Source organism: Psammomys obesus, unplaced genomic scaffold (genome assembly GCF_907164565.1).
Source record: "Psammomys obesus unplaced genomic scaffold, mPsaObe1.curated_primary_1811, whole genome shotgun sequence".
NCBI classification, from domain to species: Eukaryota; Metazoa; Chordata; class Mammalia; order Rodentia; family Muridae; genus Psammomys; species Psammomys obesus.
Genome location: NW_026596147.1, coordinates 15,243,887 through 15,387,333, shown reverse-complemented (window position 1 = coordinate 15,387,333; position 143,447 = coordinate 15,243,887). Strand labels below are relative to the sequence as shown.

At 37.9% G+C, this 143,447-nt stretch overlaps 4 protein-coding genes across 9 annotated transcripts in view; 2 read left to right on the top strand and 2 right to left on the bottom strand.

Moving 5' to 3' along the window:
• Positions 1–21,896, top strand: part of Wdr17 (WD repeat domain 17) — a 74,494-nt gene extending 52,598 nt beyond the window's left edge. For 2 of the 5 annotated variants that reach the window (XM_055593568.1, XM_055593570.1), the window contains 12 exons: positions 264–396; positions 960–1,051; positions 2,567–2,666; positions 3,314–3,453; positions 5,344–5,364; positions 7,799–7,910; positions 12,478–12,619; positions 12,929–13,031; positions 14,036–14,137; positions 18,431–18,529; positions 18,844–19,027; positions 21,679–21,896. In XM_055593568.1, the coding sequence (XP_055449543.1) occupies positions 264–396; positions 960–1,051; positions 2,567–2,666; positions 3,314–3,453; positions 5,344–5,364; positions 7,799–7,910; positions 12,478–12,619; positions 12,929–13,031; positions 14,036–14,137; positions 18,431–18,529; positions 18,844–19,027; positions 21,679–21,798 (1,348 nt within the window). In that variant the 3' untranslated portion in view covers positions 21,799–21,896. Of the gene's footprint in view, positions 1–263; positions 397–959; positions 1,052–2,566; positions 2,667–3,313; positions 3,454–5,343; positions 5,365–7,774; positions 7,911–12,477; positions 12,620–12,928; positions 13,032–14,035; positions 14,138–18,430; positions 18,530–18,843; positions 19,028–21,678 lie in introns of all 5 variants that reach the window. The other 3 variants (XM_055593569.1, XM_055593571.1, XM_055593567.1) reach the window with 2 other exon arrangements.
• Positions 21,897–32,695: 10,799 nt separating this feature from the next.
• Positions 32,696–51,353, bottom strand: Spata4 (spermatogenesis associated 4). Its single transcript, XM_055593564.1, has 6 exons — positions 51,136–51,353; positions 50,268–50,397; positions 49,770–49,888; positions 49,419–49,660; positions 46,659–46,775; positions 32,696–32,844 (listed from the first exon to the last, which is right to left on the bottom strand). Exons 1-6 carry the CDS (start codon positions 51,351–51,353, stop codon positions 32,696–32,698), a joined length of 975 nt encoding a protein of 324 aa, XP_055449539.1.
• Positions 51,354–62,087: 10,734 nt separating this feature from the next.
• On the bottom strand, positions 62,088–104,364 carry Asb5 (ankyrin repeat and SOCS box containing 5). 2 transcript variants are annotated; one of them, XM_055593619.1, is made up of 7 exons: positions 104,169–104,364; positions 71,394–71,473; positions 69,236–69,343; positions 68,317–68,467; positions 68,018–68,152; positions 65,544–65,735; positions 62,088–62,215 (listed from the first exon to the last, which is right to left on the bottom strand). In XM_055593619.1, the coding sequence occupies exons 1-7, from the start codon at positions 104,362–104,364 to the stop codon at positions 62,088–62,090; spliced, it is 990 nt and encodes a 329-aa protein (XP_055449594.1). The 2 variants fall into 2 exon arrangements, with proteins under 2 accessions (XP_055449594.1, XP_055449595.1); XM_055593620.1 differs by lacking the exon at positions 104,169–104,364 and adding an exon at positions 75,119–75,179.
• Positions 104,365–131,920: 27,556 nt separating this feature from the next.
• Spcs3 (signal peptidase complex subunit 3) lies at positions 131,921–142,845 on the top strand. The gene is made up of 5 exons (XM_055593621.1): positions 131,921–132,193; positions 133,650–133,725; positions 136,174–136,248; positions 138,006–138,121; positions 139,844–142,845. Exons 1-5 carry the CDS (start codon positions 132,051–132,053, stop codon positions 139,974–139,976), a joined length of 543 nt encoding a protein of 180 aa, XP_055449596.1. The 5' UTR covers positions 131,921–132,050; the 3' UTR covers positions 139,977–142,845.
• The last annotated feature ends 602 nt before the right edge of the window (positions 142,846–143,447 follow it).

Below are 143,447 nucleotides of genomic sequence, written 5' to 3'. Positions count from 1 at the left end.
ATAGATAGATAGATAGATAGATAGATAGATAGATAGATAGATAGATAGATAGATAGATAGATAAAGTTCCAAGGGAAAATCAATAAAGTATTTTATAGGGTTTTTATTTGTATTCATATGTGATCTACTTGTAAAATATAAACTTAAGTCTTTATGAAACCTAGAAATTTTAGACATTTAAAAAGTATCAGTCTAATTGAAAAAACTTAAAACTAATATTTCAATTAAATTTAGTATAATAAAGATAGTCTTTATTTCTTTAGGAGAGCTGACCAATTAATTCAAGAAGATAAGGATGATGTCATCCCATACTGTATAGCCATTGGTGATGTGAAAAAACTTGTCAATTTTTTTGTGTCCAGGGGTCAGCTCAAGGAAGCACTGCTTGTGGCACAGGTATAATCACGTTAGCATGCCAGGTAAATACACTGGTGGGTGGAGATGAGGAACGGAGAAAGCCATGTTGGTTGGTTTGCCTTTTTGTGATGGACAGTCACAGATGGCTTCTTTCATGGAGTTCACTTTCCCAGCCGTCTTCCTCAACAATTTAATCACACTGAGCTCATTCTAGACTTTTTACTCAAACAATTGTCTTGACTTGCAATCGTCTCTGAGCTCTGAAAATCTTACTTAAAGTTGAACAACTATTTCTTTAATCAGTTACTTGGTGTGTTGGTACTCACAGTGAAGTTAACATTGTCTCTTTTTTAAATTCCAAGATTGTTTTCAAACCGTACTATGAACATTAAACATTGTTTAAGTATAATTTGTTTAAAGCAATAGCCCAGGCCTTGGAGGATGACTCAGTATCACACTCACAGAGAGACACACAGAGACACACAGACACATACAAACACACACACAGGGGTGGATAATAAGTATATCATCTTTTAAAAATAATCTGAAGTTGGTTATCCATAATTATCTAATGAATAATTAAATCTTCAATTGAATTGTAGGCTGCCTGTGAGGGAAATATTCAAACCTTACATGTTTCCACACCCAGGAGAACTTCATATTCTGATGATATCTACAAAGAAGACTTTAATGAGTGAGTGATATGCCTTTGTTTCGGGTCATTATTTTATGGCTGTGTAATATAAATATTATACTTCAGGTCATTGTTTTGTGGCTGTTTTCCCTTTAGAAGTATTGAAGGTGAGGTAGTACAATCTTCTTTTGTGAAATGAGCACTTGATATCTAGTGCTCAAATGTATTCCTTACCATCATCTAGTTCCATGACAAAAAATCCATCCCTATGAATAAAAGCTGTTGAGCAGGGAGACACAGCCTCCACACACTCATATAGCTTCCAGGAAGAGAGCAATGGGAATACCTAACTACTTTAAAAACAGATCAGCACATGTAATGGAGGAGAGTGTGGCTTTGCTCTAAAAAAGAAGAATTCACAATATCCAATCTCTTGGTAACCTCTTTTGCCAATGTTAGTGCTTAAAAGACCAATTATTCTTTTTTACAATAAGAAATCAAGATAATTTGAACACAGGGAACTTCCCAGAGACTCCTACTCCAACCAAGGACTATTTGTGGAGATGACCTGGAACCCCTGCACAGGTGTAGCCCATGGCAGTTCAGTGTCCAAGTGGGTTACATAGTAATGGGAAGAGGGACTGCCTCTGACATAATCTGATTGGCCTGCTCTTTGATCACTTCCCCCTGGGGGGGGAGCAGCCTTACCAGGCCACAGTAGAGGACAATGCGGCCACTTTTGATGAGAACTGATAGACTAAGATCAGAAAGAAGGAGAGGAGGACCTCCCCTATCAGTGGACTTGGGGAGTGGCATGCATGCAGAAAGGGGAGGGAGGGTGGGATTGGCAGGGGAGGAGGGAGGGGCTTATGGGGGAATACAAAATGAATAAAGTGTAATTAATAAAAAATAAATAAAAGATTTAAAAAAAAAAAAAGAAATCAAATACTTGTTTGTAAAAAGTTACAACTTAAATTTTGTAGACTTTCAATCTTTTCTTTAAATTATTTTACTTCTCTTGTCTTCCCTGTGACTCTTCTATTGGTTCCTCCAACTTTTAAGGTCAATATTATACTTATTATTTTTTTTAGGATATCCACCATGTAGCAAACAATTTTAAAATGTTAAACACAAAGTTTCTTTCTGCTGCTGTTCTTTGCTTCTTTTTCTTCTAAACTTGGGGTGTTAAACATGTGTACAATGCCACATTGTAGATATTAACTAAAACTTGAAAAATCTCATTTCAACCTCAGTTTTTCTAAAGTCAGTCTATAGCTATTACAAATTATCCAGTGCAGAATGGTAGGCAACACAATTTTTCATTGACAACCCAAGCTTTTCTGTTGATACTTGTAGTGACCAAAACTGGGAACAGCTTTATATTACACTTTCTATAAGACATCTGACCTTTTGGCTAAAATCTTAAATTGGGCTGTAATCTAAAACAAATATGTAGAATGAACTATTTGTTCTCTTACTTTAAAGTAAGACATTAGTTCACATCTCTGATAGAATTACTAAATTAACTAGAATTCCTAAATTATTAAATCTAATACCCTGTTTTTTTTTTCCTAGACTCCTACACAAAGTCATACATGAGCTGGCAGAATGGTATTTTCAGGATGGCCGAGCAGTGTTGGCTGCATGCTGCCATCTCGCTGTAGATGATATTGAGGTACAATACTTGAAAGTGGTGCATATAGCTGAGTAGCTCTCAGATATGTTTGTTATGTTTGAGGGGGGAAGATCAGATGTCGTCTGGTGTTGCATCCCTTCAAAATCTCACGGTGAATCAGCACACATACCTACTATTCAGCATGTGTTTTCTTGTTTTGTCTATTTTTTAGCAGATAAATATTTGTGACAACCTAGGCAAACAATTTAGTATTGCTGTATAATATAGAAGAAGCTTTTGAGATATTATGTTCTTTTCTGATGGAGACCAAATGACAGGTTCAGGATGCTGGACAATAGTATAGGAGCAAAAGGGTTTGGGACCATAGCTCATTGACAGAACACTTGACTAGAGTGTATGAAATTTTGAATTCCATTGCCAAAAAAAAAGAATGAATTATAGCATTTTAAAATCTAAGCTGAACGATAAGTTGTATATCTCACATACAACTTATAAGTTAGTCAGCTTCAGTTTTTCCATCTGAAATTATTTTTGCAGAGATACTTCAGTGAAATATTGTCTTCAATATATTTAAGAAAAAAAATGGTATCTAGGCTAATATTAATTTATCTGCTTACAACCTTGAATGGGAATGACTCTTCCGCCAAGCATCTGTGTAACTGAAGGAACTGTTTTCTTATAACAAGCTTGCTATGGCATACTTGATCCGTGGGAATGAACTAGAGCTGGCAGTCTCCGTGGGCACTGTCCTAGGAGATCCTGCAGCCCAAGCCACTCATTATGCTCTGCAGCTTCTGGCAAGAAAATGCATGATGATTCCAATGTGGTAAGAAACTTTTATCTAAAAGAGTAATTTTTCAGTTATGGCATGTGCTTTAGACTATAATAAACTACTTTTGAACAATGAAAGCATGAAATTTGCAGGCAAATGGTGGGAACTTGAAAAGATCATCCTGAGTGATTTCCCAGGTTTTAAATGGAAATCAAGGTCTAAGTCATTTTCATTCAGTCCTAAATCATCTTATTCTATATCAGACATCTGCATTATGTTGGCACTTTTAGAAAATACAAGATGCTGTCATTCAATAGGTAATTATTAATTAACGATAACTGAAGTTTTTATTTGGTTTTGTTTTGTGGTTAGAGAGATGGCCTAGCAGTTAAGAGTACTGTTCCTCTTACATAGGACTTGGGTTCAGTTCCCATGACATCTGCCTAGCAATTTACAACTATGTCTAACTCCAGTCCCAATGCACCCCTCTGGGCACCTGTATGTCCACGGTATACATACTTATATTCAAACACAAACATTCACATAAAATAGAAAAATGAATTTAAATCATCATAATTTTACTTTATCTTCAAAATACGTAAGTCCTGGGAAGTTTCTAAAATTTTTTATGAGGACCTTTACCTCTTCCTAGTCCCTACTTCATGTACTCAAACTTGTAAATTGGAGCTTTGACCATAGTATATGATGAGGAGGAGAAGGAGGAGGGGGAGCAGTAATATGATTTGGATGCAGCTAACAAGTTTACACTTCTTACTGGATACCAAGCAATAATTTAGTTTACATGTCATGAACTCCTATGTCCTGTGAAGCAGATACTGTTTTGCCAGAGGATTCAGTGAATCATGACAGAAAGTAACAAGCTACCTATGAAGTTTGTGCCCTTAGCTACCAAAATATCACTGCCTCATTGAAAAGAAGTTTTCTACTTTTTTATTTTCCTTCTTTTCTTGAGCTTGGAGTTTAATAGTATACTATGGATATCATCATAACTCACAATTTACTCATTTCTTACACTGATTTAAGAGCACTCTCCACTACCAAAATATAGTGATACACTGTAATTGATTCACAAGTCTCCAACATCAACTGGCCTCTGAGAGTTTCGAATGACCTCCATACCTGTCAAAAGCCTACAGCAACCACCTACGTAGTCTCTTATGATTGGTCTCAGGCCAATCAAAAAGTTTGAAATCTAACCCAAATCACTTATTTAAAAATGTGGCTGACTCTATGCTCCAAGATATCATCTAATGTGAATGAAATGTTTGTAAAATATACATACTTGAACATATATATGTAATATAGGCAACATTATTATGGGGAGTGCAGGTTGTTTTCATGAATTTGGGATTATATATGTATACATGTAACAACAAAGAAAATGAGGGCCGGAATTTGAGAGCGGGAAGGGGTACATGGGAGAATTGTATTGAGATACAAATATAATGGTATAAATAATGTAATTCTAATTTCAAAAAGCAAAAAATATTTTATACATTTGAAAAAATACAGCAAAGATAAAAAGTTGCTAATTGCTAATTAGTTTTGTTTTATCTCGCTGTTTAAAACTCTTTCGATGAGCTGATATCTGTCATACTTTCTTCTAACAAAAACGAAAATTCTCACACCTGGTGACTCCTCCTGCAGTGCTCTTCCTTTTCATGGCCAGAGCCAAGAAACCAGGATAAATCCAAATCCTGGAAAATATTGTGCTAAGTATGGTAATTTTCACAAGACATCCATACATGGCTACTAGAATCTTCCAAATTAAATTAACATAATTTAATTATTTAGCTTAAGGAAGCTAGTCATAATTTTATAAATCAAACAGTTCATGCATTTTACATTTACCAGTGCAGTTTTGTTTGATTCTTGGTATTTATGGTGCTTGTCTGATATTCACATTTAATATCTTCTCTCCAGCTTCCCATCAGTTGCATACAGGTACTATCTAGTTTTTTTTCTTATTAACATGTTATTTTTAAAAATTCACATAATTTTAAGTGTTTAAGACTACCTCAATGCTATTTGGTTTTATAATATTTCAATTTGTATCTGTAAGTTGTATAATTTATAGCAAATGAAAACTTAACCATAGAACAATAAGAATAGTTTTTATAACTTAAATGTGTGGCTGTATATTTAAAAGTTGTACAGAAAATGAACTGACTATGGCTTTTGTACTCTAAAAGTTAAATAACTCTGCTAAGCAAAATAAACCACATTCTTATAATGAAATTTAATATTAGATGATTTGGTTGGCCTATGTTTTGTTGAGCACACACAATAATGTACTCAGCTTTAATGAAACAGTGAAATAAACAATGGATATAATCAACAGCCCTTGATAAAAATATTTCTATATCAGGATATAGTTTGTAGGAAGAATTCAGGTTTTATTTTCAGTTGTTTTAATATAGTTTTAGTACCACTGTTTTCAAAGAGCAAAAGGAGAATGTAATTCTGTATTCTCAAGGATATTAAGTTTAAAGTGTTATGAGACAGGACTATCTCTCAGCAGATAAAAGTGCTTATATAAGCATGATGTCCTGAGTTCAATCCTATAGCAAGAGTATGTATTTGCATGTGTCCATACACACACTGACACACCAGCACATATACACATATATAAACATACACCTCCTTGTCTCTATCTCTGTTATTAATACAGAAAAGTATTACAATACATTATTAAATTTCATTATTACAAAGTACAATAAAAGGCCAGGCATGGTGGCACATGACTTTTATCCCATCATTTGGGAGGCAGAGGCAGGCGGATCTGTCTGAGTTCAAGACCAGCTTGATTTACAAAGAGTCCAGGACAGGCAGGGAGGGCTACATAGAGAAACCCTGTTTCGAAACAACAACAACAAAAAGAAAGTACAACAATTCATACGTCTTAGAAAGAAAAGGTGAACTTGGACTTTAAAAATCTTACCTGATCAACAGTAAAAATGAGATATAGGCACTTTAGGATGATATTATATCGTATTATTAATTGGCTATGAAAAAACTGGAAAAAATTGTAGTCTTTTAGTAGTTGTCTATTGATGTCATTTATAGTATTACTTACTAGTAGATGTTGCATTATTGAAATATTTTATGTAAAATTCTCTGAAATACCACTAAATTTATTTTTAATTCTAAAAACTTGAATATAAGCCTAACTCAAAATGCTACTGAGATCTGATAGACTAGGATCAGAAGGAAGGAGAGGAGGTCCTCCCCTATCAGTGGACTTGGGGAGGGGCATGCATGGAGAAGGGGGAGGGAAGGTGGGATTGGGGGAAGGAGGGAGGGATTTATGGGAGATACAAAGTGAATAAAGTATAATTAATAAAAATTGGAAAAAGATCTGGTGTGCAGGCAGAATGTTGTATAAATAATAAATAAACCTTAAAAAATGCTACTGTTTTAACAGTTTGGGGTATGGGGGAGACGTGTATATTCACTAAAATCTTGAATTTGACAACAAGGTTTACAAATGATCTTTTTATCTTATTTTATATTCTTTATGCTTTTTAAATACTTTTCTTGTATTTTAAAAGTTGTTGCATTATATAAATGATCAAAAGTCACTGTGAAAAAGCTAACGTGGTCCCTAGTTTATAGCTCTACAAAATATCCTTTCATATATTGTATGTTATAATATATCTAACATATTGTTTGTTCTAAAGGCACACCAAATATATATGTATATATATATATATATATATATATATATATATGTGTGTGTGTGTGTGTGTGTGTGTAAGTATACGCACCCATAATCATGAAACACTGGAAATTTGGTGTCTTCTGAGTTACAGTTTATGAAACAAAGTAGCCACCTAGTACACTGAGAAAAGCTTCTCATAGAAAATATGTTTTAGCAATGCTATTAAATCCATGTCATTTTATTCTTGTAATTTGTTACACTAGTTGAAAGTTTTGAAAATATTTTAAAACTATATTTCTTTTATGCATTTCTTCCTAAACCTTTAAAACATGCAGAGCAACAGACATCCAAAAAGTTAAAATAGCTAAGGATTCAGGGGTCAGAGTGCAGGCTAATCGAATTTCCCTCTGTTGACGAGAATAACAAAGAGGTAAAGCATGTTAGCTTTTACTTCACTTTACTGTTTTCTCCAAAGTCCTATCTACAACTACCTAAAGAATTTAAATTATGCAAATTTGGCATTTCAAAAGCTTTTGATAACACTCTGTAGTGTGTTTTCTGCAACCTATGTTTGAGATGGTTTGCTATAAATCACGAAATAATTCTGTAGCTGAGTAAGCAAGTATGGCTTATTGTATGAGTCCCCTTTTGAAACACTTGTGAATCTACTCTTGGATCATTTCCTCAATGGAGTTTTCCCCCTTGTTATACAAACAGGAACTTGGCAGCTGATCTTCTCCTGATGACTCCTGACAATGAAGTAGATTTAGTGAAGCTCTGTGCCTTCTACCCAGGGTGCACTGAAGAAATAAATGATCTCCACAAGAAGGTAGCTGATGATATACTAATGAATCTAGCATGGAATAAAGTACTTGGATATTAGTAATTTTTGGTTCATTCAAATAGAAATTCATGCCCAAATTAACTAATCAGATGGTCTTTTGGGGATACCTGTTGACTCAACAAAAGTGATAACCAAGGGAAAGGATGTTTATTGACTTCTAGTTACAACTCCTAATTTTCACAAAGAAAGAAAATTCACAGAAGTAAAGAATCTGTACAAATTCAAGATGGAATAAGAGTTTCGACTCCAAAATGTCTAACCAAGCTTAGTCCTTTCTACTGTCCTACTTTGTATCTGAAGGTTTGTGTACAAGTTAAAACTGTATTTTAATTTTATTGGTCTGTTTGTGAGTGTGACTGCTCGCATATACATACACATGCACACATGTACACAAGGAAGCCACAGGTTATTACTGGATACTTTTTTTTTTTGCTCTACCTTTTTAGTTTTTTTTTTAAATTCTTTATTAATTACACTTTATTCACTTTGTATCTCCCCTGTGGTTCCCTCCCTCCCTCCTCCCATTCCAATCCCTCCCTTCCTCCACCCTCTGCATGCATGTCCCTCCCCAAGTCCACTGATAGGGGAGGTCTTCTTTTCCTTCCTTCTGACCCTAGTCAATTAGGTCTCATCGGGAGTGGCTGCATTGTCTTCTTCTGTGGCCTGGTAATGCTGCTTCCCCTTCAGGGGGAGGTAATTAAAGAGCAGGCCAAACAGTTCATGTCAGAGACAGTTCCTGTTCCTATTACAATAGAACCCACTATTACAATAGAACCAGATATTGAACTGCTATGGGCTACATCTGTGCAGGGGTCTTAGGTTATCTCCATGCATAGTCCTTGGTTGGAGTATCAGTCTCAGGAAAGACCCCTATGCTCAGATTTTTTGATTCTGTTGCTCTCCTTGTGGAGTTCCTGTCTTCTCCAGATCTTACTGTTTCCCACTTCTTTCATAAGATTCCCTGCACTCTGCCCAAAGGTTGAGATAGTGATTCATGGGACATAGATCTTACTGGTTATCTAGACTGGCTCCAGGAATCTTTCAGTTTCCACCTCTACAGTGCTGGTATTACAAGTGAGACTGATGTACTGGGCTTTTATACATGCCCTGGAGACCCAAATCAGGATCTCATGATTGCAAGGTATGTGCTTTATTGGCCGAGATGTCATACCACCCCATAAATAGCATTTTAAGAAAGATCAATGAATTTCATATGTATTATCCAAATGTGATTTAAATATATATTTATTTCAAAGACTGCAGAAACCTAATTATAAGTGCTTAGCAAAACAGATTATTTATGCAACTTAAGAGTAAATTTCTTTTTTTCCTTTTTTTTATAAAAATTTATTCACTTTGTATCTAAGCTGTAGTCCCTCCCTCATCCCCTCTCAATCCAACCCTTCCTCCCTCTTCTCCTCCCATGCTCCTCCCCCCATCCACTGATAGTAGAGGTTCTCCTTCACTTCAGTCTGACCCTAGCCTCTCAGGTCTCACCAGGACTGGCTGCATTGTCTTCCTCTGTGGCCTGCTAAGGCTGTCCCCCTGCCCCCTCAGGGGGAGATGATCAAAGAGCCAGCCACTGAATTTGTGTCAGAGACAGCCCATGTTCTCCTTGCTAGGAAACCCACTTGGAGACTGAGCTGCCATGAGCTACCTCTGTGCAGGGGTTCTAGGTTATCTCCATACATGGTACTTGGTTGGAATATCAGCCTCAGAAAGGACCCCTGTGCCCAGACTTTTTGGTTATGTTGCTCTCCTTATGGAGCTCTTGTCATCTCCAGATCTTTCTATCTCCCCCTTTTTTTATAACAATATAAAGCATGCATCACTATAACTATCCAGAAAACACTACAGTTCTTTTTAAGCAAAAGGAAAATAGAAAGACCATATTTCCTCATCCTTAACTTAATCTGAAGGTTTTTTTCCCAGTTGGTGAGTAACCCTCATCATTAAGCATATACTTATGTTAAGATAGATCAAAAGTCTGAACAAATTGTTGACTATCGATGTGTTATGAAGTAAATGTGTGCATGTATGTCCATGTCTGATATTAGAATAGTATTTATGAAAGGATTTAATATCCAGTTCCAACAATAATTTGTGACATAGGAGATTTTTCTTTGAGTTCCTGTCTAAAAGTTTGCTCTGGGCACTGTGGAGATGCATCAGGTGTTGAGGGTGCCTATCCTCAATTCTAATGATGCAAACTCAATCACTGTTTTCCTCATGGTGGAAGGAGTAAAAGCTTGCATGCAAGTTTCCTCCACATGTGTGCCATGGCTCACAAAGTACACACACAAAATAAATAAATAAAAGAATAAAAATCTAAAGATAAAGAAAAATTTTGAAATAAAAAGAATGTGTGTTTAATTTTTGTAAGCACCCGAATAAATTTAGTTAAAATTATAATGCATGCAAAATGAGGCAATAAGACTTTGTTTCCACTTGTCTTTATATTTGAGTGTTAGCATTCTCAGAGGCAAGAAGTGCTGGTGTTATCATGCAGAGATATGGAGGATAAATGATGCACCAAAGTTTACACATCTGGCTTATTTTAATCAACAACAACAAAAAAATCATTGTATGCATTTATTGGTCACATATTGTGACATTTTGACACATACAGACATTATAATCAAATCTTCCACACCCACCATCTCAGATACTTGTTATGCTTCTGAGGTACAAACAATTAAAATCCTTTCTTTGAGGAGTCTTGAAAGATACACTGTTCTTGACTGGAGCCACCTTGCTCTTCAACACAACAGAACTTGCTCCTCCTCATGCCTGTGACCCTGAGCTGTAAAGAGCACCATCAACCCTCCACGTCCATAGGGAATAAGAGGGCCAAAGTAGGGCTCCACCAATGTTCATTACTCATTCTAAAGGATGGATTAGAATCTTTGTTCTTCAGAAAACTAGTGATTATAAAGTTGTTAACTGTGAAAAAAAATTAATTTAAGTATAGAAACCAAAGTCAGACTGCAGCCAAGCACAGTATTAACCTATCTGAGAAATTTCATGATAGGGCAGCAATTATTCTTGTCCTCTAGAGTGTGAAATGTCAGTGACAATCACTTTTTAAATATTTTTATACTTATTTTATTAATCCAGGTATAATAGCTATCCTTTCTAAGTTTCCAGTGAGTTAAAATAATGATGGCAAAGCAATGGTAATATATGTGTGTGTGTGTGTGTGTGTGTGTGTGTATATATATATATATATATATATTCGACATATTAGTAATGTATAGATGTATAGGCAAATACATATATAATACTTAACAAAGATTTTTGTGGTTTGTGTTTAAGAGATCTGTTCAGTCTCCTTAACTTTTAAACAATAATAAATGTGAAACTAATAATTGCATTAATGAGTGCATTTTAAAGCATTAACCTATTCTATTGCTTAGGAGTAAGCTTCAGTATTCTTAAAATTTATTTAAAATATAATTATGTCATTTTCCCTATCCTACCTCTCTCATATACCTTCCCCTCAAATTTACAGATTCCTCTTTTTTAATCATTGTTCCATATGCATATAGAGTAGTAATCACAACCTGCATAGTCTGTTCAATATTGTGTGTATATATATATATACATTTCTAGGGTAGCCCAGTATTGAATAATCAGTGTGTTGCTCATCCCTGGGGAAGACTAATTCTCCCCCTCCTAGCAATTATTAATTAATTGCTTATAGCTCTTTATCTAGAGGTAGGGCCCTGTGAAGTTTCCCCCATCGATACTGAAATGTCAACTGTTGGATTTATTCAGATCTTATGTAGGTAACAACGTTGTTGAGATTTTGTGGGTGTTGCTTTCATTTTTTTTATCTTTAATAATTGATATATTTTAGATAAATTTTAATTTATGTAAGTGGTAATTAATTTTATCCATATATTGGAAGCAAAACATCTTCATTGAGAGAACAGAATTTCCATTTCCACTGAAATGTCTATTTTTAATATTAATGAGCATTATTTTTATTTTGTAATATGGTATTTTGGAGACCCAAACTTTCCATTCTGTGTGCATTTTAAACTGTCAAACTTCAGAGATTAAATATGTTTAGTCTCTTTGGAATAGGGTTCTTTGGCCACAAAGTTAAGTTCAATTGTAGTGTAAGAGAATGTATGATGATGTAGTTTTGTACTTTTTATAGTTAATGTACTTTTGACAGTGTCTGTATTATGTATTTACTCTAAAACAAGTGACTTCAGTGTGGGCTTTGTTTTGTTTTTTCCTTGTTATTGCTGAGCTGCATTGGTGAGTACTGATCACAGCATTATGATCAGAAAAATTAGTTCTACATTTTTATCAAGTATTTATGTGGTAAAAGCCACTAATTCTTTAGCTAATGACCTTACCTTTATTCTTTGATCCTAAATATATTTCCATTAATAATTTCATTTATAAACAATTTTATTTAAATATATTCTAGGCTACTTTAATATGGGAAACAGATATTGTGGCAATAATTGGTATTTATACAGTAGCTTTTATCCCTGTAAAGCTTAGTAACTTTGTCTTTCAATAAATTATTTCTTAGTGCAAGCTACCCCCAGCAGAAGAATGCATCCAGCTAGCTGAAACAGCCCATGCAGATGGCAATGTATTTGAAACCATAAAGTATTATTTACTAAGCCAGGAACCCGAAAAGGCTCTTCCTATTGGTATTGATTTTGTCAAAGGTAAGTTTCTAATTGGTAGTTTGGCTTTTAGATCTATTTGATCATTTGATATTTTTATCCATCTTGATAATATGACTGAAAATTAAGTACTAGTAATCCCAAATTTCCCAAGGAGATAGATTACTGATGTGAAATATCCTGATTTTATGTTATGGGAGAACTTAGAGACAATGAATGGAACAATCGTTTTTATCCAAAATACAGAATTACGACTAAATGATAAATGGTTGATATTATAACTTTTAAAGTTGGATGAACAAGATTGATACTGTAACTTAAAATACATTTCATCTGGTTTTATTTTGCCAGGATGGATGAGTAACTCAAACTGGACCGTAGATACCGTTTACCCTGTGCTTGACCTACTGAGTTACATCCGAACTGAAAAGCTACTCTTGCATACATGCACTGAGTAAGTACTTTTCCTCAAGACATAAACATAAACAACATAGGATTTCAAAAAAAGCACTATTACTTTTGGTGTTCAAATCAAGGATCATCTTAGGTAGCTGAACTTATAGACCAATTATACTTTTCATTATTACTGTTGCTATGACAATAATATCAATAAAAGAAGACAATAAAGTAAACTTGAATAACAACTAAGGAACACAGCTAGTTTGTGTACATTTATGTGTGTGTGCATGTGTAGTTTCAATTATACACACCTGTTCAAAGAAACATATAATTGAAAACATTTATATGGTTGTGGGAATGGAGTCCATAAGAAACTAAGGGTCATATTTATCAATAACTATTGTATGTAAAAATCATAGTAAGCCTAGATGAGAGAAACACAAGTGCTAGAAAGCAGAAAATGACATTGTCTTTAAATTCAAGGACCACTTAGGATTTTTTTTCATATGTCTAAAGTCTTCAGAGATTTCAAGATAATTTACAAAGGAGTTTTTTAATGAATAAGCCTAGAAAACTGCCAAGTTCATCCTGCAGAAAATAAAATTAATTTTCTTGGTTAGAGTCGACATAATGTGCCGTAAGTTCCTAAATCTGATACAAGGAATTACTTAGAGATAAATAACAAGAAGAGAAAGCCAGGAGAGGCCTCAGGGTGCGAATCAACTATGAACAGTTGGATGCTTGCTTTGTGTGAGGTCTAAGGTTCAGGTTCAAACATAAAAAGACAAAAAATGTTAAATATATAAATTAAGTGCATAAAAACTAAATCTATTAAAGGTATTTGTTTTAAATTATGATTTATGTTATAGCATTAATTTTGGAATAAGAATTGAGTTAATTTTTGGCTAATGAATAAAGCATTTCCTCCAATTATACAAAATATACTAAATGTATAAGCATCATCTGTAAGAATATAAATTTATGTGTTTGAATTATGTAAGAAAGTAATGTCCCGTGATTCAAACTGTAAAGTTTAAAAATAAATATATTCTCTTTCAGGGCTCGAAATGAATTACTCATATTATGTGGGTACATTGGTGCCTTACTGGCTATCAGCAGACATTATCAAAGCATTGTTCCTGCACTTTATGAGTACACAAGGTAAAAATAAAAATACTTTACCGAGAAACTTCTCTTACTAAGATAAATAACCTTTAAGTAGAGCACAGGTACTGAATGTATTATTCTGTGCAGTCACTTGTTCACTCGGCAAGTGCTCTACAAGGAAGCAGACATTAAGTATGTGAATTGTGAATGCACCAGTCTACAAATGACAGAGTTGCTAACAGATTGTTAAATAGATAGGGTGTGCTGATTTTACTTATCAGGACACTTCAGAGAGGCATTCCAGAACACATAAATTGGCCCAGCAACTCCATCAAGGACCTGGATCCTTCCTTTTGTTCAACTATGAAACTCTTGTTTTTTGCATTTAAAATTTTATATTACGTTATTAACAGTTTTATATTCAAACATCGATTAACCCATATACAGATACATAATGCATTTCTAATTTTAAAATGTTATTCATTTATTATATTATTTATTACACTTTATTCACTTTGTATCCAGACTGTAGCCCCCCCCCCCATCATCTTTCCCAGTCCCAGTCATCCTCCCTCTTCTCCCCCTCAGCCCGTCCTCTAGTCCACTGATAGGGGAGATCCTCCTCCCCTTTTATCTGACCCTAGCTTATCAGGTCTCATCAGGACTGGCTGCATCATCTCCCTCTGTGGCCCATGGGGTGGTGATTAAAGAGCCAACCACTGAGTTCATATCAGAGACAGTCCTTGTTATACTTACTAGGGAACCCACTTGGAAACTGAGCAGCCCATGGTCTTCATCTGAGCAGGGGGGGGCTAGGTCTTCTCCATGCATGGTCCTTGGTTGGAGTACTGGTCTCTGCAGGACCTCCTGGGCCCATGATTTTTGGCTCTGTTGTTCTCCTTGTGGAGTTCCTTTCCCTCCAGGTCTTTCTATCTCCCTCTTCTTCCATAAGGTTTCCTGCACTCTGCCCAAAGTTTGGCTATGAGTCTCAGTATCTCCTTCCATACCCTGATGGATAGAGTATTTCAGATGTCCCCTGTGGAAGGATCCTGTCCTGTGAAACTATTTTTTAATTATTAAGTTATTTACTTTACATCCCCTCCTTCCTCTCCTCTCAGTCCCTCCCTCTCACCTCACCTCCCGATCATCTGTCTTTCTTTTCTTCTCAGAAAAGAGGAGAGCTTCCATGGATATTAATTTAGCAAGTTTCTCAGAAAATTGGGGATAGTTTTACCTCAAGACCTAGCTTATACCACTTCTGGGAACACCCAAAAAAATGTTCCACCGTAGCTCAAGGACACCAGCTCAACTATGTTCATAGCAGCTTCATTCATAATAGCCAGAAAATGGAAACAACCTACATGTCCCTCAACTGAAGAATACATAAAGAAACTGTGGTACATTTACACAATGGACTACTACTCTGCTATTAAAAACAAAGACAACACAAAATTTGCAGGCAAATAGATGGAACTAGAAAATACCATCTTGAGTGAGGTATCCCAGACCCAAAAAGACACACATAGTATGTATTCACTTATAAGTGGACTTTAGACATAAAGTACAGGAAAACCATGCTGTGATTCACAGACTCAAAGAAGCTAAGTAACAAGGAGGGCCCAAGTGGGGATTCTTGACTAGCAAGCTCTTAGCTCTTTTCTCCTGTGTGAGTTTCCCATGGTTGCAGATACATGCTACATCTCTATATATCATGTAGTCTAGGAAGGAAACAAAGGTGAGCGAGAAAGGGATTTCAAAGGGCTTGTTTAGGCAGACTTACACATTTTGTTCTGAAAAGTTTACCATCCGTTTTCATGCTTACATTTCACTTCCATGATTGTATAACACTGCTGTTAAAATATAGGAAGCTATATATACCTATCAGTGGACTTGGGGAGGGACATGCATGCAGAGGGTGAAGATAGGGAGGCATTAGGAAGAGAGGAGAGAGAGAACCACGGGGGGGGGGGGGATACAAAGTGAATAAAGTGTAATTAATAAAGAATAAAAAATATATATAGGAAGCTATACATATTAGCTTTTAATCTCTGTGGCAGAAAAATTCAAGTAAAGGAGATTTTAAAGTAGCAAAGAAACTAATATTTTATATCACAGACTGTGTTTTATAATCTGTCAATCAAACACCTACATTCTCTAACAGCTTGCTAAACTTCAGTCATCCATTATCCTTAAAACTTACTTCATTCAAAAATAAAATTCAAGGCTGAAACAAGAGATCTTCATTTCTTTTTCTTTTTTTCTTTTTTTTTCTTTTTCTTTTTTTTTCTTTTTTTTTCTTTTTCTTCTTTTCTTTTTTTTTTTTGAGATCTTCATTTCTAATCCATCCCACTACTTAACAGGACACATAGCACTGTTTTTTGTTTTGTTTTAAAATTATTATTATTATTATTTATTACAATTTATTCACTTTGTATCCCAGCTGTAGACCCCTCCCTTATCTCCTCCTGGTCCCAACCTCTCTCCATTTCCCCTTTTTCTCTCTCCCACCCAACTCCCTCCACCCCCACCCACCCATGGGCAGCTCAGTCTCTATGAGAGTTCCCTAGTGAGGGGAGCAGGGGCAGTCTCTGGTTTGAACTCAGTTGCCTGCTCTTTGATCACCTCCCGCTGGTGAGATGTCCTTACTAGGTCACAGAGAAAGAGAATCCAGACAGTCCTGAGGAAACTTGATAGGCTAAGGACAGATAGTAGGGGAGTCGGACACATCTCATTGTGTGAGTATGATTTGGTAAATAAGCAAATTCACAGAGTCTATCAGTGGACTTGGGGAGGGAGGAGAAGAGAGAAGGAATGTAGGATTCGGAGGGGATAAAGGAGGGGACCACAGCTGGGACACAAAGTGAATAAATTGTAATAAATAAAAATAAAGAAATAAAAGGGAAAAAATACAGAAAAAAATGAAACAAAAAAAAGAGTATTTCCTGAAAACCGATTTCTAAACTTATTAACTTGCTAAGTGGTAGAGTGTGCAACCTTTTGACTCCTGATGCTTAAAATCTTGGGGCTGGAGGGAAACATTTTTCTGAGTACATTTTACAGAAGGTAGGCAACTATGAGAGAAAAAGAAAGCTTTCTTATTTCTAAATAATTATGGTGAAGAAGTAGCCAGTGCTACCTAGGTCAACTTAAGCAATGAGGTCTAATACCATCAGAATGATCAAAGAAAATTTGTTTCTGTACAGGCAACAAACCAAGCTTCAAACCCCACTTTCAACCTAAAAATACAGGAACTATAGGCTATATCACATACATTAAAATAATATTGAATTTGTCCAGCTGTGTGTGACTTCATTGATGACAAGTGGAAGAAAAAAAATCTCAAATTAGTATTAATAATAAAAAGCTGAAATCTGGGCTTGGTGGCTCATATCTGAAGTCTCAGCATGGGAAAGTGAGGTAAATGTTTTCCCGCTGAATCAAGGGCAGCCTGGACTTCATGGAGCCTGCTTTTGGAGCGAGACTGCCTCAGAAATGGGGAAGCAAAAGAGCAATAAAGAATAAAAGCAAAATTGATTATGTGTAAGGCAAGGGAAACCTTATAGAATATGTCTAGGTTAAGGAAAACTTGTCAGGTCAGAGAGGATTTTAAGAAGGCTCAACTGTAGTGATTTTTTTTAAAATGATGATTATGTATATTATGCCCTGCAGCTTATTTTCATTTTCCAGGTGTACTGCATCTCTATTTCCACATTGTCTTGTTCTGTTTCCACTTCATTTCTTCCCCCTTTCCCTGTCCCCTATGCACACCTCTTCTTCCTGCATTCTATTACTTGTTCCTCAGAAGATTTATTTGTAAATTCTGTGTGTGTGAGCATGCACTTGCGCAGCATCTCTTAGCTTCACCTGTCCTCGTTTTGAAGATACCTCATTTTTATGTTCAGATGTAGTCTAATCCCAAAGCTGCTTATGTGTGAGTCTAGCCCACTACACCACAGAAGTAAAACAAGCTTCTCAAATCTAATCCTGCCCGTTTTCTCCTAATAGTGCCATTATATTTCTGTCATTGAGAATTAAATCAAAGTCCTGATGAGCTCTTCTGTCTCACTCCTGCTCTTCAACACTGCTTGCTTTGTCTAACCACACCATAGACTGTGCAGTGCATTTAACTAGAGTCTCTCGTCCCACCATGTTTCTCGGGCATTGTAGAACGATGAGGGATGTAAATAATGAACATGTAAGTGAGCACATATATGCCTGTGTATATCTAATTGAATGCACACACACTCCTAACAATTTTTATAGATAAAATTGCAGTTATTAAAGTTCATTTGTTTTGTCTGATGTTTTACTATTATTCCGGATGCCCTTTTTTTTTTCATGTTTCAGTCAGCTATTAAAACGCCGAGTGGTGTCGGTACCTTTAAAAATCGAACATCTCTCCAAGGAACTGGATGCATGGAGAGCTTGCACACAGTCTGCCAACCAGTGAGTGAATACAATTTAACATTCAAATGCAATTTAGTAAGTAATGTAGTGTTAATAAACGAAAGTGTTGAGACTGTGCATGTTTTTAATCAAGTATAGAAAAATAGTTTGTCAGTTTGTTAAGTATATTTTAGTACTAATTCATTGTGATATTAATTTCTGCCTTTCTTAAGTCCATTTTTATAATTTAAATTTAAATTGATTTGCCTCCATTTGTAAAAGATAATGAACAAATCATAGGCTGTTTTCATCTAAATCTGAGTAATTCTACAATTCTATAAAAAATGAAACATAAATGTTTGTTTGAAATGTAGATCGCCAGAAGATTCTCCATGTACTCCCCCTTCCGATTCACAAAGAATGGTTTATGAAACTTTGTTAAAGAGACTGAAAGAAGAGCCACTCAAAGGAATTACAGGACCTGATTATGTGACTGGATCAAGTCTTCCAAGCCATTCAGACATTCACATCTCTTGTCTTACTGGACTAAAAATCCAGGTACAGACTAAGATCAGACATTAACTTTATATTCCTATTATGCTCTGTTTAATGGTATCTTAAAACAAATATAAACTCAGTAAACTTGGTGAATGTTCAGGTTTCAGTAAGGAAATATTGCACTTAGTGCTTGCATAATAATACAAGTGGTCTCTTTCTTCTTAAATTGAGTGAGGTGATGACTGAGCTATGTCATAGAAGCAAATGTGTAAGACATACATTTAGAAGTGAAATCATATTTACATATACATACTTACATTTACATATATAGTAACAAAGATGTTTTAAAGTTAATATGTGTTACCTTAAGGGAAAGTAAGGTAGTGAAATAATTAACAATTACGCATGATTTTATCACAGAAGATTGTATTTTGCTTTCTAGTCTCCATTTGCATTGGATATGTACAATAAAAGAAAACCCTAGATGCTTATTACTTATACACATCAAGTATCCTTGCATTGTTTTACTGGACTTCCATCAATTAAAGTTCACTGTGATTCATCACAGAGGATGACTGATCCCCAAAGAGCATTCTTTAATGTACAGTCAAATGAAGGACAGTTGTTATGTCATATGCTTAGAGTTCTGAGTGTAACCCAGGGATTGTTATCTTGAAGAATCAGAGAAGTCTTCTTTGTCTTAGAATAGATATCACTGTGAGATAATAAAAACCAAATGACACAAAGTGAGTTATCACAATATGTCACAAAATGTTCCAACTGCCTGTGGTATACACACTTCAATGAGTGGGTCCTTATACTTCTAATGTAATATTACAAACATTTATTAAGCTGACCTGTGAGGCCAATGAGTGATCCAAAGTAAGTGGAGTAGCTGATTATTAATACAAACCCTGCCAATAACTTGGCCAATTATAAGGCAGACTCTTGAGAACACAACAATCTCTAAAGCATAGGACACAGAACTGTAAACACTGACATTATTCACTTGTGTTTAGTGATAAACAACCAAATCAGTGAATTCAATAGGTTAGCAGTGAATCATGAAACTTTCACAGTCTAAAGATCAGTTTCTGCTTTCATGGACTGTTTCCTTTTTAATTTAATTTTATTTTATTAATTACACTTTATTCATTTTGTATGCCCCCATAAGCCCCTCTCTCCTCCCCTCCTGGTCCCACCCTCCCCTTTCTTCACACATGCCCCTCTCCAAGTCCACTGATAGGGGAGGTCCTCCTCTCCTTCCTTCTGATCTTAGTCTATCAGATCTCATCAGGAGTGGCTGCATTGTCATCTTCTGTGGTCTGATAAGGCTGCTCCCCACTCAGGGGCTGGTGATCAAAGAGCAGGCCAATCAGATTATGTCAGAGGCAGTCCCTGTCCCTATTACTATGTAACCCACTTGGATACTAAACTACCATGGACTACATCTGTGCAGGGGTTCTAGGTTATCTCCATGCCAGGTACTTGGTTGGAGTATGAGTCTCTGGGAAGACCCCTGTGTTCACATTTTCTGGTTCTGTTGCTCTCCTTGTGGGGTTTCTGTCCTCTCCAGATCTTACTATTTCCCACTTCATGGACTGTTTTAATACTTGGTCCTTCCATCCCTTTTCCCACACGGCCCTTTTGCACTATGCAGGATAGCCAAAACACCAATAGGCACCAGCTGAGGTTTTCTTCACACAGGTCCACATTCATAAAAGGATCTATTAATTATCCCAATGCACACATAGCTAATGTAGATGAAGTAGTACCCTCCTAGAGTATTTTTAATTTGAAATTAATGTATTTGCATTTTATGAATGTGAAGTTAGCTAATCATTAACTTTTCCAACTCTAAAAGTAAACTGTAAACAGTAAAACATATCATTAAAAAGTATAACCAGAAGGGCCAAGTGTAGTAATGCAAGCCTTTAATCCCAGCTCTGGGTAGGCAGAGGCAGGCCAAACTTTGGAAGTTCCAGGCCAACCTGGTGTACAGAGTAAGTTATGGTGGTTAAAGCTCTGTTAAACAGAAAAACCCTGTCTCAAACAACAGCAAAATTATAACCAGAACTTGTTACATTTAGAGCCCAACAAAAAATGCAAATTGTACTGCTTTTGTGACTTTTTTTTTACATCATGCTTTTCTTCTAAAGAGCTGATTAAGACATTGACTTTTCAAAACTACTCAGGGTATGCTAATAACTGATGGGACTAGTCTCTCAAGTCACGATGAAATATAATTTTAAATCACACACATGATGAGCAATATCTGCTTCCTGTTCTGTAGAGAAGGATCCAAGTTTCTGGCTTTAGTTAATTTCCCGCCACACTGATCTCAGCCACATAACTAACGCCATGAAGTGCATATATCCCAGTTTGTTGCTTGGCAGTATGCTTTCATAAAAGAAGTTAACCATGGGGCAATTAATAAATTAACAGCACTTATTTTGATTGCTAGTACTGCTGTATACAAGGAATTAAGATTACAGTATAAAGCTCTGTTTTAACAGCCAACCACAGAATAATGGTATATTAATGAGGCACTTGAAAATATTTCTATAGTTGGTAGCCTAAAAAATTATTTTTCTTATATTACTAAATTTCCTACTAGCATTGCCTAATTGCACCAGTGCTTTCTCAGTGCAGTGACTGGTTCTGTCACTAAATATATGGTCTCATCTTCTCTTTTCTCACCTCTTAACCAGGGCCCCGTGTACTTCCTGGAAGATGGGAAATCGGCTATTTCTTTGAATGATGCTCTGATGTGGGCAAAGGTGAATCCATTCTCACCTTTAGGAACAGGAATACGACTCAATCCATTTTGACTGAAGATTTTTCTTCATACTTTGTAGTTTTGTAAAAAGAGAATTTGGAGTATTTATAACTTTCATTTTGGTTAGGAGGTGGGTTGGTAGTTGGAAAATATGAGGAATAATATTAAATTTTATTAATTTGAAAAATAAAATATTTATATAATTCCAAAGAAAAATATGTATCTTATTGATAAATGATATTACTTATATTTATAAGGAAGTTTTAAATTAATTATAAAGGACTAAATAATCTGCAAAGCAGATAGGCTTTAAAAGACATGGATGTCAACAAAATACTGTACTGTTAAAAGATTTAAACACATAAAATAGTACATCATCTAGAAGATTTCTTGGCACATAGGAGGTATTTGATGAATATTTAAATGAATATCTTGAAATATCAAAATTTATGAAATACACAGGTGATTTTCAATTCAACAAGCTCCCATATGATCATTTATAATAATTAGTTTCAAATAAATTTATGTAAATAAATTTGAAATATTGAATAAACTTCATACATTTATTTTTATTCATTTATTTTATTTATGTTTATTCAAAGCACAAGGCTAGAAAGGATAAAATACATCAATCTATTTTAATTAGTATAGAACTTTCACCTTAACATGTGTGAAGTTAATTAACACTAACTAAAGTACTTCAATACTCAAACTGTGTCACTTAAAAAATACCAGGCCACAGAGGAAGACAATGCAGCCACTCCTGATGAGACCTAATAGACTAGGATCAGAAGGAAGGAAAGGAAGACCTCCCCTATCAGTAGACTTGGGGAGGGGCATGCATAGAGAAGAGGGAGGAAAGGAAAGGAGGGGAGAAGGGAGGGATCTACATGGGGGATACAAAGTGAATAAAGTATAATTAATAAAAATTTTTTAAAAAAAAGAATCTTAAAAAAACATAATATACTTTGTCTGACTAAAGAATGAGCTTATAAACTACAACAAACGTGCTTTATGTTATCTTTAATATATTATATTTAAAATATTTTAAATCCTAAACAAGCTTTTTAAAGCTGATGTGTTACAATTAGCATAATGATCAATCATACTACCTCTTAAAGACCACAAGCTAGCATTTCATTTTGTAAAATAATAGTAATAAAGAATATGAAAAGTAATATAGGCTATTCGGTGATATAGTGACCATGTGTCTCCGAGAAGTGATATCTATAACTCAAAATTTTCTCTATTAATTTACACACATGCACTAACACCCACACTTAAGAATGGTAGACTAAGCTGGGTATCAACCCAGCACTTAGAGACAGAAACAGGCAGATCGCTTTGAGTTCAAGACCAGCCTGGTCTACAATGTGAGTCCAGAACAGGCAAGGCTACACAGAGAAGCCCTGTTTTGAAAAAATCAAAACAAAACAAAAAAGAATGGTAGGCTTAAGCCTACTCTAATTCTCTTAATTTTGCTTTAAAATAGACTAATATGTCTATCTTCATTGTGCTTTCAATGATTCCAGTAATAAATAACATTAGGCTTGACTTATAAATGAATTCTTAACTTATACTTTAATGAATGCAATAAGAAAATATTTTATGTATAAATTATCAAGAGAAAAATCATACAACTCTTTAACAATAGAAAATGAACTCAATTTTTGTTTTTAGTGTAAAATCTGAGAATGATTAGTTCAGGTACTATTTTATTATATATTGACCTCTGTAATGTAAGACAAACAAAACACTGAAGTATTTTGTTTTCCTGATGACAAGAAATTTATACTTTGGCTTTAAAGCAAATGCATTACAAATTATTAGTAAAATTTAGTATTTGTTTTTTAGTGACTCAATAGTGGTCAATATTTATTAAATGCTTATTGTATTGTATCTTTAAGGTGCCTGTGCTGTGAGGTTTCCATATGTACCTCAGGATGAATATAGCATATATGACTGAAACATACTACAACATTTCATTATTATCTGGGTCAATATATACATACATATTTCAGGCCCCTTTAATTTAATGCAGTTGTTATCATTAAATCCAAATGACTACCTGCCAAGATGAGCAGAGATCTCACCCCTACACACACAATAGTGAGGACAGTGTATCACACTGTCAGAAGTATAAAGGGCTAAGTGTCTAACTCACTCAAAAAATTTGGAAAATCACTTCATAGGATTTGTTTCCGAGGCTGATTTTCCACTTCCAAAGAGCACTGCCTAATCAACACCCTGAAATTACTATAAAAGGGGAGTGTGCTTACTAATTAACGCACGCAATACATCATGGTATCTTTTATGAAAAGATATTACTTATATTTATAAGGAAGTTTTAAATTAATTATAAAGGACTAAATAATCTGCAAAGCAGATAGGCTTTAAAAGACATGGATGTCAACAAAATACTGTTGCAATAGGGACTGCTGTTGCAATAGGGACTGCTCTAGGCCTCAGAAAACATCACTGCTTCTTTGTCAAGTGTCCTTAATGAAGTAGTTTCATTTTTCAGGCGCACCTTAAGCATTGTCATATGTTGACATAGCTCTCAAGACCTCAAGGTTACCCACTGTGCCCGTGCTTGCTAGTCTGGTTCTCTTATTCAGTATAGGATGACATCTGTAAGCTATCTTATGTTTTCCAAAATCTCTGTGAATTCCACAGCAGTACTGGGAATTTACCACCCTCAGACTCTGAGTGATGGGCATGTCCCCAGAGATTCAACACAAAGCTAAGAAGCACTGTATGATTGTTGATCCAAACCTAATCCTTTCCTACATAATGTTTTCACAGCTAAGCTGAGATGATTTAAAAGTTTTGCTTTTATAACTGTATTTTGACAGCTAAAATGTTATTCTTATAATGTTTCATTTTATATTTTTCCTATTTAAATGTATGACAATAAGTTAATTATTTGTATCTGTGCATGATATTTTCTTCAGCTGGATTTCTTCTTTTTTTGAAATTCGCTTTACATTCCAATCATAGGCTTCCCTCTCTCCTCCCAGTCCCACCCTCCCTCTCTCTTCCCCCAGCCTGTCTCCCCTATTCCTCAGATAAGGGGAGTCCCCCCCAACTCCCTGACTTACACCAGCCCATATAGTACAACTGGATTTCTTAACTCACACAAAACTAGATGCTAAACACATTCCTAAGAAGTCATCAATATCATCAGGGCTCTCTTTACATTCCTAAAATGTTATTCACTCAAACTTAACATTCAGCAGGAAAGTCTCAAGAAGTAGAAATGCTAATGAAATGACCAATCCTTCAAAACAATTAGGAAAAAAATATATAAGCATGACTGGAAACTGATATTCAGGTTGTGAGATTCACCAAGGATGCCAAGTAACGCTTTCAATCGCATAGCATTAAAACATGAAAAGTTAGAGCTAAAAGTAAAATGCATGCTTAGGAACATAAAATTATTAACTACACCTGAAAGAGTCTTTCGTTATCCCAGCATGCTTTTGTAGCACTGTGTATGAAACAGTCCCTCAGTCTGCAAAGCACTTGTGAAGTAAGCATGATGACCTGAATTCAATTCCCCAGAGTCCATGTAAGAAAGATTGGAATGGTGGCATATGCTTCAGTCTCAGCCATGAGAAGCTAGAGATGGCCTGATCCCTGAAGCTTGCTAGACAGCCAGGTTAGGCTATTTGGCAGTCTCCAGGCCAATGAGAAATCCTGTCTCAATGAAAGGAAAATAATAATAAAGAGGGGTGGCATGTTAGGAACAGCATGTGAAGATGACCTCTTAACCTCCACATACATGCAGACAAGTGTTCACCGCCTGACCAGAGCAGCCACACTGACCTGAGCATCCCTGATCACAACTGACTTGTGTCTCCAGATCCCCCAATGGTTACAGTGCATCTGGCTAGTCCACTGCCTGAACTCCCTAAACAAACAGCTATTTGCCTCTCTATAACCCAACAAACTTTACCAGCCAGATGCTGTTAACTTGGACAGCAAAGCATCCTTGCAATTTCTCACTAACACTGCTGGGTTTTTTGTGGTTTTGTTTTCTTGGTTTTGTTTTTATTTTGTTGTTGTTGTTATTTTTAACCACAGAGTCTGCCTGTGTTTGGCACTTTGTTGTTGTACCTACTTATACTCTTATACTTGGTGACTTGATAATCAATCTCAGTGGCCAGAAAATGGCACATTTGTCATCTAACTTCTCACAGATTTTAACAACTTCTGTCAACTAATATTATGGCAAGTGGTCTGAAGTTGCCTGCATTCTATGCTCTTTGCACTGTCATTTGCCTCACCTACTGCCCCTTGACGTCCTCCACCTCCCCAGGTTTCATAACCTTTATTGTACCGACCAGTGATTCACTCCAGGTCTGGCACTTGTGGAATCTACCCCCTCACAGAGGTGGCAAGTGCTCAAGGGCCTTGCAGTGTTCATGTCCCTTTCTCTTTGTTTGATCTTTCTCAAGTAGAGAAATGACTCGATGCTTTCTCAAATGACTTCACTAGTTACATTCATGACTTTAGATACTATAGCCAGCCATATAGTCTCACCTGGCATGATCTCTGTGTCTTTCTTTAACCACCCTTATTCCAGAGGAAGAGGAAAGAGTCCGGATGGCTGTTCAGGCTCACCCAGATGATGTCTACTCTATTGACTTTCCCATTGAGGCAGTTGCTGGCTCTCATGCTAACCCCCTACTGGAATACAGAGAATCAATCCCCTGGCAGGGCAGCCTGGGACAAGAGGACTGTGGTCAATTTTGGCAAACTGAGAGAGGTTACAGGCACAGTGGTGCACACCTATAATCCCAGCACTTGGGGTGGCAGAGACAGGTAGATCTCTGTGAGATCTGGTCTACAAAGCAAGTCCAGGACAGCCACGTCTATACAAAGAAACCCTTTCTTGAAAAACAAAATTATTGAAAACCTTGCCAAGTTTCTTGCCAGGCTCCCAGAGTCTCTTCCACACTTTACTAAACTAGACCCAAACTCTCAGGAGGGTATGTGTGTGCTCAGTACTTACTTCCTCTTTCAGTAAGGCCCTAACATCAGAAGGAAACTGAAAGGGTTGAAAGAAGGCCTTCAACCCCCTCAGAGAGATCTTTGGAATAAAACCTTGAAAGTGTTTAAAGGGAGAGAGTAGGGTCACCAGGGACCTCCATACAGGGTCAGCTTTAAATGCTGCAATTCTAGCCAGTGGGAAAATAACTACCCTCACCTCATCTGCCACCAGACCCCTGCACCCAATCTGTGGACAGACAGAACACTTCAGCTGTTCATGTCCCTCTTTGCCTCATCAAGTTCCCAAATTCCTCCTCTACAGAAGGAGGTCTGGGACAGAAGATTGGCTTTGTTTCCCACTGATACCATCCAAATAAGAACAAAAGATCCCTAGGAACTGTCCAGATAGCCGGTAAGTCTCTGCTATGATCCTTATGGGGGTTACTTGGTCTATATTTCCTGCTTACTCTGGTGAAATGTTCCCTTTTCAGTTCTCTGTTGTGGGTGTTGATGGCAGCTCCCATTAGATTAAAACTACAGGCCCACTGCTCTCTGGGGTTACCTAATTATGTGTTCCTTCCACATTATGTGTAGCTGAATCAATTTATGCTTATATGTCATTGTGGCTAAGCCTCATCCCCCCTTCTCAACCTTTGTCAACCCCAAGTTGTGGCACATCCCTCTTCTTCAGTTGCTTCCCATCAACCCCCATAGGAATTTATTCGAAGACCCTTGCCTCTTCCCCTGTCACCCTTAATACCTTATCTCCTTAAAATATGGACAAGGTCTTAAGTCTATGTGTAACACCTTCTCAGCAAAGGTATTCTTAAGACCACTCTCTAACCCTATAACACTCCTGTCCTGCCTGTTATAAAACCTGCCAGTTCCCACCACCTTGTGCAGAACCTTAGGATCATTAACATGGCAGTTTTTCCTACCCAGCTGTAGTATCTAACCCCTGTACTCCACTTTCTCAGATTCTGTCCTCTGCTTCTCACGTCACTCTCTTGGATCTTAAGGATGCCTTTCCCACTATTCCTCCACACTTTGACTCATATTATATCTTTGCCTTTACCTGAGAGGATACAGACTTAGGAACAATGGCCCAGCTGTACCTACCAGGGGTTCTGACATTGCCCTCACTTTTTCAGCCAGGCTCTACTTGTCAGCCTCCTTTCTCTTAACCTGTCTCCCAGTCAACTTACTCAATATGTATATACCTTGTAACTCTGTAGGCCCTTGCTGTCACAACAGCATACTATCCAACTCCACAGCGCTTGGGAAGAAAGGGATACAGAGTTTTCTAAGGCTCAACTCTCTGTCCTCAAGTCAAGTGCTTAGGTTTGCTGTTCCCCCCTGGCTCTTGAGTTCACTCTAAATCTCAGGCAGTACCTGAAGTCTCTTTCTCCTCCCACTACTAAGGATGAGATTCTCTTCCCGGCCCTGGCTTCAGGATTCACCAGTAACTGGATTCCCAACTTATCCCTTTTCTCTCACTCTCTCTATGAAGCTGCTAAGGGTGCCCTAACTGAGTCCCTGGACCCAAATAAACCTGTCTCAAACCTGCCTTCTCTCACCTCTGAGACACACTCCTATAGGTTCCTGCTTGGCCTCTCCCAGACCCTTACAACCCTTTTACTCTTTACACTAATGAAAGATGGGGAATTGCTCTGGGGGGGTCTTGGGACACATGAGGGGACCCACTTTTGTCCATCACCTGTCTTGTCAAACACCTATACACAATAATTAGCAGGTGGCAACCCTGCCCATGGGCACTGGCAGCAAGTCCAAGAAGCTTCTAAACTCACCTTTGGCCACTCTTTGTCATCTCCCCTCACAGGCCCAAGGACCCACTGCCACACAAAAATGTTCCAACTTCACCGTCCTTCAAACTACAGCTCTTCCATATCACCTTTCCAGAAAACCCCAACATTTCTATTGACTCTTGTTCCCCACCATAACCTAGCTACTCTTATCCCCAAAGTCTCTACCCTTATGCACTCCTGCCTTGAATAATTTGACTCCCTTGCTTACAACATTCCAAAATTATCTTTTCGCCCTTCTCTATGCTGAACATACCTGGTTTATAGAGGGGCACTCATCTCTCAGCTCCTCTGGCTCCCATAAAGCAGACTGTGCAACAGTATTTTCTGGCAGGTCTTAGAATCTGTCACTTTACCACCAGGCACTACTCTCAGAGGGCAGAGCTCACAGCCTTCACTAGGGCCCTCACTCTGACTCAAGGCAAAACCATCAATGTATACACAGATTCTAAATATACCGCTGACATCCTACACCACCAGGCTTCCCTCTGGCAGGTGAGAGGCTCCCTCACCAGCAAGGGAACATCTATCCCTAATGAACCTCATATTCTAAACCTGCTGAAAGCCTCTTACCTTTCCAAACAGGGGACAGCTGTTCACAATTTACCCGTGTTCATTCAAATGCTGATTTCTCTACCCCCCTATCTGGTTCAATCCGGACATTGCATTGTGATGCTTATTCTAAGCATCATCTGTCTCAAGTTTGTGCAAACATGCCACCGTTTGTTTTCTGTATTGCCAATAAAACAACCAGCCACAGTACTGAGCAATGGAGAGAACAGGGTGGGATATCCTGGTCCAGAGGGGAGGAGAAGAAAGTGAGTGGGAGAAGAGAGGAGAGCAGTGATCAGCAGGAGAGGACTTTGAACCACAAGGAGAGATGAATCGGACCTAAGATATGACTAAAAGCAAATATAATGGCTAAAATCAGAATGGTAGGAAACTATGTGGGTTTGGAGGTTTAGGATGAAATATTGCCCAGCATTCTGCTCTAGGTTAATTAAATAAGTCCTAGTCTCTGTGTGGTGATTTGGGTATACAGCTAATTTAGGAATAACTTGATTAAAACATAAATCAATAATAAATATTAATAACCCACAACAAACATGGAAGGAGGAAATTTGCTCTCTTTGACTGTTTGTTCTCACTCTCAATGGAAAGTCCATCTCTTTACTGACATTAAAGCCTACATCTATCATAGGAACCTGGATCCAGGAGGGGGGTAAGGGAGGAGTCACCAACCTGGAAAAAAAATTCTGGAGGCCAGCATGGAGTGCAGATCTACTTTCATTGTGCAGCAGCAAGGTTTTGTATACAGCTTTTTGGACCAATGGTGAGTTGATAAGTGCTCTGAGTAGTAGCCAACCATCCCACTGTCACTGTGGGGAGGTGTAGACAGGGAAAACAGCCATGACCCTGTTTCAGGCCCAATCTGAGGCTCTACCAGTTTGCTGAGATCCCCCTTTTCTGTCATGGAGTATGCCAGCAGACATGGGCACTCGTACTATTAAGCGATATAGAAGTTTTTCCTGCCATCCACCAACTGGGGGCCACAGCATCCACCTTCTACTTTTTCAGGATTCTAGCATGTACCGAAGACCAACTCAAACATCTAACCTTAAACAACTACTGGATTCTTGGATTTTGCTTTGGCAAACATTCACTGTTGGACTAGCTGAACAGGGTGAGCACTGTAATCAATTTTAATAAACCCCCCAATCCCCCCATATATATATATATATATATATATATATATATATATATATATATATATATATATTCACATAAAATATATATATATTCATTCTATCAGTTCTGTTCCTCTAGAAAATTCTGATGTAACCACCTATCCCTGAGGTCACCTAATATGGCCTCTTTCTTCCTTCTTATGGGAACATTCTCTATCCTCATAACTTCACAGACTGGGTGACTAGAATGAAAATTCAAATATACTCTCCCCACAATAAGTTCATCCTCAGGGTCACCTTCTATTCCATCATCTCGAGTTGCAGATCAGAGACCCACCTGACCTTTGACTTGATGCAGCCTGTTCTCAGAACTGTGGCATCTTTACCAGCTACCAAAGACACCTCCCCACACCTCCACATTTATAACTTAAAATACTTTTTGTTTTCTTTGAGATCAAACAAATATGCTATGTCTGTCTGACTCCTCCCGGGGTGTATGTCCTAACTGTGGATGTAAATACCATTACTCTGAGTCAGGGTGAGGCATGCAGGCTCAACAACTTCACTTCAGGCTTGCAAGTAGTATGGCTGCTCTCACCGTCCAACCTTCTCAGGGCAAAAGGTGGACTGAGGGTGTCACAGGAGCTATTTATATCAAAATGGGAAATGCTGTCCTAGCTCAAGGGGGGAGGGTCCTTGAAGTTGGCCTCTTCCACCCCTATAGACAACATAATTAAAAACATTAAACAATCTGCTTCCAACCCAAGCTCAGAATTCTATATACTTAAACCTTTCAATCCCCTTCATGGATGACCACCTTAAAGCACTCCCTGAATTTTCTCCCACCTACAGTGGAGACAATGGTTCCATCATCACAACTTTTTTCTGTGCTTCCTTGCTACAAACCTTTATGGTGACCATCCCCCTGTCCAATGTAATCTTGACATCAACTCCATTTAATCCTGAATACATTTTCCCTCAGTTCTCTAAACCAGAGCCTTTTTACCCCCTGGGAAATCCAGAAAATTGCCTACTCAACAAGATCTTCCAGCCTTGCCCCTTATCTGATTATAAGGCTAGCTCAGTTTCCAAGCCCTTACTAATCCCAGAGGAGACCCTCCTCTGGTGTCATGCTAAGCTCTATGAATGCATAGCTGCATCACCCATGGTCCCTGGTCCCCAACCATATTAGTTCTTCAGCTGACCCGATACTTTGACGAGTAAGTTTATATTATTTTCCAGCATTCCCATTGGGACTGGCAAGCAGTGGCCCTTCCACTAATGACTGGAGTAAACCTGGTAATCTCAGGAGCTGCTATGGGCTTGGCAACATGTAGGCTGAGTCATAGTCTGTATGTATCTGAACAGACATCTAACCAGATAGCAGACACTCTCCAGCATTCTACTTCAGCTGTGCTGCAATCTCGACAACAGTTCACAACCCCCCCCCCCTTCTCAGGGATCCTGCAAAATCTGCTCACAGCTGAAGAAACAAACACTTGTTTCTTTCTCACTGAAGGATGCTGCAACTATGTAAACCAATTTGGCCAGGCAGAAGAACAGATTAAAACCCTGAATGAGCTGGCATGCCAAATTCAAACCCTAGGGGCTAATTCCAATACAGGCCTCTCACTGTGCTCTCTTGTGACCTCTTGGCTTGTGTCTCCCTTTCTCCCTCCAGTCTGTATTTTCCTCAGAAACAATTTACCAGTCTCTTCAGACATTTTTTTCAGGAAATAATGAGTTGATATGATGTCAGTCAACCAGATGGTCCTGACAGACTTTCCCAATGTCTCTTTTCGCCATCTACCAGCTTGAGGTCCTGAAGAATTCCAAAACTTCCCTTTTCTGATATTTCTACCAAGCAGTAAGTAGCATAAGACAACTAGTATTATCCCTGTCACCAATAAAGGACAGGAAAGTTAGGTGTCCAAGACCAGGCCCCCCAAAATGGCAAAGCTGATGGTATTTTAGGGTGATGTTCCAGGTCCCAGAAGGGTCTGGCTTTGCTAGGAGACTTCGTTTTCTCGAGAAAAAAACAAAGCAACAACAAACTGAAACGTTCTCAGAAAATCCTTAATGGCTGCCTGAGCATCCTGACCAGAGCAGTTACACTTACCTGAATGCTTCTGACCACAGCGGAAGAGTCTCCAGAGTTCCCATGGATCCCCACTTGGCTATTCTAGTGTTTGAATCCTCCCACAGAATTTATTCCTATGTAGTCTAACAAACTCTCCTGACTGGTGTTGTCTTATGGAGTTAGACTGTCTGCAGTGGTTCCCTGATGCACCTACTTACCAGCTAACTATTTGTTGAATCACATTTTTCTAAATGCTTCTTACCCAATCACAGTTAAGACAGCAGTTTAAGTTATTTATTGTTTAATATTGTTTAAATGTATCCAAGACGAGAGGATCATTTATATACCCATATTGTGGTAAAGTTAGTCACAGCACTTCTTCGAAACCAATTCACTTGTGCATTTTGTTGTTTCTTCCACCTTTCTCACAGGTTTTGTAATGGATTCCGAAGGTATTCCACTTTGCTTTACCTGAATTTCTTTATGTGAGATGACATCATTACCTGATTTTGCTGAAATATTTAAATAACAAAGAATTAACTCATAGTTTTGAAATATCTGTACTATCGGTATCTCTCTAATACGTCAAATATATTCAGAATAACAATAGCCTGAGCACTGGCTATAATTAATGAATTAGTAGCACTGGTTACTAATTACTAATTACTGGTTACTAATGAATTAGTAAACAGAATATTTAAATCATATATATATATATATATATACAGACATACATACATACATACATACTGAATGTGTTACAGCCTCAAAATTTATCAGCAATGCCTAAAAATATCTAGGGTTGGGGGCGGAGCCAAGATGGCGACTAGCACACACAGTTTCCAAGCTGTGGAAGAGAAAAAGTTCTGAGTTGATGAGTGGAAGAACTTCTGAAGCCAGGGAAACAACGGAGAGACTTTCTAAACAACAGGGAACATCGCCGGAGGTGAAAACCTTGGTCTCGGGTCACCCAGGGACTTGTTTGGGGAAGGTGAGAAACGATCCTTTGATCTCTCGGCACTCCCCTCCCCCAGACCTCCCTCCTCCTCGGCACAGCAGACTCGCCTTTCTCAGCGCAGACCTAACTGCCTGGGGCCTGCAGCCACTGAGACGGAGCCCCAAGTCCTTTATCGGCAAAGGCCAGCAGTACTGTGTCTCGGAGCCCCAGATTCACGCGCGGCAGCTGCACCATCCTCCCAGGGCCCGAGTCTGCTAGACGCCATACTAGCTCCGCAGAATCGCTATCACTGACGGTACGGCCCGCCCAATCCCACAGTGACAGAGAATACGCTATATACTCACCAAAACCAGACAGAAACGCCATACAAGCTAGACACACCAGGCGCTGGGCCTCCGAAGCTTGGAGAGCACAGTAAAGAGACCCCAGGACTTCCCAGAAAGCATCTGGACTAGCAACCCAGTCTCCAGTTACAGCGGGACTTTCTAACCTGGCGGCGGAGCAGCACTGAGCTGGCGGGGCACATCAGCCCTCCAGTTTAAGACTAACCAGGGCCAAACCAGAGAACAGAAAGCCTGGTTACCCCGATTCCCACTGACGTGACCACCCTGAAATCTCCAGCTGCAGCAAGACCTCATAACCTGGCAGTGACAGCAGCACGGAACTGGCGGAGCACATCAAAGAAGCAGGGCCAAACCAGAGAGCAGACAGCCCAGATACGCCGATCTCTGCCAAGTGTCCTGCCTGTAAGTGAGTGCACCCTTGAGAATCTGCAGCTCCACTGATCCTGGCTTCTTCTAAAACAGAAGCCAGGCATCGAACCCCCTCCCACCCATATACCCACTTTGGGAAACAGAGGGGCACTTGGAACATTGAAGTTCCTGCTCGGTGGGTCTAATTGAGGAGTTAAGGCAGTTAATGCCAGAAATTGCGCTGCGATCATCACTAGCGCCTGCGACATATACATTGCAGAGCCCCTCCCACACACTCAAGGGTTCAACATTAGCCATCACTCTGTCCCTCGAGACACACGCCCACACCCACTTACACACACACACACACATATACACACACACGCACGCACGCTTGCATTTGCCTCTGTTTGCGCCTGCGTACTTTCCTCCCACAGGTACAGCTAGTCCTCAGCATACGCTAAGGACACGGGACCTCTCTCAACTTCCTGAAGAATTCTCCAGACTCGAGAGAGAGACAGTACCAGTCTGATCGGCAGAATCCAAAAACAAACAGGGAAGGTCTCAGATAAGCCAATGGCCAGGGGTAGGCGAAAGAACATTTCCAACATAAATCAGGACATCATGACTTCACCAGCAAACCCCAAAATCGATGGATATTCCAATTCATCAGAAGCACAGGAAAATGACCTTAAAGCCATGCTTGCTCAATTATTTGAGGCTCATAAGGAGGAAATGAACAAATCTTTCAAAGAGATGGCCAGTCAATTGGAGGTAAAGAAAGAAGAAATAGACAAAACCCTTAAAGAAACACAGGCAAACATAGCCAAACAAATAGAGGCACAAGTAGAGAAGAAATTAGTGGCATACAAAAAGGAAATGAACAAAGAAATAGAGTCCATCGTAGAGAGACAGGAATCCAAATTCAAACACATAAAAGAAATGGTGCAAGGCATGAAAACAGAATTAGAATCAATAAAGAAAACACAAAGTGAGAAAACTCTTGAGCTGGAGAACTTGGAGAAAAGATCAGGAACCACAAAAGTAAGCATCACCAACAGAATACAAGAGATGGAAGAGAGAATCTCTGGAGCTGAAGACACACTTGCAGAAATTGATACTTCTCTCAAAGAAAAAGTAAAATCAGAAAAATTCCAATCACAAAATATCCAAGAAATCAAGGATGCTATGAAAAGACAAAATCTAAGAATAATAGGAATTGATGAAAAAGAAGACTCCAGGCTCCAAGGTCCAGAAAATATTTTCAAAAAAATCATAGAAGAAAATTTTCCCAACTTAAAGAAAGAGATGTCCATAAATATACAAGAGGCCTACAGAACACCAAATAGACTAGACCAGAAAAGAAACACATCACGTCACATCATAGTCAAAACACTAAATCTACAGAACAAAGAAAAGATATTAAAAGCAGCAAGGGAAAAAGGCCAAGTAACATATGAAGGTAGACCTATCAGAATCACACCAGACTTCTCATCAGAAACTATGAAAGCCAGAAGGGCCTGGGCAAGCATCATGGAGACTCTAAGAGATCACAAATGTCAACCCAGACTACTATACCCTGCAAAGCTTTCAATCAACATAGATGGAGAAAACAAAATATTCCATGACAAAACTAAATTTACGCAATATCTATACAGCAAACCAACCCTACAGAAGATACTAGAAGGAAAACTCCAATCCAACGAAAACGAATTCACCCAAGAAAACAGGGCATACAGATAATGTCCCAACAAAAATGAAAAGAAAACAAGCAATGAAACAAGGTAAGATCATCGACTCCATTACACAAGGAACTAACATGCATTGGTCAATATTATCTATCAATATTAATGGACTCAACTCACCAATAAAAAGACACAGGCTAACAGAATGGTTACGGAAACAGGACCCAACATTCTGTTGCATCCAAGAAACACACCTATGCAACAAAGATAAACACTACCTCAGAGTAAAGGACTGGAAAAATGTTTTTCAAGCAAATGGTTCCAGAAAACAAGCTGGAGTAGCCATCCTAATATCTAATAAAATAGACTTTCAACCCAAGTTAATCAAAAAAGATAAGGAGGGCCACTATATTCTCATCAAAGGAAAAATCCAACAAGAGGACATCACAATTTTGAATATCTATGCCCCAAATACAAGAGCACCTACATTCGTAAATGAAACAATATTAAAGCTTAAATCATACATTGATCCTAATACCTTAATAGTGGGAGACTTCAACACCCCACTCTCATCAAGGGACAGATCAACCAGACAGACACCAAATAGGGAAATGAAAGCACTCACAGAATCCCTAAATCAAATGGACCTAATAGATGTCTACAGATCTTTTCACCCAAACTCAAAAGAGTACACCTTCTTTTCAGCACCGCATGGAACCTTCTCCAAAATAGACCATATAGTTGGTCACAAAGCAAGCCTCAACAGATACAAAAGGATTGAAATAATCCCTTGTATACTATCTGACCACCATGGACTAAAGCTGGACATCAACAACAACAGAAACAACAAAAAGCCGACACGCACATGGAAACTGAACAACTTACTACTCAATGACAGCTGGGTCAAGGAAGAAATAAAGAAAGAAATTTAAGACTTTCTAGAATTCAATGAAAATGAAGGCACAACATACCCAAATTTATGGGACACATTGAAAGCAGTGCTCAGAGGAAAATTTATAGCACTAAGTGCCTACAAGAAGAAATCTGTAACATCACATACAAACAATTTAATGGCCCAAATGAAAAACCTAGAAAAAAAAGAAGCAGATACACCCAAGAGGAGCAGACGGCTGGAAATAATCAAAGTAAGGGCAGAAATCAATCAATTAGAAACAAATAAAATTATCCAAAGAATCAATGAAACAAAAAGCTGGTTCTTTGAGAAAATCAACAAGATAGACAAACCCTTAGCCAAACTAACTAAAAAGCAGAGAGAAACCATACAAATCAGCAAAATCAGAAAGGAAAATGGGGACATAACTACAGACACTGAGGAAATCCAAACGATTATTAGGTCATACTACAAAAGCCTATATGGCACAAAATTTGAAAATCTAAATGAAATGGATAACTTTCTTGACAGATTCCATCTACCAAAATTAAGTCAAGATCAGATAGAAAGACTGAATAGTCCTATATCTCCCAAGGAAATAGAAGCAGTCATTAACAGTCTCCCCTCCAAAAAAAGCCCTGGACCAGATGGCTTCAGCGCAGAATTCTACAAGACCTTCAAAGAAGTACTAACACCAATTCTCCACAAACTATTCCATAAAATAGAAACAGAAGGAACACTACCAAACTCATTCTATGAAGCCACAGTCACTTTGATACCTAAACCACACAAAGATCCAACAAAAAAAGAGAACTTCAGACCTATCTCTCTTATGAACATTGATGCAAAAATACTCAATAAAATACTTGCAAACCGAATCCAAGAACACATCAAAGATATCATCCACCATGACCAAGTAGGCTTCATCCCAGGAATGCAAGGGTGGTTCAACATACGGAAATCCATCAATGTAATCCACCACATAAACAAAATGAAGGAGAAAAACCACATGATCATCTCCTTAGATGCTGAAAAAGCATTTGACAAAGTCCAGCACCCATTTATGTTTAAAGTCTTGGAGAGATCAGGGATACAAGGCACATACCTAAAGATAGTAAAGGCAATATACAGCAAGCCTATAGCCAACATCAAACTCAATGGAGAGAAACTTAAATCAATCCCACTGAAATCAGAGACAAGACAAGGCTGCCCACTCTCTCCATATCTCTTTAACATTGTACTTGAAGTCCTAGCCAGAGCAATAAGACAACTAAAGGAGATCAAGGGGATACAAATCGGAAAGGAAGAGGTCAAAGTGTCACTATTTGCAGATGATATGATAGTATACATGAGCGACCCCAAAGATTCAACCAGAGAACTCCTTCAGCTGATAAACACCTTCAGCAAAGTGGCAGGATACAAAATCAACTCAAAAAAATCAGAGGCCCTCTTGTATACCAAAGACAAAAAGGCTGAGAAAGAAATTAGGGAAACAACACCCTTCACAATAGCCACTAACAACATAAAGTACCTTGGTGTGACTCTAACCAAGCAAGTGAAAGACCTATTTGAGAAAAACTTCAAGTCTTTGAAGAAAGAAATTGAAGAAGATCTCAGAAGATGGAAAGATCTCCCGTGCTCATGGATTGGTAGGATTAACATTGTGAAAATGGCCATCCTGCCAAAAGCAATCTACAGATTCAATGTAATTCCCATCAAAATACCAACTCAATTCTTTACAGACCTTGAAAAAAAGATTCTCAGCTTCATATGGAGAAACAAAAAACCCAGAATCTCCAAAACGATCCTGTACAACAACAGATCATCTGGAGGTATCTCCATTCCCGATCTCAAGCTGTACTACAGGGCAACAGTAATAAAAACTGCATGGTATTGGCATAGAAACAGAAAGGAGGATCAATGGAATCGCATAGAAGACCCAGAAATAAACCCACACACCTATGAATTCTCAATATTTGACAAAGAAGCCAAATCCATTCAATGGAAAAAAGACAGCATCTTCAACAAATGGTGCTGGACCAACTGGATGTCTACATGCAGAAAAATGAAAATAGATCCATATCTATCACCCTGCACAAAACTAAAGTCCAAGTGGATCAAGGACCTCACCATAAAACCAGATACTCTAAATCAGCTGGAAAAAAAAGTGGGAAACAGCCTAGAATTCATTGGCACAGGAGACAACTTCCTGAACAGAACACCAACAGCACAGGCTCTAAGAGCAACAATCAATAAATGGGACCTCATGAAACTGAAAAGCTTCTGTAAAGCAAAAGACACTGTCATCAAAACAAATAGACAGCCTACAGATTGGGAAAGAATCTTCACCAACCCTTTATCTGACAGAGGGCTAATATCAAGTATATATAAAGAACTAAAGAAGCAGAAAAGCAACAAACCAAGTAATCTACTTAAAAAATGGGGAACAGAGCTAAACAGAGAATTCTCGAAAGAGGAACGTCGAATGGCAGAGAAACACTTAAAGAAATGCTCAACCTCATTAGCCATTAGGGAAATGCAAATCAAAACAACCCTGAGATATCACCTTACACCCATCAGAATGGCCAAGATGAAAAACTCAAGTGATAGCACATGCTGGAGAGGTTGTGGAGAAAAGGGAACCCTCCTCCATTGCTGGTGGGAATGTAAACTGGTTCAACCACTCTGGAAGTCAATCTGGCGCTTTCTCAGACAACTAGGAGTAGTGCTACCTCAAGACCCAGCTATACCACTCCTAGGTATATACCCAAAATTTGCTCAAGTACACAACAAGGACATTTGTTCAACCATGTTCATAGCAGCTTTATTTGTAATAGCCAGAACTTGGAAACAACCCAGATGTCCATCAACGGAGGAATGGATACAGAAACTGTGGTATTTTTACACAATGGAATACTACTCAGCAATCAAAAAGGAAGAAATCATGAAATTTGCAGGCAAGTGGTGGGATCTAGAAAAGATCATTCTGAGTGAAGTATCCCAGAGGAGAAAGACAAACTTGGTATATACTCGCTTATATAGACCTACAAGACATGATAAACATAATGAAATCTACACACCTAAAGAAGATAATGAAGAAAGTGGACACAGGCGAAGGTGATTAATCCTCATTTAGAAAGACAAATGGGATGTGCATTGAACTTATGACAGGAGTCCATCACAAAAGGCATCTGAAAGACTCTACCTAGCAGTGTTTCAAAGCAGGCACTAAGACTCATAACCAAACCCTCGGCAGAGTGCAGGGAATCATATGAAAGAAGGGAAGTTAGTATGATATGGAAAGGATAGGAGCTCCACAAGGACCAAATATATCTGGGCACAGGGTCTTTTCTGAGACTGACACTCAACCAAGGACCATCTATGGATATAACCTAGAACTTCTGCTCGGATGTGGCCTGTGGTAGCTCAGTAACCAAGTAGTTTTCCAAAGTAAGGGGAACACGGACTATTTCTAATAGGATCTCAAGGGCAGGCTGTTTGACCCCCACCCCAGGGGAGGAGCAGTCTGTTAGGCCACAGAGGAGGACTTTGCAGCCAGCCCTGAAGATACCTGATAAAACAGGGTCAGATGAAAGGGGAGGAGGTCCTCCCCTATCAGGGGACTTGGAAAGGGGCAGGGAGGAGACCAGGGAGGGAGTGTGGGGTTGGGGAGGGAATGAGGGAGCGGGATACAGCTGGGACACAGAGTTAACAAAATGTAACTAAAAAGAAAAATAAAATAAAAATAAAAAAATTAAAAAAAAATATCTAGGGTTTATTTGGTGCATTTGATATGACTCATGTATTTTTAGAAATTGCTTCAGAAAGCAGCTGAGCAAACAGAGACACAATTTCATACTTGGCTTTGGCAAATATGCATGGCTCATAACACAGTTTATAGAGCTCCAATTACTCTGCCATCCATTCTGGGTAGCCAGACTCCAGGTCATTCAGTTCTAATATGATGGGCCAGTGGTAACTAAGAAATCTGCATTTGTTGTCCCTTGGGACACAAGAGTTACACAAATAAATACAGAAACTTAAGAGTATAATTCTTTAATGGTAACTTGTTTAACTGTTATATGGGATTTTGTATTCCAGAGAACAGCCTGTAATTTCAGTGAGATTATGACCAAACCTAAATAGCAAAGTTCCTAGAGTGTACTACTTGTGTACTCCTCCTTTAATTAACTTTCGGTTTATGAAAGCTGACTTGAAATCATCATTTGTATCCTTTCATCAAAACTGACTGAACTGGAATTACTTGAATAAAATTAATAGGATGTTTCAAATAGTTTTCATATATTAAATTACCCAAATCAAATCCACACCATTCCTTCAGTCCTTGTGTGGCTAGGGTAAGAATCTAAGTAGCTAGAACAGGATTGAGAGAAGTAAAGAGTGATATTGTGTGCTCAAACCCGTGTTCAAAGTGGCCTTGTCCAGTGAGGGTATCTTTCCTCAAACAATTCAGACATTTGGAGAAAGAAGAAAATCGCAAATCGTAAAGGCCATCTAAAGAGTCATAAATAGGAATGCTGAAGGAAAAGATGAGGAATGAAGTGTCTACAAAGCAGCACATTTTTAAAGTGGGAAAAGCAAACACTCATTCTATTTAAAACAAAACTAAATAATTAAAATTTATGATATTTAAAAAAATACTGAAATATTATTTAAAATAATTATAATACAAATTAACATATTAAAGGCTCCTAGAGGACATAATTTTTAATGGGTCTTTTGAGATTTGCTCTATTATAGCTGATGGAAACAAGGAATACCCCATACTTACTAAAATTTAACACTTAAACTTGTTCCAACATGAACAAGTATGTTTTATAAAGAACTCAATAGTATTTTCGATTTCTCAGATAAAATACAGAGTACTCAGTAATTGAAAATTCAAGATAAGAATTATTTTTATGTGAAAATGTACACTAATTAAATATGTTATTCGTTGTAGCCTGGTATGGCAGTAAATATCTAAAAACTCCAACATTCAGAAGGCTGAGGCAGAAAGATGGCTATAAATCAAATGCTAGCCTGGGCAATAAAGCAAAATAGATGTTGTATCAAAACAAAAACAAATTAAAAAGAGAATTTTAAATGTAAAAAATTTAAAATAATAGAAGCTATCATCAAAAGTTTCCCATACAAAAAAAGCTAAGGGCCAGATGGTTTCAGTAAACTACCAAACCTTCAAAGAAGAGCTAACACCAATACTCTTCAAACTACCCCACAAAATAGAAACAGAAAGAACATTCCAAACTCATTCTATGAAGCCACAGTCACCTTGGTACCTAAACATCACAAAGACCCAACAAAGAAAGAGAATTTCAGGCCAATCTCCCTTATAAACATTGATGTAAAAATACTCAACAAAATACTTGCAAACTGAATACAAGAACACATCAAAGAAATAATCCACTATGACTAAGTAGGCTTCATCCCAGGCATGCAGGGATGGGTCAGTATATGGAAATACATCAGTGTAATCCACTATATAAACAAACTGAAAGAAAAAATAAACCACATGATAATTTCCTTAGGTGCTGAATAAATTTGATAAAATCCAATACCCATTCATGTTAAAGTCTTTGAGAGATCAGGGATACAAGGCACATACATGAACATACTAAAGGCAATATAAACCAAGCCTATAGCCAAAATCAAACTCAATGGAGAGAAACTTAAATCAGTGCCACTGAAAACAGGGACAAGGCAAGGCTGCCCAATGTCTCCATATCTCTTCAATATCGTTCTTGAAGTTCTTGCTAGAGAAATAAGACAATTAAAGGAGATCAAGGGGGTACAAATTGGAAAGGAAGAAGTCAAAGTATCATTATTTGTAGATGATATGATAGTATACATGAGTGACCCCCAAAATTCTACCAGGAAACTCCTACAGATGATAAACACCTTCAGCAAAGTGGCTGGATACAAAATTAACTCAAAACAAAATCATTAGCCCTCCTATATACAAAAGACAAAAGGGCTAAAAAGGGAAACAACACCCTTCACAGTAGCCACAAAGGACATAAAATACCTTGGTGTGACCCTAACCAAGAAAGTCAAAGACTTCTATTTGAAAATTTTCCAGTCTCTGAAGAAAGAATTAGAAGAAAATATCAGAAGACAGAAAAATCTCCCATGCTCATGGCTTGACAGGATTAACATAGTAAAATGGTCATCTTACCAAAATCAATCTACAGATTCAAAGCAATTCCCATCAAATTACCAACATAATACTTTACAAACGTTGAAAGAAAAATTTTCAACTTCATTTGGAATAAAAAGAAACCCAGAATTGCTGAGACAATCCTCTACAATAAAAGATCTTCTGGAGGTATCTCCATCCCTGATCTTAAGCTGTACTATAGAGCAACAGTTATAAAAACTGCATGGTACTGGCATACAGAATGGTAGATCAACGGAACTGAACAGAAGACCCAGAAATAAACCAACACACTATGGACACCTAATTTTTAACAAAGATGCCAAAACCATACAATGGAAAAAAGATATCTTCAACAAATTGTGATGGTCTAACTGGATGTCTACATGTAGAAAAATGCAAATAGATTCATATTTATCACCCTGCATAAAACTAAAGTCCAAGTGGATCAAAGACTTCAATATAAAAACAGACACACTAAACCAGTTAGAAGATAAAGTGGGGAAGAGCCTTGAACTCATTAGCACAAGAGACAACGTCCTGAACAGAAAACCAAGAGCATAATCTCTAAGATCAACAATCAATAAATGGGACCTCATGAAACTGAAAAGTTTCTGTAAAGCAAAGGAAACTGTCGTCAGAACAAAATGACAGCCTACAGACTGGGAAAGAATCTTCACTAACCCTATATCTGACAGAGGGCTAATATCTAGAATTTATAAAGAACAAAAGAAGTTAAACAGCAACAAACCAAGTAATTCAATTAAAAATGGGATACAGAACTAAACAGAGAATTCTCAATAGAGGAATATCAAATGGCAGAGAAACATTTAAAGACATTCTCGGCTCAAGTACACAAAAAGGACATTTGCTCAACCATGTTTGTAGCAGCTTTATTTGTAATAGCCAGAAGCTGGAAACAACCCAGATACCCCTCAACTGAAGAATGGATGCAGAAATTGTGGTACATCTATACAATGGAATATTACTCAGCAATGAAAAATAAGGAAATCATGTAATTTGCAGGTAAATGGTGGGACCTGGAAAAGGATCATCCTGAGTGAGTTGTCCCAGAAGCAAAAAGACACACACAGAATATACTCACTCATATAGGCATACAACATAGGACAAACCCACTAAAATCTGTGCATCTAAAGAAACTAAGCAAGAGAGAGGACCCTAACTAAAACGGTCAATCCCCATCCTGAAAGGCAAAGAGGATGGACATCAGAAGAAGAAAACAGGAAATAACCTAGGAACCTTCTACAGAGGGCTTCTGAAAGCCAGAAGAAGAAAACAGGAAACAAACAAGGAACCTACCACAGAAGGCCTCTGAAAGCCTCTGCCCTGCAGACTATAAAAGCAGATGCTGAGCCTGATGGCCAACTGTAGGGCAGAGTGAATGGAATTTTATGTAAGAAGTGGGAAATAGTAAGAGCTGGAGAGGACAGGGTCTCCACAAGGAGAGCAACAGAACAAGAAAATTTGAACACAGGGAACTTCCCAGAGACTCATACTCCAACCAGACTATTCGTGGAGATAACCTAGAACCCCTGCACAGATGTAGCCCATGGCAGTTCAGTGTCCAAGTGGGTTACCTAGTAATGGGAAGAGGACTGCCTCTGACATAATCTGATTGGCCTGCTCTTTGATCACCTCCCCCTGAGGGGAGAGCAGCCTTGCCAGGCCACAGTAGAGGACAATGCAGCCACTTTTGATGAGAACTGATAGACTAAGATCAGAAAGGAGAGGAGGACCTCCCCTATCAGTGGACTTGGGGAGTGGCATGCATGCAAAAAAGGGAGGGAGGGTGGGATCGGGAGGGGAGGAGGGAGGGGCTTATGAGGGATAGAAAATGAATAAAGTGTAATTAATAAAAAAAAAAAAAGAAATTCTCAATGTCCTTAGTCATCAGGGAACTGCAAATCAAAAAGACCTTGAGATTTCACCTTCAGAATGGCTAAGATCAAAAACTCAAGTGACAACACATGCTGGAGAGGATGTGGAAAAAAGGGAAAACCTCCTCCATTGCTGACGGGAATGTAAACTTGTACAACCACTTTGGAAATCACAACCACTTTGGAAATCAATCTGGTGCTTTCTCAGACAATTGGGAATAGTGCTTCCTCAAGATCCAGCTATACCACTCCTAGGCATATATCCAAAAGAGGCTCAAGTACACAACAAGGACATTTGCTCAACCATGTTTGTAGCAGCTTTATTTGTAATAGTCATAATCTGGAAATAACCCAGATGTCCTTCAACTGAGGAATGGATACAGAAATTGTGGTACATTTACACAATGGAATACTACTCAGCAATTAAAAGCAAGGAAATCATGTAATTTGCAGGCAAATGGTGGGAACTAGAAAAGATCATCCTTAATGAGGTATCCCAGAAGCAGAAAGATATACAGGGTATATACTCACTTATAAGTGGATATTAGACATATAATATAAGACATATAATGTGGGATAAACATACTAAAATCTGTATACTTAAAGAAGCTAATCAAGAAGGAGGATTCTTGGTAAGATGATCAATCCTCATTTAGAAAGGCAAAAAGGATGACACCAGAAGAGGAAGAAAACGGGACAAAACAGGAGCCTACCACAGAGAGCCTCTGAAAGACTCTGCCCTGCAGACTATCAAAGCAGATGCTGAGACTTATGGCCATCTGTTGGGCAGAGTGCAGGGAATCTTATGAAAGAAGTAGGAGATAGTAAGACCTGGAGAGGATAGGAGCTCCACAGGGAGAACAACAGAACCAAGAAATCTGGGCACAGTGGTCTTTTCTAAGAATGACACTACAACCAAGGACCATTCATGGAGATAACCTAGAACCCCTGCACAGATGTAGCCCATGGCAGCTCAGTGTCCACATTTTCCCTAGTAATGTGAACAAGGACTTTCTCTGACATGAACTGATTGTCCTGGTCTTTGATCAGGGAGGTTAAGCCTTACCAGGCTACAGAGGAAGACAAGGTAGTCACTCCTGATGAGATCTGATAGACTAGGATCAGAAGGAAAGAGAGGAGGAACTCCCCTATCAGTGGACTGTGGGAGGGGTATGAGTGGAGAAGAGGGATGGAGGGTAGGATTGGGAGGGGAACAGGGAAGGAGCTACAGGTGGGATACAAAGTGAATAAACTGTAATTAATAAAGTAAATTAAAAAGAAAATTTAAAAAAACAAAGATGCTATGAATATAGTTGAGCAAAAAAGAAAAAATTAAAATAAGACCTCCATTCTTATTAGCTAAAGGCAACCCTAGTTTATGAGTCATAAGATTTATTGGGCATCTACCATCCCCTGTAGAGTAAAAGCAGTCACAACCAAGCAGAAATCAAGCTGGGTAGGCATGTCCTGTGTAGTTTATAAAGCAGAAATTTGAATTCTTGTGTCAAGAAATGCTGTTTTGATATTTCCAGTCATGAAAACTGTTTGTTTGTTTTGTTGTGCTTTTTTTTTTTTTTAAAGGATTTCTTAACTGATTAACTTCACAATAGCCAGGAATGGGATGAGCCTGTCCCCATGGACTGTGGTTTGCTGTATTTCAGATGCTTTCTGTGTTGACAGGTTTAAATAACTGTCCTTTTGTCATTCTGCTTCTGGAAAGTTCAGAACTCCAAGTATCATCCACTCACCTTTGGACTGGATAATTCCCCAAATGGACTGAGTTTTGAGCTCAGTGAAGCTCCCTTTATTTCAGGCAGATGCACTTGAGTGTTGGTGAGAACTCAGATGGTTTAATGTAACATCAGTTGGGGCAAAATACCTTTTACTATTTCACTTCAGAGAAGCACTAAGTTAATACTTGGTTTTAAGGTGAAGTTCAAACCAACATTTTACCTTACTCTAAAACTTTAAAAGAATAGTTCTAAAAACCCAGTTAACCGACAAAAATCTTAAAACCAAAACTTACATAAAACAGATGACTTTCTTTGCTTTGAAACCCTTCTTTTGTATCTGTGCCCATAGCTACTGGCAGGAAGATGGCTGATTGTCATTTCTCCCACTGTTGGTTTGACATCAAACCACTCTATAAAATACAAATACCAAAGTAATTTTTAAAGTGTATACATTCAATAATTCCATGTGGATGCAGGGAATTGAACTCCAGTCCTCTGGAAGATAAGCCAACACTCCTAACTGCTGAGCCATCTCTTCCACCCCTACCCCACTGATCATTTTTGGTGAACAAAGTAGTCACTGTACTTTAAAATATTACTTTAAAGGTAGTATATTTATTTTACTGTTTTTTGTTTTGTTTTGTTTTGTTTTGTTTTGTTTTTTTCTTGAGTGTGTTTCGAGGAGAGGGGAGAGATGTGTGTCACGGTGTGCCCAGGGAACTCAGAGAATTTAGACAATGGCTTACAGAAGGCCATTCTCTCCTTCTGGATCAAACCCAGGTCATTGGGCTTTGTGACATGACACACCTCCTTTCCCAGTGAGACTTCCTAGTGACCCCTTCTGTTTTAATATGGTTTTATTCAAGATCTTACATAAAAAGAAAAACCATAAATTTAAGTCATTCCAACAATCTTGGGGAGAATGAATATATGTGAAGCATCATTGTTCAGCTCAAAATAAATCATTATATGTACCAGTACCAAAAGCTGTCCACTGTTGCCCAGAGTATCCTACAAGGATATTGACAATCATCACTCTAAGTTAGTTTTAATTATTGTAGTTTATGTAAATAAATCATGCAGCTTCTATCTTGTTTTACAGACATTTATTTACTTTAGTAACAAAATTATTTCTACATTTCTCTAATTTTTTCTAAAATTATCTCACAAATTACAGCACATGAGCATTTGTTTTTCTTTACCCCTAAGGGCCCTTTCCATCTTTGTATCTCACACCAAGGTTGTACACTCATTGCTCACACTCTCTGAGGGCAAAAGAAACACCTATCGGCAGCATTCCCATAAATATTACAATCTCTATAATGTACTTTGAAAATAGTTTTTTTTAAAAAAAAAAACTTTTACAACCAAAAGTACCAAAAATCAATATGAGCCCAGTGAAATGGTTCAGTAGGTTAAAAGATAAAGGTGGAAGGAGAGAACTGATTCTACAAAGTTGACCTATGACCATGTGTGCTGTGGTACACACAAAACCCTAAACACACACACAAAATTTAAAATAATGAAAATGGATATTATTTTAAAAATGAAAAAAGTGACCATAGTTATATATGAAGGTGTGTTCAAAACAATATAATGGAATAAACTGAGGTTTTACAGAAATAAACATTCAGTAGTTGTTGCTGTCCTAAATGTAACCCAACTGTGGTGTAGGGACTCCTGTCTTGTGCTCTTAGCTTTTGTTGTCTTTTTTATTTGCCTGTTTTCTTAAGAAAGAGAGAAAAGGGATAGAGTTGTAGTTGGAAGGGTGGAGAAGATCTGGAAGGAGATGGGGGAAAACTGTAGCCACAATATATTATATGAAAATAACTTTATTTTTAAAAATTGGAGGGAAGACAGGGAGGAACTGGGAAAAGTTGGGGGAAAGGAAATTGTAATCAGAATATATTATAAGAATATTTTTTCAATAAAAGAAAAAAAGAAAGAATTTCTATGAAAAACAACAAAATGAAATTAAGGAATCCCATTAAGTATTGATAAGTGGTAGAATGTTCCTTGCATATACAAAGTCCTAGATTCAATCATTAATACAACATATGTGCAGTATGCAAACAGAAGTGTGTATATGTGTGGCTAAAATTAAGAATAACATGATAATATATATAGCTTAACTTTATTTTAATCTAGGAAATTTCAACAAAAGCAGTAAGAAAATGGTTTCTCTGAAAGGAGGGTGTAAGTGAAAGTGTTAGTAATATTACATTTTTTAAACTGCATGAAGATGCATGATTGCTTACCACCATTGTCAGCTTTTAAAGCTGTTCAAGTATTATATACATGGGCGTGTGACACGTTTTGCAGCAAAATTGTAGTGTTTAAGTGTAATGTTTAAAACATACACATTTAAAATATAAAATCCTGAAAAAGGATTAATGCCTTGTAGTCTTTGTTTGCTCACAAATTCATGAATAGGGCCAGAGATCATAACTAACTAAGAAAAGAAAAAGAAACAAAATAAGAGTTTGGAAAATGAGCATTGTACTGCCAACCAGTACTCATGTTGTGCTAGCCAGATAGCTAAATGTGGAGAAGGATTCAAGCTATAGTCCTCCACCTTCTGGATACAAGTGAGAAAATGTCTCTTTCCTTCAGAAAGCACAGTTCAAAGGAAGAAACATCCTAATGACACACAATTTTTTAGTTGGTATGCCAGAGAAGTGATCAGGTTTCTGTCTGTTAAATACAGGCAATGGATAAGATACAGATATGAGAAAGATTAAAAAAAAAAAGAGAGAGGGGCAAAAATGGACATAATGGTAGAGATAGAGAACCACTTTCACTCACTCAGCCACCTGCCTGACACAACTGAAGGACAGTCTGGCAAGATTTTTTTTTTTTTTTTCAAATATGCTGTGAGTGGGTTTAAAAAATTGAGTCAGTTTAATAAACTGACAAACATTTCTAAAATGTAACTTAGGCTTCCACCGAAAGGATTGGACTGAGAAATAATCCACTCCAGTGATAATAAATCATTTTACTGCATGATTTTCTCCCATCTGCCTAAGAACAGCCTTGCTGATTTCAGAACTCACCTGTCTTCAGAGAAGGCTTACCTGGATTCAATTTTCTGCTTAATTTCCTTTGCAACATTTGTAAAAGGCAAAGGAATTCTATTTTGAGTTCATCGTTGAGTGTGTTAGGATTGCTTAGCAATTCTGATAACCTAATGTTATCTTTAATAGACTTTGAAATTGTCGACCTGGGAACAAGGGGCAAACGCATTTGGTAACTATAGTCTGTGAAATTGGCGTAGTCATCCTGGATGCTTTTAACCCTGGAAATAAGAAACAAAATATTGTTGGCAAATCATGTCTTATTAGTGAGCCTTATATCATCACAAGATTACATCAAATTGTATTGTTTGAAATTTTCAAACTACTTACTCTTGATGTGTTAGTAAAGTGTAAACCTCCTGCATCAGTATTTCAGGCACCCCAGGTTTACAGTGAATGGTTCCATGGATTAATTCTTTAGGCAGTTTAAATCTTTTTTTGGCTAGAAACTTCAATAATAGAAAGAAAATATTTCATCATCAATTAATTCTAGAAAAATAACCAAATGCTGTGAATTCACTTTAACGAAGCCCCCTCTTTTTTGAGCTAATTTTTATGTTGACTATTAACATTCACTATTGTTCTTCAAGAAAGCCATTATTAAGTACCTCACTGATTGACAAATACTAAATTTCATACTTTGTCGTTTTGTAATATAAACAATTGGAATTTGACAAATTAATTATATCCTAGATTTGATATAACCTTTTTCTGTCTCTCTGTTCTCTGTTCTGTCTTTCTGTTTCTCTCTCACACAGAGATACAATGTAAATAGTGTACTTTCTAAAACAAACTCCATAGTAAACTGTTGCTAATTTGGTAATTTACCTTCTCTATCTGTGCCCAGTTAGCCAACTTGACTTTTAAGGACATTCCATTTTCAAAGGATGATAATCTAAGTTCCGAGGGGTAATATATACAGAATATCTCTGCAATTAGGTAGCCATTTGAAAAATCCCTGGTGCGTAACAATAATGAAACAAGAAAAAAGTAGTTAACATAACTCATATAATTTCATAATTAATGGCTAATACTTCACAATGATAAACTATGTGGAAAACTTTCGTCAGTTCATTTCTCTGAGGACTCTCAGTGGGAAAGCAGTTTGCTAACATTACCGTCTAAGTCTTTAGTGAAGCCAATTATTAGTTTTAACAAGGCTTCTAAGTGACTAAAATGCTCATTGAAAGTTTCGCAGATGTTAGTTTGATAAACCCGACAACGAAATTAGTAGAGTTTTCCTGCAAAAGATCCATGATTTTCATTTTTATGGAATTTTGTTCAAGTTCCAGATTAACGGCCAGTTACATTCGGGGTAGTTTCCGTTAAACAGCAGCTCTTAAAATCTCAGGTTTTACTCAAAACTAGATGGATAAACTGGTTCTTACTATCATTTCAGTCCCCATCTTTTGTAGTTATCAAAGCATTCCGGATCAGCTTAATCTACACTTTAATGATCAGTTGAATAAAATCAGTTAACGTTTCATGGTTTTTTTGTTTGTTTGTTTGTTTGTTTTCTCCTGATGTATATGTGGGGTGAGTGAGCAGGGGATAGATGGGGAGGGTGTCTTCATTAGGAGAAAAAAAGCCAGGCCAGGGCGGCCAACCCCTGATTTAGGGTAGCCGAAGCTGAAAGCTGCAGGTGGCCTAGGAGAGGATGAAATCTGGGGCCCTTGGTCCTGGCTAGCTTCAGCACCTGGTGACGTTCCTAGGAAAGAAGGTGAGATCCAGGCCCTGGAGCCAGAGCAGGACACAACGAGGCAGGCGGGAGCTCCTCGGGGGTTGCGGATACACCAGACCTTTCTTAGGCTTCCTTCGAGAGGGAACTGCTGGCTGTATAGAAGATGAGGTCGGCTTGGATGAGGCTGCCGCCGGCAGTGGACAACTCTTTTCGGCCTGGCCGGCGGCAGCCATGGCGCTTTCTGGGTTTCTATGACAACAGACCAGCTTTGAGCCAGCCGGGATCGGAAGCTTAGCGCTGAGGGGCGGGGCTTCGGCCTCCAAACTGGCCTTGTATGAGACATTCCTCTAGACCTTCTGAAGCATTACAGAAATTTAGGAATGCTTAGCAGTAGACTGGGGTCTGGAATGTCTGGACCCACTGTACTGTAGCTCTCTGAGAAACTTACACCTAAGACCTTCAAGAGGAAGGAGTTGGCTTCACTTGCAATATGTTGAAAGATCTTTTTTTTTTATCCTGGTTCACAAAATTTAAAGTGTATGTATTATGGTCTGCCAACTAAAGGCCAAAGATCAATAAAGCATTTTGAGTAGAGATGTACGAAAGGTCTAGAAGACATTAAAATTTGTTTTGGGTGGGGTGGGAGTGAGAGTGGAAGATAGAAGTTGAAGACAGAAGAGGTAGAAGCCACAGGAATTTTGTTTCAAGAGGAAAACAAAACTAGAATTTATCATACCTATTTTCTTAATGATTATATCAAATATACATTAAAGTCAAATATTTTAAGATAATTTGTAAATTACATTCTTATACTTCAAGATGTCCTGGATGTATGATTTCATTCAGCAAATATTTACTGAGTTCTTTCTGTGCCAGTAACTGATCAAAATACTTTAATTCATTAGCAAGTAATGTATAAAATGGAGAATTATTGCAAAGCGGTCATAGGCAATTGTAACTTAAATAGCTATGCAGAAAGAGAATGTGTTGGTATAATGTTCTTTTAAAATGTATATGCCTTACCCTTGTTAATTCAAATGCTGATTTCCCCACCCCCAACTCTCTGGTTTCAATCTGGATATTGCATTGTGATACTCACTCTTGTGTAAACAGGACACAAATAAAGCAACTAGATACAATGTTGTGCAATGGGAGGAGCCATAGGACAGGAAAGAGGGGAGGAGCTAGAGAACAGGAAGGGGTGAGAAGGAGGAGGAGCTGGAGGAGAGAAGCACGAGGAGAGCAGAGCAGGAGGAGAGAGCTTGAAGGACTTGGAGCATGAACTAGACCTAAGATTTCACAAAAAGCAAGTATAATGTGGGAAATCTAAATGTTAGGAAACTGAGGGCTTGGAGGTTTAGGAGGGAATAAATATTGCCCAGCATTGTGTTCTAGATTAACTAAAAACCCAGTCTCTGTGTGGTGATTTGGTTTTACAGCTGCTGAGGAACAGCAGCGTTACCAGAAGTTAAACCCATAGTAAATATTAATAGTCGACTACAACAAGAATGGTAATCCCTCAAAATTTTTATAGTAAGTGTGTGTGTGTGTGTGTGTGTGTGTGTTTTACGAGACAGGGTTTCTCTCTGTAACCTTGGCTGTAGTTTTGTACACCTGGCTGGCCTAAAACTCACAGAACTCCCCCTGCCACCACCTCCCCAAGCACTGGTATTACAGGTGTACACTACCACACCTGGCTACAAGACTGGATCTTGGTGGTACTCGGTAATATTTTATTGAGTGTTTATTTGTATGTGTGATAATTTGTATGTGTAAACTAACCTGAGTTTGTATATGGTTAAAATGAGGACTTGGGAGATGACTCTGATAGTCAAGGTAAACCTGACTACTTCAGTTTGTTCCATGGTAGAGTGAAAAAAACCAACTCCACAAGTTGTCTTTTGACATCACATTCACGTGTGGTATGTAAGTGCAAACACACAAAAAAAAATGTAATTCCTTTTTTAATAAGTTTATTAATTTATTCACTTTACATCCCTATCATAGCCCCCTCCCTCCTTTCCTCTTGACCCCCACCCTCCCTCCTTAGCTGCCCCTCCCCCTCCACTTCCACACAGAAAAGGGGAGGCCCCCACCCTCACCAACCCATTCCAGTACATCCAGTCTCATAAAAACTGAGCACATCCTCTTCCACTGAGACCAGGCAAGGCATCCTCGACACAGAGAAATGATCAAAAAGCAGGCAACAGAGTCCATGTAAGAGACAGGTCCTGCTTCCCTTACTAGGGAACCCATAAGGTGACTAAGCTACCCATCAGCTATATATGTATAGGAGTTTAGGTCCAGTCCATGCATGGTCCTTGGTTGGTGCTTCAGTCTCTGTAAGTGCCCCTGGGCCCAGGTTAGTTGACTCTGTTGGTCTTCTTGTCCCCTCCTGGTCTTTTTATCCTTCCATCTTTCCCCTCACTCCTCTGGTAGACTCCCCTTTCTCCCCCATTCCCCACCTCTTGCTCCACCTACTGTTTCATTGTGAGCCTCAGCATCTGTTTTGATTGGCTGCTGGGTGGAGCCTCTAAGGGGACAGCTATGCTAAGCTTCTGTCTGCAAGCATAGCAGAGTATCAATAATAGTGTCAGGGGTTGACTCTCTCCTATGGGGTGGGTCTCAGTTTGGGCCAGGCATTGGTTGGAAATTCCCTCTATCTCTGCTTTATCTATATATTGCATATTTTGTCGGCAGGGTAAATTTTGGGTATAAGCTTTTGTGAGTGGGTTGGTGTTCCTCTCCCTCCACTAGAAGTCTTGCCTGGCTAGAACTGTGCATTCAACTGAACCGCATCGAACTCAACTCTCCTTCCCTAAACTGTTCTTAAGTAGCTTCTCTTTCCTCTCTGTTCTGGTGAGAGTTGGGCATATCCTATCTCTGAAGAATTCTGTCAAATCTTTCTCATATTTGTCACTTTGCCCGTCAAGAAGACTTCGATTTCAAACATAGCTGCTTCGCTCTACAAATAACCTTACCTACATTGTTTGGGATTAAAGATATGTACTTAGAGTGTGTCTTTATTTCAGCAAATCATACTGCATTCCAGCCAGATCATATAGACCTAGAAGGTTTGGGATGTGATCCCTTGCCAGAGCAGTCATGTTGCTGGATTAAAATTCCTCTACAATTCCCTGCTCTTGACTCCCTTGGGTAAACTTTATATTCTTTGCAAATCCTTACTGTGTGCAGATAGCCATGCCCTCCCTGAGTAACTCTAGCAGCGAGGTCCTAAGGGCTAAAACATCTGTAATTGTTGCTCCAGCCCCTCAAGTCAGGGAAGTGGCCAGGTCCTGCCCTCAGACTTCCCTAAGAGACATTTTCTTTGAGTTTGTCTCAGCATCAGCCCTCATAATCCCTCCAATCTCAGACCACCTTGGAGAACGCTGTATCCCTGTCCAACCTCACACCCCCACCCCAAGAAATCCTATATAAATACTGTGATCTGGCCAGGTCTCTATTGCTTCTCTTCTTGGGAAGGTGGGAGGAGGGGTTCCCTCCTGATAAATATCTTGTGTGAGGTTTGTTGTGCATTGTAACTTAGTTGCATTCCTTGGCTCCCTCATGCCAGGATACCCTATCGGGGCAGAGCTGTAATGCTTTCTCAGCAGCAGAGCTTTGAAAGCTGCTCCCTGCTGGAACAGAGTTGTAATGCTTTCACTGGGGAAACTTCCCTGCTAGAACAGAGCTCTAACACGGCTGGGGGAACTTTTCCCACCAGAGCAAAGCTATCACAGTTGCCTTGGGTAAACTTTCCTGGCGGCTCACATATTCTGTAGGGGAAGCCTTTTCCTTCAAAGCTGCAACACTCAAAGAGGCGCATGCATTCCTTCTCTCAGCACTCAGAATTTTCTTGTAGTTCTTTGTTTAGGAGTAGGACCCCATGAACTTTTCATCCCTCCACGTTAACAAGTCTGTGGATATTTCCATTATTTTATGAATATCAGGAAATAAATTACCCATTAGGCTTATATTCATGCATGAGCACTAACACAAGACTTGGTTGCTAAGGCATACGGAGGAAAATTAGCTACCCACTGGGGTTTAATTGCAGAGTCTCACTCTGAACTTAGAATTTTATTTCTGTAATGTGTCAGTTGTTTAAGTACATGCATCTCTATGACAGTATACTTTACATTTTTGAGCTGGGCTTCTGACATCTCTTTTGTTAAACATTTGGTAAACTTGCCCAATAAAGGAGACTGAAGAACCTAGGAAGCTAGAGGAAGAGAAGCAAGATTTGTTGTTTCTCATTTCCTTGCTCTTCATTTCAATGTTACCATAGCAACAAAGCCTTACCTGGTACTGGGTTTTGATTGCAGTACAAAATCCAATTTTTCTTTCTTTTTCTTTATTTTTTTTCTCCCACTCTTGCTTGATTTCATCATACTCTCACAGGGATTTTAGCAACCACCCACAAGTTCTCCTCTTAAATTTAAGACCCAGATTTTGTTCTCAGATGGTTCCCTGGAGTTGCTAAAATGCAGCACTCCTTTGGGGCACTCTCTGTTTAGAATTCTGGTTCCAAAGAGCTTTGCCTCCAAGCCCCAGGCTCTTAAAACTGCAGCATCCACAACAGCGTTGGTAATTGCTTCCAGTAGCATCAGTAGTAGTCAGCAATTTGACATTCCTATTTTGGTTGCTCACTTTTTACGCCTCTGTTTAGTAAGTTCTTTATACTAAATTCTTGGAGATTGGTACCCAGAGCAACTTTTCTTTTCCGACATGATGCTGACTGATACCTAAAGAAAAGATTTCCCCTGCTACTAGCCTATCTCCCTTTTACTAAGGCATCTTGAGGAACTAGCTGCTTCCTGTTTATTGGGTGGTTAGTCCCTGAGACGAAACTTCTCTAATAGCGGTAACAACCATTTCCAGCCCCTGTAGGTGAGAGACTGGTCAGGCCCTGCTCTACAGGAAAAAACTAAACTAAAATAATAAAATAAAAACAAAAACCTCAAAAGCTTAAGGTCTGGCCACAAAGTCCTACCAATCCTTGAACTTGCCCTCAAGATCAGGCCACAAAATCTCTTGACTCCCAGGCCACCCTGGAAAGCACCAGGTTTTTCCTGGGGATTGAGGAAGGAGGACTGGAAATTTCCAGTTTACCATCTTTACAGGATTGGGTGAACAGGAGCAAACTTGTTACAATGTGATTGGCTAACTATAACATTGAACAAGCTATCTGCAGACCTCTGGAATGTTAGGTGGGTGGGCTGCCCAGCACAGATGCTCCACCTTGAGATAAGATACCTTCCCATTCTTGTGGTTACCTCCAGGCTGTTCCTTAGGTAGAGAATTTTATGGTTTTCTTATTCCTGGAATTGGTGACCTATGGCCTATTTCTTGGACTGATGCCTTTTGGGGGAGGGGGTCATACAGGCATGAATTAAGTCAAAGAACAATCCAGGGAATAAAATACACCTGAAGAAAAGGCCCTCTGCCTTTTTTTCCTGGAGACTCTCTCATAGTTTCCCAAGCTATTGCTCACCATGTATCAATCAGATAATGTCAGAGGCAGTCCCACTTCACATTAATTATTTTTCATGGCTGAGTAATATTCCATTATGTAGATGTACCACAATTTCTGCATCCATTCTTCAGCTGAGGGGCATCTGGGCTGTTTCCAGCTTCTGGCTATTATAAATAAGGCTGATACAAACATGGTTGAGCAAATGTTCTTTATTGTGTACTTGAGCCTCTTTTGGATATATGCTTAGGAGTGGTTTGGCTGGATCTTGAGGAAGCACTATTCCTAGTTGTCTGAGGAAGTACCAGATTGATTTCCAGAGTGGTTGTACATGTTTATATTCCCACCAGCAGTGGAGGAGGGTTTCCCTTTCTCCACAGCCTCTCCAGCATATGTTGTCCCTTGAGTTTTTCATCTTGGCCATTCTGATGGGCATAAGGTGAAATCTCAGGGTTGTTTTGATTTGCATTTCCCCAATGGCTAATGATGTTGAACATTTCTTTAAGTGTTTCTCTGCCATTCTGTATTCCTCTACAGAGAATTCTCTGCTTAGCTCTGTTCCCCATTTTTTAACTGGATTACTTGGTTTGCTGCTTTTCAGCTTCTTTAGTTCTTTATATATACTGGATATTAGCCCTCTGTCAGAAAAAGTGTTGGTGGGACCCAGACTAAAATGCTCAATCCCCATCCCGAAAGGCAAAGAGGAAGAACATCAGAAGGAGAACAAAACAGGAAACAAGCTGGAAACCCACCACAGAGGGCCTCTGAAAGGCTCTGCATCTGCTTTGATAGTCTGCAGGGCAGTACTACACCCAGGCAGGTGAGCCCGTAGTGAACTGGATCTTCCTATATCAATTAACAATCAATATCAATCATAATATGCATGATTTTTGATCATAATATGCATGCAAAAACAGCTGATGAGAAGAAAAGAGGGCACGAGTTTGAAGGAAAGCAAGGTTGGGTGTAAGGAAAGGTTTGGAGAGAGGAGAGGGAATGAGAAATGTAATTAAATGACAGTATCAAAAATAAATAAAACGAAAATGCACCACAGGACAACCCAATGGAGAAAATTCTCCAATTGACATTCTTTCTTCCCAGGTGATTCCAGTTTTTATCAGTTTGACAAAAACTAAACATGTAACAGTGACTATTTTCCCTTTGTACTCCAAGTACAAGGAATTACCTGAGAAATCTCCACCTGAACTAAGCTGATAGGAAGACTTCTTCCAGGTGGATATTATTCATAGGTGTATAAATAGCTGCACAAGAGAACAAGTTGGTTACATAGTTTCAGGAGATTAAAAAGAAATCTAAAATTCAAACATGAAGATTATTAAAATGTTATCTGATTGACAAGTGAGCATAGGACTCCCTCTAACTGTGCAGCTTTGCAGAGAATCTAGCTCAGTATTTCTCTCTCTCCCCCTTTCTCTCTCTCTTGATCTTTCTCTCTCTCTCTCTCTCTCTCTCTCTGTGTGTGTGTGTGTGTGTGTGTTCAAAGTATTCTAAATCACAAAGCTTTCAACATTTACACGGGTTCTCGGGGGTTGACTCAATTACTCTATTTGTATGGCAAGAGGTTCTTGGTTTTTATTTTGTTTTGTTTTTGTTGTTGTTGTTTTGTTTTTAATCATCTAAGCCATTACCTAAACTGCTGGAGCCCACTGGCAGAGTTGAACAGTTCTTAAGTGGGGAGAAAGGATTGAAAGAAAATTTAAAAAAGCAACACACTACACATGAGATCAGTTTCAGAGGGCTGCCAGTAGAAAATGTCACCCTAGTTTATTCCACAGTTCCTTTTCATAGTCAGAGCAAAGCACCTCAATACAATGAAGGGATTCATGGAGAAGTCAAATTTGTTTACCTTGACCACTTACTTGTCTGTGTGATCCTCACAGAAACAAAAGGAAGTGAACTTGGCAAAACATCCTGCCTATTCCTGTCTCCAGGGGAAAGCCAGAGTGAAAACATGTTTTTCACTGAGAGCTCAAAAGCAGTCTGACAAACAAGCAGCTCTCCATATTAAACCTTTACTAAAATCTTCTTACAAGAAACTTTGGGTCTCAAATACACTTTAAAATAATTTGGTCTATGAAAACTATATATTGGGAGTGAAAACTGGACAAAATACATGCTCATGATGGCAAAAAGTCTAACCTAAACAGAATTTATTTAATTTTTCTTATCTCAAGCTCTCCTTTCCAAAGCAAAATGTGACCAAACTCAGCCAATTCAGTAATCGCTTACTTTCTTTGGGGGAAAACCATGCAAATGTCTTAGTTAATATAAACCTACTGTTATGCCCAGTTTGTGAGACCCACCCAAAACAACCAGGAATCAACTCCACTATAAAACACATGAGGGTTTATTCAATACAAGCTCGAGCCCTGGTTGCAGAAACCTACCTGTTGAAGAGAAGGAATGCAGTGGTGCAGTCTAAGGGAAGAAGGTTTTTAAAGGGCAAAACTGCAAGCCAGGGCAGGGGTGGGAGGGACGGGACATGTCCAAGCCTTGGCATTACATGCTTGGGTAAGGAAACTGACTTTTGAAATGATTGGTTTACTTTAGGCACCAAGACCATAAACAGTTCTGGCCTGGCCATCTGGGGGACACCTGATCATGAACAATGCCTGGAATGTGCTGATCGGCTGTTGCTGCAGAAAGGGAAATGTTTCTGGGGGGGGGAGCATTAGCTGGGGGTATTTGGGTGGATTGCCTGGAGCCAATATCTCTTAAGTGGTTCTGGTGAGGCCATCTGGGCCAGTTTCCTACCAATGGTATCTCTAGTGGGCAGGAAAAGAATGCTGTAAGTCTAGTTCCTCCCTGCAGGTGGCTAGACATGTCTCCATCAGTCTGGCCTTTGTTCAGGCTTGTGCTTTAAACTTTAATTCAGTAACCCCAAAAAACTAATTCTTAATTCTTTGGCTTTCACTACCCTCTTCCATTCTACCCTTTCCAGGGAGGATGTCTAACTCTGAGAAGATTTGCATGGAATCCATTCTCAGTATGTGTGTTTACCAGCCAGAAGCTGGTCCCTGCAAGCCTTGAGTGTGTCAGGAACACAAGTGTTGTCATGACATGGAGCTGGGATGTGTTCATATCAAAAGGACCTTCATATCAAAGAAGGTCAGAAGACAGACTTCCAGACACCCTGTTGCTACTCTACTCCCTTTGCCTAAAACACACCTAATGCATCTTATCTCAAAACTACATTACAATGAACCACTAACTAAAACAAATGACTCACGACATAATCAAAGCTTTCAGTATGGTTATCAGTGTTTTCATTTTTAGGACCCTGTGCAGACCACACAGTCTTCTCTGATGTGAGTGTTCTGTCAAAGACACATGCATATCACCTTCCTCTTAGAGAATATTAATGTGCCTTGTTGGTATAATGTTGTTTTAAAATGTATACACCTTACCTTTGTTCATTCAAATGCTGATTTCTACATACACACACACACACACACACCCATTTCAATCTGGATATTGCATTGTGATACTCATTCTAAGCATCCTGTCTCAATTCTTGTGTAAACAGGACAAAATAAAGCAACTAGACACAATGTTGAACTGGGAGGAGCCAGAGGACAGGAAAGAGGGGAGGAGCTAGAGGGCAGGAAATGAATGGGAGGAGAAAGGGTGGAGGGATCTAGGAGAGAGAGCTAGAGGAGAGATCTTGGAACCAAGTGGAGAGATGGACTGGACCTAAGATATCACTAAAAGCAAGTATAATGTGGGAAATCTAAATGTTAGGAAACTATGTGGGCTTGGAGGTTTAGAAAATCATGATCTCTTGTGTGGTGATTTGGTTATGCAGCTGTTTAGGACTAACAGCAGGATTACCAGAAGATATATCAATAGTAAAGATTAATAGTCGCCTACAAAAGTGCCTCTTCTATTACTGTCCCCCAACCCATATACAATGTATGAAACAAGAGAAAGGGAATATGGAATGAATTCATCTACTTCATTGATTATTGGCCTTATTTCAAAGATTGAAGTCAAAAATTCATTAATCAAGAGAGTGACCCAGAGCTGCGCATGGTGGCATGTATTTAATCCCAGCACTTGGGAGTCAGAAACAGGTTGATCTCCTTGAGTTTAAGGCCAGCATGGTCTACTGAATGGTCTAGGACAGCCATAGCTAGACAGAGAAACCCTGTCTCATAAAACAAATCAAATCAAAACAAAACAATAACCCAGTCACTTAAAGTGCATATACTCATTCTTCTGGGATAGGTTTTTGTTTTTTCTTTTTCATTTTTTTTAAATTAAATTTTTATTTTTTTAATATTAGTTACAGTTTATTAGCTTTGTATCCTAGCTGTGTCCCACTCCCTCATTCCCTCCCAATCCCACCCTCCCTCCCTCAGCTTCTCCCTGCCCCTTTCCAGGTCCACTGATAGGGGAGGACCTCCTCCCCTTTCATCTGACCCTGGTTTATCAGGTATCTTCGGGCCTGGCTGCAAAGTTGAACTCTGTGGACTAGCAGGGTTGCTCCTCCATCGTGGAGGGGGCGGGGAGGTCAAAGAGACGGCCATTGAGTTCATGTCAGAAATAGTCCCTGTTCCCCTTACTAGAAAACCCACTTGGATACTGAGCTACCATGGGCTACATCTGAGCAGGGCTTCGGGGATAGTTTTGGCAGAACTCTCTCTTATTCACTGTATGAGTTAATGGCTCGGAATGTAACTCAGGACTTCATCACTGATCCATAAAGCTCATTTTCCTCAGTCTTTATTGACTTTTGAACTAAGAGAAGACTACAGTAACATTAAAAAGCATTGAAGACAGACCTTCAGAAATGTCTCTTTGAATATGTCTTCAAATAGCCCTCACAGGTTTTTACCCTCCCATGTCTGTCAGTGTGAGCACAGAACTAACTTTCAGTCCTAACTTTTTTGTCTATCATGAGGCTACTTTACTATGTGAAAGCACATTAGACATCTTTGTTCAAAGGAGAAAAGATTATTGTTTTCTTATAAATTGATCATTACAACAGCAAGTGCATAATTCACCTTTATTTCCAAAAGCATATTAGTTGCTCTAATTTTTTGTCAATATTAAAAACACAGAGATAACCAATGACAGCAGTTGAAATTACAGTTAATCCATCATTTGAAGAATAAATACAGATCCTTCAAAATGTAACACAAGATGAAATTTACAATTAAATTAAAATTTCAGTAAAAGTATGCAATTTTCTTTTCTGTTCTATAATAAAAAATAAATAAATTCTCATTTTTCCCTAAATCAAGAAGGTACACTGAGAATGCTAAGATGGTACATATATTTTAAATATAATCAGAAGACAATAAAAATTCATAAACAGTGCTCATGAGTATTGTTTAAATGAAAATCCATTGATATTTTACTGCTTTCTTGGGTGAACTCATATTCACCTTCACACTTATCATTCTATATGCCAAGAAGAAAATGAAATAAAAATTTTTGATTTTCCGAGAATGTAAAGCTATTTACTCTGTTATCGGTACTGTAAGAAATTCTGCAGCAATGTTGGTAACTGGAGCTGGGAAATGAGGTGCAACCTTTGTCTTCCTATGTAGTTGCGGATACAGAGTCGGCAGAGCTGGCAAAGAGAGCTTGGGGTAGCTACAAGGAGACATGAACATATTTATTAAAAACAAAATTAATGTTTTCATGTGGTGAGATGTGTTAACTAAAAGCTTAATAACAGTAAATTAATTTGGCTAGTGATAAATGCCTTTCATTATTTATATTGCCTTTATTTAAGAGATCTTGAGATATATTTCATGAGATTCCATGACTGAGAAATGTCCTATGCATGTTTTTTAAAGCACTATAGTTCATAGTACATATAGTCCATTGAGGTGACTCTGCACTTATGATCACTTGCTGCTCCTAAGAGGACTTGAGTTTAGTTCCCAGCATCCACATAACAGCTGACAATCATCCTTAACTCCAACTCCAGAGCATCTGGTACCCTCTTTTGCCTTCTGAAGGCACCAGGAGTACAATGTATTTACATGTATGCAGGCAAAATACTCACGCACACAAAATACAAATAAATAGTAAAAGAATATTATCTTAAAGATTATAAAATTACAGTTTCACTGAAATTTTTAGAACAAATTCTCATCTTTAAAGGAGATCTAAATAAAAAGAGCTAAGATATATATCAAAAAGGCAAATTGTTAAATTACAATTATATTAAACTAAGCTTTACAAATTTTGTTTAAGAAGTCTTAAATGTAAAAATCTTTCCCAAAGAACATTCACCATGCCTTATATAATGGGGCAGGAATGAGCAAGGATGGAGCAATGTTGGTAGACTGCTTGCCTAGAATGCATCAAGTTCTAGTTTGATCCAGAGCACTGGATAAACTAGGCATGGTGGTACACATCTATAAACCCAGAACTTGAGAGGCGGAGGCAGAGGATTAGAATACAAAGGTTATCCTTGGCTATCTAGTAAGTTCAAGGCGAGCCCGAGATATAGGAAACCCTGACCCCAACCCTCCCGTTCTCCACCCTCCTCCAAAAAGTAATGTGGGGTAAGAAGTGGTTGGGGAAGGATTCAGGTCTTAGAGATGTAGCTCATTGATAGAGAATGTCAGTTTTTCACAAGTGCTGGTGTTCCACGTGCTAGGCCTATAGTTCAATTACCCAGTACTCAAATCTTTTTAAAAAATAGTTCATGTCAATAAAAGATCTTCTGGTGGTATCTCTATCCCTGATCTCAAACTGTAGTACAGAGCAACAGTAATAAAAACTTTATGGTGCTGTCATAGAAACAGACTGGTGATCAATGGAATCAAATAAAAGTTCCAGAAGTAAACCCACACACCTAGATATACTTGATTTTTCACAAAGAAGCCAAAACCATACAATGAATAAAAGACAGCATCTTCAACAAATGGTGCTGGTCTAATTGGATGTCTACATGTAGAAAATGCAGTAGATCCATATTTAGCATGCTTCACAAAAATAAAGTCCAAGAGGATCAAAGACCTCAACATAAAACCAGATGCACTAAATCTGTTAGAACAAAAATTGGGTAAGAGCCTTAACCTCATTGGCACAGGAGACAACTTTCTGAACAGAACACCAACAGCGTAGGCTCTAAGATCTATCAAAAATGGGACCTCTTAAAACTGAAAAGGACAGGACACTGTAAAGGAAAGGACACTGTTGTCAGAAGAAAACGACAGTCTACAGAATGGGAAAGGATCTTTCCCAACCCTATATCTGACAGAGGGCTAATATCCAGAATATATGAAGAACTCAAAAAGTTAAAAAAGCAACAAATCAAGTAACCCAATTAAAAAATGGGGCATAGAGCTAAACAAAGAATTCTCAATAGAGGAATATCAAATAGCAGAGAAACACTTAAAGAAATGCACACAGTCCTTAGTCACCTGGGAAATGCAAATCAAAATGACCCTGAGATTCCATCTCACACCCATCAAAATGGCTAAGATTAAAAACTCAAGTGTCATCACATGCTGTCAAGGTTGTCGAGAAAAGAATCTCTCCTCCATTGCTGGTGGAAGTGCAAACTTGTACAACCATTTTGAAAATCAATCTGGTGCTTTCTCAGAAAACTGGGAATAGTGTTACCTCAGCTATACGACTGCCAGGCATATATTCAAAAGATGCTCCACCATACAACAAGGATATTTTGCTCAACTATGTTCATATCAGCTTATTCATAACTGCTAGAATCGGGAAACGACCAAGATGTCTCTCAACCAAAGAATGGATACAGAAATTGTGGTACATTTATACAGTGGAATACTACTCAGCTTTTAAAAACAAAGAAATCATGAAATTTGCAAGTAAATGGATGGATCTGGTAAAGATCATCCTGAGTGAGATAACCCAGATCCAGAAAGACATGCATGGTATATACTCACTTATAAGTAGGTATTAGCCATTTAATATAGGATAAACATACAAAAATCTACAGGCCTAAGGAAGCTAAACAACTAGGAGCACCCTAGGGAAGAGGCTTAATCCTCATTCAGAAAAGCAAATGGGATAGACATCAGACGTAGGAGAAGACAGGGAACAGGACAGGAGCCTTCCACAGAGGACCCCTGAAAGATGCTACCTATCACGGTATCGAAGCAGATGCTGAGACTCATAGCCAAACTTTGGGCAGAGTGCAGGGAATCTTATGGATGAAGGGGGAGACAGAAAGTCCTGGCAGGAACAGGAGCTCAACAAGGAGGACAACATAGCCAAAAAATCTGGGCTTATGGGGTCCTGCACAGACTGATAAATCAACCAAGAACTATGCATGGAGAGAACCTAAATCTCCTGCTCAGATGTAACCCATGGGCAGCTCAGTCTCCATGTCGGTTTCCTAGTATGGGCAGGAGGGGCTGTCTCTGACATGGATTCTGTCAGAGACAGGGTCACCTCCCTGTGGTGAGCTCTTAAGTAGGCCAAGGAGAAAGAGGATCCAGCCAGTCCTAATGAGACCTGATAAGGTCAGATCTTAGGGAAGAAGGACCTCCTCTATCAGTGGACTAAAGGAGTGACATAGAGGAGAAGAAGGAGGGAAGGTGGGACTGGAAGGAGACGAGGGAGGGGGCTAACAGCAGGGATAAAAAGTGAATAAATTGTAATAAATAATAATAATAAAGAAAAATGGAAAAATTAAATAAAAAATAGCTCATGAGTAAATACTGTCTCAGAAAACTACATATTATGACATTGTTGAAACAAGTTCAACATATTTTACTAAAGGCATATAAAAGCTTAGATAAAATAAAAATAATGAAATCCTCATATTTTCCTTACATAGGACCTAAGTTAAGTTTTTTTTTTCACAATAAATACTTAAGATTTTATGACATTCTTACTTCATACGGTATCAAAGCACTTTTCACTTTCATCTATTTTTAGGAAGAATATTTTTGCATTTACAAACATTCCCATGTATTCTCCCTACCTTCATGTTGAAGAAGTGTTCTTTCTACAGCACTGTTAGATGGAGCCACATCGATAGGCCGCAAAAGTTCCATGTTCTTGGCATTGATATCTGCGCCAAATTCTAGCAATAAGTTCACAATTTCAGTACTCGGTTGTTGAGCAGCAGCATGTAGTGGAGTGTCCCAGAACTTGCCTTTATGGACATCAGCCCCTATACGTAAACAGTTAGAAATTATATAGAAGCAGTTATTACGTGAGTAGGTACCTTTGTAAGTTAAAAAAAAAGGAAGACAACTTGGGGAAGGGTACAAAATGGACCTGTATTATTCTCAAATACTTTTATGGATATGTTTTCTGACATCTAGAAAGATGTCAGAATAGAGAGATTCATAATTTTGAAGGGGTACTTATTTCTTATTATTGTGTGTGTGTGGTCTAGATGTGTGTGCAGGTGTGTATGCCACAGGACAACTTCAAGGATTCAGTTCTCTCCTTCCGTCTTCATATTGTATCCAGGGATAAAACTCAGATCATGAGGCTTACAAGGAAAGAATCTTTACCCCACTGAACCATCTTACCAGCTTAAATGCATGATTAAGTTCTCACATACCTATTTTTACCCTAGGTAATAGCTCTTAAAGTTATTTGGAAAAATAACACTTTCAGTTAAGGCGTAAAAGTAATGGGTTTCTTTGAAAACTCGTGTGTGTGAATCATTTAGCTAAAATGTATATAGATTTGCCTGTCGATTTTCACTTGTGTAGCTTCTGTAGCAGAAAACCACTTTCATGATATCTGCATACAAAGTCAAACTTTTGAAATGTTTTCACCAAAAATCATAACCCTATACAGGCAAAATTCTCTATTGTCTAGTTATTCATCTTATAACTTACAACTTAAAACATCTTACAACTCTGGATCACAAGAGTAATTCAATGCCTGTGTAATAGGCAGATTATATTTACACTGTGAAAGTATAATTATACCACTGTCTAGTATATAAATGTCCAGAAACCAAGAAATGCCTACGAATAAAAATCATACATTCTTTCTAAGTTTCTGATAGTTTGTAAAATTATCTATCCCAGCAAGGATCAGTTTACCATAAGTTCCTTCATAGCTCTCTTGCTACTTTCAACTTCCATAGAAAATGTAAGCTTTCAGTAGTTTTTAAACAAATATAAAATGTTTAATGCAGAAATGTTTCTTGGCCAAATTTCCATAAAGAAATCATAAACTTCATTGAACTTATCAGTTTTGTCAGAGCAAAGGGGACTGAAAATAACAACCAGTCAACCATTGCAAACAGCAATATTTCAGTGTTTTTCTTTTAATTTTTTAAGATGTATTTTTTTTATTATTTATACAACATTTTGCCTGCATGTATGCCTACACACCAGAAGAAGGCACCAGATCTCACTATAGATGATTGTGAGCCACCATGTGATTGCTGGGAATTGAACTCGGGACCTCTGGAAGAACAGCCTGTGCTGTTAACCTCTGAGACATTTCTCCAGCCCATTTCAAATTTCTTTAACATATGTTAAAGTATTTGGTGAAAAAAAAATTTAGAAAAATGAAGAGTGATAGAGTATTAACTTTATTGGTTATACTAAGTTTATGGGCAATTTGTCTAGAAAATAATAATCTATCAATATTAACAGAACTCATGTTTAAGACTATGTGCAATATGAATAAAATAGTGAACAGAGGCCCTGCCTGTAAGACATTTATAGGTCAGCTAAGATAATGTGAGTGATACATAAAGCAGTTGCTGAAATTACTTGTGTGAATATAGCAGAATCAAATGATAGCTGCAAAAACAATTCACAATATTAAGACCTAGTGTCTCCTTCATGCATATTCTTAGGATCTATCACATGACAGAGGCATTCTTCTTGGGAAAATAGATGATGAGGGAAAGCACGAACCATCCTGAAGGAGTTCCTAGCTCTAATGTGGGGGAGACCACCATCATATGAATGGGTTAGGATTGTTGCTCATGGAGCACAAGCTGACTTTGAGGAAGTTAGTCATTTCATGTAAGTGGAGAAGGTAATCAGCCTTTTCAAGTAACAGGACAGAAAGTACAAAGCCAGGGACAGTCCATGCGCTTTTATGGTTGGTAGGCAATAAGGGTATCCAAGTACTTAGCATCCCTAAATGTTTATAAGATTTGTTTTTATATACATAGCAACATTATATTCAGTCTGGAGAATCTTAATTTTATGAATGATGAGCAGGAAAGGCTTTCAACTCAGTTAATGTAACAAATGCGTATTGATGACCCAGAGGCAGCCCATACAGAGTGTGTTTACCAATCTATGACCTTTGAAGTATTCTCATGAAGTATATGTTTCCTTAATAGGTTGTATATGCATAAGTGAAAATGTTTACAATAAGAACGTTTTAGCAATGAGATGTTACTTTTAAAAGAAGCTGATTTTGGTGAACACATAATCATCTACATATATAGATAGAATAGAATAGTACCAGCATAAAGAAGCTTCCAGATGCAGTGAAACTGCTGTGACATACAAGCTACATAAAGAGGAGTCCCCAAGTGAGGAATGTCTTGGTCAACATCTATGCCCCAGGCTATCAAAATGTCGAGGCATTCATGGTAACCTGCCAACACAAAGAAAAGACACCATTACTTTTTATTAATACTCTTCCCTTGAACATGCACCTCCAACTCGTGTTTACAACAGGAGTATAATTCATTGAAAGACAAATAGGGCTGTGCACATCCAGAGATATTTTCATTTTATAACTTAAACCTGTTAACAAACCTTTACTGGCAGCCTCGTGTGTTGGAGATGGAAAACAGGACTCGAGTTGAGCTTTGGCACCATATTCCAAAAGGAGTTCTGCACAGCAGGCGCTGCCTTGTGAGCATGCATTGAACAAGGGAGTCACACCATCTATTGTGATTGCGTTTACCTAAATGAAACCCAAAACCTGAGAATGAGATTCAAAAATCAGGCAAGACTAAAGAACTTGTTTATGCGGTACCAAAAGTTCTATGGTTTGCTAATGTGGAGCATGAATATGACAATGTGCATTTACTTCATACATTTACATCAATGAACAAAGCTTTAAACCTTCAAGAGATAAGTAGAAACATGATGTGGAAGGAAAGTCATAGGAATGGGCACCTTACTGTTGAAATTCATTGAAAAACCAATATTCAAGCATAGAACCTAAATAAATACAACAGGAAGAAAAAATGTTGAGCTCAAGTAAGTCGAGTAATAGTGAAGGAAACAACAGGGCTACTTGACTAATGACGTTTGAATATGGTCTATTGGTTCTATTCTGAGATATCACGGTGCGTGTGTGCGTGTATGTGTATGTCTGTCTGTATGTATGCATATATGTATGTATGTGTTTTGAGAGGATCTCGTGTCACCTGAGCTAGTTTCCAACATAGGATGATCTTCAACTCATTCCCCTGCCTCAAAGGATCATGCTCATCTTGTTATTTTGATTCATGAAAACAGAAAATCTAGAGAGCCTCAGTGCACTACTCTACACAGTGACTGAGAATCCTTTGCAAGAGTGTCCTGAGGAGGCTGAGGCGATTCTAGGGCACCGTTTGTATTGTTACATTTTCAACACCGCCATGAAAGAAGGAAAAGGAAGGAAAACGAGAACTTGGCTTCTGTTGGTCAGCAGATGTGAAATTTCTACTTTACTGTTTAAACTTACGTTAGCCCCAGCTTCCAGAAGGGTCCTTGCACATGCCACATGATCACCTAGGCAGGCCTCATGGAGTGGGGTGACATGGTCTATCGTTACTGCATTTACATTGTGGCCCTGCAGAGAGAAGAGAAGGTATATATCATCCCAGTAAATGTCGCAGGGACTGTTTACAAGATCAAAGAGTCCAGCCAATTGGTTTCTGGTTCAGCACTTGAACCAGTCAGCTATCAAAACTCCTTAACCCCTTCTCCTAGTTACATACCATACACAGGTTAGGTTACTATGATGTCACCTGGCCATTTCTAGAACTCTGTAATTTCAGCTAATCATTAGCCAGTCTTCAAGTCAGCTTTTTTTAAAGCTTTTCTGCATGTGTGATTATAAAATCAGGGATCAAGTTTTAATAAATTGCTTTATAAATGCTCTTCTAAATAGTTATTCACTTAATAGCTAAGATTAAGTTATACAGTAAGGTTAAGAACTATGTCTTCAAAATTAGACTTGTGGTTAAAGCCTGATCCACATAATAATCATGGAAATTTGAACAAATGCTTTGAGTTCTAAGTTTTACAGGGGTCATGAAAGTTAAAAGGGATAATACTTTTACAGCAATAAATGTAATTATCAGTGGGTGGAAAGTTAAAGGGGATAATACTTTTACAGCAATAAATGTAATTATCTCTTATGTAAATAAGAGATTACATTCTATTCTAACTTAATAAACACTGTGTTTCAACTCAGCTTACAAGATGAGGTTAAGTCATAGGAAATTATTAGGATGCAAGATTCTTTGGCTTCTGGGAGATTATTAGTAATTCATTGCCCATTATTGATCATTTTACTAAGAACTTTACATGATGTTTCAAGGCAAGATCCTCCCAATATAGTACTGAGTACCAGATGCTGTAACCCAGGAGCACATGAAGGCTCAGGCATAGACAAGTGACACTGCATTGTTGCTAGCCTGTTGAGTTTTTTTTAATTTAATTTAATTTTTTTTACAATTCATTCATTATATATATATCCCGACTGAAGCTCCCCTTCCCCCTCAACTAACAATCCTCTTCTTTTCCCTCTTCATCTTTTCCAAGACCTTGAGTTTCTAGTAAGCAGTTTGTTGTGAGGAGCTGCTGTTACACCCTAGTGTGACCAGAGAATGGAAGCACACGAGAGGGCCCTGTGGGAGACTCTCCCTCTCCCTGGCTGGCATGTCTTTGCAGAGGAGACACATTGAGAAACACAGGGACTGCCTTCCTCTGAGAGCATGATGTGACTCTCTCCAAGAGATTATCCTTTGAAACCACTGACCTTTTTATTCAGGTCCTCCCCCAACCATGGAGTGATGAGCAGAACAGTCACATGGCTGTCACAGGACTGGACACTCCACGGGAACACCTTGGACACGTCTTCATGTTACAGGTGAGAAAATGAAACTAGGGGTAGGATGTGGCTGCCTCAAGTGTCAGGTATTGTTCCAACTAGGTTGTTAAGAACCTCCCTTTCTCATAGCCATCTGAGAAATTCCTTCTGGTGTGACACTGCGAATCATTACTGCCCCCATACGAGTATACACTACAGTCAGACAGGAGCTGAAAATATGTAATGCACTGATCTGAGCTAGGTCACTTTCTGTTTGCAGGAGTCAGTGCTTTTCTTTCTTCCTCTGCTTACTCTGATGAAGTAGGCAAGTGTAGAAATGAATGTTCTGCTGCCTTACCGGGCAGTTCAGCATAATATTTCACAAACTATCACAATGTAAAATATGCTGTTTCTACATCTGATCTTTGGAGATATTATATGACTGAACTAAATCTACACTTAGCTGTACTACTACACAAAATTGAGCATATTTAGAGTGCTTAATAAATAATGTAAATAAAATTACTAATTAATATCACTAATTAATTAAAAGCACTAATTAATATCGTTATTAATAGCCAAATATACTATAAGAGAAACTTGAAATAGAAAGAAAGAACATTATAACAAAAGATTCATGAACAAATTTCAAGATTTCAAATTTCATGTCTTGTCTAATTCAAGTTAGAATAAAGGAGCAGTATTAACACTTGAGAAAGTTTATTGCTCTTGAATGGATTTGTTTTGACTGTGTTCTATGATAATGGGAAGGGAGCTTATTTTGAAGTACAATGTAAAAGTTTACTTGTGATAATAATGTCCTCAGAGCAAGAAGGCGACCTTGACTTGCAGCTTCATGCAGTGGTGATCGATCTGCCCAGGATCCTGTCAAGAATGACAACAAAATCGTGTGGGTCAATGTAAACTTTATTAGGTTCAATCAGTTCCAATATAATATAAATTATTTACTTGCAGCATTTAACAAGGTGACTCGGTTATTGTTCCCATATCTTAGGAAACACCTGAAAGATCCAGCTAGTGAGCCTGTGAATCAAGATAGCAGGATATGTTCTAGAATTTACTTACTTTAGACTTAGAATATCTATTGTATTTTCAACTAAGGAGGATTGGTCACAAAAAAAGTTCCAAAGTTGGGACTACATGCTTTCCCCTATATAACCAAAATCATATTTATTTACTGTATTTTCAGCAGTGCTAGCAGTGGATTCATGTCTTCACATTCTGAGCCTGTTCCATCACCTCTCGTAACCTCAGACCTCAAACCATCCTAGTCCTGATGTGCATGAGATACAACATGTTGCTAAGAAGGTCAAGTAGCTGAGCCCCAAGTCTGAAACATGATACAGCCTATATAGGTCCTTGAAAGGGTTATCAAAATGACACAGAGTCAACTATTTTTCAAAACACAACAACATTGTCAACAGCTCATTGGTAGATCATTCATTCTCTATGTATTTGGTGTGGATAGGCCAAGGCACTTAGCACCCAACCTAGATGTCATGGCTCCACATTTCCTCTTCTCAGGTATCTCTTATACACCACCAGCCAGGAAAGGTAGTCTTCTTGCATGAAGTCTTCTCTCCTCCTTCCAAGAGAGACATCAACTGCTCCAACTCTCTCTCCCTGTGGTCACTCTAGCAGTTATAAAGGATGCTGGGTCCATTCATCATGATTTTCCTGAAATTAAAATTTTCCTGTCCTGCCTCTGTTCATTTACTTTACTGGATATTTTAGATAATATCAGAGGTTTTAATGTGATTAAATAAGCAGCGTGGGATTACACAGATTCCAGAAAACAATTATTTAGATAATTTTTAAGAAATGAAAGCAACACTGACTAAAGAAAAAATATTTATAAAATAGAATGATTATGGATACTAATATCTTCCTTCCTCTCTGCTCTTCTTCCCTTGTTAAATCCAAAGGATTTATCATTCTTAAGGCTGATGATTACTATTACTACATAGATTGATATACTCACTTGAATATCCATCAAAAATGCAAGTTCTAAGAAATACCTAACTGAGATTTGTTTAAATAAATTATGAAACTATTGGAGATACAAGTACAGAAGAATGCTGAGTTTTAGAAGTATTTCACCATTTCTACCTTTTCAAGAAGTCAGAAATCTATGTGATTCTACCTATGATTTAGTATTATAATCTTGTCACAAGCTTGACCAGAACCCGATAAATGATATCCAAATAATTCCACTAACCAAAGTCTGGATACATGTGACAAGGAAAATAAGTGAACACATGAGTATGACACAGAGGTTTCCTTGAGGTTACCTACCAATCAACAATGTCTTTATATCTAGTGGCTTAAGAGTGTTTTATTGAAAATATAATTATTGAGGTAGAGGGGAAAGAGTACAGTTTTCCTTTACTGTTGATGTGTAAGTCATGGCGGAAATAGTTAATGCTAAATAGGCTCACTATGTGTACGACACTAGTCTAAACACTTTTCATGTACTCTAAACACTTTATATGTATGTACTTCCACATACATGCAAACTGATCTACACCCAGGCACATAACACACACACACACACATTCAAAGAAAGAAAGGAAAGAAGGAAGAAAGGAAGAAAGAAAGAAAGAAGGAAGGAAAGAAAAGAAAGAAGAAAGAAAAGAGAAAGGAAAAGACAAGAAAAGAAAAGAAAAGAAGAAAAGAAAAGAAAAGAAAGAAAGAAATTTGATGGCTGGTGAAGTGGCTCAGCAGGTAAGGGTTCTTGTCAACCTCAGTAGGATCCCTGGAACCCACGTGATGGATGGAGAAAACCAATTCCACTAGTTGTCTTCTAACCTCCATATATGTGCTGTGACCTAGATTCCAAGATAAAATGTAATCATACACATTTGTTCACTAAACACTTTAATGCAAAATGAAATGGTGGAGAAAATGTAGATCAGTGCTTACAGTGGAACACTCAAGCAAGAAAATGTTAGCTTTCAAAGTAGACTGCATATTGAGAAGTACTACACTCAGTTTCATCACCGGAGAGGTAGAAAGTCACTGAGTTTCAAATAATCAATGCTTAGATATATGACTGAATTCAATCGTTTATAATATTGATGTTAGGTTTTCAGTTTCCATTTAATGCTGTGATAAAATTCAGTATTTTTCAAAATTATCCTAAAGACAGATGCCAAACGATACGATTCGACCTCATTCTGACTCCCTTTTTTTTCTCACCGTTGCTAGCTACCAAGACAAGCAGATGTTGAGATTGGTAAAGGCCTAGAAAAATGACCTTTGAAGTTTATTTTAGGCCCAAATCTTTCCAGCATTGTAAAAGCCTTCAAGAAACAACCGAACTAACAAGGTTTGCAGCTGAGGGCCCCTCCACAGCTCTCCCAGGAAGCTCTCCTCTGAATTCTAATGTTCCATTCACTAGAGTGACTGTGCTGAAGTTCAGAACAGCTGCTCCCATTTTTGCCGAAATACGTAACTGCATTACCGTTTTTCTTTCTGGATGAGTCGATTATGATACATACATATATAAATACACAAATTAAAAAGTCAAAAAAATGAATCAGTCTATTAAAGAAATAATTTATAAATATGCATCCACCCTATAGAAAAATTATTTGTTAGCCAGGTCCCAGATAAATAAATAAATACGTCAATAAACTAACCAATCTATTAAAGAAATAATTATAAATATGCTCTCCCCCCTATACAAAAGTTTTTTGTTAGCCAGGCAGTGATAGCGCACACATTTAACACCAGCATTGGGGGCCATGTCAGGCAGATCTCTGAGTTGAGGCCACCCTGGTCAACAGAGTAAGTTCCAGGACAGCAAGGGCTACACAGAGAAACCCTCTCTTGAAAAGCAAACAAACACAAACCAAAAAATTATTTGTTTTAAATTCCACTTGACTAACTCCCAAACAGCCTCACATCACTTGCTTTGTCTAATTTCTTATATTTCTGTAATTAATCTTAGTAACATGAGAATCAAAGGCTGTTAGATCATGTTCCAATTTCTGTTTCAACATGGTTTTACCCATTCCTGCTTTTCTCTGTCAATATCAGAAATGTAGCAACTACAAGTTACAAATATCTATTCAAATATATTTAATGTTAAGTATCATACTTTTCTGTATGGACATGAATTATATTATTTTTATATGCTTTTTCCAAGATCAAACAAGACATAAATATCTTCACATATAGCTAATTTGCAATCTTTCAACCTTTGCACTTTGAGGATAAAGGGCAATAAAATCCTTACTTGAAAAATATTCAGCTTAACTCATCAAGCTCAATTATCAGCACAAAATTGTTTTTACAAAATATCTGTTACTTTCATCATATTGCTACGGTCTGTGGCACTCTGCAGGGGTGACGGTCTATATTTAGAAACAGCACTAGTTCCCAGACATCTAGTTTATTATTACATGGTGAGAGCCTGCTCCGCTTGGTAAATATCACATCACAAGATAAAAACATTCATAGCTTAATATCTATACACATACAGTTTTATAAAGATCTATACCATACCTAAGTCACCATCTCCCCAGGGCACTTCAAGCCAGCCACTGCTGAGGTAAATCCGACTCATCTTTTTTTAGTAGCATTAAAAAAAAAAAAAAAATCACTTGTCATTACTAGCTGTGTTCCGCCATTTTAAGAAGCTCAAAGCTCTTTGTAATATGATGACTTCTTATTTGTTTTTTTTTTCTCACTAATTGCCCTCTTTGAGAAATAGTAACCCTAACTTATTTTTATACTTAAGACTATGGATCCTGTCTTGAAATGAAAGCATTTTACTTTTACTTCTGTCCCTGGCTACAGTGGGATCATGTTGTTATTTAAATAGTCTTTGACTGTTCAAACTTTAGCTCCATCAATGAAGTGACTTATAGATTCACTTAAGAGTGAAGGATGGAAACAAAAAAAAAAAGGAGTCAAGGATGTAGAGAATGGGGGACTTGTGGGTTTGGATACTGCTCTTTTTGTTGTTGTTGTTAATATTTTCCCAGATAGTAATTGCATCACACTTACCCTACAAAGAAACTGTAAGCAAGTGAGTATCAGTGACATTTTCACAAAACTTTTCCATTTTGTTGGGAAGCATTAAAGATTTTTATAGCTCCCTTAGTTTTAAATTCTTAAGTCAACCTTGTTCTTTGCAATGGGTGTGGATTCACTACGAATCCAAGGTAACAAGTTTAGGACCACAGCTGACTAGAATCCTTTGTAAAACTCTGTAATTTCACAATTTAAAGAAGTCCCCAAACATATGTAAGCTCCAGCCACAACAGATTTTGGTCCATCCTTTCTCACACAAGTTTACAAACAAGTCACCAGGTACTTGATGAGGTATGTTGTGTGCCTTCAACAAACCAGATTAACAGAAATTCCTGAGGATGTGCTTACTTGAAGGGAAGTAATATGCTGTCAAAACCAGTGTCTTCAGGAACCGAGACTGACCTCATTGTTCTATCTTGTCTCCTCTCTGAAAATTTCCTTACCATAATGTTAACCTAGATTTAGCTAAACTCTCCATTGCTGCAGAATGGCCTACTAAATTACGTTAACATGCAACTTACTATAGTTAATTTCTTATTGTTCACCATGAGTAATTCATTATCTCATAAGGCAACCCATACCTATGGGGCTGGACAGAAATAGAAAAGCTAAGGAAAAGAATAAAACAAACAACAACAACAACAAAAAAGTTACAGTTCATCTTAATGAAACGAACTGAATGTTCAGTTTCTTCACTGGTTTGTTTCTTCTATAAATATCTCAGAAATCAAGGGAAATGACTTTGAAGATCTTTCTCAGAAAAAAAAAAAAAGCTTAATTTGAGGCAGATAATCTAATCACACCAGGCAACCACTATAGCTCAGTGGTGCCTCCAGGAGAGCATGCTGCACTTGGATGTCAGATATTCTTGCTTTCAAAATCAAGTATGCATATGTAACAACCTGTGTGACCTTTGTCAGCACCTCGGGTTTTTATAACTGCAAATGCAAATATAATACTACCTCCTTCGTGGGATTAAGCTCAGTGTTAAGAAAGTACTTAGCTTAGTGCTATACATATTTAAATAAAACTTTTATAAAAAAGCATTTTCATGTTTCTTCCCCCAAGAACTTTTAGATGCACATTAGTTTTTAATAAAAAAGTTAAAATTTATTCCTAGTTCCTGAAATCCTCCAAACAGAAGATAATATTTAATCATATAAGAAAATGAAAAATTTACAGAAAATAGTTAATACCCACTGCTGAGTTTATTAGAATCAAAGAAAGTTACATAATTATACCCAACTGACTTCACGTCAGTTTATCTTTAGAGCATAATTATAAATGATCATAGATCCCACTGGTTTCTCCTCAGCAGTCTGATCACAGTTGGGACTGGTAGATGTTAGTGGTCACTTTTATGATTCCTGATTAAAATATTACACAAAGCCAATGAAATTAAACAATAAATTTTATTTGAAAGCCAAATAGCAAGGTTATACTTTGGTCTTTTCTTCTTAAAATGTTATTAAAATTTTTTCATATAATATATTTTGATCATATTCTTTCACTTTCTGCATTTGCCAACTCTTTCCAGACCCACCCCACCTAATACCTCCCCACCTAATTTCATGTTTCCCCACTCCCCTTCGAATAAAAAAGCCAAAAAAAAAAAAACAGGTTTAAAAAAAGCAAAGCACAAAACAAAACAACAACAACAAAAAACAAACCAATGTCAAAATTGAAACAAAAATCTTAATAAAACAAAAACACCAAAACCAAAAGCACACACAGAAACCATGGAGACTATCTGGGAGCTGGAGAGATAGTTCAGTGGTTAAGAGCATTTGTTCTTGCAGAAGACTCTGTTTGGTTCCCAACACCCACATGGTGGTCCACAGGCACCCATAACTGCAGTTTCAGAATATAAAACTGCCTCTTCTGATCCCCAGTGTCACCAGAACCTGCCCGTGGTGTACACACATACATGCACAGAAAAGTCTCATCACTTACAAACACAAAACAAATGTTAAAAAGTATTTAATGTTATACTGTGACATGAGCTTTTGGTATTAATGAGCTTATGAGTAAATAATTACATTATTAAGAGATTAGTATCATGTAAACAAGCAGCCAGCAGTGTGAAGTTTCTCATGGATTGTATTCATCACACAGTGCCATTTTGATTCCCTTCTCTTTGTTATTTGTGAGTAAATGTCAGGATTGCCTAAGCAAATACAGTGGGGTATGGTTTTGGCATGGTATTTCAGTTTGATCACCAGCTCCGAATTGTTTTTCTCACCGTGAATACCTCTTACAAGAAACAAATTAGCTCCATACAATGAACAGAAGAAAGAAAAATAACTTAAGATTATGGATCATTGTAACATCTACCCCTTTTTATGTATAATCCAGAAGTGAGATAAACAGATAAGGAATGGACAAATCATCAAGCGTATATGGGCAACTCTACAATCTAGGAGCCTGCCTGATTCCTCTCATTAACCTAGTGCCCTCATTGGAGCATTTGTCCAGATAATGTTTTGACTTCTCAAACCAGTCTTAAAAGCAAACTCATTGTTTTCTTTAAAGCAGTTACTTTTTCTTTTGTTTCTTCACTGGTTTAAATAGAATTATCATACCACCAAGTGGCCAAAGTAACAGTCTTAAAGTCAAGCCTCTGAGTTTCCAGAACCTCGTGTGCATTGTTGTTTTGTTTCTTCGAGAGGAATCAGCTCTTACTGTCTCAGATGTTTTCTTTTCATCACCTCCTCTCTATGTTGGATCCTTGTTGTCCAAAGCTAAGACTCTGTGCCTCTCTTCATTAACTCTTGAGATTTTTACCAGTTCCCCGAGTATAAATAACACCAACAGGTTGGGTACCTAATTATGTATCTCCTACCAGCCCTCTCTTCTAAATTTGAGACTTCATTTCCAGCTGGCTATTGAACTTCTTCATTTAGATGTCTAAGCAGCCAATTCAACTTCAGTGATTTCATGAATTGAAGCCCCTAAAGACCCACTGATGCTAAATGTCAATTCTACCTACCCAGTATTCATGATTATTTTAAATAAGCATTTAAAATTGACTGTTCACACTGCTTTGAATTTGTTTGGGGTTTTGTCTTCAAGGATTTTAGAAAGTGGATCACCCTGTAGTCCAGGCTATACCGGAATTCTTTAGGTAGCTCAGTCTAGCCTTAAACGCACAACAATCATCCTACCTCAGCTTCCAGTAGGCGAAGATTAAAGAAGTCATCTACCATGCCAGTACCCTGTTTCATTTAATTATGTTGGTCATTGTTTCATATCACAAAATAAAATCCTGTAACATTTTACATAACTACTATATAATAGACATAATTTATGATAGCCATATTACTACTTACCTCATCATTTATAAACTAATGGTTAACACACTTTTTATTATATTTAATTATTTAAAGTGTATCTCTGTGTGTATATGTAAGTGTATCACACATACGTTCAGGTCACCAGATGTGGATAAATGTCAGAGAACAACTTGGAGGAGACATTTCTGTCTCTCTATGTAGGTTCTAAGAATCAAACTCAGTTTGGCAAGCTTGGCTAGGGGGCATGCACCTTTTCCCTCTAAACCATTTTTATGGCTATAAACATCACTCACACATTGGTTATCCCAATTGTTTATCTCCAGACCAATCTTTTCATCTCAACTTGAAATTTCATTTACAACTTAGATAACTAAATAGGAAATCCAATATAACTGAACTAGTGATTTGAAACCCTTAAAAATCTCCCTGAGACTCATACTCCAACCAAGGACTATCCGTGGAGATAACCTAAAACCCTGACAATGCAGCCACTTCTGATGAGAACTGATAGACTAAGATCAGAAAGGAGAGGAGGACCTCCCCTATCAATGGACTTGGGGAGGGGCATGCATGCAGAAGTGGGGGGAGGGTGGGACCGGGAGGGGAGGAGGGAGGGGCTTATGGGGGAATACAAAATGAATAAAGTGTAATTAATAATAAAAAAACTCCCTATTGGTAAATCATAATTCTACCTATCTATAATTTTGCTGACCCTCAAATGGATTTTAGATTTAGGTAATCAACAGATTTATTTACCTTTGTAAATACCCTACACATAGATGCTTAGGATAAATTCATAAAATTTTGATCCCTGCCATCAAACGACCTCCATCATGACTAGACTTATTTATATTCATATTAACAGTGCTAGAAAATTCTGGCACTCAATCTAATAGAAATTTGCCAAGTCTTGCTTTTTTTTTTTTTTTTCTCAAAACAGGCCATTTCCTATTTATCATAATTTCAGTATGTTTAAAGTAAGTCAAAGACCATTTATCAAAACTAGATTTGGAACATACTTTTATAACTTACTTTCAACCTCCTATAGAGTCTCTATCAGCACTAAGATGCAAGAAATTCATTTAGGTGGATTCAGGCACTCGATTTTTACCGTCTCCTACAGATCAATCATCACTACTTTCTGAGGTCTACAACAGAGATAATTTTCTCTCCACTTAAGAAGAAGCTGGAAGATCTTCATTTCTACCATAATTACTATATTCTAAAGACATAAATGCTTAACAGGAAGTGGGAGACTGTTTATTCATGCTCTCTAACAGCTGTCGCTAATCCCAGCACATAATAAATATACAATAAAATAACAATTTGTAGATTTGTAGAATTAGGCTTTTATATTTTAAAATGACACCTCATTCTCCCCCTTTTTTCTGCCTGTTTCCTTTTAGTCAACTTTTTGCTCATGCTGTCTATTTTATTGTTATGCATATGGATAACATTAAATCAGGAGATGGGTTTGTAGTGAGGAGAAATTTCAAACTGCCTGTTTCAGTCTTTTAACAAAATCACATGTGTCCTACTTAAAATTGTTTTGTCTGAAAATTAATCATCATTTATAAATAACAATTTTCAAACGCAATTTCATATTAAACATAATTGTTGTGACAGGGTGGCATTTTGTTCCAGACTCTACATTTCCAGCATTTAAATCTTTTGTGGACTATCTTCGTGTTTTGTTATGTGCTAAAGTATCTTCTCTTTTTTTAACATAAAATGTCCTCCCATAACTGCTCTCTTAACTACTGGGTTCCTTTTTCTTTATACTTAATACAATTTTCTATTATTAAGACTCACAAACTGTGAGGACAAAATCCTTTCACTCATTTCAACAAAGTCCTTGCACTCATTTCTTTACTTAAATCATCCTTCCAGATTAGGTTTAACTTACATAATTTAAATTTTCCTTATTGCTTGTAAATAGTCTTTTCCTTTTCCTGCTTAATAGCCTGTTTCCATTTCCTTGCCAACTTACAGATACCTGCTAAAATGAAAACAGGATTAACACAGACTGTAAAAGTTTACCATTGCTTTTAATATACTAAGTGGAGAATCAGCAGATGCATTTTCAAAATACCATAAGATGAAATCGCTGTGCAGTCGTATGCCATGCTATACATTCACATCTCAAGATTCACATTCTGGAAAGCACCCACAGCCTCAAGTTAGTATTTGCAAAAATAGGTCAATATATTTCATTGCAATGGCTGCTATACTAACCTTGACTGGTCAGAATACCCCAGCTAGCTTTTCGCTTAGAAGAACATTCCTCTACATTTGCTAGCTTTCTTTTCGTGAGGATTTGCTTAATGCCGTTTCCGTCAACGGCAATGTCTGCAGACATACTTGGGTGGGTGTTTTTGTCTGTAGCGGGTGTCATAAGGACAAGTGCTCTACCCAGAAGGAATATTAGCATCTGGCTTTCTACTTTCCTTCTCCTTCGCTTCAGACTTTCACAAAGGTTCCTGTGTGCTGCCTGAAGAAAGGCTTCGACATTGAACTCTATTCAGAAATACTTGGAAAGGGCCTGGTAGATGCAGTGGGGGGAAGGGCCAAAAATGCTGTAGCATATTCTATTTTTAAAGTGGAGTCTCTCCACAGCAAGAAATGTTTAACTCTTTGTGTGGTACTAACTTAAAATAGCTTTTCTTGGTAAGAACAGAAGAGAAATAAGCTGTTGCTTTAATGTCTGAGCCTATTTTTATGATATACATGCCAGTCAGATGTAAAATTGCCCACTGTTATTGGCTGCAGATACAACTTCATAGTCATAAGTTTCAAAAATAATCAACAACTTTTTAGGCTTTCCTTCATCAACATCAGAAACGAGCATTAGGCTCAAATAGGATTAGCTGGTATCTAACTCATGTCTTAATTTCGTGAGGATCTAAGTTTAGAATTGAAAAAAAAAATCACAGACTTCTTATTTATATAGATACAGCTCATTATTGTGATTTTTTTTCCAGAGGTCATTGCTAAACCAAAAAAAGACGTCAGCAGGCAATTTAAGTACAGCTGAGATTTTTCACCCTAAAAGGTAACGGAAGGAGAAGCTGGAGAGATGAGAGGAAAAACTAAACATGTGCCTGTTATTTTTTTCTGGCATGTAGAACTGAGCAGGGCTCCCAGTCCATAATAGAGGGAAGAGCTGCAACTAACCTGTGATGGGACTCCAAGGATTAACTGAGCTGCGCATCATGTTGCTGGGTATTAACCTATTGAGATGTGCCCAGATGAAAAATAGAGACAGAACCTGTTATCCGACTTCATTTTTTATTGCCATCAATAAGGCTCTAGCTGCTATTGGCCCATAGAGGAAATAAAATAATCAGAGCTCTACCTTCCTGCAATAAGTCAAGCAGAAGAAAAAAAAATCCTTTAGTCAATAAAGTAACTACCCATACTCTACCTGTTTACGTCTGCTGCTATATTACAGTGCTGGAATTTACATCAAATAAATCACTAGTGGATTCCAAAAATAAGGGTTTTTTTTCTATCTCAAGTTCTCAGTTTACTATTTGGATGAAAATGGCACCTATCTATACCCATCTTCATTCCTTACAACACAGGTCACGTGGGCATTATCATATTCTTCTAGCAACAGGAGCTTTTAGCTTAGTTTTTATGAGTCTTACATGGAAGAAAACTAGTACAAGAGCTTTAGGTACAATATATTACCACCTAGGGGCCTAGATATTTCCAATAAAGCTTAAACTCAGAGACAGCTCAGCTTAAGCAATTTGCAAGGGTGGCCCATTCTCCAGATAAAATAAAGGCTAAAAAAGGCCTGTTCTGCCTCTGGTATTAACTTAGACCAATGAGAACTAACCACTGGATCCTTGTTGCATAGTTTATACTTATAACGAGAGTATGACATCTTTATAATGAAAGTAAATAGTAATTTTTGTTTAAAAAGTAATTTAATCAGCCATGTGTGGTGGCACATGCCTTTAATCCTAGCATTTGGGGAGGCAAATAATGTAAAATATATACAGGAAGCTTCAAATACTGGAGTAATTTTGTTCTTAAAAGACTTTTGATGAGAACTGATAGACTAAGATCAGAAAGGAGAGGAGAACCTCCCCTATCAGTGGACTTGGGGAGTGGCATGCATGCAGAAAGGGGAGGGAGGGTGAGATCGGGAGGGGAGGAAGGAGGGGCTTATGGGGGGATACAAAATGAATAAAGTGTAATTAATAAAAAATTTAAAAAAAGACTTTTAGATACAATGTATTACACTGAACTATCTCTGTTTCTGACTTTGCATCTATGTTGTATAGTATGATTCCAAAGCCTGAGTCACTATCCTATTTCCCAGGCCCATATCTCTTAAACAGCATGCCAGCTTAAAGAGTAATTTAAACATAAAATATAAGAACACCTCAGAAGTTTCTCTGTGGCTTTGTGATCTAAACAAATTCCCAGTGTAATGAGGGGGAAAACAATCTACTATTATGACCTTGCTAGCCAGCATAATTCCTTATTACTTTCTAAATTCTGTCTTCCTGCTCAAAGATAAGTGCAGCTATGACTGTTCATCAAAAAGCCCCTCTTTGCAGGAAATGAAGAACATCATAGAGAACCACAACAACAGATTTTGGGAGGCCCAGCCCCAGTGGATACAGCTACATCACAGTTCCCACATCTATGGCTCAAAACACATGGTGGACAAGGGGAGGAAAAGTTGTAACAGCTAGAATACCAGGAAGTCTTCTGTGAATCCATCTTTCCTATATGGCTGCACAAGCAAGACCACCACAATATCAATGGACATGTTAACGTGGAAGGGAGAAAATGTCATGGGGTCTCACTCCTAGCCAAAGATCTACAGGCAGTTAACTACTTATGAGAGAAGAAGAATTAGCCTCTACTAAGAACAAACACCATTATTGCTTGGCCACTGCAGAGGAGCGAGCTTTTGACACAATAGACATACCACAGGATACACACACACCAGGATACACACACACACACACTCATTATATATACATACATATATATATATATATATATATATATATATATAACTGCATACATTCAAATGTGTGTGTGTTTGATAATATCAATTTAAAAGGAGAGACAACTTAAAAAGAGAGGCTGGAGAGATGGTTCAGTGGTTAAGAGTACTAGCAGCTCTTCCAACAAACCTGGGTTCAATTCCCAGCACCCACATGGCAGCTCACAACTAAATGTCTGTAACTCTAGTTCCAGAGGGCCCAACATCTTCTCACAGGCATACATGCAGGCAAAACACCAATGCACATAAAATAAAAATAAATAAATCATAAAAATACTTTAAAAACAAAACAGTATCAACTTGAGGAGGATGATTGGAGGAGTTTGAGGGATGGTAACTAGGAAGGTTGAAGGGAGGAAATGGAGGTGATACAATTCTATTTTAATTAATAAAAAGATACTAAGATCAGAAAGAAGAGGAGAACCTCCCCTATCAGAGGACTTGGGGAGTGGCATGCATGCAGAAAGGGGAGGGAGGGTGGGATCGGGAGGGGAGGAGGGAGGGGCTTATGGGGGGATACAAAATAAATAAAGTGTAATTAATAAAAAATTAAAAAAAAAGATATTTAAAAAAGAAGACACTGAATTTGACTACATTGAAACTTAACTGAGTTATGTGCTGCCTTGTAGATAGTCTAAGGCTGACTTTGTTCCTTTTTTGTTTTTGTTTTTGTTTTTTCGAGACAGGGTTTCTCTATGTAACAGAGCCCTGGCTGTCCTGGACTTGCATTGTACTCCTGGCTGGCCTCGAGTTCACAGAAATCTGACTATCTTTGCCTCCCAAGTGCTGGGATTAAAGGAGTGCTCTACCAGGCCGTGCAACTCCCCCACCCCTTCTCCATTCATTCATTAACTTTACATCTGATTGCAGACCCCCTCATCTTCTCTGCCCAGGCCCAACCTCCCACCCCTTCCCCCCATTAACGTCCTCTTCTCCTCAAAAAAGGGAGCCCCACCCACAGGTACCAATCCATCCTGGCACAGCAAGCAAGTAGCAGCAGGACTAAAAGTATCCTCTTACACTGAGGCCAGATAAGGCAGCTAGGGGAACCGGATCCAAACGCAGGCAACAGAGTCAGAAGAGCCCCTACTCCGATTGATAGGGATCCCACATGATGACCAAGCTGCACATCTGCTACATATGTGTAGAGAGTCTAGGTCCAGCCCATGCATGCTCTTTGGTTGGTGGTTCTGGCTCTGTGAACCCTCAAGGGTTCAGGGATAAAGAGGAAACAGAGACTGAAGGGATGGCCAAGCAATGACTGGCCCAACTTGAGACCCACCCCATGGAAGAGACCCAACCCCTGACACTATTAATGATTCTTTGCTCTGCTTGCAGACAGGAACGTAGCATAACTGTCTCCTGAGAGGCTTTATCCAGCAGCTGATGGAAACAGATGAAGACACATAGTCAAACAATAGTTGGAACTTGGGGAGTCTTGTGGAAGATTGGGAAGAATTGAGGGTGCCAGAGGGGTCATGGACACCACTAGAATACTTACAGAGTAATTTTTTTTTCTTTTTAATATTGTAAATTATTCAGAAGTATTTTTTAAAATATTTATAAATTTTTAAAGTTCATAAATTAAGGGATAAGTTATAGATCATTCAGCTAAAAAGTACAAAGTATTGAATGGAGTATGATCATTTTATGCATGTTCTGTTAAGCGACATGATTTCATTAAAGTACAACAAAGTAAATATTTGAAGTAGATCTCTTTAGATAATTGGTTACCTATGTACAAGTGAGGATGCACACTATTATCTTATATGGAAGAATCTATTATTTTCCCTACTGTAAATGCAAGAAAACCAAATTGGACATGGTACAGGGTATCATTAGATCTTACAAATCAGTAGATGGACCAGTAGAGGACAAAACACTAGGAACTAAGAAAAAAAATAGATTCCATCGAAGATGATGAGCTCCAAATTACTAAATCTTAGAGAAAAAGCAACCAAGTCATATATGGACCAGATGTATATATTGATATTGGCTAAAATAAGCAACTAAGACATATATGGCCCGGATTATACTGGTAGTGGCTTTAGAGAGGATCTGATTTTATTCTCAGGAGCTATTTTACTTCCATTTTCATTAGTGCCTATGTTTCTCAGCATACAGGAATCTTTGGTGGGTTACCAATTTCCAGTGAGAAAGTGATGTTGAAACTCAGCATGTTTCACTCAGAGCCTACGAAATGCAAGTTTTTCTAGAGTACAGAAATGTCTACTTTTAGACACTGCAAGGCAGAAAGCTAAAACCTGAGAAGCATTATGACAGAAATCCTCATAACAATATAATGTAGTATTAGGCTAGAATGAACTTTAAAAATAAAAAGTAGGCCTCCCTTCTTACCACTTAAAAATAGAAATTCAAAGCAAAATACTAAACTTTTTATTTTAAGTTTCCGCAACCAATCACATAGAGATTACGGTTTCTCACCAGTACTACTTAATAAATGGGTGAATGCATGATGATTCTCAGATTAGCATTTTTGAGAGCACATTTCTAAGTGATGGAACATGGATCCAGAGCCGCTCTTCTTCCACAATCAGAAAAAGACAAAGCAAACAAGCAAACCCTGCTGACATGTACACTGGCACCTTCTCCAGTGTTTTACTAAGCAGCATTTCAAGTATATTCAAATAAGTATCATCCACCTTCAGCAATCACTGACTCACAGCTTCGCTCTTGCCATCTATAATGGGCTCTGACAATGCTTCTGGGATTGTTTGGTGATAAATCTCGGTAAATCATTTCATCCATAGACATTTCAGCATTTGTCTCTAACCTTTTCAGTTTAATCATAGTATCCTAACCATAGTATCCTAACCATAGTATCCTAACTTTATTGTAAAAACAAACACAGGCTGACAGTTTTTATTTCCCGTAGAGGAGCTCAATTTATAAACTTGCTTCTACAGGGGTACTCTAATAACCTTTAAGTTCTTTACTATGGAGAAAATTTTGTGATCTCCCACAAAACACTGTATATTGTTTATTCTTTTATTTTATTCTCAATTTATTATTATTGTGTGCATATGGTGTGGTGTGGTGTGGTGTGTGTGTGTGTGTGTGTGTGTGTGTGTGTGTGTGTGTTGTGTATATATCATACGTGCCACTCCAGGGTTTGAACTCAGGTTGTTGGGCTTGCATAGCAACTAATTTTCCATTTGAGCAATCTCTTTGCCTTCACTCCATTCTCTCGACTATAACATTCTCATCCTTAACAGATGTTTACTTAGAAATCCAAATTACTGATGAGTATTAGACAGGATCTTTTCTTGATGGCATCACAAAAGCACCTAAGAATGTCTTACCTCCCAGTGGCAAGTTCTCCTCCTTACAGAGCCTCATTACTCACTCCCAAGAGGCTGGGTTGGAGCTTGTGTATGTGTGTGTTCACACAACCCCTAAGAGACATTTCTGAGCCCCATTCTTGCCCCATTTGACTTCTCATTCTATTTTATTTAAACATGAATAGCTAAGTCTGTTGCCCCAGTGATATTAAAAGAGAGTAGATGAAGACTGAGGGCAGACTTGCCAGTCAAACAGGAGTGTCCAGAGTGATTGTTATCTAATAGTTAGACTTTGTTTCAAAAGTCAGTGAAACCTACAGTTGCCAGTCTGGTGGCCAGTATTTTCCCTCTTACCCAGAACAGAGAGGTTAGAAAAGGGCACAGTAGACTTAGAAATTACACAGAAAAGATGGTTGGATAGCTACAAACTAGCATGCAAGGGCAAGGCTAACAGTATGGCAAAGGACAGTTTATCATCAGTGGAGAAACTTTGGAGAAGACAAGCTACATAAGTAAGCTCTAAATTTCACCAACTTGGGGTCAATTTTGCAAATGTAAGTAAAGCATTGTCAGGTGCAAGCTGGAGAGATGGCTCAGTGGTAAAGAACACTGGCTGCTCTTCCAGAGGACCTGGATTCTATTCCCAGCACACAAATGGCTGCTTACAGCTATCTGTAACTCTTGTTCCAGGGGACCAGACACTCTCACACAGATATACATACAGGAATAACATCGGTGCACCTAAATAAAAATAAATCATTTAAAAAAAAAAAAAAAAAAAAAAAAAAAACCTCAGGACAAATAGCTAATTGTGGTGCCTGTTAGCATACCAAAACACATCCCTCTAGGTTCTCTCAGCAGGTCCCTGTTATGAAGGTTGCTGGCATCCTGACTCCTCTCAACTCTTCTCATCCCACCCCCTACCCTACTCTAGCCTCTGGGCTTCCCTTCCTCCCCCTTCTCACTCCTATATAACCATGTCATTTTGGCTGGCCATGTGCTTTCTTGGTTCTCTTTGGTTTCTTGATCTTCTTGGCCCTCTCTACTTCCCCGATCCCCACCTTCCTCTTCCCAGGGCCAGGTTCAGTTTACTACTTTTTCTCCTCCAGATGCCTGGGCTGTGTTGTCCCTCAATCTACAATAAAAAACCTTTTCCTCAACCACACCTTGGAGCAGTCAGATCCTAATCTCATTCAGGTGTAAAACACAATATTTAAAAGATCAGTCATTTTATGTGTGAGAATATTTTAAAAACTAGGAATGAGGAATTATTGTATTGTATTTTCATTTTTTTGTTGTTATTTTTGTTTTTAAGACAGGGTCTCATGTAGCCCAAGCTGTCCTCAAATTGTTCTATAGCTGAAGGGCTGGGATTACAACTCTGCACTACTATGACAAGCTTGTGATTCTTTAAAATGTGTCCAGAGGAGGGTACAGATTTTGAAGTAAAATGACTAGTCCACAGCTGCTAGAAGGTCCTTGATTAATTAAACTCTGTGGCCTAGACAATGCCTACCACAGGCTTGTTGGTTTGAACTGAATATCTAAATATTTCCCTAGGTGAACTTGAGATTAATAGAGAACTAATGGTAATTAAGTGTTTAAAAAACGTAGTCTCATGTGTTGCACTTGAAATATCTTAATAAATTCAATTATCTATACCCCAAGGCTTTTACTAAAGTGGAAGTGTGTATAATCCAATTCATTACTTCATTAAGTCAAGTCACCACTCCTGAATTTTCCTTAATTGTCTCCATATTTTATTTCTAATTCCATTGCTCCTGAGGCCAAACTTCCAAAATACTATCAAAAAAGCCTAAGAATGCAGCTTACTGAAAAGCTCTTGTTTAGTACATACAAGACTTTAGCTTTGACCACCAGCATGAAGAAAGGAAATTATGGAATAGTTGCTGACAATGCTGTTTCCACCCACTGACCATCATTTGATACATTCATTCTCTACAGATTAAGTGAAATCTTTCAGGTTTTCTTCAAAATAATTTGCTTGGGATATGTCATAACTCTGTGCTCTTTTACAAAAGCAAGCTTATATGTATAAAATATTATTTATTTTTTCCCAATTTATAACCGTGGAGTTACTGAACATAGAAAAATTTACAATAAAATTCTTTGAAAGTTCATTCATCAATGCTGGACTTAATTAATGAATAAATAAAAATTTCCCCAGATATATCCATGAATGAGACTGTCCTAAATTTTTTTTTCTTGTAGTGAGAGTTATAAGCCTTAGGAAAGATAGTACTAAAGAAGAGGGATAAGGGAGGAAGAGGAAAGGAGGGTGGGACCAGAAGGAGATGAGGGAGGGGGCTACAAGTGGGATATAAAGTGAATAAGTTGTAAATAATAATAATAATAATAATAATAATAGAAAAAAAAAGATCCTGAGCTTGATCTCTCTGAGTATGAGGGTTATTTTATGCTAAATTATATATTCTAACTTTGCATAATCTGATTAAGAAATCTCTGTACCTGATGTTGAGATGTTGATGGAGTCATTGTAGTCAACCTTATTAATAGTTGGCTATGCATACTACTGTGAAGTGAGGCAAAGCAAAAATGTAGCAGAACCTCCAGGGAAAGCCTAAAACCATGGCTGTCCATAAATACGTTCCTGCTCAATGACAAGTGAAAAGAGAAGAAGCTGGTATCCTACATAAAAGTGTTTGTAAGCCTGACTTGGGGATGCAAGCTGATCAAAATGGGGGGGGGGAGGGGTTGCTAGGTGCAGCATAGCTAGCTGTAGATCCAGATATCTGAACTGACTATTGGCATTTTCAAACTATTGGCATTTCAAAAGTTAGTATGGGTCAGTTCTTGCTGACCCATACTAACTTCATGCGGTAAAACTGACAACTTTGTTATGCAGCTAGCAACCCTTACATTAAGTTCGCTGGTCTGGCCAATTCCATAGAGAAGAACACAAAAATGAGATTAGTTCTAGCACAATGAAGGCGCCATAGCACAAAGCCTGAGCAAGTGGCCAATTAACAAAAAACAAGAAGAAAACCATAAACAGAATATTTTAAAATAGAGGGGAAGGCATTACCAGAAATCCTATAGCCCCATGGTAAAGAAAGGCTCGAAGTGTTTTTTATCTGATGACCTTTATTCCATGTTGAACATCATTGGATCTTTTTGCTCTCTCTGACTGTCTACATCTTCTGAATAGTGGCTCTACTAGTAAGGACAATAGAACAGTGTTTCTCCCTATGTACACCAAGGAGTAAGTATTCTCCTTTGGGAAGCACAAAAAAAAAAAAAAAAAAAAAAAAAAAACACTAAAAATGACCTACCAGCATTTTCTAAGTACGTTAAGTATGCCTGGTGAAGGCAATGAGAACATACATGCAAATAAAACAGCAACTTTGCCCACAATGTGCATCAACTCAGCCTAGGAGATACTTGAGAGGCAGTGAATGATAGAAGTATATGCATCATTTGCAAGCTCACAGGAAGTGCTCTAAAATAACTGCCATTTGTAGATCTGCGGAGTACATTCTGAAAGTTCCGTGAAGCAACAGGATGTGCGAGATCATGAGCATGAGATAACTTGGGCTCTTTATGCAGAAAGCTTTTCTGGTAAAGAAATAATTACCTACAAGTCAGGAAAAAAAAATGAACCGCAGCATTTTTTAACTAAAAGCAGAGTTAGGTGCTATCTACTCCATGAATCACAAATACTTTGAAAGAGCCTTATAAAGTTAATAGAATTGCCAGAGGGTGCTGGGGTGTGCAGAAATTTGTGTGTCTTCACACAGGGGAGCATTCAAAGAATCAGCTTCTCAAGTGAACTTCTGGATCACTACAAAGGAAAGGGCCAATGAGGATGAAGGTGGCCCGGTGGGATTCAACACAACTGATCCTAATACATTTTGCTGATGAAACTGATGTAAAGAAAGATAAAATGTACACATAAGATTGTTATGAAATTCATAAGACAAGATTGTTATGCTGATTTATGTACATGGTTGGTTGTAATCATTTTTCTGAGAATCTCCTGTCTCAAAGTTATGTAAACACTGCTCCTCAGTTTTCACCTGAAATGCCAATAAAGCAGCTTACAGCCAATTGCTGATCAGGGGAGAGAACAGGGCTGGACTTCTTGCCAGCCAGGAGAGGAGAAGTTAAAAGAGGAAGTGAGAGATTCAGCGATGGGAGAGGCCAAAGTGCTGTCAGGAGAGCCACTGGAGCAAAAAAGCTACAAAGTACGTACAAGTATCTCTGAGATGTGCTCTGGGAGAAAAGCAAATTAGTTTAGAGGGTTAAGAATAGATTAATAACAGAGACAACTAACCCAGTGCCATGGGGCTTTCAGAGACTGAGATATCAACTAAGGAGACAACTAAGGATTAGGCCCTCTGCATGCATGTAGCTGGGAGGCTTGGTCTTCATATGGAGTGTCTGATGAATATGTGTGTGTGTGTGTGTGTGTGTGTGTTTTGGGGGTGCTATTTCTAACATGAACTCTATTACATTCTTTTGGATCACTTCCCCCTGGCAGGACTGCCTTGCCTGGCTTTAGGGGATGAAGATATACTCAGTCCTGATGTGCTGCAGAAGGTTGATATGGGGAGAGGGAGGTCCCCTTTTCTGGGGCTGAAAGGGAGAAGGGAAAGGGAAAGGGGGAAGGGTGAAAGGGGAGACTGGCAGGAGAGGAAGGAAGAAACACTCTTGGGATGTAAAGTAAATAAATTAAAATAAAATTAAAAAACATAAAAAGAAAAGATTAATAACTTCAATTCTTATGCTATGAAGCTTGTTAAAACAATATAATAGAATCTCAATTATTTATGTGATAGGTGGGTTACGTGAGAAACTGAGAAACAAGTATAATTTTATAAAAAAGAAACCTTAGCAATATTGTGTTATCCTCAAAGTCTCCACCAAGACTGAGAGCAAAACAAGTGTAACTGAGAGTATCTGCTTTTATCTTAAGATCTTTCAAGACTATAATTTTGCTCCCCAGCATTACAGGCTCACATATGTGAACCATGAATAGAAAGTTAGGAAGACAAAATCATATTGAATCACCAGCACCACATATGTCACTAAATGATGTCTAAAGGGACGTTTAGGATAGCCTCCAGCACTTGTGTAAGAAAAACAAGGTGCTTACTAGTCTCATAAAGTAGCCCTTTCCTTAAATACTATTACTTTGTTCACATACATTTCATCTCCGCCAGTTGCCAGCTTGAAATCTTAGAAGGACCTCAAATCTGTAGAGGAGGTAAAATCAGCAACTTCTGTTCTCAACTCTGAATACAGCAGCTGACAGGAAAACAAATATGACATGCACCATAGGTAAGGACTTAATATATTTTACATATAACCCTTTCTTCCACAGAATTCTAGCCGCATAATTTTTTTTTTTTACCATAACTAAGCATGTGCTCATAGGAAGCTTGTGTTAATATGTTTTATGTTGATTTTTTTCACATGAAAAGAATTTGAATCTATTTGCAAAAGTACTTAAGAATAGAAAACCATAAATCTTATAGGCCTCAATTCTAGTGTTAAATGCCAAGCCGGCAGCTCTTCCTCTTTGGTAGACTGGCCTTGAGTGCTGAGCAAGCACTGTCTTTGTGAAACAAAAGGTCTCACCCACTGGGGACTGTGCTGTTATCTCCTCCCCTGCTAATACAACTATAGGAGAGTCCCTAGGATTCTCAAAACTAGAGATAAAACATTGCTCCCCTTGTAGTTCCTCACAGACCTTCAAATGAATAAACCAGCTGTGTGTTGTTGTGGGGTTAAAACAGAATGTCTAACTTTTGTTCATCATTCCAACCTCTTTGCTAATTAAAAGAGATTCAGGCCAAAAGAGACTAGCACAACAGGTGAAATCTAAAAATGAAGTCTAAAGTAGTTACTTTATAGCTAGTTCCTCCAAACTCAAACAAACCTCTGGGAGCGGAGGCTCTGGAGTCTCAGAATGATAATTGAATTTACAAGGATCAGGAAGCTCATGAAACTTAGGAGTCTCACAAAAGTTACATGATTCAAAAGGTCCCTCTCCTGCTTACAAAAGCAGTAAACAATTCAGGAGAGAAAAAAATTCTCCAGTGGAGCTGCCTGTAAGTTGGGCAGAAGAATACAGCTTTTATGAATCATTCCACATGCTCTATATTTACCTGTATTTTAGCAGGACCAGATATTTGACATGATGTAAAAAAGATAATACCTTTTTTAAAATGAATGATTTATGTTCAAAGAATTTCTATGAAGAAAATTTCCTTTCACATAGTGAGATCATAGAAAAATTTCTATTACAATTCCCAACTGTGAATAGGCTATTTAAATAGAATTCTGCTTAGGTCCTGGCCAACTAGCCGACCACTTTTACTGCTTTGCTCTTATTCTATGTGAGAGCTCAGCATAACTGATCTTTCTTCTTGAAGGATATCACAGTATCCAAAATAACCAAGGATATCCTTAGTCTTTGACATAAAATTCCCTTCTTAACTTGCTTGGGTTTTTGTCCAGCTTTCTGCTTTGTAGATTTGAATAATTCATATGCTCTCATATTCATCCTTCTGTATGATGGAGGGCCAGTAGAGACAGTAGGCAGAATAGCAAAAAATCTTGACATAGCCACTTTACTTGTTATACTGTTATTTATTCTACACTTAAGTACTAGGCAAGAGTTGTATTTGCTTCAAGAGCACCAGGTTAAGTAAATATTGCTAAGTGCACATTTCCTTTTCACAGGAATATTTTGTCATCTTAAAATAAAAAGAATATCTGTTTTAATTCTGTAGACTTAGACAGAATTAACTCCAGAGAATTAAATTCTGTAGTTGTATAACAATAATATATTTGACCTTTAAATAATTAATTTAAAGGTCATTGCTTAATCCAATTGACCTTCATAAATGAAATTTTAAAAATAAAATCAGTTTCATTAGATCCCAGTTGCTCAACATACTTAAGTAGACTCTCCCATCTTTCATATTCTTAAAACACTAAATCAATTATTTTTTTCTTTATTAATTACACTTTATTCACTTTGTATCCCCCCTGTGGTTCTCTCCCTCCTCCCATCCCAATCCCTCCCTTCCTCCACCCTCTGCATGCATGCCCCTCCCCAAGTCCACTGATAGGGGAGGACTTCTTTTCCTTCCTTCTGATCCTAGTCAATTAGGTCTCATCAGGAGTGGCTGCTTTGTCTTCTTCTGTGGCTTGGTAATGCTGCTTCCCCCTCAGGGGGAAGTAATTAAAGAGCAGGCCAATCAGTTCATGTCAGAGACAGTCCCTGTTCCTATTACAATGGAACCCACTTGGATACTGAACTGCCATGGGCTACATCTGTGCAGAGATCCTAGGCCATCTCCATGCATAGTCCTTGGTTGGAATAGCAGTCTCAGGAAAGACCCCTGTGCTCAGATTTTTTGGTTCTGTTGCTCTCCTTGTGGAGGTCCTGTCCTCTCCAGATCTTACTGTTTCCCACTTTTTCCTAAGATTCCCTGTACTCTGCTCAAAGGTTGCCCATAAGTCTCAGCATCTACATTGATAGTCTGCAGGGCAGAGTTTTTCAGAGGTCCTCTGTGTCAGGCTCCTGACTTGTTCCCTCTTTACTCCTCCTTCTGATGTCCATCCTCTTTGCCTTTTTGGATAGGAATTGAGTATTTTAACGAAAGTCCTCCCTCTTAATTAGTTTCTTTAGGTGTACAGATTTTAGTAGGTTTATCCTATATTATATATCTCTATGAGTGAGCATATACCGTGTGCATCTTTCAAGATCCAGCTATACTACTCCTAGGCATATATCCAAAAGTTTCTCAAGTACACAATAAGGACATTTGCTCAACCATGTTTGTAGCAGCCTTATTTGTAATAGCCAGAAGCTGGAAACAGCCCAGATGCCCCTCAGTGGAGGAATGGATACACAAATATTGGTATATCTACGCAAAGGAATATTACTCAGCAATAAAAAACAAGGAAATCATAAAATTTGCAGGTAAATGATGGGATCTGGAAAAGATCATCCTGAGTGAGCTATCCCAGAAGAAGAAAGATGTACATGGTATATACTCACTCATATAGACATATAATGTAGGCTAAATCAATTATTTACACAAGTATTGTTATAGGACTTAAAACTCAGAAGATTCTTTTCAACCCAAACTTGTCTTGTTTTGTTGACATTATTTTAAATTGGAAAAAAGGCATAAAATGTAGCCAGTAAGTCATTTCTTCATAATTATACAAAGTAGGAATGTTAGAGATGAAAGAAGAATCAAAATTTTATTTAATTCTTTGACTTGTAATGGTAGAAGAGACACTACGAAGACACTATTCATTATCTTCTATGTACTCAAACTCAAAAGAAACTAACACTTAATCATTTTCCAAATTTACCACCATGAATCAAGTTCAAGAGGGAAATAAAACACAAAGCTTCCAAGTCCAGTCATATATTTTCCATATACCTTCATTGCATTCACTTAATGGATGGTAGAAGTTATTATTTTCCTCCTGACTGAGGTATGATACAGAAAACACATCAAGGATGTATTTAATTGATACTGAGTTGAGTCACAGAGGCATTGTTGCTTCTGGACTCATTGTTGAAGCACTGTTAGATTGTAGGTAAACCTTTTCAGATGGATGGATTTTTCTCACTTGGGCAGCCTCACCTGGCTCACTCAAATGAGGGACTTTGTGATGCTACGATGGAGAAGAGCAGATTTTCGGTGAATAAACTTTAGCTTAATAGTTGGCATTTTTTTCTGTGACTCACGCTGCACACTTGACAAGGGATGAGAGCCAGTGCTTCTATTTAAGAACACGAGTGGCATTCTGGTGTTATATTTCAGTTTGTTTGTTCTCTGCCCAGAGTTTAAGACTATAAGCCTTCTGGAAAGAGTCTATGGATTTCTGAAGGTTTCTATTTTCCTTGGTAGGTAATGGTGCCATGGAAATTGTAGCTGCCCTGTTGAAGGAAAGCTGCTCTCATGCCATTTCACAGTTACGAACATTCCTGAAGGGCCTTAAATGTTAACTGTTCTTTTAATCCCTACCAGAGAATGTTAAATGGATGTTTGGTGATGAGTCATATTATAAGTTGTTAGATTCTTTAATAATGTGCACAACTTATTAAATTAATCTTATTATTTGGGATGGATAATTTGTAGACATTATCTTACCTTATTCTTTAAAGAAAATTACATCTACACCTCAGCTTAGCAAGATTCATGAAGATAGATTTGTTCCAGCTAAAGAGAGAAAGGAACCTGAAAACCTTATTTTCCCTACCCTATTCTACCTCTTAGTCTTCTAGCTTCTCCCAGAACTCTCTTTATCATAGAAACGACTGGGGTTTTACATGATCACAAAATTATTTAGTATTATATTTGTTAATGTAAACTTAGCATGGGCTTGCTTATTCACAGATATGGTCTATAGCCATTGATCATTCCCAGTCTAGAAGTCCACGATTTACTTTGTAGCATTGATAAGGGAAGGATGGAAAGGATTGTTCCCAGTGCAGCTCATAGAGAAGTGCCATACATCCCTCACAATACAGACATACATACATATATAAATGGATACATCTCTTCCTTCTTTCTTTCCTTCCTTCTTTCTTCCTTCCATTCCACTTGGGCAGGAGGTCACTGAGAAAAATCTTTCTCAATATACTAAAATTTAGTACTTAGTATACTAAAATTTTGCCAGGATTATGGAACACCCATGGAGACACTGTGAGAACAGGTACTTGCTAAGTCCATAACAAGGAGGCCATCCATCTTCTCCAATATATAGTTCATACAATGCCTGCTGTGACACATTGAATCACCACAACAAGGACTTTACAAACAACTTATGGTGGTAAACATTTCTAACAACAACTAATGACACTTTCATATACTTAATCCAATAAAGACATTAGAAAGCTTGAATAGAACTGTGAGTGCTTAGAGACAGGCTTTGAGAAAAGGTGCTTCATCTATTCAACCAGGTATCATTACCTCTAAGATTCATATGTCAGTTTTTGGTAAAAATAAACCAGGATTCTTATGTTTCTCCTTTTAAATTTTCCTTCTTTTTCTCTGTATGCAACTTGGTTTTATTATTAATCCTTCTTCAAAAACATTTTTTTCAGTCGTACACTGTGCCATCACCATGACCAGACCTCAGATTTTTCCTTCACTGAATACTAAAATAGCAGTTATTTGAAAATGTGGTCATTTTCAATTTCTTACTTTATGAATTCCTCCTTTTTTGCTGTTTACTTTTTACGCATGCAGCATTTGGCTCTTAATGACATTGTCTCCTTTTACTAAAAAACAAACAAACGTGATATACTATACTATACCTATATGTTATAAATATAAGTATATAACATTTATTATATTGTGGGTCTCCAAAGTATATATGCATATATTCTCTATGTATATGCATATTACACTGTGAACACGGAACATACAACACTGTGCCAGGAATGAAGTGGTATCCAATATTTGTTTGGCTGAGTTGACTGAGAACTATTTCAGTTATGTCAACAAGTAAAAATAGCTTAAGATTTTTCCAGTTTCTGAAAGAAATAGTAATACAGAAAACAAGTTAAAAATACTTTTTATTCCTTTACTGTCTGAATTGATATGAAATTTTTATGAGTTTATGGACTGACCATGCCATTTCTTCAAAAAGCCTAGTCAATGTGTGAATACCAGCATATGCTTTTCCTAGAAATAAAATTTTTAAACAGGGAAATGAGTTTAGGTTAAAGTTTTATGTGTGAGATATATGACTCAGAAGTTACAAGTTGAGAAATGAACAAGAAATATGGAGTAAAAGTGGAGATTTAGAAATTATGAAAAATTGTGAAAAGAAACATGCAAAATTGAGAAAGAGAATATGAATATTGTTAGTACCACCTGTACCTGACATGACCCAGGCAAGACCACTCCTGGCTGTGTTCTCTCCTTCCATATTCCCAAAGCAATTGCTTGACTTTGTAAAATACCATTTATACTGTTTTTAATCATTTTATTATTTTTCTCCCCCACACCTTAAGTAGACTGTGGGCTTTGGTAGATTTAATCTTCATGACTAAGATTGTATGTTTGACTTAGACAAACAATAATAAACAGTATGGATTTTGTGACAAAAAAAGATAGAATGACAGAATTACTAAAGGAAAAGGGAAAAATGCATAAGAAGTATATTCCTAGAAAAATTCAACCTGTCGAAGCTACCATGAGACATTTAGGTTCTTTAATTTTAGAATTAATGTATTTCTCATAAAATGTAGCAGGAGGAATTATAAATATATTAAAATCTGACAGTCATTTCTAAACTTGGAACATTGTTCATGAATAATTTTTTTTTTAACTCACAAGAGAACAATAGCCTCTTCTAGAAAAGATGTTCTGACATTCTAAAGCATAACAGAGCTTGGACAAATTAAAACATCCTTTGACTGTAATGTGATGTCTTTTGTCATTTAAGAGCAGGTCTGTTGATTTTAGTTATTTCTATGGAGAGCTATTTTATCTAAATTCAGAAAATGTGTTCAGGATGTTTTTATGTATTAGTATAAAAATTTTCACTAAAGAAGTCATCATACTTGCCTCCCGAAAGTATGCATTATTGAGATGAGAAGTGTTCTTACTGATCTCATAAAAATTCAAACAGTTGCACACATAACATTATTCTTCGAAAATGATAGAATGTATATCACTTCTGACATTGCTAATAGTGCCTATAAAGTTTAGTTATTAAAGTTGATGTACACACACATGGGGTTTAGCAGAATAAGAGATAAAAGGTAGTTTAAGGCTATAGTTTAGCTATACAGCACTTGCCTAACTTGTATGCCATCTTGACTTCAGTCCTAGCACCACCAAATAAATAAATAACCATGTATTGTTAGATAGAATTCTAGCTTCTTTTTATACCTTGGTTTCACTATTCTTCAAAAGGACAACTCATTTTGACATTTGACTAGATATGACAAATTCTATTATATCCTGCTTCCAAGTTTCAACCGTATGTATGACCAAAAAGAAAAAAAAAAGAAAAGAAAAAGAAAAAGCATGTTTGATAGTAACCATGATGATGCCAAACAAGTTCAGAAACTTACAGAATCAGAATCACTGACATAAATCTGCGTGCATGTTAAATTCCTAATAGAGTCTCAACCACAAAAGTACTTTCTTGTGAGCTTCAGTTTCCCCAGATAATTACAAAAGTCAGCTCACAGACTCACAGTGATGTCACTTTGAGCAATTTCCGCAGTCTAAACTTTTGTACATAGTCTTGAAGGACCCAAAATCTGATTTATTTAGAAGCAAATTCGTGTTTCAAAGGTGGGTTTGCAACCCCAAAAGCTCAGAATAAAGAACACTGCTAACAAGAGAGAAATATTCTAGTTCAAAGTAAGTTTTAAAAACTTCAGATGGGCTAGGCACAGTGGCACACGCCTGTAATTCCAGCACTCAGGAGGCAGAGGCAGATGGATCTCTGTGAGTTTGATGCCAGCCTGGTGTACAAAGCCTTGGACAGGACAGCCAAGGCTACACAGAGAAACCCTGTCTCAAAACAAACAAACAAACAAACAAACAACAAAACAAAACAAAAAAATCTCAGATGATCTAAAACGCTCTAAAAGAAAAGATAGTTCTTAGAGCAGGGACCAAATCCTAATCAGAAAGCTAATTGGTGATTTTTAAAATAATTGAAGATGGTCCTGTGTTACGTAAACACAACATAAAACTAAAACCAGATACTAGCTTTGCTATGTCCTGATATCTTTTGACATATCATAGCGAAGTTAGGTGGCCCACCAGGATCCCAAGGGAGCTAAGGGTCCCCTTTTTGAGATATTTAGTTAGCTTAAAGTCATTCATTGTTATATTATTCCTTTTGGGTTTTTGTTGTTGTTGTTATTTCTTTTCAGACATATAATCACTATCAAATTAATCAACATCCCCATCATTTTTAAACCAATTTTCACTGTCACAATCTCTGTCTCTCTATCTCTGTCTCTCCCTCTCTCTTTCTCTTCGCTGTCTCTCTCCCCTTTCTCTTTGTCCTTTCTGTCTGTCTCTCCCTCTCTCTGTCTGTCTTACACATACACACCACAAAACATAGGTATAATTTAAATAGTTCCCCCATATCCTCTGTCAAAGTCAACACTAATCTACTTATTGCAAACATGTCCCATTGTGCAACTTCAACAATTACTACTATGTTAATCTATAATAAATTATATTTTTATTTGCATTATTTTTTATGTTCCCAACATTCATACTCAAATTGTCATGACTCCTAGTAGCTGGAAAACATTGAAATTATTCAACTCTCATATTCAAATTCTTTCATATCTGGGTCTAACTTGTTATTTTTCTAGTTCATAAACTCTTCACTTTTCCCAGTACTATTTTCTCCCATGTGCATCCTGAAATTAACCCCTCTGGTCTTTCCTCAGGTCAAGAAAACAGCTGCCTTCTCTGTAAAAATATCTCTGAAAGTCCAAGTGTGAAAAATGACTCCTTAATTCTTTAGCTTTACTTCCATCAGTTTATCTGAAAGTTATTGTTTTGTGAAGCATCTCATATAAAAACTGCTTACAGAAACAAACAAACAAACAAACAAACATATTTTCTGTCTTCATTATGTTGGTATCAGGGTGAGACAGGGAACAGATGTTTAGAACTGACTGCATTTGCTTGAAGGTAAAACTGCTGTAATTCATGCAGCCTAAGATAAAACTTGACAAATGTTGCTCTTAATACTGGAGAGAGCTCTTGAAATGTTCTGGCAATATTTATTGGTATTTCATGTTTTTGTTTTGTTTTTTTTTTGTTGTTGTTTTTTGTTTTTTTTTTTTTTTTTGGAGTGGAAAGGATTCCATCAAATTAACATACCCTTCATTGTTTTATTTTCTTCAGTTTAAAGGTGGAAATATATTCCAATTCTTGTTAGACTCACAGTCAATCTCATTATAGTGAAAATTTATAACTGAGATCCTCTGAAAGACAGAAGCTCTAATCAGAATGTTAAACAGCAGCAATGATACTGAAAATGGAGAAGCTAAGCAAAAGATGAATCCCTTCAGTGTGATGACGTAGGGTCAAGAAGTCTCCAGAGGCAATAACGCCATGTTATGAAGTCTACTGGAGTTATCTGGGGATCAAGAAGGAAATGTCTTATGCTAGTTTGTCAGGTTCAGTTCATCAGGTTTCTGGTTTGTAATCAGACCTTCATCTTGAGCTTTATTGAATAGGGCTTAACAACTGATGACAACCGCAGTAACAACAACAACAGCAAAGCCTGCATTTGTCTAGCACAATGAGCTCCCATGAAATAGCAATTAGGTACACAGAGGGGTTCTTCTTTTTCCTACTGAAGTGCCATTGCTCGTGGGAACACATTGCCAATAAGTGTTGTCCACTGTTATAAAAGACATGAAACACAGGCATCAGTCTTACTTTATGGGTTTGGCAACTACACTCCAGAAATTCTGGGGAGCAATCTGGCTAAGCCCTGAAAGTGGGAACGAGGAGCCGCATTCAAAGTGGAATGATGGTGATAATCTTAACAAAGGAGGAGGAAATTGTCTCACTATGCAACAATAATTAAACCTGAGTAGTCATCATTAGCCATATGGGAAATAGTATGATTATCATTCTAAAAATTTTAAAAGCTATATAAAATAGAGAAGTAATAATTTCCTGGGCAAAAAATAATTTTCTCTTAACAGGAGAATAAGATTGGTTCAAGGCATTTGACCTATTTTTCTTAATGTTAAAATAAAACTGAACACAAGTATGCCTACCCTGAATAATAATTAAAATTAAACACACTGGTGTTAAAAAATATAACAAATACTATATAGTGTTAAAAAGGAGATGTTTGGTTAAATAGAACAAATGTTAGAATCACGACAAAGCTTTTTAAAACTGTTCACATTTTATATTTCCAGGAAATGTGTTTCTACTAGTGAGTACTGATTTACATCTTACTATCTGGGACAAAAATCTCACAACTCTAATCTATGTTAAAGGACTATAATAAGACAGTGAAACACGAGAACCATTTCACATATGTCCAGAAATTGCCTGCATGAGCACACTGTGATCTAAAAGGGGATGAGTGCTTCTCTTATTTGCCAAGATACACAAAAAGGTGTTTCCATGGCTCCCATGCGATCTTTGTGAAGGCAGAAATATCTTTCCTCTTTTTAGACAATACTTCACTGCTTTAAGTAAGACCATTCTCAGAAAAGAGAGATAAGTTCTGACTATGAAACAATGACCTATACATTTGATAATAAATGTTACCATCTCATAATCTCACAGTTTACTTACCCATGTCTGGAAGTATATTTTATATTTTAAAATCTGCTTTTATGGTAAATATCATATTTACCAAATGACCTTTTTTTTTCTTTTTTTTTTTTTGTCAAAGGATCATAAAGTAAAGATGGTATCTTTAGATGTAAGTTCAGACTCAGTGCTGGGAGATAAAGAGAGTCCCTGTCTGTTTCATCTAGGGCTCATTTTCTCTACAAGAACTTCATGGAACACTTAGGTTTTCCTGACTGAGTTTGTACACAAGTTGCTCAGCTTACACAAGAGCAACCTTCTGTAGGGGAAAACAGTATCTCCACAAACCACTTAAGAGCCCCCACCTCATTCAACATTCCCACATACCAACAGTAGCCGAGATATTTAAAATGAATTACATTTAAAAAAACCAAAACATATTGGAAATAAGTTTCAACAGAACAAGTTTAAAATGAGCTTTCTAAAAATGCTTTATTTTCTAACTATGTGATGCTAAGTTTTGATTGTGAACATTTAAATTGCCTGTGAAGTACAGAATGTTGTTATGGGCCTTGATTAATTCCAAATCAGAAATAAATGGGAAGATTACAAAAATTAAAATGTCAGTTTTCCAGCCAACATGTGAATCATTTTTATTATCTAGACTATTGCTTCCATAGCATATAATGATCTTATAAAATTTAAAATCTATGAGTAGTAGTACCATTTTTCATTTTACCTCGTATTTCATTTCACTCTAAAAAGCATTGGATGCACCTTACTGTTCAAACATCAAATTTGCTTATTCATGATCCTACCTTGTAATAAACAATTTACACAGTCTGAGCAAAGCGATATCAATCTTTTTAGCAAAATATGTGACAAAAATATTAATTTTTGTATATCATTTCACAATAAAATTATAAAGTCGTAATGAAAAACAATTCTGAAACTCTGTGCTTTTAATAACAACTATTTTCTTTCAATTAATTTTTGAGTGCTGAAGATTGATCCTACATCCTTTCACATAGGAGGAGGAGAGTGCTCTCCTGCTGAGCTATATCCCCCAGCCCTCTATTTAGTTCTCATTGTGAGACAGGATCTCAGTCAACTACTTCAGCTACTCTTGAACTCACCCAAGCCCAGGAAGGCCTTGAGTTTACAATCCTCCTGCCTCAGGCACCCAAGCTGCTAGGATTACGTGTTGTATCACCAGGCCCAACTCAACACTTTCATATATGACTCAATGTATTACTTAAAATATTAAAATACTAACACATGTTAAAGGATAATTGAAGCAAAATCAGTTATCTCTTCATTATTCTCCAAAACAACAATGTGGCAAATGAAATATTTCAAGTTTTTAAATGATCACTAATAGGCAAGGACATCTGTACTTAATTCTATATGTCTATACTGCCCAAACATTTACACTAAAAAGTAACTTTCTCATGAAGCCAATGAGGGAAGTTACAAGAACCCCCTTCCACTGAAGTTTACAAAACGTCCCATGAAGAGAACCTGTGATGTTTTCTTGGATTGCAGATCAAATGATAGTTCTACTCAGCTTGAAACAGGAGCCTGCTATCATAAACGTACCTTGTCCTTGGGTTACTCCATAAAATTCAGCTGCTATCCTCGCGGCTTCCTTTCGGTTGCCTTTCACGATGTAGAAATGACTAAGGATGGCAAGGCTGATTTTCACAAAAAGTTTAAAGCAGAAAAGGGAGAGTATCGTAAAATAGACATTGGATAGCTGTTGAGCAAACGGCCGGCTTTCTTCTAACACCGACATTGCTGCAGAGGAATCTGCCGCGGTGTTATGTCCCAGCCAAGTCTCAACTGTGCCTGGCTCTGGTCCGGGATGCTCTTGAACAGCTGGTCCTAAGGAAAGAAAATATCAACTGGTAATGATGTCTAAGGCTCAAATTATTTATACTGTCCATAAAAGTTCTTCACCAGCTCCTATTGGTCTGACAATATTCCATGGAAGCAACCAAATCACGTTTCGCAAGCCTCCTGACTTTCCATTCTCAGTATAAAATGATACACCACTTTCTGATCTGGGTTTCAGGAGTCATATATTGAAATGACTAAGGCCAATGGTTTCCTTTTTTGAACTAATTATCAAGAACAACTGGGGGATGGTGAGATGGCTCAGTACATGCATCTGGCACCAAGCCTGGAGACGAGAGTTTCATCACTCAGATCCACAGAGTGGAAAGAGAGTACCAACTCCCACTTGTTCTCTGACCTCCATGCATGTGTTGTGGTAAGTAAACACACACACACACACACACACACACACACACACACACACACACATACACGGAGACAATAAATAAATGAGTGAATGAATAAATGTAATTAAAAAAATAAAATTGGAAGTTTTGTGTATTTTATCCACATGGGTCATGTAATAATATTCAAAATACTGAAGAGAAGTTAAGTTTCTAACTCAAGGCTTTAAATTTGTTAACCATAAACTAAATCATCAAATATTCCATTGATGGGACCTGAAGTAACTGATTACATTGGTTTTATTGTTATGAAATAATTCATTATTTTTACAACAGATTAGATTGTCCCATGATCTAATAATAGAGTTTACCGGGGCAGTGTAACATGTTAAAACAACTATCAGCTGTTTTCTATATGTGGAGGAAACCAGGAAGAACCTACAGTTCCTGCCACTAGTACAGCATAGTTTTAAAGGAGAAATTGAAAGAACTCAGATAAGTAAAAGACCAGCCATCATGGCAGCATACCCAAAATAAACCTAAACCTGATAGAGTCTGAGAGAGTTTCCTGGGGGTGGCAGGAATAATGCACAACAGAATTACTAAACGAATAAAACTGTTTCACAAAACTGCAAAACCAAACAAGCTAAACTTAATTATAGGTCACCTTATGATACTTGTGTACTTTTTAGAGCTATAATCTTGGATAACTATGATTCATGAATAAAATATGATATTTTGATGCCCTATGAATATGTGGCTACTCTTATGTATACCCACATATACATGATAGTTTAAAAGAGAAATAGAATCATTTAGAATGATACTCATGGACTTTGGTTTCTTAAATACCTTTATTTTTATTTCCTTTCTTTCCTTTGAAATAATAATTTCTTTTGTCAATATTTGGGCATTTAAGTGAAAAAATGCACTAACACAAAATATTGTGATATGTATTTATATAACCAGATTTAGGGTCTGATCATTTTGGAACATTTGTTAATCCTGCTAAGTTTCAGAGTAACAAGCACAAAGACATAACAGTGGCCCTGGCTGAAGAAAAAAAAACTCAATCTGTGATGAGGCATACTGAGAAGCATGACTTGTCTTTTTCTTCTGTGTATCTTGTCAAATTAGTATGACTTTCACCAAATATTCCTAAAACAAGGGAGCCATGGCTGTAATAAATGTGCCAAATGAAGGAAACTGTTTCTGTCCCAGTGAACCACTTGCCCCCTGAAGCATAAAACAGATCTATGTCTTGGAAATCACCAGCTCCTTGATAGTGGTCCTTGGTGTCTTTCCCTGAGGCATCACAGGCAGAGCAATAACAAATGGACCTGTACACTATGGCTCATGCCATCTGGGACACAGTGCACACTCCTGTTGAAGTGCTGAAGATAAAGCGATTAGATGGCCCTCTCCACCACCAACGTGGAAACTGTGTCAAGCGAGTGAACTCATAGCAATTACGTTCCAGTGAGTGTTCTGTCTGGCATGGCGATGCCTGAGCACATACTGGAGAGGAGCCTGTGGACAGCTGGCCCCTCACAATGCTCTGAGTCACGGCGTGACTTCCACTGCAGTGCTTTGAAATCAGAAATAAACCTGCCTTAGTCACATCTAAGTGGCTGTCTAAGGTTTCGCCCCCTTTCTCTTACCAGTAAATGCTATTATAAATAATTCCCTCTTCAGCAGCGACTCAGCAGCCTGGATTCTTTGGGGCTAAGAAAACTTCCATTCACTGAGGCTGTCCTCAGTGCACTAAATTCAGATCCCTCCTACTTCACTAGTAGAAAAACATTACCACACAATATTTAGAGTTTTGTTTCCAGATGTCATTTAGTTTTTTTATAAATAACTTCAATCTCACCTCTTTGTTTTAGAAGATAGCACCCATAGCAAAATTTGTCACCTGCTAGTTTCTTAATTTGCCCAATAAAATAACCCAATAAGTAAATGAACTCAGAAATACAAATCAGATGTTCATTTCCACATAAAACACTCTACTAAACACCATCTTAAATGATTGGTGACATATAAAAGACCATGAAAAGAATTTGTGTATCCAAGTCCTTGCCTTTAGAATTTTTTTTTGGTGGGGGGAGAGGGTCTGTGTAAAAGACAGTTTTGCTTTTCTCCCTCTTAAATACATTTTCTGAGAATTTCATACCTGAGTACTGTGTTACATCATATCCACCCCACCTTCTCCCATGAAGTTAATTCTAGATCAGAGGATGGTAGGGTACAGGTGCTATAGAAAGGAAAATAGAAAAAAAAAACTGCAGAGAGGGGGTTCAATCGAGAGAGAGAAAGTCACAGGGAGAGGGAGGGAGAATGGATAAAGTACAATATAGATGTTTGGGAAAGCCATAGGGACTCATATTACTTAATGTTTACTTAAAATAGAGATCTACATAATATCTATGTGTGTATATTCAGTTTAGCGAAGTTAGCCACCTGTGGTTATAATGCACAATGCCCCAGTAAGGGTCACATACTTAACAGAAACCCCAGTACCGAGTCATGGTAAACCTCAAGGGAGTCCAAGAGCTTCCTAAAACAATACAGAATAATGTTGTTGCCCTTGGTTGCCTCCAAGAACATAAAGGTAAGACCCAGTTACTGAAGACATCAAACTCTTTGGACACAGGACTTGGAGGACTTGAGCTGGAACTGGCTTGGAGGCCTCCTCCTTGAGGACTGCTGCCATAGTACTCAACTGCTAATCAAGATGCCAATGGAGAAAAGCAGTGAACATTCCTACCCTGCTGGAAAGCCTATGGCCACAACACTGACCAGCATGACAGGATACCCACAGTGTGCAGCAGTGTCACCTGTTTTAGGAGTAAGTAGAACTAAGGCCTTCTCAGTAACAGGGAATTCACTCTGGCATTGTTATCCTAGCCATCTCCCTGTGGCTGGTGAGGCCATAGACCCTAGAGGAGAACCTATTGCTGCCACCTTCCAAAATCAGTATAATTCCTTACTGAATACTTATCCTTTTAGCCAGGAAAAAAAAAAAAAAGTTCTTTTAACCATCACATACATCTTCAACTGGTCAAAATGTAGAGAATTAGTGACAGCGGGATGTCCTTCTTTAACTGGCAACTGGCTCATTTGCAACACAATCCCTCCACTTAAGGCTCACAGAAGAAGAGCCTTAAGAAGAGGAAGAGAGGGTAGAAAAATTACCCAATCCAGAGGACCAGGATGCCTGCTGTAAGACACTGTCTTCTATATATGACAAAGAGCTGCACTCATGAATCTTAACAATATGACCACCTAAACAGGACCTGCATACTAACACCAGGTGACATTCCTGTGTAGATGGTGAAATCTCATAAGGACCTACCTACCTCTTAAATGAAGATACGTAGGCAATGAATTCTCTCTTCAGAGGCAGAATAAATCTTCTCCAGGGATGATCCCCTGATATGTTATGCCATCCTAATTGATCAGCCCCAAATACATACAAATATGAAGAAGTGACACTAAATGGACTCAGAAAGTTATATTTATATAGGCACATGAATACACACATATGTAACAACAATAATTACAGAAATCACAAGTTTGAGAGTGTGTGGATGGTACAGGAGGAGTTTAGGGGAGAGGATGAGGTGGAAATGATGTAAACACAGCACTCTTGTGTGAAATTCTCAAAAAATTGGAAAATAAGATAATTTGAGATTATATGTAATATAATCTCTATAGAAAGCTATATATATATATAGCTATATAAATCTCTATATAAAGCTATATAAATATAGCTTTCATAAAGACAAAGTCTTTTCAGTATTTTGTACTTTGACTCTATGTCTCTATACCCTTCTCTTCATTCTTCCCCCTTCTCATATATAAGACATCAATTTTGCAAATGAGAGAATACATATAATATTTATCCTTCTGAATCAGGCTTATTTTGACGAAGATGGTAATAAGCTCATTTGTATGCATATCCTGGTTTTTAAAAGAACTATGATCCTTTATTTTCTGGTAGAAATATGAGGTTCATACTGAATCTATAAATATTCACATCCAAAATAAAGTAAAATAATAATAAAGTAAAAAAATATCAAACAAATGAGGAGTTGCTAATGCCTCGCTCCTCTAATTTCATGTACCCTTCCTAAAACAGGGAGGCTGAGTATAACTTATGCACAGTGAATGTAAATTCTGCCATGTACCCATAACTATGAAAGCCCATCATGTCTGAAAAATGGAAGGGAAAGAAACCACAGAAGTATTTGGGATATTGTACATCACTGTAAGACTCAGAACACCATTGGAAATGCAAGCTTTATCTTTTAGTTTTGTAATACCTCACAAGAAAAAAAAATTACCAAAGACTATTTAGAGTGGAGAAGAACTTGAAATAAATACAGAATTGTCTATAAATGAAGCTCTTAAAGAAAATTAGTAACAGCATTTTACCTTATCTCCATTTAGCAAGTTGAGTTTATCTTTATCCCAAATGTGAACTCACAGAAAAAGTCACTATAAAAGCAAACTAAGAAAAAAAAAAAAGAAAAAAAAAGCAAACTAAGTCACATGCTCACCACTCTTTATGAAGTCATAGACCTTGTGATATGATTGCTGTCTCTGTCATAAACAATAAACATATTCAAAAGAGCTATGGATGCCAATGTGTTAAGTTTCTAATATTTATTGTTTTTTTTTAAATTTACTATGCTCCTTCTTATTGAAAATAGGCTTGTTTTCATACAATATATTCCAGTTACAATTTCTCTTCCCCATGCTCCTCAGAGATTCTCCCCATTTCTCTTTCCATTAATTACTGATGAAAGTTATATTCTAATTAGGATTAAAATTAATATAATAATTATTAAATTTTTTGTGGGAAGAGTTTGGGTGAGAACTATTTTGTTTGAACTTAGAACTTGGAAGTAAATCATTATATTGGGTTTCTCAATTACCAGCATAATAGACCAAAATAATAATCAGTGCTATGATAATCCACACAGAAACATTTTATCATAAGGTTATCATTAACTTGGGTTCCAGGACCCCTGGAGAAAGTCACTGGCTTTCTCTGACACACATAATAGATCCTATCTAAGCTTTGAGTTATATCAAACTCATTTTGATTAGATCTAATGAAAAGTTGTCCTATATTCAACATGCTCTCATCTTTTTTGTATGGTCTTGGAAAATATGGCTGAAAGGCAGCAGCTATGCATATTTAAAGGTTTACAAGAGATTATATTTTATTGTAAATATATACTTAGCAAATACTCTATTCCAAATACTTTTCTAGGTATTTACAATGGAATTGGTTTTTACCTTCCAATTTCTTGTTGAGGTTACAAGCCCAGAATTTCTCTGAAGAATGTCTCACCCAGCTTTGCTCCATTCACCTAGTTTTCTGGCTCAAGAGAAAAGATGTTTGACTAAACAAGGCCAATGAAATATAGTTTTGAGAATATTTTTGAGGAGTTAGAAATTTTCTTTTCTCTGTAGGAGAAGCAAAGTTTCTAGAATCTCTTTAATAGTCAAGAATGATTTGTGTATGGGTCATGGCAATAAAAAGCGAAGCTCAGTCAATATTTAGACAGGGAGCAGCAGACAGTCTTTATCTAAGAATCTGGGTGTAGGTTTAACTGAAGCACATTGATCCAATATTAATATATATGTGATAGTAACATAAAATATTAAAGTCTTACTTACAGTCCTATTTGTTCTTTTTTCTTTTTCTTTTTTTTTTTTTTTTTTTATTCGGGACAGGGTTTCTCTGTGTAGTCTTCTTGGGTGTCCTGGACTTATTTTGTAGACCACGCTGGCCTCGAACTCAAAGAAATCTGCCTGCATCTGCCTTCCAAGTGCTGGGATCAATGGCTTGCGTTATCACGCCCAGCTCTACTTGATAATTAAATCCGTTTTCAATTCAGGTTTTCCAGTAAAGAAAAGGCCCTGCTATATTTTCTTAAGTCTTTAAGAACAAATTATGAAGTGGGTAGAAAGAAGCTTGAAAAAACAAAAGAAAACAAACAAACAAAACGGCAAGAGCAGGGCTTAGTGGCACATGCCTGTAACCCCAGCACTCAGGGACTCAGGGAAGCAGAGGGGGCCAGATTTCTGTGAGGTTGAGGCCAGTCTGATGTACAAAGCGCGTCCAGGACAGCCAAGGCTACACAGACCCTGTCTCGTAAAAAAAAAAAAAAAAAAGCCTTTTTGCAAGGAAGTGGGAGCACTCGGATTTCATTCCTATGGCCATTTTTCGGAAGCTGTTGTTCAGAAGTCAACAGGGGAACATTCCCATTGTCTAATTTACCCACTGTCCTCTACTTACCACACGCTGCGATCACAGCATGCATTTATGCTTTGTGTGAACTATAAATAGCCTCTGGTTAAATACTTGTGAACTTCAGCGGCCTGAATCCGATAGGCTCCACTCATCCCTCCTGTGATTACGAATTTGTTCTATCCACCACAGTTTAGCTAATGACCTATTTGTAAGAGATTAAAGACAGGGTAACTTTCTATGTGTTTTGAAGATAAAAGAATGGAATTACATGAGAAGTGAAATGGTTACGTCATCCTACAGGTATGTCCAGCCTGGAAATTTAATCAGGATTCTTAGACACTTATATAAACCAATAATTATCATTCCTCCTGAAATGAAATATATGATTAACCTACACTGTGATCAATTGGCTATTAAAATTGGCATATTGGATGATTAATGTTAGCATTCTGTTGTTGTTTCTTTGGCAACAGAGGTATTGCCTGGAGTGATTGTAAGTTTATTTTTAGCATCAGTTATGGATTTTAGGGAATAAGCAAAGCTTAAACATACTCTCACTAGCTATATCGAAGCAGCACTTGTTACTTAGTAAGAATACTACCAGGATGTCACCTTCCCACAGCGATTTACAGCCAGCTGTCTATTCTTCACATTCTCATTCCTTGTTCAGTGGAGGCTCGGTGGTCAGCTTCCAGTGTTCCACGACCATCAGCTTCCGGCTGGTCTCTGGTACCTGTGGTCTGAAAATAGGAAGAAGGTCAAAGGTACACTCTAAACATTAATGCAGCTGGGGGAAAGCACAGTGGTTAAGTGAACTTGCTGCTTTTACAGTGGACCAAAGTTCAGTTCCCAGCAGCACACTGGGTGGCTAATGACTGCCCTTAGGTCCAGCTCCAAGGCATCAGACACTCTTTTTTGGCCTCTCCAGGGACCTGAACACACACACACACACACACACACACACACACACACACACACACACATCTTTAGGAATAAACGTTAACTATAACTATTAAGAGCTAATATATGGATAATAAGATAAAGTAAACATAGAATAAGGATAATGTCAGCTGTGTGGTATATACAAAATATCTGATTAATTTATGTCTCCTTTAACTCTGGACCTAGGTAAAAAGAAACAAAAGTTAATTCTTCTACATGCTTATAATAGGGAAAATGAATGGCTTCATATTTTCTTTGCCAAGTTTAAGAAGGTGGAAAAGACAGTTGAGTGTTTTATTGTTCTCTAATATTAGACATCTTACCTGGGGAGATCAAAACTAAAGTTCAAGTCCTACTTCTACTCCTGGTAGTGTTCTTACAGAACTCATAAGCAATGTTAACTGTAAAATAAATGATACACTGTGTTTTAAGTATTATTCTATTACTAGTACAAGCCAAGGCAACTCTTCTAAAAGAATACATCTAATGGGGAACTTACTTATGGTTTCAGAGGGTTAGTCAATTGTTATCATGGTGGGAAGCAGACAGGGATGGTACTGGAGAAATACCATATAAAGCTGAGAGCTTTATATCCTGATCCACAGGTAAAAACTGGGCCTGGAGTGGGCTTTTGGAACCTCAAAGCCCACATTCAGTGACACACCTTTTCCAACAAGGCCATGCATACTCACTGTAACAAGGCCTCCTAATCCTTGTCAAATAGTTTACCAATTAGAAACTAAGCATGCAAAGATACAAGCCTATGGGGCTATCCTCATTCCAAGCACCACAAACTGTTTACTTGGTGATAATGAATGCTTCCTGTAACTTCAAAAAAAAGTGATCATCATGAATATTTCTATTTATTTTAGTTTTCCTAGGCCCTGAGACAAAGAGGAGATAATTGAAGACATACCAGGAATGCAGAGATGCTGTGGGATGCAAGAAGCTGCTCTCCTGCTGGCACCATGCTTGTTGATGGAAGACATTAGGTTCTGGAATTGGCAAAGCCTAACCTGATGATGTGATAATGTTGATGAAAGTAAAAATGGTGATAGCACTTCCTCCTGATTGTATATTGTGTGAGCATACTTAACCCTCAGATTATAAATTGGCTGATGCTCTGAAAAAAGTTGGCTATTGCATAAGACTTTAGTCTACCTCATTTATTGGTTCCATCCTCCCAGGTCTCACTGCCATTTGACAGTGGTAAACAATCCTGGCCTTCATTTTAGTTGGAGGAATTTTTGTTATTGCTTCAATCTTGATCTACTTATAAAGCTTCTTAAGTGACTTATTTTACCTTCATTTATTTTTTTTATATAGAATGAATCTAGAAATGCATCCACAGCTTTAATGTTTTCTTATTGAGTGGAATATTTTTTAAAGTCTATCCTTATAATTTTTTGAATTCCATTGGTATCTTGTAATGTCTCATTTCATTTCTTGTTTATACTAATTTGATTATTTTATCTGTTCATTTGTCTAAGGTTTTATCAATCTTATTTGTTTTTTTTTAAGAAAATTATACATTCATTTCATTATTTGTAATAGTTTTAAATTGCTCTTTCTTTAATTTCAGCTAAGGTTTGAATGATCTCTTCCTATGTTATATTTTTAGATTTGTTTTAAAAGGACTTAAAATGCATCATTAAATTATTCAGAACTTCTTTTTAAAAAATTGGGGTAGCAACATATATTTTTTTAAAAACACTGTACCCACAATCCAACCAATGAATAAACAGAAGCCAAAAGTAAATGAAAACTATGCAATCCATAGGATCAACTTAAAGCTGAGGAATACACTTTCATGAGTATATACCTTATTATAATTAGGTATGTCCCAGGACAAGCAGGAAAGACGGTTCAGTCAGTAAAATGCTTGCCATACATGCATGAGGACCTGAGTTTAAATCTTGGATCTCCACAATCAATACTGAAAATAATAATAATAATAATAATAATAATAATAGGCACATGTCTCTAGCCTCTGTACTAGAAAGATGAAGCATTAAGATTCCTGGAGATCGCTTCTAGCCTATTTAGCTATATCAGTGACCTCCTGAGTCATCAAGATAGCGACCTCAAAAAATAAAGTGGAGTGCAATCAAGGGAGACCCTTGATTATGGTTGGTTTCCACACGTGCATGCTCACCCACCACACAGATGTGCATATGTATGAGCATATGCACACACGCACACATGATAAATATGCAAGTACATAAGCAAATAAATAATAAATACATCTCAATTTTTTAAAAGGACAAATAAGAAAGTCCTAGTTACTCCACTTATTAGCTGAGTGGAATTCAACAAATTTTTTAATCTCTTTGATCTTGATTTCACCTGCAAAAAAAGGGCAACAGTTATCTCATAGATTTTTAAATATCTTGGAAATGTTATCTAATATTTTGCTTGATACAATTTAAAAGCTAGGCCAGTGGGTGTCTTTCTCTTCCTGCTGCCTAATGGATCAGGATATAAAGCTTTCAGCTCCTGCTTCTGAGAGGCTTGTCTGCTTCATGGCATTATGATAATGAACTAACCCCCTGAAACTATACACATGGTCACACACACACACACACACACACACACACACACACATGCTTTCTTTTATAAGGATTGCCTTGGTAATTGTGTCTTCTAACAGCAACAGAACAGTGACAAAGACAATGGCATACAAAGCATCCAGTGAGGAATAGGATATAAGATGGAGCCTACTGGGTAGCTTGGTATACGATGGTCTAGTAATACAAACATGGTTTAAAATATGATTTTTTTTTTACAATTCTCACAGGGATCTCAAATTCCAAGGATCAGAATATTCATGAAATATATATTTATATGAATGAAACCAAAAACATCTCGAATGTCATCAGTAGAATATTAGTTAAGGAACTGGTCTATAAGAAGTGTAGTACAGTGGCTCAATATAAGAAATATACAAATATGTACAAATATAGAAGGATTTCAAAATAGGTTGAACAAAATAGATGTTATACGGTATTTTATGGTATAAAGTCTAGCAATATACATATATGTTTTAGAAGTTGAGAGAATGCTTGCTAGGGGTCACAGTGAGGTGACAGGGCTCACTTTCTAGTGATGTAAGTTCTCATGAAGGAAGAAACATGTCCTATCTTTATGTAACTTATGATAATGTAAGAATGTATATGCTAATATACATAAATCTCTACCTTCCAGTTGGGATCTATGCCTTGAACTATCGGTAATATGTACTGTTACAAAGTCAACAATACAGAAAAAGGAAAGCATAGTGGTGCATCATGATCCTAGTACTTGAGAACTGGAGGCAGAAAATTCACAAGTTCAAGTCTAGCTTGAGGTACATAGTGAGACCTTGTCTCACACAATAAACAAAAGTCATTTAAAATAAAACCACATAAAAAAGAAAAGTGTAAAGACGCCTGATGTGTCTACTTCTGTCTTCCTATACCCTAAGGAATCAAAAGTACTGTATTCCCCCTGCCTGGTCCCCATCTGTGATGCTCCATTATGCTACTATAAAATTTCTTCTGGTTTAATACAATAACTACAATCATAACTTCTTCCCAATTATCTTCTGCTTATACTCAGACTTGATGTCCACAAGAGACTAGCTGCAATATAAAAAGTAGTCTTTATAAAACAGAAAGACCTGTTATAGCGCTAAGTTTTGGCCACGTGTGTAATTGTGATGTGACTTAGCAAGAATTCTCTACAACTAGTTGTTGTTGCCATCGTCATCATAGCCATCATCATCATCCGTATCTTGATCAAGAGCCCTATCAGACCAAAAGTTAATTAATTAGTCATTAGAAAACTCAAGTGACTAAAGTGTGAGTCCTCAAGAACTTTTAGTACAGCTTCCATCAGGCCTGTGTATTGACCAGGCTGGTCTTGATTACTATTCAGGGAAAGAAAGCTACTTCATGTTTAGAAAACAGTTAAGATAAAATCTTTCCCTTTCAAATTATTCATATGGAACACACTGTCCCTGCACTGTAATCATTACCTAGGAAACAGAAGAAAGAGTGATTTCCTGGGTACATACTTACCTCATTAGATTAATTAAAGTGGTCCCTTATCACAGTTTCCTAAAAGAGCGACACACATGGTTTACCTAGCCACTGTGATTTTGCTTCTGTAGTTTATGGCCCTAAATAAGAGAATCTTTAATTTGCTGCAGTACAGTTTTCCAAATATCAAGCCAAGTGGTTAGGAAGCTGGCCACTACCCAGGAATCAATAAAAATAAGAGATTCATCAAGGGGACTACTAGCCATAAAAATGAGCATGGGATTAAGTTCTAGTCATTGAATGGAGAAATTACGTCTGTTTTTATTTTTGTACCCTGGCACTGAGGCTGAACTATCTCAGCTCAGCCAAACCACCAATAAATCAGCTTCTACAGGCACTAAGCTAGTTATGAAAACAAACCGCAGCTACCCATGTATGACCTCCCCAAAGCTCATATTTTTGAACTGATTCCTTACATTAAAAAAAAAAAATGACAGTGTATATTTCAATTTTCCCGTATGAAGTTAAAAGTAGGCCATTGTGTTTAGGAACACATACGTGGCATCATAAGCAATCTTTTGTTTCCTATTTGAGTTGGTAGTTAGCTTTGAGAGGCATCAGGCACAAGGAGGAAGGGCAACCATCTGTTTCATGAACCTGGATGATCACATGATAGAAATCTGTTAAAATGTACATTTGTTTTATGAATTTTTGATTTGTTGTTGGATTTCATAATTACTTTTGAAGAGGAAAATGATCATATGCAGTTATTTGAGGCAAATAAAGAGGAAACAAACCAAAAATAGAGGCCATGATGGACAGACAGGAATCCACAATCAAACAGGTGAAGAAAATGGTGTGAGACATGAAAACCGACTTAGAATCAATAAAGAAAACACAGAGAAAACTCTGGAGCTGGAGAACTTAGAGAAGAGATCAGGGGAATACAATACTTTTGATTCTATAGGGTATAGGAAGACAGAAGTAAGACACATTAAGGATCTTTATACTTTTAAAACATCAAATTTCAATGTCAAATCCTTGACATTTTTCACTGACCAAAAAGTCCAAAATTATGACATTAGGACATACAGTCTCCTCTTTGAGAGAAGCGCATTGTGATGGACATCTTATAACAAATATTTTCAGTTGAGGCATTTATAGTCACCAGGTCTCATGTGGCACTCTTTCCTTTCCACCCAGCAAAGCAACATCATTTCCACTTCCTCTTTGAGCCTCATTCCTTCACGATCCCCTTTGTTTCTGTTGCAGCATTCTGTGTGAGTTCCAGAAGCTGATGGAAATGGGAGTTCTGCATTTCAGTTATTGAAGTGACAACAAATGAAACTTCATAACATCACCCGCAATAAACTCATGATCTGAAATTGAATTAGCAGCCTGACTGTGGCTTTGACGATCACTTTGACACTTTTAGGACTACTTATTCTTTGAGTAACTTTATGCTTGGTTCTTTGGATAAGTCATACAAATTCAGAGTTTTTGTTTGAGAGTGCAACTTCAACTTGTATTAGTATCTCAAGGAACAAAACCAATAGAGTGAATATTAATAGTAAATGGAGATTTATTAGATTGGCTTACAGGATATGGTCCGGATAGTCCAACAATGGCTGTCTCACTCTGGAAAGGCTGAGAATCTTGAGCTGTCCACGTGCAGAGGCTAGATGTCTTAGCAGTCCCAATCTGGCACTGGAATTCTGAAGGATTCTTGTAGAGTCACTTGTCTTCAGTCTCTTTGGAATCCCAAAGAAGCTGGTTCTAATATCGTGAAGGAATGAGGCGGTAACAAATAGATCTTTTAGGTAAAGTGAGGGCACACAGGCAAAGCAGTTTTGTCATTGTTGTTTGTTTTGCTTGTTATTTATTTTTCTTGACCAACCCCAGAAGGTACTACTCAGATATAGGCTGGGCCTTCCTGATTCAAATGGACTGATTCCAAAAGTCCCTAACAGGAATGAGCAAAAGTTTGGCTTTTAGTTGATTCCAGATATAGTCAAGTTGGCAACTAAGATCAGCCATCACATACTTAAATGTAGAATTTAGGTCATTTTGATTTTTGCTTTATAATCTTAGTAGTGTTTGGCATAAACAAAGCTATCAGCTGATGTGCATTGTAAAAGTAACTGTATGTCCTGTCTTCTAATATCTAAAATGTCTATAGATACAAAGACCAGTGCTTCTAATAGATCCTGTTCCAGTTCTTGTCATAGTAGCATCTGTTGATATCAGTAGCTAAGAAAATGAGTATGAAGTTCAATCAACAATAGCCAGTGTCCCAAGACATCACTGTTGTTGATGACCTTGTACTCTTCTCTAAAATGAAACTGCCCAAGTGTGTTTGCTGAGAGCTCCTCACGTGGGCTATTCTTTCTTCACTGAGAGCAGCCACTAGCTTGTGGACACAACAGAGTGATCATTAGTTGTGTGCAACAATTTAAATTAGGTCAGAGCAATTAAAAGCCAAATGAGACATGGTAAAGAGCTGGCAAGCATAATTAAATCTTTTACAGACCATCAAGCAGAGTGGCAGTATGACTTTGGTGAATATATTATTTTTGCCTTTAGGGGATCCTTTCATTAAAATAATTAAAATACCATTAAAATGTTTAAAAATATCATGATATGATTACACTGGTGTGAAGATAAATCCACGCAGGACTACATGTATTTCTTCTTTTTATTCTTCAAAAATTAAAGAAATGAAAACATTTCTGTGCACCCTAAATTAGTCCCCAGTCTTAGTCTCTGTGTAAACCGTGACTATAGGCTAAGTCAGCTCTGGGACATATTCTATATGCTCTCTCCACACATGAAAGCTGAGACTTGGGAAGGTCACACTAGGTTAAATACTTGATGATTTAATTCTCAATGATCTTGGCCATTGCAACACAATAATGAAGTCTTGAAGGAGCCCAATCAACAGCATCTTTATCTTTCCACCAAAAGAAGATAAATTGAAAATGAGAATCAAAAGATCACCTTTGTTATCAATAGAACAATAATAGTCATTGTGGTGGTTTGAATAAAAATGGCCACCATGGGATCACAGTAAGTGGCACTATTGGTAGGTATGGCCTTGTTGGAGTAGGTGGCCTTGTTAGAGTAGGTGTCACTGGGGTGGGCTTTGAAGTTTCAGAAGCCCAAACCAGGCTTAATGCCACTCTCTTCCTGCTGCCTACTGATCCAGATATAGATCTCTCAGCTACCTCTCCAGCACCATGTCTGCTGTGTGCCGTCATGCTTCTCACCATGATGACAATGGTATAAACCTCTGAACTGTAAGCCAGCCTGATTAAATGTTTTACTTTATAAGAGTTGTAGTGGTCATGGTACCGTTTCATAGTAATAAAACCCTAACTAAGTCATCCCTTACCTTTACTTGTAAGAGTTGTAGTAGCTTGCCTGAAACAATGCGAGACTGCCAGAGTAAATTCCTCCTTCCTGGGAGAACCTATCTCCTAAGAGGTAAAGCACAGAATAAAGATGCTATGCTACACCATGACCACACTTTCCCCCAGCACTGCTCTATCACATAATTGACTTATGCAAAGAACAACAAGAAGGGAAAAAAGAAAACAACAGTTGCAGAGCGTAAAGTTTCAAAGTGACTAATCTTAGTAATGAAATGCTACTATAAATTTCCAAAAAGTCTTGAACTAGTCCAAGAAAAGACAGCCAGAGAAGGAGTTTTGCATGGGACATGTATAGGAGCAGGTCAGTGCGCTTGGACTCCATTAAAGCTCAGGATTGATTTTTTTGTTTGTTTGAAGTTGATCTTTCTAGTCACAGGATTTTAAAAGCACTTTGACGAAATAGGGGGCAGAGCCAAGATGGCGACTGGCACACACAGTTTCCGAGCTGTGGAAGAGATAAAGTTCTGAGTTGATGAGTGGAAGAACTTCTGGAGCCAGGGAAACAACTGGAGAGACTTTCTAAACAACAGGGAACATCGCAGGAGGTGAAAACCTTGGTCTCCGGTCACCCAGGGACTTGTTTGGGGAAGGTGAGAAACAATCCTTTGATCTCTCGGCACTCCCCTCCCCCAGATCTCCCTCCTCCTCAGCACAGTGGACTCTTTCTCAGCGCAGACCTAACTGCCTGGGGCCTGCAGCCACTGAGGCGGAGCCCCAAGCCCTTTATTGGCAAAGGCCAGCAGTACTGTGTCTCGGAGTCCCAGATTCGCGCGGCCGCTGCACCATCTTCCCAGGGCGCAAGTCTGCTAGACTCCATACTAGCTCCGCAGGATCACCATCACTGACGGTACAGCCCGCCCAATCCCACAGTGAAAGAGAATACGCTATATACTCACCCAAACCAGAGAGAAACGCCATACAAGCTAGACACACCAGGCGCTGGGCCTCCGAAGCTTGGAGAGCACAGTGAAGAGACCCCAGGACTTCCCAGAAAGCATCTGGACTAGCAACCCAGTCTCCAGTTGCAGCGGGACTTTCTAACCTGGCGGCGGAGCAGCACTGAGCTGGTGGGGCACATCAGCCCTCCAGTTTAAGACTAACCAGGGCCAAACCAGAGAACAGAAAGCCTGGTTACCCCGATTCCCACTGACGTGACCACCCTGAAATTTCCAGCTGCAGCAAGACCTCATAACCTGGCAGTGACAACAGCAGGAAACTGGCGGAGCACATCAAAGAAGCAGGGCCAAACCAGAGAGCAGAGAGCCCAGATACCGCGATCTCTGCCAAGTGACCTGCCAGTAAGTGAGTGAACCCTTGAGAATCTGCAGCTCCACTGATCCTGGGTCCTTCTAAAACAGAAGCCAGGCATCCAACCCCCTCCCACCCATATACCCACTTTGGGAAACAGAGGGGAACTTGGAACATTGAAGTTCCTGCTCTGTGGATCTAATTGAGGAGTTAAGGCAGTTAATGCCAGAAATTGCGCTGCAATCATCACTAGCACCTGCGACATATACATTGCAGAGCCCCTCCCACACACTCAAGGGTTCAACATTAGCCATCACTCTGTCCCTTGAGACACACGCCCACGCCCACTTACACACACACACACACACACACACACACACACATATACACACGCACGCACGCTTGCATTTGCCTCTGTTTGCGCCTGCATACTTTCCTCCCACAGGTACAGCTAGTCCTCAGCACATGCTAAGGACACGGGACCTCTCTCAACTTCCTGAAGAATTCTCCAGACTCGAGAGAGAGACAGTACCAGTCTGATCGGCAGAATCCAAAAACAAACAGGGAAGGTCTCAGATAAGCCAATGGCCAGGGGTAGGCGAAAGAACACTTCCAACATAAATCAGGACATCATGACTTCACCAGCAAACCCCAAAATCGATGGATACTCCAATTCACCAGAAGGACAGGAAAATGACCTTAAAGCCATGCTTGCTCAATTATTTGAGGCTCATAAGGAAGAAATGAACAAATCTTTCAAAGAGTTGGCCAGTCAATTGGAGGTAAAGAAAGAAGAAATAGACAAAACCCTTAAAGAAACACAGGCAAACATAGCCAAACAAATAGAGGCACAAGTAGAGAAAAAATTAGTGGCATACAAAAAGGAAATGAACAAAGAAATAGAGTCCATTGTAGAGAGACAGGAATCCAAATTCAAACACATGGAAGAAATGGTGCAAGGCATGAAAACAGAATTAGAATCAATAAAGAAAACACAAAATGAGAAAACTCTTGAGCTGGAGAACTTGGAGAAAAGATCAAGAACCACAAAAGTAAGCATCACCAACAGAATACAAGAGATGGAAGAGAGAATCTCTGGAGCTGAAGACACACTTGCAGAAATTGATACTTCTCTCAAAGAAAAAGTAAAATCAGAAAAATTCCAATCACAAAATATCCAAGAAATCAAGGACACTATGAAAAGACAAAATCTAAGAATAATAGGAATTGATGAAAAAGAAGACTCCAGGCTCTAAGGTCCAGAAAATATTTTCAAGAAAATCATAGAAGAAAATTTTCCCAACTTAAAGAAAGAGATGTCCATAAATATACAAGAGGCCTACAGAACACCAAATAGACTAGACCAGAAAAGAAACACATCACGTCACATCATAGTCAAAACACTAAATCTACAGAACAAAGAAAAGATATTGAAAGCAGCAAGGGAAAAAGGCCAAGTAACATATGAAGGTAGACCTATCAGAATCACACCAGACTTCTCATCAGAAACTATGAAAGCCAGAAGGGCCTGGGCAAGCATCATGGAGACTCTAAGAGATCACAAATGTCAACCCAGACTACTATACCCTGCAAAGCTTTCAATCAACATAGATGGAGAAAACAAAATATTCCATGACAAAATTAAATTTATGCAATATCTATACAGCAAACCAACCCTACAGAAGATACTAGAAGGAAAACTCCAATCCAACGAAAACGAATTCACCCAAGAAAACAGGGCATACAGATAATATCCCAACAAAAATGAAAAGAAAACAAGCAATGAAACAAGGTAAGATCATCGACTCCATTACAAAAGGAACTAACATGCATTGGTCACTATTATCTATCAATATTAATGGACTCAACTCACCAATAAAAAGACACAGGCTAACAGAATGGTTACGGAAACAAGACCCAACATTCTGTTGCATCCAAGAAACACACCTATGCAACAAAGATAAACACTACCTCAGAGTAAAGGGCTGGAAAAATGTTTTTCAAGCAAATGGTTCCAGAAAACAAGCTGGAGTAGCCATCCTAATATCTAATAAAATAGACTTTCATCCAAAGTTAATCAAAACGATAAGGAGGGCCACTATATTCTCATCAAAGGAAAAATCCAACAAGAGTACATCACAATTTTGAATATCTATGCCCCAAATACAAGAGCACCTACATTCGTAAATGAAACAATATTAAAGCTTAAATGATACATTGATCCTAATACCTTAATAGTGGGAGTCTTCAACACCCCACTCTCATCAAGGGACAGATCAACCAGACAGACACCAAATAGGGAAATAAAAGCACTCACAGAATCCCTAAATCAAATGGACCTAATAGACGTCTACAGATCTTTTCACCCACACTCAAAAGAGTACACCTTCTTTTCAGCACCACATGGAACCTTCTCCAAAATAGACCATATAGTGGGTCACAAAGCAAGCCTCAACAGATACAAAAGGATTGAAATAATCCCTTGTATACTATCTGACCACCATGGACTAAAGCTGGACATCAACAACAACAGAAACAACAAAAAGCCGACACGCACATGGAAACTGAACAACTTACTACTCAATGACAGCTGGGTCAAGGAAGAAATAAAGAAAGAAATTAAAGACTTCCTAGAATTCAATGAAAATGAAGGCACAACATACCCAAATTTATGGGACACATTGAAAGCAGTGCTCAGAGGAAAATTTATAGCACTAAGTGCCTACAAGAAGAAATCCGTAACATCACATACAAACAACTTAATGGCCCAACTGAAAAACCTAGAAAAAAAAGAAGCAGATTCACCCAAGAGGAGCAGAAGGCTGGAAATAATCAAAGTAAGGGCAGAAATCAATCAATTAGAAACAAATAAAATTATCCAAAGAATCAATGAAACAAAAAGCTGGTTCTTTGAGAAAATCAACAAGATAGACAAACCCTTAGCCAAACTAACTAAAAAGCAGAGAGAAACCATACAAATCAGCAAAATCAGAAAGGAAAATGGGGACATAACTACAGACACTGAGGAAATCCAAACGATTATTAGGTCATACTACAAAAGCCTATATGGCACAAAATTTGAAAATCTAAATGAAATGGATAACTTTTTTGACAGATTCCATCTACCAAAATTAAGTCAAGATCTGGTAGAAAGACTGAATAGCCCTATATCTCCCAAGGAAATTGAAGCAGTCATTAACAGTCTCCCCTCCAAAAAAAGCCCTGGACCAGATGGCTTCAGCGCAGAATTCTACAAGACCTTCAAAGACCAATTCTCCACAAACTATTCCACAAAATAGAAATAGAAGGAACACTACCAAACTCATTCTATGAAGCCATAGTCACTTTGATACCTAAACCACACAAAGATCCAACAAAAAAAGAGAACTTCAGACCTATCTCTCTTATGAACATTGATGCAAAAATACTCAATAAAATACTTGCAAACCGAATCCAAGAACACATCAAAGATATCATCCACCATGACCAAGTAGGCTTCATCCCAGGCATGCAAGGGTGGTTCAACATACGGAAATCCATCAATGTAATCCACCACATAAACAAACTGAAGGAGAAAAACCACATGATCATCTCCTTAGATGCTGAAAAAGCATTTGACAAAGTCCAACACCCATTTATGTTTAAAGTCTTGGAGAGATCAGGGATACAAGGCACATACCTAAAGATAGTAAAGGCAATATACAGCAAGCCTACAGCCAACATCAAACTCAATGGAGAGAAACTTAAATCAATCCCACTGAAATCAGGGACAAGACAAGGCTGCCCACTCTCTCCATATCTCTTTAACATTGTACTTGAAGTCCTAGCCAGAGCAATAAGACAACTAAAGGAGATCAAGGGGATACAAATCGGAAAGGAAGAGGTCAAAGTGTCACTATTTGCAGATGATATGATAGTATACATGAGCGACCCCAAAGATTCAACCAGAGAACTTCTTCAGCTGATAAACACCTTCAGCAAAGTGGCAGGATACAAAATCAACTCAAAAAAATCAGAAGCCCTCTTGTATACCAAAGACAAAAAGGCTGAGAAAGAAATTAGGGAAACAACACCCTTCACAATAGCCACTAATAACATAAAGTACCTTGGTGTGACTCTAACCAAGCAAGTGAAAGACCTGTTTGAGAAAAACTTGAAGTCTTTGAAGAAAGAAATTGAAGAAGATCTCAGAAGATGGAAAGATCTCCCGTGCTCATGGATTGGTAGGATTAACATTGTGAAAATGGCCATCCTGCCAAAAGCAATCTACAGATTCAATGCAATTCCCATCAAAATACCAACTCAATTCTTTACAGACCTTGAAAAAAAGATTCTCAGCTTCATATGGAGAAACAAAACACCCAGAATCTCCAAAACGATCCTGTACAACAACAGATCATCTGGAGGTATCTCCATTCCCGATCTCAAGCTGTACTACAGGGCAATAGTAATAAAAACTGCATGGTATTGGCATAGAAACAGAAAGGAGGATCAATGGAATCGCATAGAAGACCCAGAAATAAACCCACACACCTATGAATACTCAATATTTGACAAAGAAGCCAAATCCATTCAATGGAAAAAAGACAGCATCTTCAACAAATGGTGCTGGACCAACTGGATGTCTACATGCAGAAAAATGAAAATAGATCCATATTTATCACCCTGCACAAAACTAAAGTCCAAGTGGATCAAGGACCTCAACATAAAACCAGATACTCTAAATCAGTTGGAAAAAAAAGTGGGAAACAGCCTAGAACTCATTGGCACAGGAGACAACTTCCTGAACAGAACACCAACAGCACAGGCTCTAAGAGCAACAATCAATAAATGGGACCTCATGAAACTGAAAAGCTTCTGTAAAGCAAAAGACACTGTCATCAAAACAAATAGACAGCCTACAGATTGGGAAAGAATCTTCACCAACCCTTTATCTGACAGAGGGCTAATATCCAGTATATATAAAGAACTAAAGAAGCAGAAAAGCAGCAAACCAAGTAATCCACTTAAAAAATGGGGAACAGAGCTAAACAGAGAATTCTCGAAAGAGGAACATCGAATGGCAGAGAAACACTTAAAGAAATGCTCAACCTCATTAGCCATTAGGGAAATGCAAATCAAAACAACCCTGAGATTTCACCTCACACCCATCAGAATGGCCAAGATGAAAAACTCAAGTGATAGCACATGCTGGAGAAGTTGTGGAGGAAAGGGAACCCTCCTCCATTGCTGGTGGGAATGTAAACTGGTTCAACCACTTTGGAAGTCAATCTGGCGCTTTCTCAGACAACTAGGAGTAGTGCTACCTCAAGACCCAGCTATACCACTCCTAGGTATATACCCAAAATTTGCTCAAGTACACAAGGACATTTGTTCAACCATGTTCATAGCAGCTTTATTTGTAATAGCCAGAACTTGGAAACAACCCAGATGTCCATGAACAGAGGAATGGATACAGAAATTGTGGTATTTTTACACAATGGAATACTACTCAGCCATCAAAAAGGAGGAAATCATGAAATTTGCAGGCAAGTGGTGGGATCTAGAAAAGATCATTCTGAGTGAAGTATCCCAGAAGGAGAAAGACAAACTTGGTATATACTCGCTTATATAGACCTACAAGATATGATAAACATAATGAAATCTACACACCTAAAGAAGATAATCAAGAAAGTGGACACAGGCGTAGGTGATTAATCCTCATTTAGAAAGACAAATGGGATGTGCATTGAACTTATGACAGGAGTCTACCACAAAAGGCATCTGAAAGACTCTACCTAGCAGTGTTTCAAAGCAGACACTAAGACTCATAACCAAACCCTTGGCAGAGTGCAGGGAATCATATGAAAGAAGGGAAGTTAGTATGATATGGAAAGGATAGGAGCTCTACAAGGACCAAACATATCTGGGCACAGGGTCTTTTCTGAGACTGACACTCAACCAAGGACCATCTATGGATATAACCTAGAACTTCTGCTCGGATGTGGCCTGTGGTAGCTCAGTAACCAAGTAGTTTTCCAAAGTAAGGGGAACACGGACTATTTCTAATAGGATCTCAAGGGCAGGCTGTTTGACCCCCACCCCAGGGGAGGAGCAGTCTGTTAGGCCACAGAGGAGGACTTTGCAGCCAGCCCTGAAGATACCTGATAAAACAGGGTCAGATGAAAGGGGAGGAGGTCCTCCCCTATCAGTGGACTTGGAAAGGGGCAGGGAGGAGACCAGGGAGGGAGTGTGGGGTTGGGGAGGGAATGAGGGAGCAGGATACAGCTGGGACACAGAGTTAACAAAATGTAACTAAAAAGAAAAAAAATAATAAAAAAATAAAAGTTAAATAAAAAAATAAATAAAAACCCTTGAAGGAAAAAAAAAATAAAATAAAAGCACTTTGACCACAAATCTTTTTACTTTCTTTGCCGAAAGAAGTTTTTGAAATACAGTTACCTACTGGAATACAGTAGCAGATGTTTGATTATACAACATAGTAATAGAGTATTTTTCCATCATTTTCAACTTCCTTTGCAATGGATTATCTTCTCTAAAATCCAAATCCCTAGCAAAATCATATTATATGGTAGAAAATATGCCTGGCATAATGACCCTAAATGATAAATAAGTAAGAAATAGGTTGAAAACATCATATGTTTCAGCATTTCTTGGCTGATAAAACAGATCCCTTCCACTTTAACAAGGGAGACTGTATTGGAAATGGTTGTTTGGTTTTGCCCCACAGATCTTTTTGTAGGACAATATTCTTGCGAAACTAGATGTGCATTTAAATTTATATATGTGTGTATCATTGCAAGACATTTTAAAATACATTCCTTTGCTATTCTTTTTTGTTTGTTGCTTGTTTGTTTTTGTTTTTTCTAAGACAGGGTTTCTTAGGCTGTCCTGGACTCACTTTATAGACTAGGCTGGCCTCAAACTCACAGAGAGATGTCTGCCTCTTTCTCCTAGAGCTCTGGAATTACAGACATGTACTACTGTGCCTGCCTCCCTTTTCTATTTTTAACGCACCAAACAAAAAGATTTTGTGGGCTGAATGCTGAATAAAATTAAAATGAAATTTAGCTGTTATTACACTGTACTGTCTAAAAAGTTGCTTTTAATTATTGAAGCCACTAAATCTTTTGGGATTTTAGGCAGTGGTGTCTCATTTTGTGATCTCCACCAATCAGGCAGCTTAGCCAAGTGCATTAAGAAAGGATACAACAAGATGACTGGAAAATGGCCTGCATATAAAAGCAAACTTTAAAAGATTGATAATAATATATAAATTAGAAAGTAAGCATTCATCTCTCCTTTTTCTTCAGAATATCCCTTTGGCTTCCCAAATAATAATGTCATGCAAACATTCTGTCATTTAGTATCAGTGAACATGCTTTGGTTACACCAGTTTTTCATTGTACCCCAAACCTACTGCAGGTTTAAATTATGTAAGGTGTTAACAGAGAACCTTTGACCATCTACAGTGATCAAATACAGCAATTATGCTGTTTATTCTTAGGCTGGCTGCCTCTTCTGACATTGTCTTTGAAGACAACAGATTGCTTCTGGGATCTCTCTTCACCAACTCTCTATCTTTCTCCTTATTGTTGGTAGACAATGTAAATAGGTTTTCACCATTTATTCATACTTTATTTTAATTCCTTAATTATTCTGTTTATGTTTTTAAAACTCACAAATGGATATGTGCTTAATATCAGCCTTCAATAAGTTTAATCACATACTCCATCAAATGCATTTCTATCTTAAAACCAATCTGTTTTTCTTTTTAAAAATTTTTCTCTCATTATTTACATTCCAACTGCAGTTTCCCTTTCTTCCACTTCTCCCATCCTCCACCTACCTTCTCGCTCCCTAAGACCCACTGTTGTTTCATTTCCCTTAAAAAAAAAAAAAAAAAAAAAAAAAGGAGCTGGCCTCCCAGGGATATCAACCAAACATGACATAACAAATTACAATAACACTAGGCATAAAGCTAGTATCAAGGCTGGAAGAGGCATCTCAGTAGGAGGAAACAGGTCCCCAAAGCAAACAAAAGAGTCAGAGACAACCCCATTCCTACTTAGTAGTCGCATAAGAACACCAAGCTACACAACCATAACACATATGCTGAGGACCTAGCCAAGATCCATGCAGGCCCTGTGATTGCTGCTTCACCCTCTGTGATCCCCTATGAGCCCTACTTAGTTGAATCTGTGGACCACATTTTCCTGGTGTCCTTAACCCTTCTGACTCCTACAGTCCTTCCTCCCCATCTTCTGCAGGGTTCTCCTGGCTCTGTCTAGTGTTCAGCTATGGATCTTTGCATCTGTTCCCATCAGTTGCTGGGTGATGCCTTTCTGATGAGAGTTGGGTTAAGCACTGATTTAAGAGTATAGAGTAGAATATCATTAGGAATCATTTCATTGAAATTTTTTTCCAGTCTTGTTTGTTTCTATCCTGGGTCTCTAGACTGCCTACCCTCTGGTACCTGGCCATCCAGACAATATCAGCTATGGACTCCTTCTCACAGTGAGGGTCTAAGTTGGACCAGTCACTGACTGGCCACTCCCACAAGTTCTGTGCCTCCATTACCCATCTTGCCATTACACCAGCACATCTTGCTGGCAGGGAAGATTGTAGGTAGAAAGTTTTGTGGCTGGGTTGATGTCCCAGGCCCACTGCAGAAAGCCAATCTTATATATTGAGGAAATGAAATGAATATCAGGCACAAATCAGGAACAAGACAAACGTATTAGTTGTTTCGATTACCACACAGCAGTAGGATGGAAGAACTAGCCATGGAAATAGTTTAAGTAGTTAGAAATATAGTAATAATTCAAGTTGTAAACACAATGCTGTAGCAATGTGACTTTCACTTGTACATTCACTGTGTTTTTATTTTTTGACATTTTGGTTATGAGCAGAGCCTTTAACAGCGGAGTCATTTCTTCAGGACAGCTTTTATTTTATATTGTACAGACTACACGCTTATCAAAGAGATTCTTAAGTCAAACAGACCTTGCTTCTAAAATGTTCCGCTGATCCATTTTCCTTTTTTATGTCTCACTGCTATGATACTTTCTGTTCTCTTGTTATATATGCTTCATAAAAGACTACTGGATGCTTCTTGTAATATGTAATTTCCTTAATAGAAAGTTCAGACTTTGTGGACAGTTTTATTTTAATCTTCTAAAAGTTAAGCTTATTTACTTAATCAAAAAGAATAGAGAATAAACCCATCTTAAGGAAACTCTCACATACAAAGAATTAATTTGCTACATTTCTGTACATGAGTAGATGGCTATAGATAATGATTACCGTGCATCCAAGATTATTTTTTAAAAAGCTCCAAGATTATAATAGAGTTACAACATTTATCTCTACTGTTTCCTCCTTCAATATCTTATTGCATACCCCTCCTTGCTTTCTTTCAAAATCATGACCTATTTTTTTCATTCATTGTTATCACATGCATATATATATATATGTATATACAAATATTTCTAAATATAACCTGCTCAGTCTGTATGATTTCAGAGCTGGGCAGGTAGTTTTGGGTAACCAATTATTGTACTCTTCTAGGAGTAGGAGTAGAATTTTTCCTACTCTTAGAATTCCTCACATGCCTATAGTTCTTGTGTGGGTTTGAGGCCTTGTTATGCTTGATTCTCGAGACCCCCAAAAGACCACTAGTAGTTGAGTCTGTTGCAAAACACATGAGGATCTTTATTTGCAACTCGAGCTGGAACTCTCACAGACACCACAGCACTGGTATCCAGTGAAGAGCCTGGAGCTCTGAATGGTGGGTGATTTGTAGGTCCCAGTTGCTCCCAGTGCACCCAAAGCAAAGGGATTCCAGCCTAGCAAGCTTCTAGTGGTTAAAACGGAAATGGGGAGGTTACATTTCAGAAATACTTTGTTGTGGGAAGGTCCCAAAACCATGAATGGTTCCACCTTTCTTTGTTCTCTCTCTTGGGCGTGAGGGGAGCCAGCCTTAAGTAATTTGTGCTATTTGCAGGAGCAAAGCTAGAGTTGGAACGAGTTGCACGGGGAGGGGGGGGGCATCTGGGCAGGTTCCCTGGCAATGGTATCTCTAACGAGCAGCAAGGCCAGCTCTTCCCTACAGGTGGCTGGATCTGCCTAGACGAAGCAAGGTCAACTGGCCTGATAGGTTTTAAACTTTTTAGCTCAGTAACCCAAGAAACCTAGTTTTTAATTCTCTGGCCTCTCAGCCTCATGGGCTATTCCCTTTCCCTTTTGGCATGTTCACTGGTGTCATCCTTGTTCAGCAGGTAGTAGTCAGTCATGTGGTGAGACTTTATGGGTGTAGCTTCTGACATTACTAGGAGACATAAATCTCACAGCAAACTCCCTGATCTTGTAGCTTTCACAATGTTTCCTTCCCTTCTCTGCAATGTTCCATTGGGCTTTAGCAGCTAGAGTGCTTTGTAGATGTATTCATTGGGACAGGGCTCCACAACTGTACACTTGATTGGTTGTGGTTTTCTGTAGTACTCTTCATCTGTCGCAAAGAGAGGCTTCCTTGATGAGGGGTGAAGACTACACTTATCTGTGGGTTTAAGGACAAATACTTAATAGATGGTTTTAAGGATTATGCTGATTTACTAAACTAGTGGATGTAGATTCTTCTCTAATATCCCTAACTTATTACTGAGTAGTTAGTTCCTGGTCTACAACAGATAGACCTATTTTATACAACAACCTATTTTGTTTAAGTGCAAACATTTGGAATTGTGGTAGGAACACACATAACCTAAGTGGAACTTCTGTTCTCTGTTGAAAGCAAAGCAACAGGAATTAGACTAAGGGTGGTGGCAGACAGCAAAAGCATTGCAATGCTGGTGCTCCTGACTGCTAGTTAGGGACCTAAATTTTTACCATCTTTCTAAAAATGTTCTAATATATCAGCTTCGATAGAGGGAAGCTAGGACCACGCGTTCTGAAAGTGACTGTCACAAGAATGCTTAAAGGCGCCCCAGTCCCTATAAGCTTAACTGAAGGCGAACAGGCTCCCGCTACAAAACGAGGAACCAAGGAAGCAGCCATCCGTGGAGGAGGCGGGTCTGTCGTGCTCGTTGCTGATTGGCGGACTGCCCGAGAGCCCCGCCTTCCAGCGCGCGCACGGCCGCGCTGTGGGTGTGTCCCAGTGGGCGGGAGCGTGCGCGCGCCGCTCAGAGGACCGGAAAGGGGGCGGGGCGGCGGCGCGCGCTCCCGGAACGCAAGCACCGGGTGCGCGGGAGGGAGGGACTGGTGTGTCGCGGGAACCGGAGCCTGGGTCCGGGAGTCGGGGCGCTGGGGCTGCCGAGGGAAGACCGTCCGTCGCGATGAACACCGTGCTGTCGCGCGCGAACTCGCTGTTCGCCTTCTCGCTGAGCGTGATGGCGGCGCTCACCTTCGGCTGCTTCATCACCACCGCTTTCAAAGACCGGAGTGTCCCGGTGCGGCTGCACGTCTCGCGGATCATGCTGTGAGTGCGGCCGGGCGGGGCCGCCGTGGTGTGAGTCTGCGTGGGTCGGCGTGTGCGCGCGGGCCCGGCGGTCGGTCCCGCGGACACACGTCGCGGTGGCCTCCCGACCCCAGCCCTCCGCGCCCGGCTCCCGGGCTCGCCCTCGAAATCCCCAGTGGCCTGGGTCAGCGCTCCCCTTCCTTCCCGTTCCTGACGTCCCGCACCCGCCCCGGCCAATGAGGGAGCAACACAACAGCACACCCACACCCGCGCTTCCGCCTGGCGCCTTTCCCTCCGGCGAGCAACCGTGGGCTCCGCGGCCAGCCCGCGGGCAGCCCGGCCTGGGTCCCCACGGCCTTGCTGGTCCGGAGGATGAGGCCGCTCGGTGGGGGCTCTGGTGTCTTGTCCGGTCACTGTTGGGTCTCTCTGACAGTACCTTTACGCGTTCCGCCGTGCCTCCTGGACACACTTCTTGCACTGGCTGCCCTGAAGTTCGGATGGAACTGTGGGCGGGGTGCGCTGGAAGGGTTTAAACTTTGGGTACAGCGCTCTCATTTTTATTGTCATTCTTTAGCCAGCAACCTGGATACATCTTTGGGGACACTAAAAATAGAACTTCAGAATGACTTGCCCGTTTTGTTTATAGCATTTCCCTCCATTTTCGGTCACTCTTGCTTTAAAACTGTTTTTAATGTTTGCTCTCTGTGTGAGGACTTCTATCATCTGCCCGGTTCTTTAGCATAGTTTACTCGTTGACAAAATCACCAGCAAGTGTCCCGCCTCTACTACTGCTTCTTTTGATTTGTACTTTTTCCTATACTGTTTTTTGTTAGGTGCTGCTGGTGATTTAATTAGATGTGGTTTTAGATGCCAGCCCTGCCATCGCTTTCAGTTCTGTGATGGCCTACACAAACTTGAAGCATTTTAAACATTGGTGGTGATCTTAAACAAGTTTCTTGCCCTTCTGGGTGTTAACATTTGTTAAAAGTGAAGAAAGTGGAAGGATTGTTGTATGGATTTAAGGTAATTGTGGAAAAGGCACTGTCTCTAACATATGGTATGCACTCATAAACAGCCATATTCCACATCACTTTGGCCACTCTTAGCCTTCTTTCACTCAGTCTACATAACGTACCTGCATTTTCTTTTTTCTTTTCTTTTCTTTTCTTTTCTTTCTTTCTTTCTTTCTTTCTTTCTTTCTTTCTTTCTTTCTTTCTTTCTTTTCTTTTCTTTTTTTTTTTTCTCTTCCCTTGGGTTTTCTCAGAGGTTCTCCTTAGGCATATGAAAATACCTGGCTACCTTCTCTTGTATTGAATTATAGTATTTACTTATTTCCAAACAAAAGGTTTCTCAAATTTACTATTTCTTTGTAGAATTTCTGTTTTACTTCTGGACACAATTATCTCTGGCTGTTTTAAATTGTCTAAATTTTGTGTGTTACCATGAGGCATAGTAAAACTTTTATCTTTACTTCTAGAAAAAACGTAGAAGACTTCACTGGTCCCAGAGAAAGAAGTGACCTGGGATTCATCACATTTGATATAACTGCAGATATCCTTCAATAAAATATTTTATTGCCTTTTCTGTATTTTTGAAATTAGATGCATGTGTAGAAGTTTGGGGAAGAGTGAGTGTGACTGTTGACTACCGCAGCCTGTTATTTTTATCAGTAAAATAGTATTGGTATTTCCTTGTTCACATTTTAAGAAAACTAGAGACTTAGGAAGTACTTGTGTGACTTCTTCATGTAAACATTAATTTGACTCTAGGAAAGAGAAGATAAAGTTAAATCATCTTGTTTAAAGAAGGAAAAGCTTGCCAGAGTTCAGCCTGCCTAGATATAGTCCATTTTCTGTCTCAAATAATCCTTCATCTTTTATGAGAGAAAACAACCTGTATGTTTAAAAAGAAATTGCATCCATAGTGGTTCAAAAGGCTTTTTATCAAAGTGATGGTGCTAAAGTGTGTCACCTTTTATCGTCTTTAGAGCCAGAGAAATCTTAGTGAGTCTACTGTGATTAGTGATGATGAGTTATTTTTTCTTTATCTTGTGTTTCTGTCTTCAGAAGCTCATCCACTTGGCCACCTTTGTCTCTTTTAGGGCCACAGGTTATATAATCCTGGCAGAATATTATTTATTATTAGTAGTAGTAGTATTGGTTGTGGCAACTGTTATATAAAGCAGCTGACCAAAGCATAGGTCTGTTCACCCTGAAATTATTTGTAGTTTTTTGTTTGTTTTGTTTTTGGTAGTCATGTTTTTTGTTTTGTTTTGCTTTTAGATTTATTTATGTACTGAGTATACAATGTTCTGCTGCCTACATGTATGCCTGTACACCAGAAGAGGCACCATACCTCACTATAGATGGATGGTTGTAACCACCATGTGGTTGCTGGGAATTGAACTCAGGACTTCTGGAAGAGTAGCCAGTACTCTTAACCTCTAAGCCATCTCTCCATCCAGTGTGTTTTTTGAGATAGGGTTTCTCTCTGTAGTCTTAGGTGTCCTAGAACTCACTCTGTAGACGAGGCTGGCCTCAAATTCACAGAGATCTGTCTGCCTCTGCCTTCCAGGTGCTGGGATTAAAGGCATGCACCACCACCTTGCAGCTATTTGCAGTTTTTAATGAAGCAAAATTTTGCATTCAGTTATAGAGTAGGAATTAATTTAAAATGTGCTCTTTTTGGAAATAGAGATACTATCGAAAAAAATCTTAGGATAAATTTGTTTGTAAATTTTTATCCCACTTTTAAAATCTTAGCTAAGAAGTTTAGACATAAATGAAAATAGTAATTTGTATTCTAGAAAATGACATTAAGCCACTGGGAGTATAGCTCATTTGGTAGGGTTCTTGTGTAGTATGCATGAAGTCCTGGGTTCAGTCCCAAGCACTGCATAAATAGGGCTTGTGGGGCTTGCCTGTAATCCCGGCATTCCGGAGGAGGGGTCAAGATCGGAGGGTCGGAAAATTCCAGGACACGGTTGACTACTATGTTTATACATTATCAATCAAATTATAGTTTGTTCAGATTTTTCTTTTTTTATTTTTGTTTCTCTGTGTAGCTTTGGCTGTCGTAGACTTAACCTTGTACTCTGTAGACCAGGCTGGCTCTCCCTCCCCGAGTGCTGGGATTAAAGGTGTTTGCATCACAACCAGCTTGTTCAGATTTTCTTAATGTGCTCCTCATATTTGAAATTGTCCCATTTGTTTTGTAAGGAACTGCTGAAGATGTCTTCTTAATTCTGAGCAATAACTTGTAGTGGGAATACTTTAAAACTCGATTATTATAAGCTTGTAACTATCAATATGTAGATACACATCATAAAATTAATAATTTACATATAATATTAATAAGATCCTCATGTTAGCTCACTTCGCAGTTGTGCTGTAGTATTGTAGTTCATTCTGATGAGTGCACCTCCCCAAGATGAGTGGAACCATGTTAGTGTGCCTTCACTCCTACCAAAGACCCCTACACACACACACACACACACACACACACACACTTGAGACAGTGTGATCTGTACTGACCTGTAGCCACATTAACTTGTGTGGAGTGCTCTACTTGAGCTCAGGGTACATGTGTATGTTGCTGCTTTGAGTGGTAGTGATTGGTTCTGCTCTGAAGCCCCACTGGGATTGGTTTTCTGTGAAAGACTAAGTCCTCACTCTTTTGAACTTAGTAGACAGAATTAACGGTTCAGTGTCTAATGTCTATATATATATATTTTTTTAATAAATATGTGAGTCAGTTATGTTTGCAGGAGCTGGGAAGATGGTAGCCTCTCCTGACACAAACACACAAACACACACTTTTGGAATGGGCTAGATTTTACGATATTTATCCTGTGTTTTTCTTTTAAATTAGTGATTTGGTACATTTCTGGACTACTTGTTTTATTTTGTTTCATTGTTCATGTTGCTATTGATGTTTAAAAAAAATCTGTTTGAAAGTTGTGTGCTGCTTTGGAATCTTTACAGTCCTTAATTTGTTTACATCTAGAGAATATATTTGATTGGAATGTTAAGCAGTTATTTCTTTATTTGTCAGCAGAATATTCAACAAAAAATAATGTAAGTATCTAATTATATTATAATAGTTTCTTTGTAAACATTATTTCTTATGAATGGATATAATTTTTTTTAAAAAATTACTTATTGGAGAGTCAGTTCTTTCCTACCTTAAGGATTCCAGGGATTGGACGTACTGAGTCTTCCTACTGGCCCAAGAATATAAATTTTTATATATTCAGAATATCTTACTTGCATAGCTTAGTTTAAAAAAAGAAAGAAACAAAAAAGTCAAACTAATGGAGAGATGGCTACAGTGAGGAAAGCTGTCTTCCCTGCAGAAGCCTGTTTATACTGTCTATATCGTATAGCTCTCAAGCATTATAGGGTCCAGAAAGATGTGCATGCTACTACAATAAAATATTGCTTGATTGCCTTAGCTTCTCTTGTAGTGCTTGTACTAAAAAGTATGGAGTGGCTTAATACATCAAATTAGATACATACAAATAAAACATTGATTCTTTGTTGTTTTTGCCAAAGCAATTCTGTGGTTTTCATCAGTGTAGGTAAGTGTGGTTTGAATAAGTATGAGCCATGGATTCAAGTGTTTGAATGCTTGGCCATAGGGACTGGCACTATTAGGAAGTGTGGCCTTACTGAAGGAGGTGTGGCCCTGTTAGGTGAAATGTGCCACTGTGGAAATTGGGCTTTGAGGTCTCCTATGCCCAAGCCTAGTGTGAGTCAACTCTCATTCTGCTGCCTTTAGATTAAGATGTACAATTCTGGGCTCATCTAGCACCATGTCTATCTGTAAGCTGCCATGCTTTCCACCATGATGATAATGGACTAAAACTCTGAAATTTTAATCCACTCCAATTAAATGTTTTTCTTTTTTAATTAATTTTTTTTCATGTACATTTGCTGTTGCATGAGGGAGTTGATCCACTAGAATTTGAGTTGCAGACCAGACAGTTGTGAGCTGCCATGTAGGTGCTAGGAATTGAACCAGGGTTCTTTGGAAGATCAGCCAATGCTCTTAACTGCTAAGCCATTTCTCCAGCCCCAAATGTTTTTCTTGTAAGAATTGCCTTAGTCATGATGTCTTTTCACAGCAAGGGAGAAACCTAACTAAGATGTTAGGTAATTTGTAATTAAAGGTGGGTCTATATTTTATTTGACCTGTATTAGAGGGGAACAGTCAAACAGCATTATGTACTCATTATTGGTAGATATATTTTATGCCAGGTATTTCATTAGCATATAGGTCATACTTGGGTGAGGGAGCTGTAAAATCAGCAAAATGTTTTAAATACAGCAGAAAAGACTTTTTTTCAAAATAAGAGTTTTGATATCTGCATTTTAAAAAATCATCAAAATGAGGAAGCTATAGCTGGGATACAGAGTGAATAAATTATAATAAATAATTAACAAAAAATAAATATAAAAACATTAAGCCAAAAATAAAGAACAAAAATTGAAAGAAACCTTAAAGGGTTAAAGGAAATAATCAAAATGCATTTTAAAAATAGAAAAAGCTGTTCTTCAAAGTAAGAATAGCTTGTGTACATAAACACTATTGAATAGGCATTCAAAAGTTACGAGGATCAATGTTACTTTTATGGTGAGTGTATGTAATTTTTAATTCTGTTTCACCTCAGTAAAACCAGTAAGTTAACACTAATTTGGAATTATATTATTGCTTTGGTGAGTAAATAATACAGTTGGATTCAGTTGTCCTGCTCTTTGCTTATTTATTTAGTGTTTGAATCTGAAGTGATAATGTTTCTGATGAGTTATCTAATTATTTTCAATTCCTGCAGGCTTTGAACCAAGTTGTCCTTTGGGACAAGATTGTTTTGAGAGGTGATAATCCGAAGCTGCTCCTGAAAGATATGAAGACAAAATATTTTTTCTTTGACGATGGAAATGGTCTCAAGTGAGTGACTCCTTGTCATTTTTAACATTTTTTAAGTAAGATTGCTAAGATAAAGATGAAATTTTTTTTTTTTTTTTTTTTTTTTTTTTTTTTTTTTAAGAAAAAAATATTGTGCCTAGGGTATTAATAGCCCAGTGGCAGAACACTTGCCTGGCATGCACAGAATTTGGTTCAACTTTCAAGACAGGAAAGGAGAGAGGAGTGACAGAAATAGGGAAGGGGGAGGTGTTAAAAATATTAGTAAAACAATTTGGGAGAAAAGTGTCTGTGTATTTTTAACTCAGCTGAAAGCCTGAAGAAAGATAAAAATTTGTTATCTGTCATAGTAATCACTTCTCTAGTAATACTAAATGCAGTAGTAACAATGATAGTTCAGAGCTGTCATAGTTTGCTTTCTGTTGAGATGATAAAAACACCATGAGCAAATCAACTGGAGAAGAAAGGCTTTATTTGGTTACCAGGTTACAGTTCATCTTTAGGGGAATCGAAGGCAAGAACTGAGGCAGAGACAGATCATAGAAGAATGCCTCTTTTTAGCTTCCTATCTTGCTTTCTCTTTCTTTCTTTCTTTCTTTCTTTCTTTCTTTCTTTCTTTCTTTCTTTCTTTCTTTCTTTCTTTCTTTTTTTCTCTCCCTCCCTCCCTTCCTCCCTCTCTCCTTCCTTCCCTCCCTTCATTCTTTTCTTCCTTCCCTTCTTTCCCTCCCTCTCTTCCTCCCTCCTTTCTTTTCTTTTGTTTTTTGAGATAAGGTTTTTCTGTGTAGTCTTGGTGCCCTGGACTCCCTTTGTAGACCAGGCCGGTCTTGAACTCACAGTGATCTGCCAGCTTTTGCCTCCCAGAGTGCTGGGATTAAAAGCATGTGCCACCAAGCCTGGCTCCTCAGAGTGTTTTCTTATACACCTCAGGAAAACCTGCTCAGGGATGGCAGTACCCACAATGGGCTGAGCCCTCCCACATCAATCAGTAATCAAAAAATGCTCCCCATAAGTTTGTCTACCTGACATTCTGAAGGGGGTCCTCAGTTTACACAAAACTAACCCATACAATAGCTTTTATTGTTGGGTGTATATGAAGCAGGTTTTCTTGTAAGTAGGAGGTTGCCACTGCTAAGGTAAAGGTCTAAACTCAAGTTGGGGCAGCCTGCATGAGGAAGCAGTGTGGTGGGTCTTGTGCTGATACCTAGGTTTCTAGTGTTGCTTCTCTGAGTTTCTTTTCTTTTCCAAATTTCACTTTACTTTCCACAAAAAGAGGACATCAGAATAATCAATGGTCAAGAGCTCAGGTCATTTTGACCTTTTATGGTTTATAAGAAAAGCTTTAGGAAAAGAGCTAATTTGACTAACCACACCTTTGGACTTGCAAATAAAGAATTTCGATTATGATAGATTTTGATCTGCTGGAGTTTTCACTTCTTAATAAAGCAGAATTAGATTTCAGATTATTGCCTTCTGAGTCCTACCTAGCATGAGGCTCATTTTCTCTTCATTGTATTCTACTCATGTAAGCGTTCTTGTTGATAATTAATTGTAGCTGTGAGTTTAGGTTGGTCATTTAGGCTATCTGTGAATGTAATTCTGATGTCTTCTAGCGCTGTCTGTGTATTTCAAATGGCATGAAGAAATTGTTCTGTTTCGTCTGTTAGAAATAGCTGGTTATAAATGCATTTGATTTAAAGTCTTTGTTGAGTGATAAGGTCTGCTAACCGTTGTTATTTCTTTTTGTAGGGGAAACAGGAATGTCACTTTGACGTTATCCTGGAACGTTGTACCAAACGCTGGAATTCTACCTCTTGTGACAGGGTCAGGACATGTATCTGTCCCATTTCCAGATACATACGAAATAACTAAGAGTTACTAAATTATTCTGAATTTGAAAAATATTTTTATACGTGATGGATTGCATCTCATCTTTTTCCTGTTTATTCATTTGTTTTTGGTTACTTTTTTCTTTTTGTTTTGATGTAAGAAAGGCAAACACCAAAAAAAACATAGCTGAAGTAAAAGGTAGGGGCTGCTAAAGCTTAGTTTTGCAAACAAATAAAAGGGCTGCCAGAAGAGTAGTAAAAGAGTGAGGCAACTGTGCAGGAAGAACTAGGTTTGAAACAATTCTTTCATTTGCAATATCTTATGGCCTATAAAGTGAACATACATGGCTGGTGATGTTTCAGGTGTCTTTAGAAGCATTATATGTTTTATGTTCATGCAAGTTGACAGTGGTTGTGACTTAGACATGAACTTTTATCTTTTAGTGTCTGTCAGATTACTGCACACATTAATATGGTTCTTTGAAGTCTGGTTTACAAAAGAGCACAGTGGTAGAATTTTATTTCCCTTGTTTTAGAAATTCTCATGCCTGTTTTCCTTAGGTGAGTAGCAGCTTTCTGCAATAAAAACTAAGGACTTCTTTGATGCTGTAAAAATCTAGCAGGCTCATTATAAAGTTTCAACCCAACCAAATGTGTGTCTTTTAGTCTTTTCAGAATTTTCCTTTGTATATCTCTGTAAATTTTCAGCTTTGCCTTTGAAAGTTGAAAATGTTTGCATGGATTGCCTCCTGAATTGAATTTGTCCCACTGAACATGCCTCTGTAATTAGTTATAGTTTTCTTAGCTTCAGATTTTAACAGTTGGAATAATAAGAATATTTGTGGTGTGCATTTCCATTTTCAAAATTCTCTCATGTTTGAATGTTGTCTTGAGTCCTCATAATGAGGCAGATTGTGCAAATGTTAGCTCTTTGCAGGTGAAGAAACTGAAACCCAGAAACTTACTGACTTGCACCCTACTAAAGAGTAGGCAGTGGAGTTCTCATACCTCAGTGTACACATTGATCACACTCATCTAATTTTATTGTATTTTTTTGTTACTTTTGCATTCCTTCTAGGAATGATAAAGTATGAAAGTAATTTTCCAGCAGCCACCACCTTACATAGTGATATTTTTGTTTGTGAATATTCATTTTTACCCATGTTAAAACTACATAGGTTTGTAAAATAATTTAGAGATAAAATACATTATAATTGAGTGAATATATAATTATATTTGACAAGAAATATGTCTTTTGCAGTGATAAGTACCCTCAGAGGTATAGCAGCTGAAAATGGGCTATTCTTTAATACAAGAACAGACACTGTAGGTACATCCCCAATAACCTAAAAGGGCTGTTTACTAGCAATAGCATAAATTAGCATTTGTTCTATTTACTTCATGTGAAGTGTATCTCTGTTCAATGATACTCATTTTAACAGCTCTCTATGGGGTGGTACAGTTCTTACAAATCTATGTGAGTGAGGTTTTCAGACCAACAGAAAGGTCAAAGGCCCATCCTGAGTTTGGCACTAGCAGTTTCATTAACCATTTCAGGATCTTTGTTTCTTCATATATAAAATGATCTTTACTATGGTACAAATCAGTGAAATGTTTTCTTCTGCTCAGCTGATCATGAGCAGTAAATCACTTTACTCATCTGAAGTCATGGAGATGATGCAAAGATTAGCACAGAGTTCATAGTGAAATAAGCTTCTGGTATATTTTATACCTACAAATTGAGCTTTATTCATTGAATAAATAATAGATGTGTAAAATCTGCAAGTGTCAAAGCTTAGAATATCTGGGTGTGTCCTGCTTAAGGAAGCCATGACAAGCCTGTAGCATTGAAGCTAGACCTCAGTTTGTTTTGTAGTTCAGTATACTTCTTTGATGAGTGGATCTGTTACTTCAGCACAGATTAATATAACTAGCACCAATATTATTTAGAATTACTAATTGGAAAGCTCAATTTGAGGAGTTTGGTCAGGAAAACAAGGAAAGCCCAGCTAGCACAGTGTGACAAAGGTCTTTGCTTTTCCAGACTAAGGGAGCAGCTCAGTATATGGCTGCTCCAGCATGCCACTAGCCCTGTTTCTCAGGAACTTTATTGCATGTATGCAGGACTTAGTTTGTAATAATTCTACATCCTACAAAGTTTGTATGTTTGATAACTATCTCTAGTCTTAGTACTTTAGAGAAGTCCTGTCAGATCTCTGCAAAGACTTGGTGCTTCATATTTTAACAAAGTGAGGTGGTCAGTTAGTCTGAACCCACAGTTAATTCTGTGAAAAGAGGATATTTGCAAGAATTTTAGTGAAATGTTACAGTTAGAAATGAACTTTAAAATGTAGTGCTCAGCATGTCCCTTTCATTCTCACCTAGAAACAGCCTCACCTGCCTACTTTATACCTTTTCATTGCATTTAGTGTCCTTATGCTGAAACTGTTAAGAATATAATAGGAAAACTGTTTGGTTTGAATATCTTTTCTGGTAATTATTTTACAGTTCTTCAGTGGTCTGGCTAGCCAGTTATTTATGTGAAGAAGTGTGCTTTAAGAATTAAAGCTTTTAATGGAGGCTGGTACTGGTTAATGGAGATTCTGCTTTCTGATACTTTGACCTCGTAGCTGTGACCTCTGATTGTAAGCAAACATCTATTTGAAAAGCAGCTCTAGATTTCAGTAGCAAGCCTGTGTACCCACAAGACTGCCAGTGGTTCAAAGATGTATGTTTCAAAAGTTATTTCATAGTTTTTATGCTATTTGAGAAGTTGTTTGCTTACAAAAATAAATTCAAAGGAAAATAGTCCATGAAAATGCTGAATATATATGTGCAAAGACTTTCTTAACTATAATAAATATTCAACATTTTTCTAATAAAGGTGATTTTTTTTCTGAGTAAAAGTATGCGTTTTAAAGACTTCCAAGATTTCTGTGTTTTTTTGGAGATGCTAAACTAAAAGGAAACCAGGTTGTGTGCACTTCAGATTTGAGGAATGAGTGTGTGGCCAGGCTCAATAAACCCAGAATGTTCCCAAAGGTTGTGTGTTCCCATACTAGACTGTAAGTCCTGTAATGGCAGGCTGTTAGATTTGTGCTTGTATCTTACACAGTAAGTGTCTTGCAGTTGATAGGCAGGTGCCAAATAAGTATTGGTGATGAAGTGCTTGTGTCTAATATGACACAGATGTAGGTACACTCTGTCTGTACACTGCCCCTCCCCCCCTCCCTTTTAACTCTCTCACTGGTTTCTGTCTGTTCAAGCTCAGTTGTACTATGGTGGTGCTTCAGGTTCTGTCATGGTTTTGTCCCAGGTTTTTATAGTAAGGCAATTAATTGAAAGTGGCTGTGAGCTGAATGTAGTAGGGCACTCCTGTAACCCTAGCACTTAGGGAGTCAGAGGCAGGCAAGATCTCCATTAGTTTGAGGCCACGCTAGACTACAGTGTAAGTCCAGGAAGGACAGCCAAGATTACACAGGGAAACCTTGTCTCAAAAAAAAAAAAAAAAAAAAAAAAAAAAA

Coding starts and splice junctions, on each gene's coding strand:
- Spata4 (XM_055593564.1), bottom strand. CDS start 51,353: ATGGCTGCCGCCGGCCAGGCCGAAAAGAGTTGTCCACTGCCGGCGGCA. Junction 49,661..49,769: donor ACTTTACTAACACATCAAGA/GTAAGTAGTTTG, acceptor TCTTATTTCCAG/GGTTAAAAGCATCCAGGATG. Junction 32,845..46,658: donor AAGAAAGTCATCTGTTTTAT/GTAAGTTTTGGT, acceptor TAAATATTTCAG/CAAAATCAGGTAATGATGTC.
- Asb5 (XM_055593619.1), bottom strand. CDS start 104,364: ATGTCGGTGTTAGAAGAAAGCCGGCCGTTTGCTCAACAGCTATCCAAT. Junction 65,736..68,017: donor CTGGAAGCTTCTTTATGCTG/GTACTATTCTAT, acceptor GTTTACGTATAG/GGGCTGATGTCCATAAAGGC. Junction 62,216..65,543: donor AACACTTCTTCAACATGAAG/GTAGGGAGAATA, acceptor GTCTCCTTGTAG/CTACCCCAAGCTCTCTTTGC.
- Spcs3 (XM_055593621.1), top strand. CDS start 132,051: ATGAACACCGTGCTGTCGCGCGCGAACTCGCTGTTCGCCTTCTCGCTG. Junction 132,194..133,649: donor CACGTCTCGCGGATCATGCT/GTGAGTGCGGCC, acceptor CTTTACTTCTAG/AAAAAACGTAGAAGACTTCA. Junction 133,726..136,173: donor CATTTGATATAACTGCAGAT/ATCCTTCAATAA, acceptor ATTTGTTTACAT/CTAGAGAATATATTTGATTG.